This window comes from Terrapene carolina, unplaced genomic scaffold (assembly GCF_002925995.2).
Source record: "Terrapene carolina triunguis isolate 2854851 unplaced genomic scaffold, T_m_triunguis-2.0 Scaffold58, whole genome shotgun sequence".
NCBI classification, from domain to species: domain Eukaryota; kingdom Metazoa; phylum Chordata; order Testudines; family Emydidae; genus Terrapene; species Terrapene triunguis.
In genome coordinates, this window is record NW_020664409.1 from 51,624,143 (window position 1) to 51,768,321 (window position 144,179).

The 144,179-nt window shown below is 41.7% G+C and overlaps 1 protein-coding gene across 1 annotated transcript; it reads left to right on the forward strand.

The window, feature by feature from the left end:
* Nucleotides 1-2,418: 2,418 nt before the first annotated feature.
* Nucleotides 2,419-81,545, forward strand: RAB2A (RAB2A, member RAS oncogene family). The gene is made up of 8 exons (XM_024198451.2): nucleotides 2,419-2,737; nucleotides 25,168-25,239; nucleotides 28,673-28,740; nucleotides 46,286-46,368; nucleotides 50,835-50,927; nucleotides 56,082-56,193; nucleotides 71,133-71,201; nucleotides 80,350-81,545. The coding sequence occupies exons 1-8, from the start codon at nucleotides 2,692-2,694 to the stop codon at nucleotides 80,443-80,445; spliced, it is 639 nt and encodes a 212-aa protein (XP_024054219.1). The 5' UTR covers nucleotides 2,419-2,691; the 3' UTR covers nucleotides 80,446-81,545.
* Nucleotides 81,546-144,179: the final 62,634 nt, after the last annotated feature.

Consider the following 144,179-nt stretch of genomic DNA (forward strand, 5'->3'; position numbering starts at 1 on the left):
CCCATCAGCATCTTCTGCAGTTGGTACAAAATACCAGATTTATCAAACTGATTGAGAGCCTCAAACTGACCATACAGACACTTTCCTTTCCATAGCCTTTGGCAACCATCTTTCTTTCCCCCTTGTGCCATGGAATGGAATTACTATGGACCCATGAACATTGAAAATCACAGAGAAGGATGTTGTTATTCACATCATGATGTCCCTTGCCCCTTTTCAGGAATCCCTCTCATGAGATGACGCTAGGGGATATTTTATCCCTCTGTGATGCTGGCAAGCCAGATGTCAGTTCTTGCGCAGGCTGCAGGCATTAAGAACTGACTCATAGCTGGAGACCAGACCAGGTCACCTTTTATGTTAGTTTTCCTCAAAATAGGTATTAGCCTTATAAGAATGTATTTAGTGTTTAAACTCTATGAAAAACTTGTATGTTGCTGCATGTATTAATCTCACATAATATCTATATCTCATGTTATAAGGTAATATTTAAGTGTTTGCTCTGAAACTGTAAACCCCCATAGTCAGGAGAGAACCATTACCAAATGTGAAATACTAGTTTGCCACAAGAGGTGTTATCTCCGGCTCAACAAAAGAAGGCCCATAAACATCAGACAAACCATTGTGGAATATCAGAGGACAAAAGATTTTGTTTATTTCTCTCCTCCCCCCGCCCCCCGCCCACCTTGCCCAATGAAGAGGAGATGTGCACATGAACTCATCCGATCACCTTGAATTCTGGGGGAAGGGAATAAAAATTCCTGACAAGCAGGAACTGCATCTTTTTTGGCTGTTTGAACTCTGAAGGGCCAGAGACTAAACTGAAGCCACAGATCCCCAGGGGTTGCCTCCTGGGTCTGCCCTAAAAGCCACTTTGAATAGATAAACCACTACAACTCTGTCACTCTTAAGATTTAAATGGTAACTCATTTGTGTTGATATGTTTACTTGTTTTAACCTGTAAATAACTCTCTTCTTCCTCTTTCCTCGTTAATAAGCCTTTAGATAGGTTATTACAGGATTTCTATAGGCATTGTCTTTGGTGCAGATCTAGAGGAGGAGTTCTCAAACTGGGGGGTCAGGACCCCTCAGTGGGTCACAAGAGTCTTACAAGGGGGGTTGCGAGCTGTCAGCCTCCACTGCAAACCCCACTTTGCCTCCAGCATTTATAATATAATGGGGGGGGGGGGCACACTCAGAGGCTTGCTATGTGAAAGGGGTCACCAGTAAAAAAGTTTGAGAATGACTGATCTAGAGTATCAGCTGATCTGGGGCAAGTGATTGGTCTCTTGGGACTGGAAGTAACCTAAATGTGGTGTGATTTTTGGTGTAAATGACCATTTATCACTAAATCCAGTTTTTATGGGTGGCAAACTAGACAGGAGAATGTAGCGACTGTCTGTGATGGTAAGATCGTTATAGTGATCCAGGAGTTCACATTTATTACTGGCTTGGTGAAACAAAACACACTACCAGTTTGGGGTGTCTGCCCTGATGTAGGCGCTCACATTTGTGAGCGACTCCAGATAGCACGACACCCTCCTCCACATAAAAGCCGTAGGAAAAAATCCAACTGCAAGACCAGGGTTCAACTCTTTACTTCCAGATAGCAAAATTTAAAAGAATGGCCACTTAGGGTATGCCTACACTACCTGTGCTATAGCAGCACAGCTGCAGCTACGCCACCGTAGTGTAGTCCATTGCTACAGCGCCAGAATTGGTTTTTCCATCACTGTAGTAAATCCACCCCCTTGAGGGGAAAAATGCGCCAGCAGCCTAGCTGTGTGTACAGTGGGGGGTCGATCGCCCACCTACATCACGCAGGGCATAGAGTTTTCACAGCCCTGAGCGCTGGAGCGAGGTTGACCTAAGCTTTAGGTGTCGACCAGGCCATAGCGTGTAGCCACTCTGGGGCAAGAACCATCTTTTTGGTCTGTGTTTGGCCAGCACGGCGGGGTCCTGGCCCACGCACAGTGTCCTAGGCCGCGGCAGCAATACAAACAACAATATCCCATAACGGATCTTAGCCGTCAGACCAAACAGTGACCTTCCCGAGAGGGGGGGACACTGACATCCACGGCCCCTTCCCTGCACCCACGGGAGGGGGCTGCCACGCTCGTCCCATGCACAGCGCATGGCAGCGCCGGGTACGCCACAGGGCGGGAGGGCACCACAGCCTAGCTCCCGACCCCAGTCCCCGGATATGCCACAGGGCACCTGCCTCAGTCACGGAGGCCCGCCCGAAGGACTCTCTCTTCCCTCGGGCACTGGGGGGAAGCCGCCACAGGAGCTTTTCTCTCCTAGCCTCAGGCAGGCGCAGGACTCCTCGCGGGCGGGGCAGGGGTAAGAGCTGCCTGTCATACGGGCCCTCCCCAAGTACCGGCTGCCTCAGCGCTTCCGGGTCGGCGGGGGCGGGGCGGAGGAGGTTGCCTTGCGTGACGTTGCTGAAGGGTTCGGGCTGCTGCCGCCGCTGCCTGTTATTGTTCCTGCTCTTGCGGGTTGCCGCCTCCGGACGCCGAGCAGCTCAAGAGGGGGGAAAGCGCACGGAGCGCTTGAGAAGAGGGGTCAGTTGGTGGCCGCTAACGGTTTGCAACTCTCCGCAGCGCGAGCCCTGACAGCGGGGGTGGGGGGAGAGCGCGCGTCACTGAGGAGCGAGCGAGCGAGAGTCCGAGAGGCGGCGGGGATTGGGCGGCCATGGCCTACGCGTATCTCTTCAAATATATCATCATTGGGGACACAGGTAAGAGGGCAGGGGAGCGGAGACCTGTACTGCGGAAATGGGGGAGGGTTGCGAGGCGGGGAAAGCGAGAACGTCCGCGCTAAGCCCGACCCCGGCTGACCCATTTCCGCAGTGGTGGCGTCGCCGACGTGGTGACTTCCCCCGCCCTGCGCTCGGCAGAGGGCCCCGCCCGACGTGGCTCTGGCCTGTGCTGATCAGCCCCGCACTCGGCTGTCCTAGCCCCGCCAGAGCTCGCGGTGCCAGTCGCTGGGGCCTGCTGTCTGTCCGAGGCTTGTGCAGGGCCTGGCTGCTCCGGGCCCGGCCCTTCGTGGTGGGGAGGCGGCCCGACCGGGGTCAGGCCTGGGGCGCTGGGGACCCGAGTGCTTGGGGCGGGAAGGGTGTCACGCCGGAAACATACGACAGGGGAGCTGCCTTCACGGGGCTCAGGTGTTGGCTGATGCTGTTCGGCTCCCAGGGGCCTTGCAGAAGCGTGTGGCAAGGCCCCTGCCCCAACGAGCCTCCATGTGCGAGAGCCAAGGCGCTTAAGGCTACTAGCCCCCCACATGCAGTGTAACCTCCGTGCCAGGCCACCATGGAAACCAGCCATTTAACCAGGCACGTTATTTTCTCCATCTGGCACCAATAAGTGCCTAGTCCAGCTACTTGGAGGGAAGCTAAAATGCACCTCTGCTTCTGTCACCAAATGTCCCTAATTATAGACTTCAAATGTTGCCTTCTGCCAGGTCACCGTCTGACTTGGTCCCTTTCTCTTGGTCAGGCACACCCTTGCTCCTTCCCATAGCCCAGTGGCCCTGCTGTGGCCAGTGTGGGTTCATCTCTAGCTTTGAGAGGCCTTAATATATGAGGCCGCTCTCTATGCTAAGGCTGAAAACAGCTAGCCACAGGTGTTAAAATCAAGCTTCCCAAGTTAATGTGCTTTCCTCCCCAGTGTGGGCAGGGCCTAAAGCTAATCAAAACTCCACAAAATTATTTGGTGTAAGGTATCATATCTTGATTTGATTTCACTATAGTCATGGCTAACTTTTTTTAAAAAATCTATGGTGTATCTACCTGGCAAGATTTTCTTTGATATTTTAACAAACATGTAAGTGCTCTAAAATACTTTACCGAATATAAAAAGGCATTTAGACCAGGGATTCTCAAACTTTATCGCACTGCAACCCCCTTCTGACAATTAAAATTACTACACGACCCCAGAAGGGGGGACTGAAGCCTGAGCTCACCCGAGCCTGAGTCTGTTTTAACTTTAAATGCTGAATGTGGCACAATATGACAAAACTCTAAGATGGAGGAAAATACACATGTGAAGGAAACAAGTTATTAATTTAAAACTACTTCTTATAATTTCAGTTTCAGGATTCAGAATTTCTGATGGAAGCTTATAAAGGAGACAAATCATGGCTAAAATAAATTTGCTTTTAAAATGAGGGGTTCCGCCCGTAAAGGAAGGAGAGCCATATTTCTGTAAATGGCTAAAATAAGTTTATTGTGGAAAATCTTTTGTGAGTTTGTGTTTAGACCTCTTGTGAACACTTCAAGAATTCTAGTATGGCATCAAGGAACTGGCTTATCTGCACTAGTATTTTCATACTGATCCAGAGATTATTTCAAGGATTTCCATGTAGAGTCTTCAGAGTTGGATGGTGATTCGGCAATTATTTTTCAGTGTGCTGTAGAAAGAAAAGTTAAAGGAAGACGTTACTGAACCCTATCAAAAGATTAAAATTAAGTTGCTCTCCATTGCTCATTACTTCATAACGGAAAGCAGGTTATGCAAGTAGTAACAAAAATGGTATGCAGTTATACCAATACTGCATGTCTCTGATCTGAATCATCATGCCGAGTGCTTTTATTCACTTAAGTGCAGGTATCATAAGTGCTTTTAAAAAAAAAAAAATTAAATTGCAGCTACAGAAAATTAACTGTAAAACTGGCACTTCTTACTCAGCCGGTCTCATCCGTTTGTGTTCTGCTTACTCTAGTGACTTCTTGCTTCTGTTAGCTTCAGACAGTAACAGCTTTGGTAGAGTGATATGGATTCTGTTCTAGATCGTATCTTAGATAGAATTGTTAATGTCCAGTTGCAGAGTTTCTGTTGTGGGTGAGGCACATGCCAAAAATAATATATCTACGCTTTCAGATCCCAGGTTGTGTTTGAAGGACTGGGAGCTAGGAAAAGACAACGTATTTATAAAACTGAACCGATTTTATCTGGAATAAGTGAGGCAGCAAGCATGGAACCCTATGATGTAATTTTTAGTCATTTTTCAAAAGAGATACTTAAAGTGTCATTGCTTCTAAACAGCAATCACTAGAGGAAATGGGCCTCTATTTTACAGCATTCTAGAAATACTTAGATTCGGTTTTCAAATATGTTGAATTAGCTAGCAGTAGACCACGAACTGCGAAGCAGGTAGTAAAAGTTTAAGGTAAAATAAAAACATTCCATTCTATATTAATGGATAACTAAGCGCTCTGTATAAGATTATTTCAATCAGACTTTTAAACTGGCAGGTGGTTATTAAATAGTGTTCTGTTTTGGTTGTTTTACATTTGAATCTGTGACACAGGATGCATCATGGACACATCAAACATAGACTAGTTTCTCTGCACTCCATGTCAATGCATGAGGGGCCTGATGCATTTTTAAAAGAAAACTATTGAACAGCTCCTTTTAACGTGCACATATTAAATCAGACCCGATTAAGATGAAGAAACTCCTTTTAAGTTTACATGTAACACAGGTGTCAAGTTCCTCATGTAGAAAGGTTATTTTCCTGATGGCAGTGACTTCATCTTACAGTGCATAATGTGTCGTAGTGATTGATCATCTTACACTAATCCTTTCAAGGTTCTGTGGATACGTTGTGAATTCCTTCCAAATGTGGTGATGGAGTCCCATCTTATAGAGTCATTCATCCTAGAAAGGTACTTCTCCCCTCCCCCGCCATAAGCTTGAAGGTCCCTTCACTTTTATCAATAGGTTAATTGAAATCCTGGAGTCCACCCAACTTTTTAACATCAAATACAAAAAATAGGATATCCTGTTACCAAGACGATCAGCAGCTGTTTACAGATGTTTCTATCTTTCTCTTGCAGCCTGACAGTTTTGTAACTTGAGCATCATGTCAAGCTTCATTCCATTTGGGGCTGTGAGAGGTTATACTATCTCTCTGCGTTCCAGATAAGTGACCAGGTTAGAAAGCATTGGGGGCCTCCTGGTTTCTATGCAAGGAAGCAAGAGTTAGCTAGGAGGATCATGCAACACCTAGAGCGCATTAGCCTCACAGAAAGCCAGCCTGGAGCACAGGAGAGGAAGTGCAAGCTAATAAGGAGCTTGGGACTATGGGTATCTCAGGTTATGTCTCACTCCAGAACCCATACTGGCATAGCTGTGCGTGTGTAGCTCCTTAGTAAAGACGTGGCCCATGCCAGCAAGAGTTTTCTGTTGGTGTAGAAATGTCATCGACCTCCCTGGATGACGTTTGCTACATTGACAAAAGTCCTCTACCATCAATATGACTGTGTCTACACTAGAGGTTTTGTCGGCATAGCTATGTTGATCCAGGGTGTGGTTTTTTCACACCCCTGATGGACGTACCTGCTGACATAACTTTTAAGTGTAGACCAAGTTTCAGCAATTGTACTGGAAATCTACTTTTCATGAAGATAACACTACTAATCTGGTTTTGTTTAAAGTCTGTTTAGTGTTTTTTATAAACTGTTTTGTTTGGTAGTCTTTGAAAGTTTTGTTTTCTCTCTTTCTAAAAGAGGCAATACAAAGACTGCTACCTGATTAAGTACTTTTTACTTGTTCAGAAGAGGAAAAGAAATGATGTTTCAGCACATTTGAAGTTATACATACTATGGGACAGAGACAAAGAGAAGCAGAGACTGGGAGGAGGAAGTAGTTGTAGGCAGGCAGGAGAGTTTAGGGAACAAACCAAGACTGTTGCCTTGAATTCAGGGTCTGACTCTAGAACTGCAAGGTATAAGGTTAGTTGAAGTTTCCTTCTGCCCTCATTATTGAGGGACTACTGGGAGACTACTCAAGAACATGATTGAATATGCTTCAGCTGCCAGCCTCAAGTCTGTTCAATAGATTTCAGTGATGCCAAGTAGTCATCTCTTAGTATGTAACCAAGCATTATTGTTTAGATTTGGCTTATAAACAAGAGCTCAGGTTTACTTTCTTTCTTGGCAAGGTGTGTCCAAACTGTTGGTCTCTATCTTGAATTAATCAGGAACTCAGGATATCTCAATTGTTGCCCCCTTCAGGATGTGTCTTAACCAAATATGTATAACAACATTAAAATAATGTTATGGCAACAAAGTGAAGAGCACACCAATTAGGAAATAACAGAGTTAAGGCCTGTGCAATTTTAAATCTGCCCCTTTGTTTTTATGTATTATGATAGTAATTTATTACAAGATCACATACTGTTTTTCCCCAGGACCTCTGCTTCATTTCACATACAAAATAACAGTGCTGAATGAATAAGACAGCTGTTCAATATTTTTTTTTGTCCTCATTGTTCCCTGTGGCCCCATGCATTATTATAACATACCATCCAAACACTGCTGGGCCATATAGTTTGCTGCCTCACAAACACTAATGAATCTATTCTCGTGACACCCCTGTGAGGTCATGAAATGCAATCATCATTTTACAGATGCTTAAATGAGGCACAGGAAAATTGACTCCCACGTTGCATGGGGAGTCTGTTGCAGAGGCAGGGATAGAACATGTTTTTTCTGGGTTCCGGTCTAGCATATTATCCGTGGATTGTTCTCAACCTCTTGTATCCACAATACAACTGCAACAAATGTGGCAGGCATGCTCTGCATCTTGGAACAATTCACTATATAGCCCTGCCTAATTCTTGGTCTTATGTGATTATGTAATTAAAGATTGTGTCGTATATACATACAAGAGGGCAAAGTTAAGTTTGGGTAGGCCACCTTATCTTTGCTATGTCCTGACTTTTGACTGCTTCATTTTGCAAACTTAATGTTCATTTGAGGTCTTAGGGTAAACCCCACAAAATTTTATACCCAATCTAGCTGGGCGGTTAATAAGGCAAAAGACTTTATCTTGTTCCTTGCACACTTTTCTGCACTAATTCTCATTTGAGATCTGCATAGCTTCGTTCAAATTTGCTTAAACAATATTTGTGTAGAATGTTGACAAACCACTAGGAGGTGGTTTGCGAACAGGGACCACTAACAGGGAGTTTGGAAGGGGAGTGGGAAGGGGGCAAGGTATACTTGCCAATCTTTAAAGCCTTTAAACTAAACTATAATCAAAACTTCATGATTTAAACAAAAACCCTATCATTAACCCAGGTAGCTGTAGGAGAGAATGCAGGCAGAAGCCCAGCAGCAGAGTGAGGCTATCCTGTTTACTGCACTCAGTGTAGCATGTATGATTACCTACCGTGTAGCGTATGTGTGCATTCGGTGCAAGGAGCTCCTGGTCCTCAGAGACCACGTACAGGCTTTGGAGGCCGGGGTGGCGGAACTGGAGGAGCTAAGGGAGGCAGAGGTATGTTGATGAGGCTTTCCGGGACACTATAGATTTGTCCCAACTCCGGTCAGACAGCTCCTGCGCTGTTAAGGAGGATGAAAGGCTCAAGGAAGGAGAGCAGTCAACGGGAGTAGAAGGAAACCTTCCCATAGTTGGGACCCTCTTTCCAGATGATGTTGGGGTATCCTCTCGCACTGAGGTTACCTCTCCGGGGGGAGGGAACTCCAGTCATTAGGAAAAGGCAGGTGTTAGTAATGGGAGATTTGATCATTAGAAACATAGCTGGGTTTGTGATGACCGGGAGAACCGTATGGTGACTTGCCTGCCTGGTGAGAAAGTTGCGGCTCTCTCGAGGCATCTAGATAGACTTATGTGTAGTGCTGGGGAGGAGCCGGTGGTCGTGGTACATGTAGGTACCAATGACATAGGAAAGGGTATGAGAGACGTCCTGGAGGCCAAATTTAGGCTGCTATAGGAAAGAGACTGAAATCCAGGACCTCTATGGTAGCATTCTCAGAAATGCTTCCAGTTCCACGCGCAGGGCCAGGTAGGCAGGCAGAGCTTCAGAGTCTCAATGCGTGGATGAGACGATGGTGTAGAGAGGAGGGGTTTAGATTTATTAGAAACTGGGGAAACTTTTGGGATAGGGGGAGCCTGTACAGGAAGGATGGGCTCCACCTAAACCAAAGTGGATCCAGACTGCTGGCACTTAGTTTAAAAACTGCTCTGCAAGCTTTTTAACGTTAAGAGATGGGGGAAAGCCGATTGCTGCAGAGGAGCATGTGGATCGGAGAGAGTCTTCTCTTAAGAGGAGAGCCTATTGATAGAGATTCTCTAGGTTTTAGTCAGGAGGAGAGGATGGAAGAGGATAAAGTATGGGCTAGATCAGACGAGAAACATTCACATAAAAAAGAATCTGACATGTCAGAAAAGGGCAAACAAACAAACAGTGACAAGTTTTTTAAAGTACTTGTACACAAATGCTAGAAGTCTAAATAATAAGATGGGTGAACTAGAGTGACTTGTGTTAAAGGAGGATATTGATATAATAGGCATCACAGAAACCTGGTGGAGTGGGGACAATCAATGGGACACAGTCATTCCGGGGTACAAAATATATCGGAAGGACAGAACAGGTCGTGTGGTGTGGTGGGGGACAGGGGGAGAGAGTGGCACTATATGTGACAGAAAATGTAGAATCAAATGAAGTAAAAATCTTAAATGAATCCACATGTTCTATAGAATCTCTAGGGATAGTAATTCCATGCTCTAATAAGAATATAACACTAGGGATCTACTATCGACCACCTGACCAGGACAGTGATAGTGATGATGAAATGCTAAGGGAGATTAGAGAGGCTATCAAAATAAAGAACTCAATAATAGTGGGGGATTTCAATTATCCCCATATTGACTGGGTACATGTCACCTCAGGATGAAATGCAGAAACAAAATTTCTTGATACTTTAAATGACTGCTTGTTCGAGCAGCTGGTACAGGCATCCACAAGGGGAGAGGCAATTGTTGATTTAGACCTGAGTGGAGCGCAAGATCTGGTCCAAAAGGTAACTATAACAGGACCGCTTGGCAATAGTGACCATAATATAATAACATTTAACATTCCTGTGCTGGGAAGAACACCTCAACAGCCCAACACTGTGGCATTTAATTTCAGAAAGGGGAACCATGAAAAAATGAGGAGGTTAGTTAAACAGAAATTAAAAGGTACAGTGACTAGAGTGAAATCCCTGCAAGCTGTATGGGCACTTTTCAAAGACACCATAATAGAGGCCCAGCTTAAATGTATACCCCAAATTAAAAAAACACAGTAAAAGAACTAAAAAAGAGCCACTGTGGCTTAACAACCATGTAAAAGAAGCAGTGAGAGATAAAGAGGCATCTTTTTAAAAAGTGGAAGTCCAAGCCTAGTGAGGTAAATAGAAAGGAGCATAAACACTGCCAAATTAAGTGTAAAAATGTAATAAAAAAGCCAAAAAAGAGTTTGAAGAACAGCTAGCCAAAAACTCAAAAGGTAATAACAAAATGTTTTTTAAGTACATCAGAAGCAGGAAGCCTGCTAAACAACCAGTGGGGCTCCTGGACGATTGAGATACAAAAGGAGCACTTAAAGACGATAAAGTCATTGCGGAGAAACTAAACGAATTCTTTGCTTCGGTCTTCACGGCTTAGGATGTTAGGGAGATTCCCAAACCTGAGCCGTCCTTTGTAGGTGACAAATCTGAGGAATTGTCACAGATTGAAGTGTCACTAGAGGAGGTTTTGGAATTAATTGATAAACTTAACAGGGACCAGATGGCATTCACCCAAGAGTTCTGAAAGAACTCAAATGTGAAATTGCGGAGTTATTAACTATGGTTTGTAATCTGTCCTTTAAATCAGCTTCTGTACCCAATGACTATAAGATAGCTAATGTAAGGCCAATATTTAAAAAGGGTTCTAGAGGTGATACCTGCAATTACAGACCGGTAAGTTTAACGTCAGTACCGGGCAAATTAGTTGCAACAATAGTAAAGAATAAAATTGTCAGACAAATAGAAGAACATAAATTGTTGGGCAAAAGTCAACATGGTTTCTGTAAAGGGAAATCATGTCTTACTAATCTATTAGAGTTCTTTGAAGGGGTCAACAAACATGTGGACAAGGGAGAAAATGAAATTTAATGTGGATAAATGTAAAGTAATGCACTTTGGAAAAAATAACCCCAACTATACATACAGTATGATGGGGGCAAATTTAGCTACAACTAATCAGGAAAGAGAACTTGGTGTCATAGTGGATAGTTCTCTGAAGACGTCCACACAGTGTGCAGCAGCAGTCAAAAAAGCAAACAGGATGTTAGGAATCATTCAAAAAGGGATAGAGAATAAGACGGAGAATATCTTATTGCCCTTATATAAATCCACGGTATGCCCACATCTTGAATACTGCGTACAGATGTGGTCTCCACATCTCAAAAAAGATATACACCTCTACCTCGATATAACGCTGTCCTCGGGAGCCAAAAAATCTTACTGCGTTATAGGTGAAACCACGTTATATCGATCTTGCTTTGATCCACTGGAGTGCGCAGCCCCGCCCCCCGGAGCACTGCTTTACCGCGTTGTATCCGAATTCATGTTATATCGGGTCACGTTATATCGGGGTAGAGGTGTATTGGCATTAGAAAAGGTTCAGAGAAGGGCAACTAAAATGATTAGGGGTTTGGAATGGGTCCCATAGGAGGAGAGATTAAAGAGGCTAGGACTTTTCAGCTTGGAAAAGAGGAGACTAAGGGGGGATATGATAGAGGTATATAAAATCAGGAGTGGTATGGAGAAAGTGAATAAGGAAAAGTTATTTACTTGTTCCCATAATATAAGAACTAGGGGCCACCAAATGAAATTAATGGGCAGCAGGTTTAAAACAAATAAAAGGAAGTTCTTCACACAGCATACAGGCAGCCTGTGGAACTCCTTGCCTGAGGAGGTTGTGAAGGCTAGGACTATAACAGGGTTTAAAAGAGAACTAGATAAATTCATGGAGGTTAAGTCCATTAATGGCTATTAGCCAGGATGGGTAAGGAATGGTGTCCCTAGCCTCTGTTTGTCAAAGGATGGAGATGGATGACAGGAGAGAGATCACTTAATTATTACCTGTTAGGTTCACTCCCTCTGGGGCATCTGGCATTGGCCACTGTCGGAAGACAGGATACTGGGCTGGATGGACCTTTGGTCTGACCCATTATGGCCATTCTTATGTTCTTATGTGTATTATAAAATCTAGTGCAGTGGTGAGCAGCTTGTGATGGGCTTCGAGACATTTTGCTGATGTTGACCGTCTGCTGGCACGTCTCCCTGCAGCTCCCAGTGGCCTCGGTTCGCCATTCCTGGCCAATAGGAGATGCGGGAAGCAGCGGCCAGCACGTACCTGCCACTGGGAGCTGCAGGGGGCTGTGCCTGCGGACAGTCAACATCAGCAAAATGTCTCGTGGCCCTCAATGAGATTATCCTGATGGGCTGCAGGTTTCCCACCCCACTTATCTAGTGAGTATGTGCAACATCCTTCTTAAAAACCTTTATGATTTTCAAAAATCACAGTTAACTTTTCCCGGACAACAGAAAGGCGCATATGCCCCATAGACCGTCTTATTCAAATTCAGTTGTTTTTTTTTTTTTTCATTGATCTTTCACTATTTCTGTTCCCCTCCTCCCCCCCCCAAAAAAAGTATCGATCGATCGATCTATAGAATATGGTATATTTTTACTCTACTTTTGTTCAAACTTTGATTTTTTTTTTTAAACTATGAGCAGTTGAAAATGTAAGTGATCCCTCAGAATAGAAACGCTTGTGCAACTTTAATTATGTGTGTCACTTACTAACATAAATGCTGATAATGAGAGGAAGGACTGTCTTGTAGTTAAGACTCTGGGCTGGGACTCGGGAGATCTGTGTTCAGTTCCTGGCTCTGCTACAGACTCAGTGTGTGACCGTGGATAAGTCACTCAAATCTCGGTGTCTGTTTCCTATCTATAAAAATACTTTTTTCCCCATCTTTTGTCTTGTCCATCTACGGGGTAGCAACTGTTTTTTACTCTGCATCTGAATAGTGCCTAGCATAATGGGGCCTGATCTAAGCTGGGGCATCTAGGCGTAACTGTAGCAAAGTAATTATTAACGTAGTGTAGACTTTAATCTTGAGGATGAGGAATCCACTGAAATTGGTTTATTTTCTTGAGAGAAGAGAATTACTTGTATATCTTTAGAGAAGAAATGCTTCATTTCTGTGGATTTCCACTTGTCCAGTGTCCTTTCCATAGAGTTGATGGTATTGTTACTCCTGGGGGAATTCTGCACCACTGTGCGCGTGCAGAAACTCTGCCCCGCTCCGCCCCTCATAGATGCTCTTTGCTTCCCTGCAGAAAAATGGTTTCTGTGGGGAAGCAAAGAGAAGCCGCAACAGTGCTCATTCACCCCTGCCGAGCAGCACAGGCAGGGGAGAGATAAGTCACTGTGGGGGAGGGAAGGAAGGGGGTTCTGTGGATGCCTCAGCTGCCCAGGGACATTAGTCCCAGCTGAGGGGAGAGGGGGAGGAGGAGGACGATGTCAGAAATGGAGTTCCCCCTCCCCTGCACAGAGCAGCCGGGCTGGGTCAGATCAACTCCAGAAACCTCCCCCGGCTGCAGGAAGCCCCCACCCCCTCTGTACCAAAAATACCATATCATACCGTTGGCGGAGAACGGCGAACAGCAGCCACTGGGAGCTGCGGGCAGCCGTGCCTGTGGACGGTCAATGTAAACAAACTGTCTTGCGGCCAGAACAGGTTGCCCACCACTGATATACATCATAAACAAAAAAGGGCAGACACCTAAAAGGCTGTTTTTTAAGTGTTTTCTGCTTGTTTTACATTGTAAATTTAGGTACAGTGTAGTCTAGAATACTCTGACTGGAGAGCTAGTCAGATGTCTCCACAAGAGCCAAGAATGGAAACAGCAGTTGAGGGAAAGAGATTTTTAGTCAGACTTTAACATTTTGTTTTTTTATTTTTTTAACACTTACTTGATTGAATGACTAATATGGTAAAAAAGGAAGTCTTGGCTGAAGATTCAGCACACTTGCCCTTTTAGTTGAGGTGGCAGAACAAACGATGTCTCCAAGGCTTCCATCAAAACAAGTAGGGCCCCCTCCTCCCACCAACCTTTCATGTTTTCTTTATACTTCAGAGAAACACATGGAATGGGGGGTGGATACGTCACCTCTAAAATTTCCTGTTATTAAAATGGAATGACTATGTTGAAAACTCATTTACTTTTCACTATTTATGCGGTTGGTGTTATGCGTTTGGTGTTTTGCCTTTCAATCAGTTTGACAATAAAAATGCACGCTAGTAGTTTCACATTCTTGTCTTTATGGGATAGATTACAGACACTCCCCGGGTTACGAAAACCCGATTTACACAAATCCGCACTTACGGAATAAGTTCCGTAAGCTTTTTTTTGTGTGCGTAATTGTCGGGTATACGTTCCCGACTTACGCAAAATTTGACTTACGCAAGGTGCTCCGGAACAGAACGCTTGCGTAAATCGGGGAGCATCTGTAATGCTACAATGTTTAGATTACATTCAAGGCATGGCATTCTGATATTTTCTATCTTAGTTTCTCTTTCCTAATGGTTCCTAATATTGTTAGTTTTTTTGACTGCCGCTGGATATTGAGCAGATGTTCTCCGAGAACTATCCATGATGACTCCAAGATCTTTCTTGGGTGGTAGCAGCTAATTTAGAACCCATCATTTGTATAGTTTGTATGTACAGTTTGGATTGTTTTCCAGTGTGCACTACTTTGCACTTATCAACACTGAATTTCATCTGCCATTTTGTTGCCCAGTCAGCCAGTTTTGTGAGATCCTTTTGTAATTATTCGCAGTCAGCTTTGGACTTAATGATCTTGAATAAGTTAGTGTCATCTGCACTGTTTACTCTTTTTCCAGATCATTTATGAACATGTTGAACAGCACTGGTCCCAGTACAGATCCCATTTATCACTTTGTAGTTTAAAAATGGACCATTTGTTCCTACCCTCTCTTTCCTATCTTTTAACCAGTTACTGATCCATGAGAGGACCTTCTGTCTTGTCCCGTGACTGCTTACTTTGTTTAAGAGCTTTTGGTGTGGGACCTTATGACAGGTTTTCTGAAAGTCCAGGTACATTATATCAATTGAATCACACCTGTTGACACTCTCAAAGAATTCTAATAGATTGGTGAGGCATGATTTCCCTTTATAAAAGCCATGTTGACTCTTCCCCAACATATCATGTTAATCTATGTGTCTGATAATTCTGTGTACTGTAGTTTCAGCTAATTTGCTTGTTACTGAAGTTAGGCCTACTGGCCTGTGATTGCCAGAATTGCCTTTGGAGCCTTTTTTAAAAACCGGAATTACATTAGTTATCTGCTGGTCATCTGATACAAGGGCTGATTTAAACAATAGGTTATATAACATAGTTGTTAGTTCTGTGATTTCACATTTGAGTTCCTTCAGAACTCTTGGGTGCATACTATCTGGTCCTGGTGACTCATTATTGTTTAATCATTTTGTTCCAAAATTTCCTGTATTGACACCTCAATTTGGGACAGTTCCTCAGGATTGTCTCTTAAAAAGAATGATTCAGGTATGGGAATCTCTCTCACATACTCTGCAATGAAGACCGATGCAAAGATTTCATTTAGCTTCTCAATGGCCTTGTCTTCCTTAAGTTCTCCGTTAGCACCTTTATCGTCCAGTGCCCTCACTGATTGTTTGGCAGGCTTCCTGCTTCTGGTGTACTTCAAAAGTTTTTTTTTTTTATTTTGTTTTTAGTTTTCGTGTCTTTTGCTATTTGCTCCTCAAATTCTTCTTTGGCCTGCCTAATTATACTTTTATGCTTGACTTGCCAGGGTTTGTTCCTTTCTATTTTCTTCAGTAGTATATAATTTTAAATTTTTAAAGGATACCTTTTTGCCTTTAATCGCCTTGTTTACTCTGTTGTTTAGCTATGATTGCATTTTTTGCTGCTCTTACTGGGTTTTTTTTTTTTTTTTATTTGGGATATGTGTTTAGTTTGAGCCTATATTATGGTGTTTTTAAATAGTTTCCTTGCACGCATTTCACTCTTGTGATTGATGTGATTTTTGACAGTTTCACTGCTGTCCACAGGGTTTTGAATAGCAAGAGTGGAACTAACCGGAGTTTTGTTAGGGCACGTCTACACTGGCAAAGTTACAGTGCCACTCAAGAGAGCGCAGAAGGAAAATCACTGTTATGTTTTCACACTGACAGCTGCCTGCGCAATAGCGTGTTCACTCTTGCAGCACTTGCAGCGCTATTCGGAGTGGTGCACTCTGGGCAGCTATCCCACAGAGCACCTCTTTCTCTTTTGCTGCTAAGAGTTGTGGGAAGGTGGAGGGGGTCACGGAGCATCCTGGGTCCTATCCCAATGCCCCGTGATGCATTGCTTCGCATCCCAGCAATCCCTGTGCTTCCGTCTGCATTTGGCGCCAATTTTCAACGGTTTGTGTACTGCGCACCCTGCCTCTTTCGGGCTGCAGGAATAGATCCCGAACAACTGATCAGTATGCTGCTCGCTCTGATCAACACGTCACGAGTGGCAATGGAGTTATTCCTTAAACTACAAAAGCAAGAGGAGTGACATTGATCTCGCCACACGTAGCAGCTATGACACAAGATTGCTCGTGGCATTCACGGAGGTGCTGACCACAGTGGAACACCGCTTTGGGGCTTGGGAAACAAGCACTGAATGGTAGGATCACATGGTGATGCACATCTGGGATAACGAGCAGTGGCTGCAGAACTTTCACATGATGAGCTCGCCCCAGCCCTGCGGTGCTAGGACATGAGAATGAGAACTGCCCTGTCGCTGGAGAAGCGCGTGGCGATTGCACTGTGGAAGGTGGCTACTCCAGACTCCTACCAATCGGTCGCTAACCAGTTAGGAGTGGGAAAGTCAACCATTGAAGTCGTGTTGATGGAAGTGTGCAGGGCCATTAATCGCATCCTGCTCCAAAAGACCGTGACTCTGGGCAGTGTGCATGACATTGTGGATGGCTTTGTACAAATGGGCTTCCCTAACCGCGGAGAGGCGATAGATGGCACGCACATTCCAATTCTGGCACCAGATCACCTAGCCACGGAGTACATTAATCGCAAGGGGTATTTCTCAATGGTTCTCCAGGCACTTGTGGATCACCGTAGGCATTTCACAGACATTAACGCAGGCTGGTCCGGAAAGGTGTATGACGCACGCATCTTTCGGAACAGTGGTCTGTTCAAGAAGCTGCAAGCAGGGACTTCCTTCCCAGACCAGAAGATCATCGTAGGGCAGGGGCAGGCAAACTTTTTGGCCTGAGGGCCACATTGGGTTTCCAAAATTGTATGGAGGGCTGGTTATGGGAGGCTGTGCCTCCCCAAACAGCCAGGTGTGGCCTGGCCCCGCCCCCTATCCGACTGCTTCTTGCCCCCTGACATCCCCCCCGGAACCCCTGCCCCCCCCCCGCTCCCTGTCCCCTGACCACTCCTGGAACCCCTGTCCCTGACTACCCCCGCCACCCCATCCAACCCCCCCTTCCTGACTGTCCCCCAAGGACCCCTACCCCCATTCAACACCCCTGTTCCCTGCCCTCGGACCGCCCGACCCCTATCCACACCCCCAACCCGTGACCATCACCCTGAACTTCCCTGCCCTCTATCCAACCCCTCTGCTCCCTGCCCACTTACTGCGCTGCCTGGAGCACCGGTGGCTGGCGGCGCTACAGCCGCACTGCCCGGCTAGAGCCAGCCACGCCACCGTGCAGCATAGAGCACCGGGTCAGGCCGCGGCTCTGCAGCTGCACTGCCCGGCAAGAGGTCGCAGCCCTGCCTCCCAGAGCATTGCGCCGGTGGCGCAGTGAGCTGAGGCTGCAGGGGGAGGGTCCAGGGACTAGCCTCCTGGGCCAGGAGCTCAGGGGCCGGACAGGAGGGTCCTGCGGGTTGTAATTTGCCCACCTCTGCAGTAGGGGAAGTCGAAATGCCCATTGTGATCCTGGGAGACCCCACCTACCCCTTAACGCTGTGGCTTACGAAGCCATACATGAGGCAACTTGACAGCAGCAAGAAGTGGTTCAACAACAGGCTGCGCAAGTGCAGAATGATTGTTGAGTGTGTTTTTGGCTGTTTAAAAGCCCACTGGCGATACCTGTATGGGAAGCTGGATGTGGCCGATGACGATATTCCCATGCTTATAGCCGTGTGCCGTACACTTCATAATATTTGTGAAGGGATGGGTGAAAGCTTCACTCGGCTCGACCGCAGAGGCTCAGCGCCTGGAGGCTGAGTTTGAACAGCCAGAGACCAGGGCTATTAGAGGGGCACAGTGTGGGGCCATAAGGAACAGGGATGCCTTGAGGCAGCAATTTGAAGCTAAAAGCCACTGATATTGGTTGCAATGCCCAGGATTGCAGTGTTTGTAATGCTAGGAGGTGATTGGTGCACATGATGCAAGAAGGGGGCTTAACGTTATTATATGTTGCTTTGCAGTGTTCTTTTTGAAAACAATCTTTATTCTATTAAGTGAAAGCAAACAAACACAATTCTTTTATTGAAAGACAACAACCAGAGGAGAGAGTTAAATTAAAACAATGATCAGCAACAAGGGGATGGGGGAAGGGAAGGTCTTAAAAGGAGGAGGGGTCCCGGGACGGCTACAGATTTGTGTATGTCCAGGGATCATACTCAACCCTCTCCTTTGGAATACAATGCAGTGAGTGCTGTACTTGAGCAGGGCCAAACTGCAGAGGGATGGCTGTTGAGTGCAGTGGGTAGTGGGAGTCTACAGTGCTGGACTGTGAGGAGGGAGGAGTGGAATGCTGTGGGTAGAGAGTGGAGCCAGGAGGTTGATAATAGTGTGTGGGGTGCATGGGAAAGAGTTTTGCGGCAGCGGCTGCAGGGGCGGGCGGATGTGGAGCTGCTCGGTTTGAAGAGCTAGTATCATAGAATATCAGGGTTGGAAGGGACCTCAGGAGGTCATCTAGTCCAACCCCCTGCTCAAAGCAGGACCAATCCCCAACTAAATCATCGCAGCCAGGGCTTTGTCAAGCCTGACCTTAAAAACCTCTAAGGAAGGAGATTCCATCACCTCCTAGGTAACTCATTCCAGTGCTTCACCACCCTCCTAATGAAAAAGTTTTTCCTAATATCCAACCTGAACCTCCCCCACTGCAACTTGAGACCGTTACTCCTTGTTCTGTCATCTGGTACCACTGAGAACAGTCTAGATCCGTCCTCTTTGGAACCCCCTTTCAGGTAGTTGAAAGCAGCTATCAAATCCCCCCTCATTCTTCTCTTCTGCAGACTAAGCAATCCCAGTTCCCTCAGCCTCTCCTCATAAGTCGTGCTCCAGCCCCCTAGTCATTTTTGTTGCCCTCCACTGGACTATTTCCAATTTTTCCACATCCTTCTTGTAGTTTTGGGCCCAAAACTGGACACAGTACTCCAGATGAGGCCTCACCAATGCAGAATAGAGAGGAATGATCACGTCCCTTGATCTGCTGGCAATGCCCCTACTTATACAGCCCAAAATGCTGTTAGCCTTCTTGGCAACAAGGGCACGCTGTTGACTCATATCCAGCTTCTCATCCACTGTAACCCCTAGGTGCTTTTCTGCAGAACTGCTGCCTAGCCATTCGGTCCCTAGTCTGTAGCAGTGCAGGGGATTCTTCTGTCTTAAGTGCAGGACTCTGCACTTGTCCTTATTGAACCTTGTTAGATTTCTTTTGGCCCAATCCTCTAATTTGTCTATGTCCCTCTGTATCCTATCTCTACCCTCCAGCATATCTACCACTCCTCCCAGTTTAGTGTCATCTGCAAACTTGCTGAGGGTGCAGTCCATGCCATCCTCCAGCTCATTAATGAAGATATTGAACAAAACCGGCCCCAGGACCGACCCTTGGGGCACGCCGTTTGATACCGGCTGCCAACTAGACATGGAGCCATTGATCACTACCCGTTGAGCCCGTCGATTTAGCGAACTTTCTATCCACCTTTTAGTCCATTCATCCAGCCCATACTACTTTAACTTGCTGTCAAGAACACTGTGGGAGACACTAACAAAAGCATTGCTAAAGTCAAGGAATAACACGTCCACTGCTTTCCCCTTATCCACAGAGCCAGCTATCTTGTCATAGAAGGCAATTAGGTTAGTCAGGTATGACTTGCCCTTGGTGAATCCATGCTGACTGTTCCTGATCCCTTTCCTCTCCTCTAAGTGCTTCAGAATTGATTCCTTGAGGACCTGCTCCATGATTTTTCCAGGGACTAAGATGAGGCTGACTGGTCTGTAGTTCCTGGATCCTCCTCCTTCCCTTTTTTAAAGATGGGCACTACATTAGCCTTTTTCCAGTCATCCGGGACCTCCCCTGATCACCATGAGTTTTCAAAGATAATGGCTAATGGCTCTGCAATCACATCCGCTAACTCTGTTAGCACCCTCGGATGCAGCGCATCCAGCCCCGTGGACTTGTGCTTGTCCAGCTTTTCTAAATAGTCCCGAACCACTTCTTTCTCCACAGAGGGCTGGTCACCTTTTTCCCTATGCTGTGCTGCCCAGTGCAGTAGTGTGAGAGCTGACCTTGTTCGTGAAGACAGAGGCAAAAAAAGCATTGAGTACATTAGCTTTTTCCACATCCTCTGTCAATAGGTTGTCTCCCTCATTCAGTAAGGGGCCCACGCTTTCCTTGACTTTCTTCTTGTTGCTTACATACCTGAAGCAACCCTTCTTATTACTCTTAACATCTCTTGCTAGCTGCAACTCCACATGTGCTTTGTCCTTCCTGATTTCACTCCTGCATGCCTGAGCAATATTTTTATACTCCTCCTTGGTCATTTGTCCAGTCTTCCACTTCTTGCAAGCGTCTTTTTTGTGTTTAAGATCAGCAAGGATTTCACTGTTAAGCCAAGCTGGTCGCCTGCCATATTTGCTATTCTTTCTACACATCGGGATGATTTGTTCCTGCAACCTCAATAAGGATTCTTTAAAATACAGCCAGTTCTCCTGGACTCCTTCCCCCCTCATGTTATTCTCCCAGAGGATCCTGCCCATCAGTTCCCTGAGGGAGTCAAAGTCTGCATTTCTGAAGTCCAGGGTCCGTATTCTGCTGCTCTCCTTTCTTCCTTGTGTCAGGATCCTGAACTGGACCATCTCATGGTCACTGCCTCCCAGGTTCCCGTCCACTTTTGCTTCCCCTACTAATTCTTCGCTGTTTGTGAGCAGCAGGTCAAGAAGAGCTCTGCCCCTAGTTGGTTCCTCCAGCACTTGCACCAGGAAATTGTCCCCTACATTTTCCAAAAACTTCCTGGATTGTTTGTGTATTGCTCTCCCAGCAGAGATCAGGGTGATTGAAGTCTCCCATGAGAACCAAGCCTCTGATCTAGTAACTTCTGTTAGTTGCCGGAAGAAAGCCTCGTCCACCTCATCCCCCTGGTCTGGTGGTCTATAGCAGACTCCCACCACGACATCACCCTTGCTGCTCACACTTCTAAACTTAATCCAGAGACTCTCAGGCTTTTCTGCAGTTTCATACCAGAGCTCTGAGCAGTCATACTGCTCTCTTACATACAATGCAAGTCCCCCACCTTTTCTGCCCTGCCTGTCCTTCCTGAACAGTTTATATCCATCCATGACAGTACTCCGGTCATGTCAGTTATCCCACCAAGTCTCTGTTATTCCAATCACATCATAGTTCCTTGAATGTGCCAGGACTTCCAGTTCTCCCTGCTTGTTTCCCAGGCTTCTTGCATTTGTGTATAGGCGCTTACGATAACTTGCTGATCGTCCCGCTTTCTCAGTATGAGTCAGGAGTCCTCCCCTCTTGCACTCTCCTGCTCGTGCTTCCTTCCGGTATCCCACTTCAAAGCCCTGAGGTAGGTGGGGGTCTCCTTTCCCCGGTGAACCTAGTTTAAAGCCCTCCTCACTAGGTTAGCCAGCCTGCTTGTGAAGATGCTCTTCCCTCTCTTCATTAGGTGGAGCCCGTCTCTGCCTAGCACTCCTTCTTGGAACACCATCCCATGGTCAAAGAATCCAAAGCCTTCTCTCCAACACCACCTGCGTAGCTATTCGTTGACTTCCACTATTCGACAGTCTCTACCCAGGCCTTTTCCTTCCACAGGGAGGATGGACGAGAACACCACTTGCCCCTCAAACTCCTTTATCCTTCTTCCCAGAGCCATGTAGTCTGCAGTGATCTGCTCAAGTTCATTCTTGGCAGTATCATTGGTGCCCACGAGGAGAAGCAGGAAGGCGTAGCAATCAGAGGGCTTGATGAGTCTCGGCAGTCTCTCCGTCACATCGTGAATCCTAGCTCCTGGCAAGCAGCACGCTTCTCGGCTGAAGCGTGTCCACTTGGCGCTCCATAACGTTTAAGAGCCGCTCTGTGGCTTCTTTCTAGTGTTCCACGTTCTACTTTTGGTCCCTCGTCTCGCTGTCCCGCCACTCCTTCAACTCCTTTTTCTTGGTGGCGGAGTGCATCATAACCTCACGGAGAAAGCCCTCCTTAGTTCTTTTTGGCCGCTTTCTAATTCTGCACAGCCATTCTGCTGCAGATAACAAAGAGGGAGGCTCGGCTCCCAAGGTCATCTCTGTGAAGTTTAAATGCAACATTTTACAGAAGCAATATTGTTTGCAACACAGAAAACACAGATTCAGTGCTTTAAAACACAGCCAGTGCTCTCACACCTGTCACTAACTGGCTGACCCCAGGCAAGCACACATGAGCCACAAGACCCCCAAAATGGTGAGTAGCCACAGGGGCAGTGTAAATCACTCTTCCTGTACCCTGCTGTACACTGGGCACGTGGCTCTTGGGGAGAGCCAGCACTGTAGGGGGGCCTAATAATCATTCCTATTCACACACTTTCCACAGGAGATGATCATTATGGAAGATATCTCGCTGCTGAGGGTGAGCAGGGAATCAAGGGGAGGGTCTTCTCCAAGCCTCCGGTTTCCGCCCTGGCACCTGTGTGGCTCTCCTGTGTACAGCAACTGTTCTCCCATCTGTCCCCCGTGATGGCACAGTGACACGGGAAAGTTACCGTTAATGGGGCAAGAAACAAAGCAGCACTGCTGAGGAATCAGTGGCAGCGGATTGCCCAGTATCTCCGCAGGAGTTTCCTGGAGATCTTTGAGGGAGATTCCCATGAAGTGAGGGAGTCTATCACCAGCCTGTTCTGCCACTCAGACTGTGCATGTGGTGGGATACAAGCCTGCTTTCTGCAACCCTCCTATCCCCAACAACTTGCTTCAGCAATTCACAAAATCAGATCCACTTACCAGAGGCCTCCTCTCCTGTTCGCACTTCGTCAAGATCCGACTGCTGTAAGTAGCTAGGCTCCTCCGGGGTAGAAAAGAGCTCCTGGTTGCATGCATCTCTGGCCTGCGAGTCATCCTCTGCCTCTGGGTCCTCTTCTCTCTCTTCGTCCAAGATTTCCTCCTCCTGTCTCGGTCCATTCTCAACTGGCACGCGAGCCAGCAAAGTATCCACAGGGTCCTTCGCAGTGGAGGTGGGGTCGCCACCAAGTATCGCGTCCAGCTCTTTGTAGAACCGGCAGCTTTTACCCTACACTGCAATGTGTCCCAGTCATGGCCCCTTTCTATCATGCATCATGAAATCTGTGTATAGGTATCCTAATTCCAACAGCTGGAGCGCAGCTGGGACTGCACAACCTCCTCTCCCAAAATGCCAATGAGGTCCAGCAGCTCGGCATTGCTCCAAGTGGGGGATCGCCTGGTGCGTGGAGCAGGCATGGCCACCTGGAAAGATGCGCTGAGACCACTGCACGTATCACGGAGCAAACAGGAAGGGGACTTTCAAATTTGCAAAGGAATGTACGGTGTGGGGCTGTATCGCCACCAAACCGGACAGTCCCTCCACAAAAGAATAAATGGACACAAATCGGACCTCAGGAATGGTAACATACATAAGCCAGTAAGTGAACACTTCAATCTCCCTGGTCATTCTATTACAGATTTAAAAGTCACTATCATTGAACAAAAAAACTTCAGAAACAGACTTCAAAGAGAAACAGCAGAACTAAAATTCATTTGCAAATTTAACACCATTAATCTGGGCTTGAATAGTGACTGGGAGTGACTGGCTCAGTACAGAAGCAGCTTTTCCTCTCCTGGAATTGACACCTCCTCATCTATTACTGGGAGTGTACTACATCCACCCTGATTGAATTGGCCCTGTCAACACTGGTTCTCCACTTGCGAAGTAACTCCCTGCTCTCCATGTGTCAGTATATAATGCCTGCATCTGTAACTTTCACTCTATGCATCTGAAGAAGTGAGGTTTTTACCCACGAAAGCTTATGCCCAAATAAATCTGTTAGTCTTTAAGGTGCCACCAGACTCCTTGTTGTTTTTGCCTCTTAACTGTCCCCCTCTATCCCTTTCTGAGAGACTTCATTCCTCTTACATTTAAATTTGCCTCAGTTTTTCACAAACCTATTTACATCCTCCTGATATTTTTGATTATAACTAGCTGAATTATGTAACTAAAGCAAAATACCACATTTCCTAGAAGTGTGTAAAACTTAAAGGAAGCTGAAAGGTCAGTGTTCTACACTGTTGGCAGGCAGCAGCTGTGTCTGCTGATGAAGTTATGTCTTTATATAACTTAAGTGCATTTTTTTTCTGGACCTTCTACTTTGTGGTGTCATTCTTATGGCCTTGTTCTGCCATAATGCAACAAAATCTTGTAAGAGTGTTAGTGATTTTGCCGTCACATTCATGTAGGCTGTTCAATTACATTCCCTCTGTTCTGCCCCCACCGCCAGGATCGCTATCCCAGACACACTGAAAATCACCGTAGGATTGGAGTTCCTGGTGTGCTCTGCTTTTTCTCTGTTTGGTATGTTGATAATCAGATTATTCTGGCCACATTTTAAAGGTAGCAGGCATGTATCTGGCAATATGTAAGCAGCATGAAGGAAGGGATATGGAAGAGCGAAAGGTAAAAGTACAAGTGGAAGTGATAGAGAAACTATTTCTAGGGTACTGAGAGGGCAAAGTGCCGTTCACATTACAGTATGAGAGAATGAAAGATAGTGTATTATTTTAACTGTTAATCTTAAAATTGTGGTTGTCATCTTCCAGACACTTGTGAATTTTTTTAAAATATGTAAGACAAGGATATAATTATATTCTAATATAATATGACTTGGATAAACAAATGTCAGGTCCTGTATATCAAAATGGAGTCTAATGATAAATTGTCTGATATATATTGTTTTAAATGAGTTATAAATTAGGTTTTAATTGCGGCAGCTTAAGTAAAGTTTTTGAATTTGCTTGAAGAAAATATTCTCTCTTTCAGGTGTTGGGAAATCATGTTTATTGTTACAGTTTACAGACAAAAGGTTTCAACCAGTGCATGACCTAACTATTGGTAAGTTCTTCCTATTAAATATTCTATTCAAAAGGTATTTAAAAATAAGGATATATTTTTAAGGGTGATGGACAGCTAGGTGCCTCAACGTGTTGGCTATGGGTTGTATATCCTTTCACTTAATTGCCATTTGTTTTATTGTGGCACAAATCGTATATCTTTGCTGTCTGCTGGCTATATCATAACTGATGTGAAATAAGATGCTAATCCAGTTCTTAGTGTGTAAATATTCACATCACAAAAGTGCTCCACATTCATAATTTGCAACCTCCTTGGCTGCCTCTGCAGGAAGGCCATAGATTGAGTGGGCATAGAAACTGGTCAGGCTTGAAGCACATTAGTAGAATGATATGCAGAGCTTGCATTTTCTCAGTGGGTCAGACTTCAGTCTCCAGGGCTCTCTGCCATTTGCCACAAGCATAAAATTAAGATTAAAAACAAAGCAGACTTCAACCTTTGTGTTTACTAGATGAGAAATTGTATAGAGTTTCCTGATGGCAAAAGGTTGAATTGTGGATATAATTATCACCTGGAAGGGGAAGGTTTGAGGCCTGGTTGTGCAGCTGGATGGGCATGATGGAGAGGTTGCATGTGTAAGAGGTGTGTCTGATGGTGGGAGAGGTAGATGAAATGAGTGAGCTGGGAGGGAATGTATTAGCTGTGACTTGACTTCAATTTTTTCGTATGAAACAAATTTGCAATTTTTTACTTTCCACTGTGAAGCAGATGGATACTTCTGATGCATGGGATGGGAAGTAATTTTTCTCTTGTGGAGAAGAATGGTCTTCAGATGAGTTTTACTTAAGCTATGCTTGAACAGGCACCAGCCAATATAAAATTGCAGAATCTTTTAACTACAATTCAGGTTATTTCAAGGTCCCTGTTAAGGTAGCGTCCCCAATTATGCTCAGCCTTGCACAGGACGGACAACATGAGTCTGTACCCACTTTTGCTTTCCACTCTCTAGCATAGTTTCTCTTAGATTAATGAAGCTCCTCTCCTGTGGGAGTACTTAAAATGGACAAGTGCAAAACAAACAACCGTTCCTCTTTTAGCAGAACAGTGCAGGATGGTCTGTCTCTTGACAGACCTCCCAGTCATTGTACGCAGCTGTCTCTGAAGTACTTCAAACTGTCAGCCTTAGCAGCAGCTTTGTTCCCCCTAGTTTTGGAACCAGGTAGGTTGGTTGAATAAAGAACCAGGACTTGTCTTTGGAAGCAGACTTCTTGTCATCTTTCTTTCAAGACCAGGGCAGTCAAGTATGTCAAATCTTGAATAAGATTCATGCATTTGCCGCCCTGTCACGTATTTCTGCAGCTAGCTGGATTCTCCTGTTCCCATCTGGGTGATGGTAAAGAGCTGCAGTTCCCATGATGACTACAGTGCCTGCTCTGCCTACCTCGCCAGCAGCCAGCATTGGAGACCTGGGAGAAGGCAGTTGCTGACAGGAAGGGTGTCGAGGGGTTGAGATCTGGAGTTGTTAAAATGTCTGGGCCTATAGAAGGACAAAATGGGGGATAAGAACAGAACTTAAGAGCCTGATGAGGAAAGGAAAGAATGGGAAGAGTTTGCCCCAGATACCCTACCCACCCACCACAATTCTCTCAGGCTATGCCACCCATGTGTACTTTCTCCCAGCATGCTTTTACTATGTTAACCAATTGTAGTTAATAAAATAGCAATACTTGGTCAGTCATTTTGCTGTGAGCATAATATATTTATTAAAAAACTAAATATTTCCACTGTCATACTGTTTAAATATTAATATCTAGTACTATAGTAAATGAAACAACGACTTCACACTACTTGGCTCTTTCGGGTAAAGTTGATTTGCTAATTTGGCTCCTGAACCACTGAGGTCTGAGTATCACTGCTATAGAAAGAGACTTAGGCTGGGATTTTCAAATGTACCTCTGGGTATTAAAGTTCCAACTTTCAATGGGATTTGGTGTACAACTTCCTTAAGCTCCTTTGAAAATCCCACCCTTGCGTGTCTGCAGACACTAGCCAAAATTTTCAAATTGAGTGCCTAAAACTAAACTACTAAATCCTTATTTTCCAGTAGTAGTGAGTACCTGCAGAACCCATTGACTTTGTTATGACAGTGAGAGTTCAACAGCTTTAAAAGTAAGATCACTTCTATTTAGGGGCCTAACCCTGAGTTGAGGAGCATAATCTGACACCCAAGTTTGAAAACTTTTCCCACAGTATTTACCAGAACTGTTGAAGCATCTGTTCTTAAGAAATAGTCCTGTGCTTATGTACTGAAGAAATGCCCCAGATCCCATCTTGTTGATGTGCCATGTCCACTCAACAAGTCTCTTTCACATGTAAATAGTGCTGCTCAGGTGGGCAGCATCAATCTTTTGCTGTTATGATGTGTTAGTACTATTGGTACAGTTTGATGTTTGTTAAACTGGCCTGTTAAGGAGCTATATTTCACGGACTATGGTCACTTTCACAATCTCTTACACTCACCAATAAACATTGCCAACTTAATCCAACCTTGAGTAAAATTCATTTATTTTTCAAACTAATCTCATTTTTACCACTGTCTCACCCAAGTTGTTTTTGTTTTTATTTTGGGTATTTAGCAGTTATAGTTGGGGAAGCTAACGGGAGCCTTGAGATACTTTGATTAGTGCTCAAAATTTCTACAATTTTACTTTGATTCATCAAGCTGTTAAATTGTAATATAAGCACAAACTTCTCTAGTTAGAAATTGACCCTGTCCATCAAAAAAAAAAAACTATTTGAGAAACTATGAAATTCTTTACAGATATCGATTATACAGTGTTAGCAATATTTACTTCATGCTTTTATTGCTGTACTAACGACAAATGGTCAGAATTTTTACTTTCTTTGTTGTTACTGTTTGAATTTCTGTGGTTTAGCCTTGCTTATGTAAAATGTGTATGAATCTATATTTTGAAAAAGTAATGAAAATCAACATTAATTGTAGCATTCCAGTAACAGTCTTGGATATAAAGAACAAAAATGAGTAGGGTTGTATGTTTATCTTTAATTTCCTGTGTAAGCCTAAACAGACACATGGGTGGTTTGTTTGTTTTTCACCCACTTGAACTAAGGAAACACCTTTTTATTAAGACTTTTGGAAGATTTAGAAAAAGCAATGCACGTTTAAAGCAGTAAAAGCAATATAGGAAAGCAATTAGAGCAATGGTTCTCAACCTGTGTTACCATTGTGGGCTGCATATGTAGCTCTCTGTGTGGTCCTGAGCTGTAGCTGTGTGCTGATTGGGCTGTGTGTTGAGAACCACTAAACTAAAGTATAATATAAAGTAAAAGTGCACTGCAAGGTTGCTTCCTATGGTTACAAAGTTGGGTTAAGTCTACCCCACCTGTTTAATTTCATGTTGGATAGATTTTTCCCTCTTGGGTAGTAACACTGTAACTCTTAAAATCTCTTCAGGTGTAGAATTTGGTGCTCGAATGATAACAATTGATGGAAAACAGATAAAACTTCAGATATGGGATACGGTAAGCATAATAAAAACGTGTTCTTTGTATATACATTTAAATGCATTTATTTTCTGTAAAGATTAAATATTCACTATGGTTCCTCTAAATTTTTATATTCAAAGTACTTCTTAAAAATTGTGCAGTTTTTGCTGTTTAATGAATTTAGCACTGTAACTCTTAGGAACAAAGACAAAACTCCATAAGAAGATGGGAAGGAATAGAAATATGTAATAAGTACTTGCTAGGTATAAAATGTATCTCTAGCAGTACCTCAGAAGCATGTTGTGGCGGTGTGAACCTTTCATAGACATGAAATCATTTTTTCCTGTGTATTTAAAGAGAGATGCTGCATTTTTAATATTCAGTTTTGTTTCATTATGAGGATAACCAATTTAATTATAGCTGAGTGTTTGCTTTTTAACTGTGGAGTTTCCTCCACTGCTTGATTCTGTCCAGGAGGCGCTCAACAAATTTTTTTTTTTTTTAAACTTGCTACTGACAGTGAATTTTTCTGTCTCCCCCTTTTCCCACCTCTCATATTTGTGATGGACAGACACGAGGCCCTTACTAAGTTCATGTTTCCTCATTTGGTTAAACTTTCTTAAATGTGAATATTTCCATCATTCGTGTGTTTATTTTTTATTTTCTATTTGAAATTTGTCAAAATATAACTTCAGTTACTTTTTCCTGAATTTGTGTTGGTCAGGGGTTTGTTTATGGTGACAGTGGCTTAAAAACTGCACTCAGTTTAAGGACCCATATTTTTCTAAGTCTAAGAAATAAATGATTTGAGAAAATGTGTTGCATAAACTAGATAATGAGAAAAATATCTGTCTATTTCTTTTAATAAATCCCCTCCTGTTCTTGGAGCTTGTGGCATCAAACCCAACATTACCTGTATTTCCAAATAGAGACTCTCCAACTGACTAGTGTTATATGTATTTATTACCTTTTTTAAAAAAAGTGAATTTCTGCAAGAGAAAGCATAACCATCACAAATGTCTTCATTCATGGGACCCATAGTAGAATTTTTTTTCTTAATATACTTCGCAAATGCTCTGGGTTTGGATGGAAATGCCAGTGTTGGCTTTGGCAGGTCAATTATTCAAGTTCTAGTCTCTTAAAAGCAATTAGTAAACACCTTTGTTTTTTAGTAACACTTGATAAAGTTCACCAACAAAAAGACTAAGTTAACACACATATGAGAGTCTTCATTCTGTGAACCAGTTTTTGTGTTCTTCCTGTAAATATCTCCTTACAATTCTTCACTTATTTTGTAGTATTTTCTTCCTGTTTTGTTAGTGCATATTACTATCAGAAAGTGTTCTGCAGACCATAGTTTGAGAACTCCTACTCTGTTGCCTTGGACTTACTTCTGAACTTGGGTAACTACAGGTTTATATCTAAATATTCTGGCCCAAGTTATGGCTGTGGAAGGCTCTGAATTTAGTTAGTGTAATTCTGCTTTATAGCTTGTACAGTCAGTATAAAGAAGTTACGCTGAGAGTCTGAAGTGGGGCAGGGTCAGGCCAGGGGACAAGTTTAGTTGTGAACCCGCTGGCCATATCTTTAACCATAAGTAGGGCCCTACCAAATTCACGGCCATGGAAAAACACGTCCCGGACTGTGAAATCTGGTCTTCTCTGTGCTTTTACCCTATACTATACAGATTTCAAGGGGGAGACCAGTGTTTATCAAATTGGGGGTCCTGACCCAAAAGGAAGTTGCAGGGAGGACCAGAGGATTATTTTATGGGGGTTGCGGTATTGCCATCCTTACTTCTGCGCTGACTTCAGAGCTGGACAGCCGAAGAGTGGCGGCTGCTGACTGAGGGCCCAGCTCTGCAGGCAGCAGCGCAGAAGTACGCGTGGCAATACCATACCATGCCATCCTTCATTCTGCGCTGCTGATGCGGCAACTCTGCCCCCAGAGCTGGGCTTCTGGGCAGCAGCCGCCACTCTGCAGCTGCCCAGCTCTGAAGGCAGCGCCAGCAGCAGTGCAGAAGTAAGGGTAGCAGTCTCTCCCCTCCCCCCATGTGCGCGCACACAGTAACCTTGCAAACCCACCCCCACAACTCTTTTTTGGGTCAGGACCCTTACAATTACAACACCATCAAATTTCAGATTCAAATAGCTGAAATCATGAAATTGACGATTTTAAAAATCCTATGACTGTGAAATTGACCAAAATGGACTGTGAATTTGGTAGGGACCTAACTGTACGCTTATTTTGTCTTTAACCTGGGTTCACAAGGGGAGTGGTCTGTACCTTCAAATAGTTTTTTCAAACACACAGCCTGTGTGCAAGGACCAGCATCTGAACCACAATGGGGCTTTATCGCTAAGTTGTAATCTCCATTTCACCTATAAGTACCTCCATCCCAGCTATCTTTTGAGAGATCCTCTAACTTTGCATTCACGTGTTTGGTTATACAGTGGATGCCATCCTGATAAAGACAACTTTCGGTTATTAGCAACATTTTTCCCAAGAACCAATTCTGTCCCATTGACTTGAATGTTAATAGAATTTGGATATTAGCAATTGTCGTGCTGCTTATTGACAACTTCTTTGGAAGAGGGGTTCCACTAGTAATTAATTTATTGGCTCTGAGTCTGCAGCCTGGAGATTGCAAGAAGAGGAACTGTGCAGCCTTGTGGGAGCCCCCCCCCAGTGTCCCTGTTCCCCGTGGAAAGCCCCAGCTGCAGGCAGGTTTACAGGGCTGCAGCCAGCAAAGAAAGCACTGGGACATGCCATGCCTGGCCCCTCAGTGCCAGGGCAGGGTGCATTCCAGAGAGTGCAGGGAGAGAGACAATGGCAAGCCCTGGGAGCCCTTTCCAGCAGCCTCCTCTTCTAGCCTGTAGTGCTGGATCTCCGTCAGGGGCTCTTCTGGCATTTGGACTGCAACCACCTTCTCTGCTGTGGCCTTGCCTCCAGGCTTTCACTTAAAGGCAGCTTTCAGAGAATGGCAACTGTTTGCTGGCAACCGAGAGGTTGCTAATATCCACTGTAGTTGTAATATAGGTTCACTGTCTGAGAGCACACATGTTCCTGTTTCAGAAACTGGCTGAACACCTCCACAATGAAAGAAGATTCCTTCCGATTTCTTCAGTGGTGGTGTATCTTCTTGTGTTCATCAGGAATTTCTCCAAACTTCCCCTGTATGTGGCAGCAACGGAAGTAAACTGGGTCCTTGCTTAAGATGTGGCTTTAGGTGGGAGAAGAGAGGAAAATGTTTCCTGTTGCCCTTACCAGATCTTTATGACCTTGTTAAGGAAGCTAAAATTGCTTCTGCAGATAAGTGTAGGCTTTATTTAAAACCTAAAGACCTCAGCAGTGTTCATGTTTTCACACAGTGATCTCAGTTTATTTTACCAGTAGTAAACAGAAGCTTCTGGTTTCTGTGACTTAAAGGAGATCTCTTTAATATGTTCAAAAGGATGGATTTTAATTTCACAGCTTGAACATAATAGGCACCGGTGTATCTAATTTAGGGTGGGAAGTATAGGCACTGGATTTTGCACTTGGATATCTTGTTCCCTCTAGAAATCCAAACTGTTTTTGAAATAAGGATCTCAGAATGCTGAGGATTATTCTGAACTCATATGTTACTTTCTAGGTACTAAAAAGTGTCCTAAAAAGATAGCTGTTGAACTGTCCACAGATAAAGTTATTTGTTTTACAAATCTTTATGGAAAAGCTCACTCTTATGAAAAATGTGTGTCTTGAATAACTTTGCAGGTAAGTTACATTGCTTTTACATAGGTTTTCTGAGAATGCCCTGAATTAGGTGGAAGTGAACCAAATTTTTCTGGAATAAATTATTGCAGGGTGGATCTGTCATTTACTCCTGGTGGAATTCTGTGCCAAAAAAATTAAAAATTCTGTATATTTTATTTGTCAAAATAACAACATAATATAATCACGCCAGTTTCAATTATTTTGGAAATTTATTTCAGAATACCTGTCAGCAAGTATGTCTGTAACAGTACAGACCAAAAAAAAAAAAAAAAGATTCAGGAAATGTTTTTTTGACAAATAGATTCCTTACTAGGCAAATTAATACAGAACTTTGAGTAATACCTTTCTGTGTTGTCGTTTAAATGAATTTCCCACACCCCTCAGAAGCAGTGCAAAGGCTTGGGGAAGTTGGAGGTAACGGAGGACCTGAGGAAGAGGGAATGAACCTAGAGGATTGTTGGGTGTGGATGGGAAATATGGAACTTTGGGGAGGGGTTGCAGGCGAGGGAGGGATTGTTAGGGAGTTGGGTAGCCTTGCCCATGCTGACCCTGACTGATTTCTAGCTTCTCCCATTCAGTTGAGCACATCTGCCCCTGTCCCCGTGTGGCCCTGCAGCCCTCCTCCCATTCAGTCCTTGGCTTAATGCTGTCACCCCAGTAGCTCCTCAGTTCCACGTGCAGGGAGCTGTGTTGGCCATAGCTGGCTGCTACTGACGGTCAACTGGCTGCTGGCTGTTCTGGCGCCACAGCAGCCTCTAATGGGAGAGAGGCGGAACTGCAGAACTTCTTGGGCAGAATCTGTTTTCTGCGCAGAAAACAGAATCTGCACTGGGCATGAATTCTGTGCGTGCGCAGAGGTGCAGAATTCCCCCTTCCCCCAGGAGTAGTCATTGCATGAAAGTGAAGCTCATGTGTGGTTGGCTTCTCTAATTTATTTACACATCTTGGGTGTAAAAATATTTCAGAACTACAGTTTAAGGGCACATATCGGTCTCCCCTTTCACTCCATCTAAAATATTTTATTCCACAGACCATACTTTAAGAACTGTCCCAGAGTGGCAACCAACCTGGATATCCTTTTGCCCAAATTGCATGGGCTAGTTCTTAGCTTTAGTGAATTGAGAGCTTATTTATAAAATGTGTGTAAATTAATTAAAAAATCTCAGTTACGAATAGATAATGTTTGCAATTAAAGGTCACAAACTTTCACTATGTCTTGTGAAGTTTGTATAACATGTAGCACAAAGGGACCCCACTACTGAATGGGGCCATTGCGCTATTGTAGTACAAACAAGTCAGTCAGTTATGTCCAATATAAGCTTTTTTTTTATGCATTATATGCCACAAATCAGAAGATAAAGCTGTCTACACAAGAAAAAAAAATATATAGCAGTGGCACAATTTAAATTTACTGAGGAAACTAGTAATTTATGTCCAGCATCTTGTATTTCTAGTGTCCAAAATCTTGATTACCGAGGAGAAAATGGCTTTGATCCTTACTAACAGAGAGAAACCCAGTATTTTCTGATAAGACTTTCTATTGCTGATCCTGTCCAGTTATGAAACTGCTGAGACATGATTGACTTGTACTAGATCTCTACTCTCTATTCTAACTTGTGATTTCTTGTTTGCATCTTCAAAACCGAAAATAAAGAGCTAATCTAGTGTATTTGAGAAAGTATCTTCAAGTTCTAAGTGAATGCAGGACCCCTTTGAGTCTGATTGCAAGTAGGCTTGCACGCACATATAAGGCCAAGCAATAAGATCCATTTATGTCTCAATGAAAAATGAAAACTGCAAGTGTGTATTATACACTGTACAGTATGGTTGATAACAAGCATCTTTCTGGGGTAGTAGTTTGGGGGGGGAACAGATCAAGTTGTCCTATATGATAGCACTCGTTCTATTCCACTAGTATCTCAGGAGGATGTTAAACAGCAGCTACTAAATTTAGACATCTTGAAATCCATGGGTCCAGGTGGCTTGTATCTAAGAGTTCTAAAAGAGCTGGCGGAGGACCTTACTGGACTGTTACTGTTGATTTTTCAGTATGTCTAGGAACACCGGGGAAGTTCCAGAAGAGTGGAAGAAAGCTAATGTATGCTATTACATAAGAAGGGTAAACGGGATAACCTGGGTAATTGTGTGCCTGTCAGTCTGGCGTCAGTCCTGGGCAATATAAAGGAGTGACCGATATAGGACTTCTTTAATAAAGAATTAAAGGAAAGTAATATAATTAGTGCCAATCAACATGGGTTTATAGAAAATAGATCCTGTAAACTAACTTGATAACTTTTTTGTTTGAGGTTACAGGTTTGGTTGATAAAAGTAAGAGTGTTGATGTAATATACTTGGACTTCTGTGAGGCATTTGACATGGTACCGCAGGACATTTTGATTTAAAAAAAAAAAAAAAAAAAAAAACTAGAAAAATCAAGATGGCACATGTTAAATGAATAAAAGCTGGCTAACTGATAAGTCTCAAAACTTAAATGTAAATAGAGAATCATCATTAAATGGTTGTGTTCCTAGAGGGGTCCTGCAGGGATTGTGGTTCTTGGTCCTATGCTATTTAACATCCTTATTAGTGACCTGGAAGAAAACATAAAATCATCATTTGATAAAATTTGCAGATGACACACACATTGGTGGAGTGGTAAAAAAAAATGAAGAGGACAGATCACTGATTCAAAGTGATTTGGATTGCTTGGAAAACTGGATACAAGCAAACAATATGTGTTTTAACATGGCCAAATGTAAATGTATACATCTTGGAACAAAGAATGTAGGCCATACTTACATGATGGAGGATTCTATCCTCAGAAGAAGTGATTCTGAAAAAGATTTGGGAGTTGAGGTGGATAATCTGCTCAATGTGAGCTCGTAATGCAACGCTATGGCCGAAAGGGCTAATCTAGTCCTTGAATGAATAAACGGGGGAATCTCGAATAGGAGTAGAGGGTATTTTATCCCTCTATTTGGCACTGGTGCAATTGCAGTTGGAATACTGATTCCCGTTCCGGTGTCTACAATTCAAGAAAGATGTTGATAAATTGGAGAGGATTCAGAGAAGAGCCATGACAATGATTAAAGAATTAGAAAATATGCCTTATAGTGATAGACTCAAGGAGCTCAATCTATTTAACTTAACAAAGAGAAGGTTATGGGGTGACTTGATTATAGTCTGTAGATACCTACATGGGAACAAATATTTAATAATGGGGTCTCCAATCTAGCAGATAGAAGTATAACATGATCCAATGGCTGGGAGTTGAAGCTAGACAAATTCAGTCTGGAAATAAGGCTGAATTTTTTTTATTTTATTTTTTTTGACTGCGAGAGTAATTAACCATTGGAACAATTCATCAAGGTTCATCATGGATTCTCCATCACTGACAATTTTTAAATCAAGATTGGATGTTTTTCTAAAAGATATATGCTCTTGGAATTATGTTGGGGAAGTTCAGTGGCTGTACTGTACTGGAGGTGAGACTAGATAATCACAGTGGTCCTCTCTGAGCTTGGAATCTATGAATAGGTGTTGTGCTGGCCTTCTGCACGGTGGTGAATTTAACCCTAAAAGTCTAGCTATACTTTTGACACATAATAAACTTGTCGCAAAAAAAAAAATCTTTATTTAGTTTGTGGTAAAGTTTAGAGCCTAATAGCTCTTGAAACCTTTAGTAAGGGCCCTACGTTTCTAAGGTACTTGAATGACATTGGGTTGGTGGTAGTCCTATGGAGCATCTTGCCTCAAGCATTTTGAAATTAAGATCCTATTTTGATCAGAAGTTACCACCTGACAGATATCCGTGGATCTGTGTGAAGCAAACTGGTGGCCTGTCTAGTTCATAAGGAACAGATTGACAGTATTGCCAACTCCAAGAGTTTTGAGTCTTGGGGCATAAAATCTCATCTTTCATTTTTAAAAGTTTCTAGTCTGCATGGTAGTAGGGTGACCAGACAGCAAGTATGAAAAATCGGGATTGGGGTGGGGGATAATAGAAGCCTATATAAGAAAAAGACCCAAAAATCGGGACTGTCCCTATAAAATCAGAACATCTGGTCACCCTACATGGTAGCCTAGCAAAACTTAGGAGCCTTAGGCAGAGGATTGCAGAATACCTATGGGAAAGTTTCCTAGCGATCACTATGGAGGATTCCCAGGAAATCCCAGTGTACATGAACAAACTTTTCCTCCTGGCCCCCACAGGCTGTGTTGTTAATTTCTGACCCTTATCCTTCCTTTTCCATGTAACAAAGTAAATGAGAGCTCAATCTCCACACACCATGCAGTATTAAAGCAGAATGATCACTTACCGGAGCTCCCCTCTCCGGAATCGTGTATCGGAGCTGGAGTGGTGGGACTGGCTAGACTCCTCCAGAGTCAAAAAGAGGTCCTGATTTGCCACGCAACCGGACGACTCTATTGACTTTTGTCGACAAAACCTGAGTCAGTGGGGCTGTGACAGCAGGGCTGCAAAGGGCTCCCTGTGCTGCCCCAGGAACCTTTCAGAAGCAGGGTAGCTTCCCCCATGGCTGGGGGCTCGTCGTCATCGTCCTAGCCGGGGATCTCTGCTCTATCTGAACCTATGTATTATTCAAATCCCTTTCTTGTCTTCTAGCATAAGATACGTGCTGTGGAGGTTTGGATAATATGGTTTTGGATAAATGGGAATATACTGTATTGGCTTTTACAAGGAACCTGATTAATCCTATTTCTTTGTCTATTCCATATGAATGTATAATACAGTGTCAGACCCGTTTTTAATTTTATATTCAGCTTCCAGTCTGCTCTTTTCATAAATGTCATTCTTGGCATCATAAGTAGTTAAACTCAAATTGGTCCCACCAGATCAGACTTGCAAAGTAGTAACATGAAATCTTTTTATAAATGTGTGAATCAATGTATTTAATATAAGGTTACTGGGAAAATGTAAAGCTTATTTTATGGCTGCTTAATAAACACTGCTTTTCTCTTTACTTTTTTTTTTTTTTTTTTGCTGGTATCAGGAAGCCTTAACGTGTATGTGTTTCAGATTAGCAGGGCTTAAAATTATCCATATTTAAAAATCAATTGTAGGTGTGTATCTATCTGCTATTTTGGCCTTCTTTTTGAAATGTGTTTCTGCAGTATGATGATTGATACACACTTTTTTAGAATAAAAGACATTACTCATTAAAGAGCAAGATAATTAATTGCATATAAATCTAAATTTATGGTCTTCTCTATAGAAACTTATTTATCCACTCTTATTCTATTTAGGGTGAAAAGAAACTACATTTAGGTAGAGTGTTGAGAACATATCTATCTGAGGGCATGCTTGATGTAGTGCTGATGTTTGTGCCCTCAAACAAATGTTAAGTACTGAGCTGTAAATTTACTTAGCACCTCTGTCAGGTGGTGTTGGTAATAACTAAGGTTGATTATTTGTGGCAAAAAATGGCAAAAGTGATGACTATTCTGTCAATAAAATAAAATTATAGACTTTTATGGCTTTTTTCTAAGGGAAAGTCATGGCGCACAATATTTTTCATGAAGGGAAATTATGATATGACTTCAGATATTTGACAATAAATGTTTACAATAACTTCAAAACCCATGCGCTGTATGTACATGGAGCCAAATTTGTAAAGCTTCATAGAGCAGTCGCAGTTCAGTAGCAGTCTAGACAGGGTGACAGACTACGACTTTTCAGGGAGTAGAGGATGGAGAAACCGGTCATGGTTTTTTGTAATGGCATTTATGATCGTGACAAACAAGCAACCTTAATGTAGAAGTATTTGTGGCAAATGCCTAACCATATCAGACTAGCTTAAATACGGTTTATAAATTCTGTTTGGGAGGAAAATTTCTTTGAGTAGGTACAGACATGTATTTCACTTAGGGATATGTGTGCCCAGCACGCAGGAGCTGGAGACTTTTGCCTAGCACTACTTATAGAGGGTCGCACCTCGCACCTTGACCCTTCTCCTGGCTATATAAGGCGGTGCCACCCTGATCCCCCTCAGTTCCTTCTCACCGCCTCTGGCTGGAGTTGGAGCTCTGTGTGGTTGTAGTCTCTCAATCTTGCATTTAGTCTTAGCCTAGTTTATTGTATTAGTGTTAGTTAATAGTGTTGCCCAGTGATTTCCTCACCAGGGTTTAAACACTGTTCTTCCTGTGTAGGAGTGATCCCCAACACCTACTCCCACTTGCGGTGCTTGCTTTGTCTCAGCGAGGCCCACCTCTAAAGAGCGGTGTTCAATTTGTAAATCATTTAAAAAGTGGACTCAGGTGGTGCAGGACCTTTGCCGGAAACAGCACCTGCTTGAACAGACTATGCAGCCTGATCCAGTACTGAGGCCCTCCTTGGGCTGAATATCATCCTCTGGCTCAGAGAGTGCTGCCACCTCTTGTTCCGGAGTAGGCGCCTTGCCAAAGAGGCAGAGGAGCCATTCTCTGTTGTCAGTGCTGAGGAAGAGGTCTCATAAAAACAATCTGGACTGCTCCAGGTTGCAATGTGACACCACTGCCTTCCCCAGGAAAAGCACGGACTGGCACAGGGCCAGTTCCAATGTGTGGGATGGCATGGGTACCTCTGACCCTTTTCTGGCACCAAGTTGGAAGGGCAGAAACCCCATACCATTGACTCCAATTCCAGCCTCCAGGGTCTGAGTCCAGTACCAACGAGGGAAATGTCAGTCACGATTGTGTCCATGTCATCAGTGTACCAGGCAGTCGCAGACCAACTCTGCCTTTCAGTCCCAATGTCACCATAATCCAGGAATTCCCCAGGGCTGCGCCACCTGTGGTCCCTCCAGTGGAGTAATCCACTGAACCTCCATGTCTGTCGACACTGCATCCTGACACTCCCCTTCCTGTGATGGGGATGGAGCTGGTACTGGAATCGGTGTGGGGGACCTTTGGCACCAGGACTCCTTGGCCCTGCTGCGTTCGATGCTGCAAATGCTCTCATGGCGGCTCTCGCCATCTTTGATGCATTTGGGCACTCCGATACTGCTGTTTCTGCGGGGACCAACACTACCTGTGTCCATCGGCCTGCTTGGTACTGGCAATACCACTTTCACTGAGAGCACCAATTCACACCTCATTCTGGGCACCAGATGAATCGGGCCACCTGTTGGCTCCTTCAGGAGTCACTCTACCCATGTTGCTGAGATTCTAAGGCTCTGAGTCCAAGTCAGAGTTGTCATCCTCGCACTCCACATCACCCAATGAACTCGGGGGGCTATCAGTGGACCAGTATGGTTCCCCAGGTTGGCGAGTGCCCTGTGTCCAGGATGGAGGTCCCTGGCCCAGCCCCTACTGGCCACCAATATCAGTGGCCTTGGACTCAGTGGGATGCTCCTCATTCGCAGAGATCCTGTTCTTTGTACCATTTGAAGCCGAATTCTCTCACTAGGTTGACGGTGGTGGCTTTGGATCAACTGCAAGCCCAGGCATTGGTGGTCTTCCTCTATGCGGAGCCAATGGAGTCTTCCCTCCTGGGTAAATCTTCCTGGGAGCGAGAGCCAGTTTTGCCTCAGCCAAGACCTTCATTCTCATAACTGGACAATGCCGTGCTGCCTGGTTCATCCTCCCCTTCTATTCCGAAGGACATCTAAGGCATACCAGGACCTTTTATACTGCATAGCTGCATCCCTGGGTAGAGTTCCTCCAAGACAAAACGCATAAACCGGTGGACATTTTACAAACCATTGTCTCCAGAAGAGTGTCCCTCCAATCAATAATGCACTCCTTGAACCGTCAAGAGCTCTGTGGAGTATACCAGCCTCTGTCACCAGTGGCAAAATGCATGGAAAAATGCTACTTTGTTCCCAGGGATTTGAGGGGTTCTAGTCCCTCCTGACCCCAAATTTCTTAGTCATAACAGCAGTAAACAACAGGGCAGGTTCAAATCTATCCTCAAGGACAGAGACTCCAAGCAGCTGGATCTTCTGGGCAGGAAGATCTACACCTCATAGTCCTTACAGATGAGGATCAAAAATCACAAGCTTTGTTGGCCAAGTATAACTTCCTCAATTGGTCAGCCATGGCTAAATTCAAGGACCACTTGCCTGAAGCCTCATGTGAGAAGTTCCAGGCATTCCCTGCAGAAGGCTGTTTCGTGCACAAAATGTCCTTGCAGTCCACCCTTGTTGTTGCGGACATCTTGGCCATAGTTATGGCTTCAGTGGTAACTAAGAGGGTGGGCTTCCTGGTTGACGTCCGGAGCAATCCCAATCGAGGACTTGCCCTTTGACAGCCAAGTCTTGTTCTTGGACAAAACTGATGACACTTTGCAATCCTTCAGGGATTCCAGGGCTACCTTGAGGTCCTTGGGAGTATACATGCCATCCACACAAAGATGCCAGTATGGGGTACAGCAGCAACAGTATTGCCTGCAGCATTGCTTTGCGCAACCTTTTCCCCCTGAAGCAACAGGACTATTCTAGAAAGAGAGAGAGATCCCACAAGAGGAAGCAGTCGGGCTCGGACTTTGGACAGTCCACATGTCTTCCCTAGGGACAGGCCAAGCATCCATTTTAACTCCTTTGTCCGGAGCAATGGTCCAGTCATCACCCTGTCCCTTGTGTTTTCCCCTGCCCCCCGTCCCTTTGAGGTCAGCCTGGCCTTTTACAGTGCTTGGGACTTATTACCTCAAACAGGTGGGACCTAGACATTGGCAGATCGTGCTATGTAATCCAGTTCCTCTCCACACCCCTTTCCTGACCCCTCTCATGAGACACTGCTCATCAAGCAGGTCAGCTCTCTGTTGAAGTTGGGAGCGGTGGAGGAATTTCCCCAGAAACACTGGGGCCACGGCTTTTACTCTGGGTACCTCCTGATACTGAAATCCAAGGGCAGGATGAGACCCATTCTCAACCTTTCTGGCCTCAACAAATTCATCAAGTACATGAGATTCCACATGGTCACTATCGGCTATCCTCCCACACTGTCTCAAAATGACTGGTTCGCGGCTCTTGACCTTCAGGATACTTATTTTCATGTGATTCTACTGAGTCACAGGAAGTTCTTGCATTTTGCAATAGGCGAACGCCACTTTCAGTATATGATTTGCTGTTCGGCCTCTTTTCTGCCCCGAGTCTTCACCAAATGCATGGCAATGGTCGTGGCATATCTCAAGAGGAAGGGAATCCACATCTTTCTGATTGGTTGCTGAAGGATGGCTCCAAAGAGGAGGGTCTCACTCATGTCAACACCACATTGCGTTTGCTCAACCGTCTGCGACTCATTTTAAACTCCGCAAAGTCAACCTTGGCTCCCACTCAAAAAATTGAATTCAGTGGGCCCTGTTATAGTCCATGAGATTGAGGGCATGCCTGCTGTCCAACCGCTTCCAGGCAATTCAACAGCTCTGCCTCAGCCATCAACAACAGTCTGTGTGCGTCTGAGGCTGTTGTCCAAGCAGACATGTAGCACACAGATGGTCCAGTTTGCCAGGTTGCACCTTTGCCCTCTTCAGATGTGGCTGACGACAACTTACCGCCCTCCCCAGCATTCTTCGGACAGGTTTGTTCACCTTCCTCCACTAGTCCTGGATTCCTTGCACTAGTGGGAGTCCCCACATAATGTTGCCAAGGAGTCCCTTTCACTCAGCTCTCTCCAACCAAGTCAGTGATTACCAGTGCTTCCCTTCTGGGTTTGGGACTCATTGAGAGCACAGGACCTGTGTTCAGAACAGGAAGCCGAAGTCCATATCAATATGTTGGAACCTTGGGCCATCCACAGTGCATGTTGTGCCTTCTGGGACTACATCATACGCTCAGTGGTTCGCATACTCACAACGCAATGTACCATGTGAACAAGCAAGGGATAACATTCCATGTTACTGTGTCTGGAAGCAGTCAACTTGTGTCAGTGTTTTGCATCAAAGATGACATCACTCTGGTAGCAATCCATTTGCCAGGAATGTAAAATCATCTTGCAGACCATCTCAGCCACGAGTGGTCCTTGAAGTGTTCTCTGGGTCATCTTTGCAACGTGGGGCATCCCTGTCATCAAGCTGTTTGTGACGGGGGGGAAAACAGTGTCACTTGTTCTGCTCCCGGAGGGGCCTCAGTCCGGGCTCCCTCTCCAAGAGCTTCGACCGCAGCTGGCAGTGGGCTCTTTTGTATGCCTTTCCACCTATTCCAATCATTTCACAGCTCATCCTCAAGCTCAAGGCGGATCGGGCCATAGGTCATTTTCATTGCTCAAGCTTGGCCGAGACAGTACTGGTTCTCAGACCTCCTTGCTCTATCAGTTCAGCCTCCCATACTGCTTCCTCTCCATCCCAACCTCCTCACTCAGGACCATGACTGCACCCTCCATCCTGCGATCAGCTCCCTGCACCTTATAGCATGTATGCTACATGGTTGAATGAAGAGGAGGAGCAGTGCTTGGTGGCTGTCTGACAAGTCCTCCTCAACAGTAGGAAGTGCTTCACTAGGACAGCCTACTTAGCGAAGTGGAAGAGGTTCTTGGTGTGGTCTTTGACCTGTGGGATCCAACTGACAGGGCTCCCATCCAGGACATCTTGGAGTACCTGCTATATCTTCGGAAATCAGGCCTTGTGCTCAGTTCACTGAGAGTGCATTTGACAATAATATCTGTGTTCCACCCCCTGACTCAAGGGAAGTCATTTTTTTCCAATGCCATACTGACAAGATTTCTGACGGGGCTTCTCCCCTCACATCCTCCAGTCTAAGAATCAGTTCCTTTGTGGGACATAAACACAGTCCAGGCCCTTCATTCAGTCCCTCCTGTCTCAGAAAACAGTGTTCCTGATTGCCATCACTTTGGAAAGAAGAGTGTGAGAGTTGCAGGCCCTAATGGCTGAGCTGCCTTATACTCAGTTCCCCAAGGGCAAGGTAATGTGACCACACCCAAAATTTTTATCCAAGGCAGTCTCTCAGTTGCATCTGAATCAGGCAATGTATTTACCTGTGTTTTTCCCTGAGATGCACTCTTCCCCAGAAGAACAACGCCTTCATACTCTGGATGTCAGATGATATCTAGCCTTTTACCTAGACAGGACCAAACCATTTTGTGTTTCTCCTTGCTTGTTTGTGGCAGATGCAAACCACATGAAGAGGCAAGCAATCTCTGCACAGACCACCTCTAGATGGATACCATCTTGTATCAAGGCTGCATATGAGATAGCTTTGGCTACGCCTCCTCAGAGCACACGGGGCTCACTCCACAAGAGCACAAGTGACATCGATAGCGTTCCTCAGTGACATTTTCATACTGGACACTTGCTAAGCAGCCACGTGGTCATCCATGCATATGTTTAGGGACCATTATGCTATTTCTTCATCTTCCAGGGTGATGCAGGCGTAGGGATTGCAGGACTGCCCTTCTAATTGAAGTAAACTCCAAACCCCTCTGGATTGGGGTACTGCTTGCAACTCACCTAATTGGAATACATGCCTGCATCTATTCAAAGAAAAAGAAATAGTTATTTACTGTAACTGTGGTTCTTCAAGATGTGATGCAGACGTGTACTCCATGACCCACCCTCCATCCCATCTGCGATGGAGTCTCCTCTCAGGCTTTTGGTGCGAAGGAACTGAGGGGGATCAGAGTGGCACCACCTCATATAGCCAGGGGAGGGGCTACAGTCATGTGGCGCAAGCAACACCCCTCAAAGGGTACTGCTAGGCAAAAGTCTCCGACTCTGCGCAGTGGCACAAACACACCTAAGTGGAATACATGTCTGCATCACATCTCGAAGAATCACAGTTACAGTAAGTAACCCATTTTTTACTAGTGTTTTACTTTGTGTGAGTTTGAGAACTATTCACTCACTAGGAAAAACAAAATTATATTTGTAGAGTTCATGGAGCTTCTGGGTTTAGAACTAAGGACAGAGTTGTAAAACCTTATTGGCATCCTGTCTGCTGTTAAAGTTTATATGCACCGCAAACTGAGAGTAGCAGTTTTTAACTTTGTAAAGATGTATATGTGTGGGCGTAGCACCTGAAGAGTGGCTAGAATCCTGTTTGTTACAATTGTTCCAAGAAAACACTATAAAAATTATATTTTTTAAAATGCGTGTTTGTGTGTTGTCCGCAGTGTGGTTAGGGCATAAGCTTTCAATAAACAGTTTAAGTTACTGGTTAGCCTGGAAGGCCATAATATTATTTGAGAAACCCATATACACCACAGCAAAACTCTAACAAAGTATTCTTAACAATGTGTGTGAGTTTTGATTTTGTTTTTTAATATTCTGGATTCTTTTGTGGAGTAGATAGGGCCTATGTCACTCTTGCTAGTGAACTCTTCTCTCTGATTCAAGAGGGCCTTTCTTGGAAGATAAGCTTATTCAATGGGAGTAAGTTCCCTGCAGACCCAGCCTGTATATCTGGCAGAAGCCTCTCTTTTGATAAAATAACAGATTAAGAATACATGGTTTCCTTTTTTCAAAAATCATTATCTTAATTTCAGCTGAGTAACAATATTTTACTACCTGTAGGGTCTTCTCCACATAAATGTTAGTATGTCTTAATCCTGCTCAGTGGCATTTTCTGACATCACTAGAAGACATATTGTACTATGTGGCTTAGAATTGGAGGTGAACATTTCACATCTCAGCATTTATAACATGGTTGTGAGATGCTGGTGAGCATTTCTCTTGGGGAAATGGGGGAAGGGAGCTCAGGGTCTGCTGCTGTGCATTTCCGCATTTTCCAGGAGCTGAATCTTGATTAGGCCTACTCTTCTGTCCACTGAACCTGTTTAACTTTCTGTAAATTGTTTTCTTACTGTACAGTTGACTAAATACATTTGTCATTAGTTCCCTTGCCCTGAAGAGTTTAATACTGTTATATATGCAGAAATGGATCTTTCCAAATAGAAATAGTACAGGTGAATCTTCTCTGGAAGCTGCATGATGACACTTCCAAGGGGTTAAGGACATTTTGGACTGCGCAGAGGGCTAAAAACAAACTGGAGAATCTTTCACTATGACCATAAATATGAATCAGTGGGCCATATCCCTTGTGCTGAGAGACCTTTGTAACAGAAATTCTTATCTACAAAAAAGAAACTGCCTAATTTATGCAGGATCTCTGGTGTTTGATTCACCAGTGGGTATGAAGATGACTCTTACATCCTGTTGCCTTTTGACAAGCATTATATATCAAATAGAAAGGAAACTGATTAAGTGTAGAGCAGAATGATATGAAATTAAATTCTGAACCATTTTCTGTTTTTCATAATAAAATGATTACTGAAAGAATTCCAATTGAAGACTGTTGAAAGCTGGCTGCAGTTTATGATATAACGGATAAAATCTGCATCCTTGGCCTTCCAACAACCTTTACACCAGCAGATGGTGGGCGTAAAGATGTCATTCATCATTTATTTACAATGGGCTTTATTTATTCTAGTGTCAACAGCTGCCCCAGGGAGCGGGTTATTGAATTCAAATGTGAAGCTCTGGGTTATTTGCTTCCTTTCAAATTTGTCTTCAGAGCTTAGTTGCTAGGAGTCCATTCTGTGTTCTAATAATGATTCATGTATTGTGAAGCCATTCAGTAAATTGGGTTGTCAGGGATTGCCAAAAAAGGTTTAGAGGTCTTGTTCCTGATCTTTCTTTCTTTCTCTCTCTCTCTCCCCCCCCCCCCTTTTTTTTTTTATTTTATTAATGACATTCTGCTGTAGTCATCTTCTTATATGTGACTTTTCTTTCCAGAACTAGTGAGGTTTTGTTCCCCAAGTTCTTCCCTCCCCCCCCCCCCCCCAAAAAAAACCCTCAATGTAATTAATAAGTTGGTAGCTTTTGTCACAGATGGTAATTTAATAAATGAAATAATTGTACTTTGTTTTCCTACAGGCAGGGCAAGAGTCCTTCCGTTCCATCACAAGGTCATACTACAGAGGGGCAGCAGGGGCTTTACTAGTATATGACATTACAAGGTGAGAAACTTAAAGGACATCAGAAATATTTTAGAATGTACAATTAGATTTATTTTTTATTTTTATTTTTTTGTCTGTAGAACTGTTATAGATACGTTTTAGGTGTGAGTGAGTAAAATAAACTGAAATACAAGCCATGCGAAAACTGTAGTAAATGGTGTATTAACGTCACCTGGTTTAAATGTTCAAAAGCTAAGAAATGCCAAGTGAAGGTTGAACCTTACCTCTGTACCATATGGTCTTTAATTTCATGATTTACTTTTTTTCCTCAATTACAATACGTATGCACCTGGGATCATAGGTGGGCTTGTACTTGGGTTGCTAACTTTTGTTGCCACCTGTGTTGCCACAACTTTACTCCTATTTTTAGTGAGCTAGCACAATCAAAACTAGCTCAGGTATACCTTCATGTGTTGCAATCATGTCTCCTATGCAGTATAGATATGCAGTATAGATATACAGTGACTCCTCACTTAAAGTCGTTCCGGTTAACACTGTTACGTTGCTGATCAATTAGGGAACATGCTTGTTTAAAGTTGTGCTATGCTCCCTTCTAACATTGTTTGGCAGCCGCCTGCTTTGTCCACTGCTTGCAGGAAGAGCAGCTTGTTGCAGTTAGCTGGTGGGGGCTTGTAACCAGGGTGGACCGGCAGCCCCCCATCAATCAGCTCCCCTAAGTTCCCTGTGCTGCAGCCGCCCAGCAGGCTATCGCTGGCAGTTCAGCTGTCCCTCCCCCCACTGCCATGTGCTGCTCCTGCCCTCTGCCTTGGAGCTGCTCCCAGAGACTCCTGCTTGCTGGGAAGTGGGAGGGGGGCTAATGTCAGGGTGTCCCCCTGATCCTGCACCCTGCTTACCCCTTCTCCATATAGGGCAGGGAGGGGACACGAACAGAGAGAGACAGAGCGCTTGGGGCAGCAGCTGCTGTCTTAACTTCCTGATCCACTTAAAAAAAAATACACTTAAGAGTGGGTCAGCTTACTTAAAGGGGCAGTGTGCATCTCTCTCTCTCTCTCTCTCTCTCTCTCTCTCTCTCTCTCTCCCAAACACACATGGTGTGTGTCTGTCTCTATCTGCTATGTTGTCTCCCCTCCCTCGTGTTCGTGCTGCCTTGTGTGAGAGGCTACATTAACAAAGTGTTAACCCTTGAGGGCTCAGCCGAGTGCTAGTTCATCATTTACCAGCAAGGCATTCCCTGGGAAATATCCCTCCCTCTTCCACCCTCTAACTTCACCACCTCAACCAAGCTTCACAATCATCATAGCTGTGAACAGTATTAAATTGTTTGTTTAAAACGTATACTGTGTGTATATCTATATAATATATAGTTTTTTTTGTCTGGTGGAAAAAAATTTCCGTGGAACCTAACCCCCCATATTTACATTAATTCTTATGGGGAAATTGGATTCGCTTAACATCGTTTCGCTTAAAGTTGCATTTTTCAGGAACATAACTACAACATTAAGCGAGGCGTTACTGTATCCTTAGAAGCCCTGCAGGATGTATAATCAAATAATTTCCAATTATGGAATTTACATATGCTATTTGCTCATTTATTGCAAACCAATGGAGCTTCCAAGTTAGGGAGAGTAAAGTGCTTGTCAGTAGCTTTTCTTTTGCCCATTTTTTTTAAAAACCCCAGGAAACTAGGACTGTCAATCACAGTTAACGCAAGTGATTAACTCAAAACAAATTAACTAGATTTAAAAAAAGTCGTGATTAATCACAGTTTTAATCACACTGTTAATAGAATACTAATTTAAATTTATTATAAATATTTTTGGATGTTTTACTACATTTTTCAAATATATTGATTTTGATTACAACACAGAATACAAAGTGTACAGTGCTTACTTTATATTATTTTTTATTACAAATATTTGCATTGTAAAAAAGATAAACAAAAGAAATAGTATATTTAATTCACCTCATACAAGTGCTGTAGTGCAATCTCTTTATCGTGAAAGTGCAACTTTCGAATGTAGAATTATTTCTTTACATAACTGCACTCAAAAACAAAACATAAAATGTTAGAGCCTACAAGTCCACTCAGTCCTACTTATTGTTCAGCCAATCAATAAGACAAACAAGTCTGTTTATATTTATGGAAGATAATGCTGCCCACTTCTTATTTACAAAGTCACCTGAAAGTGAGAACAGGCATTCACATGGCAATGTTGTAGCTGGCATTGCAAGGTATTTACGTACCAGATATGCTAAACATTCGTATGCCCCTTCATGCTTCCACTTTTAGATGCTAAAGTTTTATATTGTTTTGTTTGAGAGTGCAGTTGTATAAAATAATAATAATTCCACATTTGTAAGCTGCACTTTAACAATAGAGATTGCACTACAGTACTTGTATGAGGTGAACTGAAAAATACTATTTATTTTGTTTATCTTTTTACAGTGCAAATATTTGTAATAAAAAATAATATAAAGTGAGCCCTGTTCACTTGTATTCTGTGTTGTAATTGATATCAATATATTTGAAAATGTAGAAAAATATCCAAAAATATTTAATAAATTGTAAATGGTGTTCTATTGTTTAACAGTATGATTAAAGCTTTGATTAATTGTGATTTTTTTTTAATAATATGACAGCCCTATAGGAAATTCCATACAAGATCTTTTAAAAGTTGTTACAGCTGCCTGGGTAAGCACTAAGAAAATACCAGAGTTCGTGCTGAAAGCAGAACTTTACCGTTGCTCTCTGTATGCTTCCATTATAAAGTCAGCCTATACCCCTCCCAGTTGCAGTATAGATATACCCGAAGACACATCGGAGGCTTCTGAAGTGCTTACACCATTAGCCCCTGCTCCTGCCCTGAAAACTGTGTAGGTGGACATGAGGTTCTGAATTCAGGATTAAAGCATTAGTGTTTTCAAAGTGTGCAGCAGAGCTCCCTTTGCACCTTACAACCTTTGCAGAATCCTTGCTGTGGTTCGTGCATGTTTTCATGACACTTTTTCACTACATATCGAACTTATTCACATTTACAAGCTAATAGTTGAAAAGTGCAGTATGTAATTTTTTTTCAAGGGTCATAACTACTGAGTTAAAACAAATTTCATCACAACGAGTAGCAGCTTTGTCAATAAGGGCTATTTCCATGCTAAGTTTCGTCTTTTGCAGCCTCAATTGTACAGCTGTTCAAAAAGAGTTGTAAGGTTTTTTGTGATTTTTTGCTTATAATGGAACAAGCATCTTTGTGCAAAAACTGTTTTTGTGGGGGGGTTTAGAACAAGGAGAGTGAAGACTATGTAAATTTTTTTCATTTTTCTTAAAAGAAAAAAACTTTTTTACTTAAACTTCCTAAAAAATATATTCTTTTAGGCAGAGACTGAACCTGGAAATCTTGACTGTAGCAGTTGCTATTGTATCCACTGCATTAGTGTGTTGTGGTGTTTGTGTTTTTAAAGTTTGAATTATTTAGGTCGTTTAGAAGAATTCTTTACAATGTGTGGGGCCTTTTATTGATTACTCTTAATGAAAGTTAGTCATGAAATCTACAGTTAGGATGCTTTCAGCAATATGTTTGAACTTGCTGATTTTTAGGTGAAGACAACCACCGTTTTGTTCTTGCTTCCCTGTTTACTACTACTTGTCTGCCTGTTCCTTTCCCCCCCGGGGGAATTCTAGCTGTTGTCAGCAGACATGTTTCAGAACTCAGTGAGTTCACTGCTTGAGTCATGAGGTGGAGTTTCTGAGGCAGCACGTCTTCTAACTGGCACTCTGAACCCTGAACCTTGCATGCTGACTCTCTCTGCCAATAATGAAACAACAAAAACCTTTGAACGCTGAACTTGAGGTGTCTTTGAACTTGATGAGCTTTCCTTTCCATCACCCACCTCCTTCACCCATCCCTTTACCCCTGGCTCCTTTAAGCTGATAACAGTCTAGCTATCAGAAAGAAGGAAAGATGCGGTTAAAACCTCCCATACTCCATATGGCCAAGAAAAGGGAAAGGGAGGTATGGCAAATAGTGGATCTTGCAGCAAAATGGAGCAGCAGCCTGTGGCATAGCTCAAACTGGAAATCTTCATTAAAACTACATAAATGAATAACAAAATTAATACATGTATATTAGTTCAACAAACCTTCATTTTCTGTATTCTTTTCAATGCATTTCATGCTATTATAAAAGTTTTGTTTTTGTTTTTTTTCCCCCCAGAATGCCGGGGTGTACTTGCCACAGAATATGGGTGAAATCTTGGCTCCATTGAAGTCAGTGGAAGCTTTGCCATTGACTTCATCGGGGCCAGGATTTCACCCTTTATGTCTTGTGTCTCAGAGTATATTGAACTTTGATTATGCTTACAGTATATTGGCTTGTGTGTGAACTTAATGTAAGTAATCTTATCATTGAAGTAAATTACTAAAGAAAAATCTGTGGGTGATAGCATTTGGGCAAATACTTTTCTTTCTTGAAGCATCACTCTTAATTTTCATTCTTGTTCAAACTCAGGAGAGATACTTTCAATCACTTGACAACCTGGTTAGAAGATGCTCGCCAGCATTCCAATTCCAACATGGTCATTATGCTTATTGGAAATAAAAGGTAAAAATAATCCTTTATGAAATAGAAGCTAATGAGTTTGCAGGTAATAAAGCTCTGTGACCTGTTTGTTTAGGTAATAGTTCTCCTCTGATATTTGTGATTCTTTGTAATCAACGTGCTAATTTTAGATAATTTTTAATCTTTAATGAACATAAAGATTTTTCAGTGCACAAATAAACGCTTTTCTAAATAGTCTGGATGTAATAACCTCATACATGGATGAGCCATATGCACTCCTGCTCTGGCTAGATCATTCAGAAGTAATTTTAATTTAAAAAGACAAAGTCCAGTAATTTGTTTAGGTTTAGTTTTTGATGCTGTTTATTAATTTTCTGAGCTTATTTGCATTTCTTTCTGTTTCTAATACTATTTGAAATGTAAATTTTTGCATGTGTATGCCAGAGTGGTTAGTTTTTCCCTAAATTTGACAAAAATATGTGCCTTTTCCTGAAAGAATGGTGAGGAGGGGGAGAAAAAGCATTTTTATATATAAAACTCATACTATGCAATTCACTTCATAAGCACATTTATTCTGCAAAAATTAAAAAGACACGCACACTGTCCAAAATGGAAAGTGTGTTCAGTAAGTGAAACTAAAGTAGATCTGGTTACACTTTTAAAAAACATGCACGTCTCTATAAGCTAGTTGGAAAAATAAAAATGTTTGCAACAAACTGATAAAGTAACTGATTATCTAGACCTATTTTTCTTGTGTCTGGCCTTAGATGCGATATCCTACTTGCATTTTCAACACCTAGGCTATTAATTTTCAGCCAAAGCAATTCAAATGTGCTAAAAATGCTCTCTTGATTCTGAAATGGTTGAACAGGAACGTAGATCTTTAGAAAAATAATAATTATTAAATCATCACACATGTTGAGTTTTCTACCATTTTGATTCAGCGAACTGTGACAACATATTAGCAAACAGATTTTTTGGTAAAAATCTGGAACTTCAATTTCAAATACTAAAGGAGAAGATAGAAGTTCAGGATTTAAGTGATCTGTTAGCTATGTTACAGCTGCCTTTTCCTGGTCTGAGCTCCACCTATCTCCATGCCTGAGCAATTCTACAAAGGTGTCAGTTGTAATGGTGATTTTTGTAATGTGGATACCTGTCCACTCAATTGAACTGACTACAAGCTCATTTCACAGTCTGGCTCATTCATCTAATATTTTTCTATGAAATCTTATTTCCATGTAAAATTAACTTTTAACCTTCTCTGAAGTCAAGTAATTGTGAAAGCTGTCTAAAAGTTTTATATTGCATATAATCTGGAAAAAAGACTGTATGGCTAACTGACAATTTTCCATTAGCCAGTGAAATGGATTGAGTAGTCAAACTGGCAAAAGCTAACGTTTCTGAATGAAATGTACAAACTACACCTATTTTACTTAAATGAGTGGTCTCACATTCTTCTGGTCATGTGAGCTAAAATAGCAGTGGGGGAAATAGCATATCTTGTGGCAAATTAGATCTGCATTGTGTGAATGTGAGATATAAATACCACATCAGTTTGCATAATATAACTTTTGTCCAGCCATGTTAGAAGAAAGACAAGCGATGATAAATGTGGCAGGCTGCAATTTCGTTCACTTAAAATATCTGGGAGTACCTGGCAATAAATTGTACAGTGCAGGTCCATCCTCACTTTCTTAATAATTTCCACGTAAGCCCCAACCTTGTCCCAGCCATCCCATTGCTGCCACCCTGCTTCCGTCGCCTCATATAAGATGAAATGGAGATTATAAAAGATCAGCTCCCTGCTGTTCAAGTCATTAGGAGCCCCAAAACCCCCTTTCTCAGGTCCCCTAAGGGATGCTTTCCTTCAAATCCTTTCTAGTCCATTTTATCCAATAACCATATCCCTTGCATACCAAAGACCTGCACTAGACATCTGCCATGAGTTTTATGTACTGTGTTGCAATTTTACACCATAAATCCCCTGCTCTACCTCATTGGGTCCCAGACCTGCTGGTGGGGAAGGCAAAGGAAAACATCCTGTCCCAGCCAGTCTGGCAGTGAGGAAAAACTTCATTCCCAACCCCCAAAGAAAAGGGTGACTATTGTAATCCCCACAGCGGGTCATGAGAAAAACACCTGATCCTTTTGCATAGTTGTGGATGGGTACTACAGGCTCAATCCTGGTAAAAAATGCTTCTCTGGAGCTGCTTGTGGTATAAATAACCCCCATATACACTCATCTCGTCAGCAGGAAAACCAGTGACCCAACACTGACCTGGCCCCAGCTGCTTCCTGCCCATCCATGTAAACTTTCCTCCGCCTTCCCACCCATTGTAGGGGGAATCCCTTAAAGGGTCAGCATACCTTTTCCACCGACCAGCAAGATAAAGACCTCTTGCATGAAGGCTACCGTGAGCACGTTTTCCCAAGCTGCTAGGGGACTCATCTGTTTTTGTTTTTCTTCTGCTAAGATATACTGCATATTTTGAATATATTCTTTTGCAGTTATGCTAATATGTTTACTATAACACATAACTGGGAGTGTGGTGATCCATTAGTCTGCGTGCCATAATCATTAATATCACACTTAAAACTCCTATTGCTTAAACATAATCTGTTAATGTACAGATATCTCATAACTTTGTTACTTTACAATGTAGTGAGATTTTTGTAAATGCCTTTAAAAAGCTACAATCCTAAAGCAAAAGGAGCAGTAATCTTCAAGAAACAACTTTTCTAATTTTTCTTTAGATTTCACTAGGCTTTAAAGGAAAAAATACACCCAGCTGAAATGTGTATATACTACAAGAGTGGTTTTATTTCTTGAATTCTGGTAATGGGGAAGATTACTTAAATTATGTAAGTTTCCCTAACACCATAATCCAAGATATTGCTTAAATTGATGTTTCATTGTAAATGTTTGATAAAGTATATGCAAATAATATTGTCAGAATAAGTGCAAACTGCATTGTTATATCTGCACAGTAACAAAGCACCAAAACAATACAGGTCCCATCAAAAGAAGAAATAATGGCAAACCATTATAGCTGTACTATTCTGACAAGACCATATACTTTAAATCACTGGAATGGGTGGGTAGGGATAGGGTTGCAACCTGGGGTATGAGAAGATACAGAGAAGACTTTACTTCCAAAAAAAAATTGAGAAATAGTGGGTTTGGACTGGATTCACCCCTCGGCTTACTCCTGTTTTAAACTGGTGCAACTGCATTGAAATTAATGGAGGAGTTGTACTAGTTTAAAACTGGCATAACACTGTTGTGGGTTAATCTTATATTGTGGCTGAGACTTAATATCCAGCATTTCTTTTCTTTACCCCTTTCTCCTCCCCAGTCCTCAGGTTTTAGGAAATGTTCCTTTACTTTAGTCTTTCAAAAAAGGGAATAAGTAGACTTTTGGGGAGTAACTCTGACATCTCCTCTAGGAAGATTAATTGGAAACAAAGAAGCCTTAACTCATTGAGTTCAGAAGACAAAGTACAGGAGAATTTTCAGTTTTTATAATTATTTTTATAATGATGCACACGCGCAAACATGGGTGCGTGTGGGTGGGTATGTAATATCAAGGCAGCAACCTTTTCTATCAGATATTTGAAATGGTTACTTAAATTTAGAACTTTGTTCTGCATATGTGTTTTAACACATTAATTGAAAGGACATTTTAAAATATCCTACAAATTCTAGACCACTTTTGAAACTTGCAGATCTCAACTGACAGACAGACACTGCATGTACATATTAGCTCAAGCCTCAGTCATTATCAGGGCAGGTATTCCAGGACTTCCAGAACAAACACCCTGCTAACTTGCCCCAAACTTTGAGTCAAATGTTTAATATGAAATTGGTTTTTTTTTCATAAGTCATATTCATTACACAGTATCTCTTAGTATCTTTATAAATGCAGCTATAGTCTTAGTACATGTGCTTAGCCAAAGTATACAGTCAAAATTGTTATATTCACACAAGACAGTCAAAATACCAGATACCTGTTTTGTGATGCAAAATATAAGTGCAGTGGGCGGAATTGAAAAGTAAATATGTAAATAAAATATTATATAGATACTTTACTCTTGTATACATTGTGTTCATCAGAATTGTCATTATAAAGTCAATACGGCATTAATATTATCCGTGGCTGACCACTACAAGATCTTATCTTTTTAAATGGGTGTTCAGTTTACAGTTAGCTATTTTACTTGGAACACTGTTTGCAAACATCTTTTACATGCACAGTTAAGGTACAACTTTTTAAAAGTGTAATCCCTCCTGTCCAAAATGAAGATAAGCAGAATAGACAAGAAATAAATATATCACTCTGCACACTAACAAAATCTGAGTTCTTAAGAATGAAATAGCCACAGCTATTAAAATTACCTTATGTAACTCACAAGATGTGATGTCATTTTTTTAGTTGTCCAATCCGAGTACGCTATTACCTAACCTACAATAATAAATTTTCACCTAGACTTCTTAGGAAGTAGAAAACGAGTAGTTTTGTGTATGTCACTCAAGTTCACCTGTCTGTTGTAAAGGAGTGTTTATGGGTATGCAACTTCAAGACCAAAAATTAGGTTTTGTAAGAAACAAGGTTTAATGCAACGTAGAATCATTTAGAAATGTTTCTCTTTATGATTTGTAATAAGTTTTTTGTCTGAATATAAGCTTTCTTTTGTTGCATTTCAATCCCCACATGCGAATGTTGTGTTACTGCATGTGATTCCCCAGAAAATGAAGCTGACTGGTCCCTTTTTATTTCACAAAGTCTATTTGTATAAATACATGCTTTTTACCAGTTTAAATTTCTGGACGGTGGATCAATTGATGATGCTACATTTCAGAGGAGAGATACTTGCCTCTAACAATAGTTCTCTAAAGTTAGTGTCTATGCATGCATGCTCCCCTATATTTTCCTTCTGGAAGCTGGTTCATTAAGGTTCATGCTATGTCTGGGTCAAAAATAACTTTACTTCAAGCAGATGTGGTATGACTATCCCTTATGGTACCACTGCTGCATATCTGACTTGAGGTAAAGATTCTAACTAATAGATGTGAATAGTTCCCTTGATGGGAAGCACATGAAAGCCATGTGAGGTACGTCTCTATAGAAACTGCTTTTGGAGTCTTTTTACTTGTACAGGTAAGTAACTCTGTCTCTTGTTTGGTTATCTTAGTGACTTAGAATCTAGAAGAGAAGTGAAAAAAGAAGAAGGTGAAGCATTTGCACGAGAGCATGGACTTATTTTTATGGAGACATCTGCCAAAACTGCTTCTAATGTCGAGGAGGTAACGGCACGTAAAATTGTTCTTGATAACGTTTTAATTAAACAGTTGGTTTTAAGCTTTTAATCTTTTAACATGCTTTCCCGCTGCTTTATATTGAAAGTTTTTTTTAATCTCATTTTACTCTCCCTTTTAGAAATATGACTTGAACCCTACTCTTCATTTTTCTATTTTGTTTTTTTTTTAATATTCTGAGACGATGTTCAGTAAAATGTAGTGGACACATCAGACTGAGTAAATTGCTGAGATTGCTGTGTTTAACTTCCCTGCTATACTACCTTTCTACAAGAATTTACAGTTATTTATCAGTTTAAGAAAGCTAAGATGTACATTTACAGCATTTCAAATATAGTGTCAAAATACTGAGTGTTGTAATACTGTGCCTCTTCCTTGAGTTTTTGTTAGCAAAAATCATGGGTCACCCAATGAAATTAATAGGCAGAAGGTTTAATACAAAGCAGAGGAAGTACTTTTTCCACACAACTCACAGCTAGTCTTTGGAACTCATTGCCATGGGATGTAGTGATGGCCAAGATTATAATTGGGTTCAAAAAAGAACTGGATAAGTTCATGGAGGATAGATCCATCAATGGCTAGTAGCCAAGATGGTCAGGAACAACCCTAAACCTCTGATTATCAAAATCTGGGAGTGGAAGCTAGGAATGGATCACTCTATACTTGTCCTGATCAGTATGCTCCCCCTGAAGCTCTGATATAGGCCATTGTTGGAGACAGGATACTGGGCAAGATGGACGTGCTTAGACTCTTCTGTTCTAGTATGTATTTCTGACTGTTTAGTTTGATTTTGGTACTTTTCATATTGTGTTCACTTTTGATAGTGGATTTGTTGCCTATTAGCTGTCTGATATCAAAAGGAAAAACAAGGTAAAACTACTTCTCGTAGAGGGAAGCTGGAAATAGAACCCACAGCCTTCTTACTCCCAGTTGAGGCGTAGGGCTTTCATGTGCTGCAATCATAAGTAGTACAGTCCTGTCTAGGGAAGTTGAATACAAGCTTCCTAAAGTACGTAAGATATAAATTCTCTCTGCCTGCTGGAGGGATCCATACCTTGTATGAGTCAAGCTCACATCTAGAGTCACTAAACAGGATCCTACTTATATTTTCCCAGATTGGTCAATGTTTCCTGTGGTCTAAGGCACATGTATTCACCAAAATAAAGTTTAAATTTACTGAAACTTTCACAATGGTGCAAATTCAATGCCTGTGAAATTTCAGGTGAATTTGGTTTCACAGTGGCAAAATTGGGGTGGAAGTGTGAGGGTGAGTGTTAAATCAGGTTTATAAGTGAAGACTTGCTTCAGCTTTAACTAAGCCGGCATGTCTTCATAATATGCAGATATAGAAGATGTGCATCCCAAGATAAACAAATTTTGTGATGTATTTACCTCATCAGTGGCAAGAATTTTTGAAAATGGGGAGGCACTAGAAGAATATGGGGGAAGCAGTGTCACACTGATATTCTTCTCCACCCCCACATAATCCCTCAAAAGAATTTTGGGGTAGTGAGCCTGATGATAATCATCCAGGAAATCCGATTTCAGTTGCTAGTAACATAATGGAAGAAATATTGAGATCAGTAAGGCTCTACGGATAATGGTACCATGAACAATAAACAGCATGCATTCATAAAATAGACATCATCTCACTTTTTTAAACAGAATTAGGTTATTAATGGTCCCTAGTGAATTTAGTAGGGCTGTCGATTAATCGCGGTTAACTCACGTGATTAACTCAAAAAAATTGTGATTAATCACAGTTTTAATCGCACTGTTAAATAATAGAATACCAATTGAAATTTATTAAAGATTTTGGATGTTTTTCTACATTTTTGACATGTATTGTATTCTGTGTTGTAACTGAAATCAAAGTGTATACAACTTTTTATTACAAATATTTGCACTGTAAAAATGATAAACAAAAGAAATCGTATTTTTCAATTCACCTCATACAAGTACCATAATGCAATCTCTTTGGCGGGAAAGTGCAACTAACAAATGTAGATTTTTTGTGTGTGTTAAATAACTGCACTCAAAACCAAAACAATGTAAAGCTTCAGAGCCTACAAGTCCACTCAGTCCTACTTCTTAGTCAGCCAATAGCTAAGACAAACAAGTTTGTTTACATTTACAGGAGATAATGCTGCCCTCTTCTTATTTACAGTGTCACCAAGAAAGTGAGAACAGGCATTTGCATGGCACTTTTGTAGCCGGCATTGCAAGGTATTTACGTGCCAGATATGCTAAACATTTGTATGCCCCTTCATGCTTCAGCCACCATTCCAGAGGACATGCTTCCATGCTGATGACGCTCGTTAAAAAAGTGTCAATTAAATTAACTGTACACCTTGTATTCTGTGTGGTAATTGAAATCAATATATTTGAAAATGTAGAAAACATCCAAAAATATTTAAATAAATGGTATTCTGTTTGTCAGTGCGATTAATCACGATTAATGTTTTTAATCGCTTGACACCCCTAGAATTTAGTAAATGGTCTCAGAAATCGTACCAGAAATATTGTCATTGTGACTTGGATGTGAGCAAGAATACATAGAATGAAAACTATCTGAAGGGCAAATTATAGTTGTTAGCTGTAATGTATCAAATTGAGAGGAGGAATCTAGTGGGGCATCAAAGTTGGGCCCAATCTTTATTGATGGACTCAATCAACCCCTGGGGGGGAGGAACTGCTCAAGAAACTCAGTGAGCTCCCAATTATCCTTCTGTGGGTCAAAAATAGAGAAGGAGAGGTGCCAAGGAGTGAGCACACCCTTCCCTCATTCTATTCCCTTACCACAACCACATCTGGTAGATTATGGTTCCTTCCACTTATAGATACTCTAGAAGAGTGAGTATCTCCATCTCTCTATCTTAATGTTTTGCAGTGTTGCGCCTCACTATAGCATCTGAATGCCCTCCACATAAAATAGATTGGCAATAGCAAAGTCTCTAGAGGACTTTGTGGACTCCTTTGCAGATGTCCTTCTGAGTTCTGAAATTTCTGTGTGGGCCAGGATGTCTGTCTTCGGGGGTCAGGAGGATGAACAGGGTTATAATTAGGGCTGTTGATTAATCGCAGTTAACTCACACAATTAACTCAAAAAAACGCAATTAAAAAGATTAATCGTAACTAACTGCAGTTCTAATCGCACTGTTAAACAATAGAATACCAATTGAAATGTATTAAATATTTTTGGATGTTTTTCTACCTTTTCAAATATATTAATTTCAATTACAACACAGAATACAAAGTGTACAGTGCTAACTTTATCATTTTTACAGTGCAAATATTTGTAATAAAAATAATAGAAACAAAAGAAATGGTATTTTTCAATTCACCTCATACAAGTACCATAGTGCACTCTCTTTATCCTGAAAGTGCAACTTACAAATGTGGATTTATTTATTTATTTATGGTTACGTAACTGCACTCAAAAACAAAACAATATAAATCTTTAGAGTCTACAAGTCCACTCGGTCCTACTTCTTGTTCAGCCAATCACTAAGACAAACCAGTTTGTTTACATTTACGAGAGACAATGCTGCCGGCTTCTTATTTATAATGTCCACCTGAAAGTAAGAACAGGCATTCACATGGCACTTTTGTAGCCGGCATTGAAAGCTATTTACGTGCCAGATATGCTAAACATTAGTGTGCCCCTTCATGCTTCTGCCACCATTCCAGAGGACATGCTTCCATGCTGATGATGCTCATTTAAAAAAAAATGTGTTAATTAAATTTGTGACTGAACTCCTTGGGGGAGAATAGTATGTCTCCTGCTCTGTTTTACCTGCAGTCTGCCATATATTTCATGACTTTGCACATATTCGTTATAAGAACACTTTCACTGCAGATTTGACAAAACGCAAAGAAGGTACCAATGTGAAATTTCTAAAGATAGCTACAGCACTCGACCTAGAGTTTAAGAATTTGAAGTGCCTTCCAAAATCTGAGAAGGATGAGGTGTGGAGCATGCTTTCCGAAGTCTTATAAGAGCAACATTCCAGTGTGGAAACTACAGAACCCAAACCACCAAAAAAGAAAATCAACCTTTTGCTGGTGGCATCTGACTCAGATGATGAAAGTGAACATGCATCGGTCTTCATTGCTTTGGATCGTTATCGAGCAGAGCCCCTTATTAGCATGGATGCACGTCCTTTGGAATGGTGATAGAAGCATGAAGGGACATATGAATCTTTAATGCATCTAGCATGTAAATATTTTGTGATGCTGCCTACAACAGTGCCATGTGAACACCTGTTCTCACTTTCAGGTGACATTGTAAACATAAAGCGGACAGCATTATCTCCTGCAAATGTAAACAAACTTGTTTGTCTGAGCGATTGGCTGACTAAGAAGGACTGAGTGGACTTGTAGGCTCTGAAGTTTTACATTGTTTTGGTTTTGAGTGCAGTTATTTAACAAAAAAAATCTACATTTGTAAGTTGCACTTTCATGACAAAGAGATTGCACTATGGTACTTGTATGAGGTGAATTGAAAAATACGGTTTCTTTTGTTTATCATTTTTACAGTGCAAATATTTGTAATAAAAAAATCATATACACTTTGATTTCAATTAAAACACAGAATACAATATATGTCAAAATATAGAAATACATCCAAAATCTTTAATACATTTCAATTGGTAGGACGGAGTGGACTTGTAGGCTGTAAAATTTTACATTGTTTTTTTTTTTAATGCAGGTTTTTTTGGTACATAATTCTACATTTGTAAGTTCAACTTTCATGATAGAGATTGTATTACAGGACTTTGAGTTGAATTGAAAAATACTATTTCTTTTTTTATAGCACAAATATTTGTAATCAAAAATAAATATAAAGTGAGCACTGTACACTTTGTGTTCTGTGTTGTGATTGAAATCAATATATTGGAAAATTTATAAAGCATCCAAAAATATTTAAATAAGTAGTATTCTGTTATTGTTTAATAGTGTGACTACTTGCGATTAATTTTTTTTTAATTGCTTGACACTCCTAGTTATAATAGGAAAGCTTTATGAAATAGGAAGGCTTTGCAGAGTTTCCTAAAGGAGGTAAAGAGCACTTTTTCATTATCTTTTCAGGCAGTACTAAATTAAGAGGTGGCATGAAGAGGAAATAATCAAAAGGATCTAGAGAAGTTAAAACTGTAAGCAGGAAATAATGAGCTTTGGCTTATAACACACAAGATAATGGATATGGGAAAAATGAGGGAAATACTTAAGAAAGCATGATGAGATCGTGAACACAAGTAAAATTAGATTGTACGTTGAAAGATGGGCAGGCAGTGCTGTTTTGAGCTGCATAGGCAAAAGGTGTCACATTATGAAGAAGTGAGGTGAATAATGGCTTTCCATAAAACACTGTTGAGGCTGCACTTATCTGCATTCAATTCTGGATACCAGTCAGTAACAAAAAGATGTCAAGAAATTGAAGGGTGTCCAAAAAGGTGGTGGTTCTGGCCTGGAGGGATTAATTTATGAGGAAGGAATTATAAAGAACTAGAGGGACAGGGTCTTGCAAGCCCTCTTTACTCAGAGCTCCCATTGACTTCAGTTGACTTCACAACTAAAAGGTGGTGAAATGATAGTTTACGTGTATTTGAAGATGATCCAACTAGAATTAATGAGATGAAACGAAGCAAAAGTCATGTGGGCCAGATATCAGGAATGTTTATCTTAATGGTGACTTATAGATTATGTTTCCAAAGGGAATAGTGGAAACATCATTGCTTGAAAAATAAATTTGGACTATAAAATGCCTTGGTATATGTACTGTTTGGAACAGTTCTGCATTGACAGGGAGATGGACGTGATGACCTAACAGATTTTCCATATTTAACTTCTTTCAGTGTCTGGATTGTTACAGTAATTTCCAAATTAACTCACATCAAATAAGTGTCAAAACAGATTTACACTACCCTTTCCACTTTTTATGTCTGTCAGAGACTTGGTTCAATAGTCATTTTGACAAAGATATGTTTTTACCTAATTAACCATAACTGTGCCAAGAGCTATTGTAGCCCCTACAGAGGTGGTTCACCACCTTTTCCACATAGGTGGCCCCCTGCCTTCTATCCCTTTCCAATTAGCAATATGGAAAGAACAGGGTGGTTGCAACCTCCTGGTTGGGAACCCTGATCTTAGTGCTATAAGTATCCAGAAAAAACCCACAAGCCATGTATTTATGTAGCTAATATGTATATGAATTATGCAATTTAAAAAATATTTAAAGCATCATGAGCACCTGCCAGCCCACTAGACCCTTTTTTGTATCCCAGTTCGTGGAAGCTTTTTGCATTTTAAACTTCTCATATATTTTACAGACCTTAGCTCAATTTAAAAGACAAAAAGCATTTAAAAACAGAGGGACGAAGGCACAAAAAGTGTCCTAGGAAGCTGGCAAGAGGGATTGGGAGATGCTTATGCTATTTTATATTGGCAGGTATTTACACAGGTATGGAAATGCACAGTTAGTCCACTATACTAATGCACTAGTTGTCCTTTGTCTAGTTATAGAGCCAGGGAGTTTTCTTTTAAAAAAGAAAGAAATTTACATGAATGCCACATTAAGGTCATACAGTTGAATGTTAAAATGTAATGTGAATCCTTAACTTTTCCTCCCTCACACATGCATTACAACTGGATCTTTCAATTCTTGATCACATTACCTTAGATATGTATTGTGGTCTTTGATAGTGTGTGTGCACATCTATATAATGCACATGTACAAAGGGCTAAAATTTAACTTCAACCTATATATTTCTTGAGTGTGCACTGTACAGCCATAATCTTGAATTAGCATGGCATTATGCAATTAATAGGTGACATAAAAACATTTTGGATAAAGGGAGCACCAGGTTGAGTTGTTGGTGTTAGCTGTAAGCAGTAGTAGTCTCATTTTAATGGGAAGCAGCATGGTCCATTAGACTAGGAATCAGGGGACTCTGGTTATATTTCCTGGTCTGCTACTGACCTGCTGTGTGATCTTGGGCAAGTTGCTTCACCTCTCTGTGCCTCAGTTTCCTCATATGTAAAAAGGAGATAATGCTTTACCCTGCTTTGAAACTCTTTGAGAGCTATAGGTGAAGTATTTGATAAGAACTAAATATCCTCTTTTTAAAAGGTGAAGTAACAAATTCCTCCTATCATCTAATGGAGAGAGAAATGTTTAGTCCTGAACATACTGAGTCTCTCACACCAACTGAACCTTGAACTTTCAAGAGACTGGGTCTCTGCTCCCAAGAGCGTTGGTTAGTGCACTGGGCAATCCCAAGTACGTTCTGTCTCATGCCATTGTCTCTTCATGTTACCATGATCAGGTGGTGAGGAAGAAGGGGGACAAAGTTAGCAGAGCCCAAGAAGGGATAGAGTTTTACAGCAGTTATTGACATATTGAATGGTGGGATAGTATCTGCAAATGAGGGATCAGCAGAGCCGTGAGGGAGGAATGGATGGTTCAGTGGCCTAGTAACACGTACAAAATCTAGGTTGTTAGTTTGAACACAACCCAATTAATTAATGTCCCAAAGCTGCTACTATCTTACTACTGCACGGTGGCTACTGTGAAACAAATTAGTGGTCAGTACTTCCTGTTAAGGTCATCACAAGAATTGCAATCGCCACCTACTGGTAGAGTATACACTTGTGGACAGTGCAGGGAGAGAGGGCATGGTCATGAGGACTGAACTGTCTTTCACTCTGGTGAAGTATACTGGGAAAGAGTTGATGCACATTGACAGGGTGAAATAGGGAAGTTTATTGAAGAGTTGTCTATGCTGGTCATATTTTATGGGTACTTCTGGCTCCAGAGCTGCTGCTCCAACTGTCTTCACAAGTACTAAATTCAACTTTAGAAAACTATGGAGATGTCAGGTTCTAGGTTCCATTATTTTATGGGACAATAAAGGGACTGTTCATCCTAAGCTAGTACCCTTCTTCCTTCCTTCTTTCCCTCCCTCCAAGTTAAATATGAGTGAGTTACTGCTGATGGGCAAGATGAGTAACATTTGATATTGTTAGATGGAATATATTCCTCCTAGAGTAGGTAGGGGAGTTGAAGATAAACTATGAGGAACCCAGTGTCCAGTGGGAATAGACTTTAAAGGCAAAGTGGTTTGTCAATATGGATATTGAAGTCTCCCAAGGTAAAGGATTGTCTCTCTCTTGGGGGTATTAAGGAGTTGTTTAAGGGAAAGAGAGAGACCTTGAGTGCCAGGCTGGGTCAGTCAAATATAACTCTAGCTTTTCAGAGGTGGTTTTGTATCAGTAACGTTTTCTTAGTGGATTAGTTGTCTAGGATCAAGTGTCATGGTAGATCTACATTGTAGTCTTAGCCTGCGCTCCTCCATGTATTTGCGCAAACCTTCCTTCTGTCTACACACACAACTTTCAGGTATGTGCTCATTTGTGCTTTCAACCCATGCTTGCTTTCATGGCTGGGGGTATGGTTTAAGCCTAAACTGCACTTTAGCTTTGGCCAGAATGCGCCTGCTTTGCAGTGAGAATGCAGGCAACTGCCAGTCCTCCAGTGCCCTTCATACTGTTTCCCCTCCCCCAAGGGCTCAGGCAAGTTCTCCTGCAACTGACAATTGACTGGAAAGAATCCTAGACTATCTCAACACAGAGAACCATTGCATATGCCCCCAGACACACACAACCAAGTGTAGAAACAGTAAGGACACAGAAACACGGAGAGGGCTTTGCTGTGAGAATGCTCATACTCAGGCTGGGCTAACCCAAGTACTCAGATCTTGGCACCAATCACCTGGGTAATTATCAGATAGATAGTGGAGAACTGACTGGTCACATGATGCTAGTTCTCCTTGTTTCCAGCTCTTAAATTGCACTAAAGGAAGCTTAAAAAAAAAACCCTTACTCTTTTCTAATATTAATTATCCATGTGAGTAATTAGTGTAGCTTCCATAAGGATAATATCTGATAACAGATGAGATGGAAGGTGGCCCTAGAAACTCTCCATTAAGAAATGATGCATATTATTTAAAAAGGGGGGGAAAATTGACAACCCCTGAACAAGACTGAACTGCTCTCAGAAATGAGTCTTTCTCCAAAGTAAACTTATTTTTTAAAAGCACACTATGTTGCACTTCTGCCAGTTAAGCTTGCTTGGTTGGGTGATATTAAAGTTTAAAAGACGTATCCTCAGAGAGTAATAAACAGCTGTTAAACATCTTGATTTGGCTAGCAGAGATTCTAGTTAATATAACTTGCAGAACTTCATAGCTAGACATACTAAATTCACTTTTTACAGAATAGGGGACACTTAAGATTTGTAGTGACAATGCATAGACATGTTCACTGACAAGTTATCTCTATTTCTAAGATGACGATATATTTGGCTTCACTTCTGCTTCCAAGCACACCCTTTTGTTTGTTCTAGAATTAATGTATGACAATCTGTGCTCAATTGCATCTTATTATTTAATGGTGGAAAATAAGAATGAAACTTTAATTCCAGGAGTTGGCTGAATAGAGATGAATACCATATTTGACATTTCTGGGTGACTAAAATTCCGACTTATTTTTAAATTTTCTTGATTATTTATTCTCAAATTGTATAGCACATTACCTATAAATTTTTGACAGTATTTCAGATTGTTGACCCGGTCAGCTGAAAATTTGAATTAACAATTGATAGCTTTAATGTGGCCACCAGATGGCAGCATGTTACATGAACAGAAAACAGGTTGATGTATTTCAGTTTTAAGCAAAGGAAGAGTTTGATTCCTTTTATTGCTGTATTTCTGTTTAATTTTTCCACTACTTTTGTGTTTATGAAGCTTCAAAAATCAGCAGTGATTGATTCATTTATAGGCTTTTCTGTAGCTCTCATCTTAGCATCTGAAACCCTCACAAACACTATGCAGGATTTATCCTTGTCATCAACTTCTAAGTTAGAGAGGTGATATTATCTCCACTTTACAAATTGCAAAACCAAGCCACTGTTTTAAGTGACTTGCCCAATGTGTCTCTCAGCCTGCAGCAAAGTTAGGAATAGAATCCAGATTTCCTGAGTCCCAGTCAGTGCCTTAACTTCAAGATCTCTCAATGAATGGATTCTTCTTTATTTGTGGACTCGTGAAGTATTAAGACAGCTGCAGGTAAGCTATTCACTTACTCTAGATCTTGACTCCCACTAGTAATAGGCAGAGCGAGTTCATTCTTCCTGCTTGTTAGTGTAGGGTCCAGTGAGCAAAGGCTACCTGTCTTTATGTGGTAGACAGAGTGTAGATACTTATTGCACTTGATATCCTAGATGATTATTAAGGTGACTTGGATTGTTGGAAATATTGATCTCACATTGCTTATCCAGTAAGCACTCGTGTGTGTTTGCTTTAAGGGAATCAGAAAGTCAATTTGCTCCATAAATTCATGAAATATCATGGTTTTTTTTTATTTTTACCCCCCGATAGTTTTCCAATACAGACTGATATAACACTGTTCAAATAATCTCACTGATGACTTTATGCTTAATTATGAAGATGAAAAACTGAGGCTTAAACTTGCACATGGAGATCCCTGGTTGTAATTATTTTTTGTAATAGTTGTGGGACATCTTAGTCAAATGGAGGTCACATAAATACATGAAATTTCAAATTATATATTAAATGTTCCACATAGTACAATCAGCATTTAAATGACTTTTGGTAGAAAGTCAGTTATGCTGGGTTCACCCACTTTCCCTTGCTAATTGGGGCACTACAGAATACTGAAATTGGTATAGAGCTCTTAATGTGAGTCAACTACAATTTTTAGTTAGATTTTTCTTAAAACTCATATTTTTAAGTCTACCTATGGTTTGAACCATGGGCTGACTTAAAGTATGAATGTCTAGGAAACTAACTGAAAATTGTAGGTTTCTTTATTTTATTTATTTTTTAGTGGTAGATATGAAGTGTTTCACTTCCATAGCTGACTAGTTCTTTCAGAATCAGTGCCAGTGAAGAACATTTTAAAAAGTAAACTTATCAAGTATTGTTATAGTACATGAAAAAACAACTTTTTTTCAAATCAGCATTAAAGTTAATATATAACTTCATAAAAGTGGTTATTTCCCAATGCAGCAGGCTAATGTACAATGTATTACCACTAATAGTTGGTGCTGCAGAACCACCAATGCCAAGTGGTTAATCTGTTACTTAATTTTTTCTAAAGATAACCAGTTGAATTAGAATATTTTTATTACTTTTTCCTACCATTGTTAATCTCACACTGTTGTAGGCCTCAGTTCAGCAAGTGTGTGCCTAACGTGAAGCACATGAGTAGTCACATTGAAGTCAAAAGGACTACTCACATTCTTAATGTTAGGCACATGCTTAAGTACCTTGCTGAGTAGGAGCCCTGGTTGTGATCCGGATCGCAAGGTCACTGAACAAAAATGTTTTATATTTGATTATTTCATATGAGTGACAAAGTACTCCTAAAACAGTTATCTGCTGAATGTTAAGTTTGAAATGCCTGTATTTTCTTTAGAGAGACTTACCACTGTATTTTGTAACTTTTATGCTCATAAATTACAATGCAGTTTTCTTTGTCTAAAATAAACTAAGCCCTTGGAACTTAATTTTGATAGATTACCTTTTATTTTAATAGAATTAACAGTAAGAGGTAGGCATGCTCAGATAGACTTCTAGGACTAGTCATTTGTATGTTCCAATTGTTAAGTGCTTGTTTACATAAAGTTATCATAACACATTTTCAGGACTTCATGATTCTGTTTAATGTTCTAGTTTAATGGGAACAAGTGAATATCCGCATAAGAGCTTCCAGCTGTGTGAATTTCTCAAGCTTTGACCATTGTTTTCAATTAGTCCAGTGTATGAGGCCATTGCAATAATTGGTCCGTTATCAGAAACAAAGATAAGTTTCTTCTTTATATTGAAAACTTCAATTTCTGAGGAATGTGAATCAATTCATAGTTGGCTGAAAGCCAGTTTCTTCTCCTCCTCAACTCTAACACACGTTTGAAAAACGTACTCTCTTCCTAAGTGCCTTGTGAATCTGCAATGATTAATTCTTCTCATTATTTTGCTGCAAATTCTCATGACCCTCTGTGATGATTCGATCACCCACTTAGAGTTTATGCATATTCATATCTTTCCGCTCCTGCTGCAGTCGTTCAAGTCTCCTTCACTGGCTGTGGTGTGTGCTTGGTGCAGTAATTGAGCTGCAGTAGATTGATTACTCTGGGGAGCTGTAAGGCCTTTAAAGGTGAAAACATATCAGTCCTGTTAATTAGGAAACAAAGCTCTGGTGGCAAGTTCAGCAGTCAAATGCTTTCAGTGTAGAAATAAGGAAAGGTATGATTTGTTCCTCTCCATGAACCCTGTTTACCTTTTTATATTTGAATTAGATCCACATCAGCTGTGGTTGGCTTGTGCAGAAGATAGAATCACTTTTATGATTGTACAGCGATGGTGTTTCAATCTGAAGAGAATTTGATTTGTAATATTGATTGTAGATATTATCTATTGTCAATCAAACCTTAAATTATACATTGTCTTTCAGGAGTTACTTGCCTTATAAAGCTAAATAGGGCAAGAGTACATTTTGTATCTCAATACTAATGCTAATCTTTCTCCAGTAACTCTCTTTCATTTGACTAATGTGTTAGTTTTGACCTTAACTGTAGTATAGCTAAGTCATTACTTTGAATTCAAAGATACGTTTTCTGAAGACAGTATAAAAAGCCCAGGTTTTTGGCTTTTTAATATTCAGATGACTGCCTATAGCCTCCCAAGTACAAGATTAATTAAGAGAAAAAACTTAAAATTGGATTAATATTAAATGATAGTATAAGGTTTTGTACAACAGGCAGAAAGCGTCCTTACAACATATCATAAGCACCCTGTAGTTTTACATTGCTAAGCACTCTAATCTAGAGTGGAATATTACAAAGATATTAAGGGTGGGAGAGCCATCTGCCACATTATCTGTCCATAAGGGTCAGAAATAAATTATTTAAGAGTAATTTATATATATTTTTAAAACCACTTTTCTCAGTAATTATTGGACGCCAGATTTAGGGCTACCTATGCTACTACAAAAAACACTGTTTTTGTAAGCTGTGTGTGATACATGCTATTTCGGATGGGTAATGGACATGATCTTCATTAGGGCTGTCTATTAATCGCAATTAACTCAAAAAAATTAATCGCAATAAAAAAATTAATTGCGATTAATCGCAGTTTTAATCGTACTGTTAATAGAATACCAATTGAAATTTATTAAAGTTATTGGATGTTTTTCTACATTTTCATATACACTGTATTCTGTGTTGTTGTAATTGAAATAAAGGTATACATTATTTTTTATTACAAATATTTGTAAAAATGATAAAAAAATACTATTTTTCATTTCACCTCATGCAGTCTACTGTAGTGCAGTCTTTGTTGTGAAAATGTAACTTACAAATTTAGATTATTTTTTTTGTTACATAACTGCACTCAAAAACCAAACAATGTAAAACTTCAGAGCCTATAAGTCCACTCAGTCCTACTTCTTGTTCAACCAATCTCTAAAACAAACAAGTTTGTTTCCATTTACAGGAGGTAATGCTGCCTGCTTCTTATTTACAATGTCACCAGAAAGTGAAAACAGGCATTTGCATGGCACTTTTGTAGCCAGCATTTCAAGATATTTACGTGCCAGCTATGCTAAACATTTGTTTGCCCCTTCATGCTTTGGTCACCATTCCTGAGGACATGCTTCCATGCTGATAATGCTCGTTAAAAAAATGTGTTAATTAAATTTGTGACTGAACTCCTTGGGGGAGAATAGCATGTCTCTTGCTCTGTTGTACTTGCATTCTGCCATATATTTCATGTTATTGCAGTCTCGGATGATGACCCAGCACGTTGTTCGTTTTAAGAACACTTTCACTGCAGATTTGACAAAACACAAAGAGGGTACCAATGTGAGATTTCTAAAAATGGCTACAGTACTCGACCAAAGGTTTAAGAATCTGAAATGCCTTTCAAAATCTGAGGGATGAGGTGTGGAGCATGCTTTCAGAAGTCTTAAAAGAGCAACACTCCAATGCAGAAACTACAGAACCCGAACCATCAAAAAAGAAAATCAACCTTCTGGTGGTGGTATCAGACTCAGATAATGAAAATGAACATGCATCGGTCCACACTACTTTGGATTGTTATCGAGCAGAACCTGTCATCAGCATGGACACGTCCTCTGGAATGGTGATTGAAGCAGGAAGGGACATATGAATCTTTAGCGCATCTGGCACGTAAATATCTTGCAACGCCGGCTACAATAGGGCCAAGAGAATGCCTATTCTCATTTTCAGGTGACATTGTAAACAAGAACGGGCAGCGTTATCTCCTGCAAATGTAAACAAACTTGTTTGTCTGAGCAATTGGCTGAACAAGAAGTAGGACTGAGTGGACTTGCGTGCTCTAAAATTTTACATTTTTATTTTTGAATGCAGTTTTTTTGTACATAATTCTACATTTGTAAATTCAACTTTCATGATAGCGATTGCACTACAGTACTTGTATTAGGTGGATTGAAAAATACTATTTCTTTGGTTTTTTTTATAGTATAAATACTTGTAATCAAAAATAAATAAAAAGTGAGCACTGTACACTGTTCTGTGTTGTAATTGAAATCACTATATTTGAAAATGTAGAAAACATCCAAAAAAATTTAAATGAGTGGTATTCTATTATTGTTTAACAGTGAGATTAATCACGATTAATTTTTTTAATTGCTTGACAGCCCAAATCTTCATACCTTATTGAGGTCTGTGGTAAAACTCCCATTGAATTTAGTGGGAGCAGAATTTGACCTTTCATGTGAGTATTGGGCTTTGTAGAGTACCTTGTTATGTCCATATTTGTTTTGTCTCATTAGTATGATCTAATTTTATATTGTTTCCATTTCAGGCATTTATTAATACAGCAAAAGAAATCTATGAGAAAATCCAGGAAGGAGTCTTTGATATTAATAATGAGGTAACATTTATAGTATTCTGATAGCATGCTCTAGTGAGTTACTTTATTTTTTTTTTTTAAAGCACAAAATTACAAGACCTTGGATTGTTTTTCGTAACACGTGTATTACAGTATTCTGCACACACTGCAGTAAAACATTTGTACATCCCGTTTTTACAGATTCACTTACTTTTGCGATGAAAACAGATTAGAATTAAGTGACCCTATCCATTCATGAAGCATCACAAAATCATATAAATCCCCAAAAGAGAGAAGAAAATCCACTTTCATTCACTTCCCCATATGGTATCATCTGCTTTCAAAGATAATTTTCCACTATGTAAATGGGGAGACCATGTTAATATGCCAGATGTACTACATGAGCTGTCCAGTGTGGAAGTGCTGGTGTGGGAGCATATTGTAGTAAAATCTCATTCTGTGGGCAAATTAGTGATTGGAAAAATAAGGGAGAGATGTCATTTGATTTGTAAAAATCTTACAGAATCATAATTTCAATAATGTTGCCCTCTGTGGCATATCATGGGGACTCGCCGCCCTCCCAGCTCCAGGTCCTCCAATTTGTGGAAATTTTGATAGTACAGTGTCGTCAGAAATAGGTCAAGTTGTCTATCATTCGAAAGCCATTTCTCCCATGAAAACAATGGTACCACCCATGACAAACCTAGAACAATTTATGTTGATATATATTCGAGAAAATGTTTAAAAATCATTTTTTTATTAATTCTATGTTAACATCGGGATGCATTGCTCACATAAAAGACAGTTAGTCAGTCTTGACATGTAGGACTGAAAACATTTATTCTTCAAAGTCATCATCAGTGTTGTTTCCATAGGACATCACTGCTAGACACAGGTCACACTGATCATCATCCACATTACACTTGCACATCTCTGTACAAGGCAGGCTGCTGGCCAAACACTTGCAGCGTGATGAGCATCTGGTCTTTTACACAAGCATTTGATTTGATTCATGAGCATGTGGTATTTCACACATAACTGATTTGACTAGTCCATTGTCCAAGACCCATCCAGGAGCAATAGGGAGAGTAGTTTTGGATGTGCTCAATTATCCATTGGCCATTCTATTACTTGATAATTTGCTCTCTTCATAGCAGGTATAAATACACCCTTGGTCAGTTAGTCTGCTTCTTGGAAAACATTCACCAACATAGCTCTGCAAGGTGTCATAATGTTGGTCTTCAAATAGTAAACTTGGTACACGAACACCTCCAGTCCATTTATGACCTCACCAGTGACTGCCTCAGCCATTCTGAGCACCTTCACAATGAGGAGAGAGTCTTCAGAGGCTGAATCAAATGCCTTTCAGTAAGAGAATTTCCTCTTTCCAGCCAACCTTCCAGTAGTGTCACATCCTGAAAGAGCATGGAAACCTGGCAGTGTGGTAAGTGATAGGCACATATCTTAGGGTATACAGCAATTTTATTCCCCAGCAGCAGGCACAAAAACAGAATCTTGCGGAGTCTTGGGTAGAGTCTCTCAGTGAGCACTAGAACATCTGTCTTGTGCAGAAATCTGGAGCTTAGTAGTGTCTCTCTATGGTATTGGTGGCATGCAAGATAATTTTAGTGTCACCTTTCTCATGGGAACTACGAAGAAGCTCCACTGAACAGCACAAGATAGCAACTTCATTGTGATATCTGATGACAACATTTGTTGAATAATTCTTCACATGCTGGAGCATTTTTCTGCAAGGTATTCGGTTAACTCATCCTTCATGTGAGTGTGAGACAGTAGCTTCTTCATTGTGACATTGGAGATGTTTGTGGAGTCACAGATTTTGTACAAGGCAGTGCAATACCTTGAAGTCTCTTCTGTCTAGTAATATTTTCAATTGACTCCTCTGCAAATGTGTCAAACATGAGGTGGACTTCGTCATAGGTACAGTATTTTCTTTGTAGCCCCATAATGAGGTGTTCAGCCAAATCTCAGCAGGTACTAACAGTTTCTGGTTTATCTAGAGCTTGTACCTCAACCATACTCTCTATGAATCTGAAAGGTTTCTGCTGGCATAAGCTGACAGTCACATTGTCAGTAGATGCTGGCTTAGGAAGACCATGCAAAACGTTGGTTCATTTGCTTTTCACCTGGTGCACATGCATTGTTCTGTGACCTTAGAACATCCATCATGCTACCACAGAGAACTCGTACTTTCCAAAGTCTGACATAGATCAACATCTTGCTACAATCTGGACGTGACCTGAAGATGAGCAAACAATGACCTGTCTGTAGTTAGCTCTGTAATAGTCCCTGCCACCTTCACTCTGACTTTCTTTGCATTCAAGCACAGCTTCAGTCTGTTCTCCTTGTTTGGAGCCCATAGACTGACAGAGCCTTGGATAATTCTTCGGCGTTTGAAGGCCACATACAAGTCATGACCCAAAGTATCCATTCAACTGAAATCTTGGATATGTCTGAGGAAGTCATCCTAGCCATGCTTAATGTGTCATTTGAAATTTGATGGAGCTCTGGGGTTGTCAGGAAAAACTGGGAAAGAGTAACTGGAAGCTGTGTTATGCCCACCAGCCTCCCCAACCCCCCAATTATTTCCATTGCTCTATTTTCGCATTCCAGTGCTTCATCTGAGCCAAGTGCATAGAAGCACCTCTGAAGCACCTGGCATTGGCCACTGTCAGAAGACAGGGCTAGATGGACCTTTGGTCTGATGCAGTATGGCCGTTCTTATGTTCTTAAGGGTACTGGCGACCTTTTAACAACCCAGTTTCCTTTTCAAAATTCCTCCCATATGTCAAAGTCAGACTTTTTTTCTACACTTTTTATTTCAGCAAGGTACCAAGGACATCATCACAGAATAGTTGGTTAGATCAAAGCAAAAAAGTATTTCACAACATCTTGGAGTGCTGCAAGGTGAACATTCTAATTAGAAGTCCTGAGATATTGAATAGAGCAGCAAAGATTCAATCACCTACATGTATTGCCGTACCATCCCAAAAGTTGGCTTTGTCATCAATTCAACCTCATTGAATTGCTTCATCTGTTCTGTGATGATGATGCAGCTCTCCATTGTGCTCAATAGATCATTATGAGCAGAATGTGCACTGGATTTATGGAACTGGTCTTGCAAGTCCTGTACCCTTTGGGAAATGACTTCAAACACATCAGTATGCTTTTCAAAGAAGACATGTAGGTAGCATTTTTGAAGGGCAACAAGCATTCAGGTGTGTGCTTCCATAGCGTGTCACATCATTTTCCCTGCAAAAATTTGGTTTACAGTACTATCACTGTTCAAAATCCCGCCCCCATATCTCAGGAATACCAGTGCCGCCATCAAAGGATCCAATTATATGTATCACTGTAAAGAATATGTACAATTCGCCAGGACATAGACTCCACCATCCTCGAAGATCATCACAGGACATTTGCTTTTGAACAGGCCTTTAAAGGCCCATGGCTAGTGTCCTGACACATTTGATTCAGTTATGCAGATATATTTGTTCATGTGTTCCAGCTACATAAAGAATGTTACCTGCTAGGCCCATTGATTGCTCAGTTATGATTGGCAGGATGCATACATGGGTCTTTTTCTCTGGCCCCATTTGTAATGTCATATTAAAGGCTGACCATGTTGAAGAATGTATCTTTCTCCTGAAATGTTGTGGTATGCTGTCCTGGGTTTACAACTCATTTGAGAGTGCGTGTTCTCTCTCTTCAGCTGAAGCCATACTCAATGATTTTTTGCCTCTGAAGTGCATCTGACTTTAGCACAAACAAGTAAGGTCAAGGTTAGTGAATGTAGAAAACTCTACTATAGTCTATTTAACTGCTACTTCATTGAAAACTGGACTTCTTGGCTTCAGAATTTTTGGATCTTGGTAGGAAAATGAGTGAGTTATGAAGTTAGTAAGCTCCTTCAAGGACCCAGTTTTTTTGCTGGTCCAGATAGCACTTGAGGAGGGGACTGATCCCCATTAATTCTCTTCTAATAGCAGACCATCACAATAGCATAAAGGGTACCTTTGCCATCTGCTGTATCTTCAAGGAAGTCCAAGTTCTCAACAGCACTAAATATAAAACTATCCTAGACAGGGTCTGGAGGAAGACACAATTCTTCATTCAGTTCCATGTGGCAAAGAACCTCACTTTCAATTGCAATCTCCAGGTGGAGTACTCTGTTTTGGAATGAATTGATAAACCAACAGCTACTTATGTGTAATCTACCACTGTCTCACAGTTGTCATGCATGTGTTGGAAACCTGCCTTTCACTCAAACACACGTACATGAGGCTTGTGCTATGCTTGCTTATTAATATACTTGTGCTGAAGTCATTGAAACTACTGATGCACTTCTTAAAGAAGTAGGACAGGTCACACTTTTTTTTTTTTTTTTTTAGGTTTGTCATCCACTATGGATCCCTGAAACTCCCATATACTCCAGGACAGAATAGTTTTCCATATAAATTTAGCAGCTGCAAACAGTCTTCATATTACAATTAACATCAGTCCTTTCTTCTGCTTTTGGTATCCTTAAAAGCTGCAAAAGATGTGGTGCTATGTGCTATGATTCATTTCTGCGGATAAGATTGCAAAAACTATGTTCATATCCCACAGTTCATCTTCAATAAGTTTTTTTAAGAGCCTTTCTGCTAAGCACTTGTTCCTCTTCAATCCCATTCAAAGCACACTCGGTACTTAGCTCTGCGTTGGCCATCAGCACCACTTTCCCATCCATTAGAGCCCTTTTGAGCCAATATATGAACTCCAGCTGAGTCGCACAGTTTGCAGTAGTAAAATCAGTATTGATTTCTGTTGCTTTGCCCTTTTGACATGACATATATTGTATACATTACTGGTGTAGGGCTTGGTGTAACACATTGCATATCACATCCTACGCCAGAAATGTATGTAATGTTATGTGCGTGGGTGTCTTTTGGGTCAGTGTACCCTTTACTTTCTCTGCAGTGCTTTTGCTAGGAGTACTCCTTCATGTAGTTTCTGATCTGTTGAAATATGCTTAAGGGATGCCTTTGAGCTTACTGCAGAAGAAGTAGTTGTCCTTCTCAAAATGTACTATATATACGCGTTCATAAGCCGAATATTTTTGGTGAAAAAGAGCGGGGGTCGGCTTATAAACGTGGTCATCAAAGAGCAGGGGTCGGCTTATAAACAGGTCTACACCAAAATTTGATGATTTTAAACTATGGAATCATTGAATTGAATATCTAATACATTGTCGTTTTGTTTACCTGGAGCGTCTGCAGACATGGAGCCCCGCAGCTCCCATTGGCTGGGAACGGCGAACCGCGGCCACAGGGAGCTCAGGGACTCCATGCCTGCAGACACTCCAGGTAAACAAAACATCCCGACCCGCCAGCAACTTACTCTGATGGGCTGGGAGCCAAAGTTTTCCAACCCCTGAAATATAGGGTCAGCTTATGAAAGGGTCATACAGTTTTTGCTATTTTTACTTATCCATCTGGGGGGGTGGGGGGTCGGCTTATAAACGAACGGGCTAATGAACGAGTATATACGGTATGTCTTGGGACCTACTATTAAGTGTCTCGCCCACAGCTAGCACTTGTCCCAGCATCCTCAACTTTTTCCTGATGCTCAACGTACTTCCTCTCCAACATTGTCAGATTCAGTTTATGGGTGCACTTCTTACAGCATGTAAGGTGCCACTGAGCATTGTGTTTAACTAGGTCCTCTGCAGTGGTATTCTCCAAAGAGTCAGCTACTCTTCATCTGCCCATTGATGCCTAAAAATGATCAAGACCAAAGTAAAAACAAGGATTTTGTAATAAATTACTTTAGGATTGTAATTAATTGTTATATAATTATGTGCATACCGTTTGCAGATGGATTCCAGTAATTTCTAGCTGGATGTTGACATCTTAACCAGTGTGTCATTACTGAGACTACGTTTTAGTCACGGGTATTTTTAGTAAAAGTCATGGACAGGTCACGGGCAGGAAACAAAAATTCACGGCCTGTGACCTGTCCATGACTTTTGCTATATACCCCTAACTAAAACTTGGGGGGCAGGGGGAGGTGCCGCGGGGGAGGGGGGAAGGGGGATTTGTGGGGGGGGTCCTACCCAGCTCCACGTGCCGCCTCCGCCCCAAGCCTCGGTTCTGCAGCTCCCATTGGCTGGGAACTGCGGCCAATGGGAGCTGCGGGGGCAGTGCCTGCAGGTGGAAGCAGCACATGGAGCTAGGAGCTGAGGATGGGGAGTTCCTGTCACCCTTCTGGCGAGACACCCCACCCCCCAAGGTAAGCACTGCCCCGCACCCTAGCCCCTAGCCCTGAGACCCCTAAACCCAAACTTCTGCTGCTGGGGGGCAGGGGAGCCCGAGATTGCCCCAACAGTGGCCAGTGTGCCTGGCCCCGGGGGCTGCTCGAGCTGGCCAGGCAGCCCCAGGGGCAGGTGCACCAGCTACTGCAGAAGTCACAGAGGTCATGGAAAGTCACAGAATCCATGACAAACATGAAGCCTTACTCATTACAACTCTTTTGGCGTAATAAACCAAGCTGATAATCAATACCACTGAACTGCTTCTTTTTTAACAATAATGGCAAATAAACTTGAGGTACTTCTTCCATTTATAGTAATCTGTAACATTAAAAAATGTAATCAAGTATCATGTTCTGAGCATTAACTGATAACAGAGTATACTGTTAGTCAGGGGCCACAATTTAACTTTGACATGTTTGACATGCCTCTGTTAAAGTATAATTTAAAAAGCATTGGGTTTTTTTAAACATTTTCTCAAATGTATATCTACAGAATTGTTCTAGGGTTGTCATGTTTGGTACCATTGTGTTTGTGGGAGAAAGGGCTTTTGAATGATACTGAGCTTGACCCATTTCTGATGACATATCAAAATTTCCACCAACCGGGGGGTTAGCAAGTACACCCATTCACTCCGGATAGGATGACACCACTGAAATTATGATTCTGTATATTTTTTTTAAATCAAATTACACCTTCCTATAGTTTGTCCAGTAATTGCATGTACACCCAGACTGAGGGGGGAAGAATTAACTTTGAGAATTACATGAAATATGACTAAATAATCCAGATTTAGGTAGCTGGATATTATAAGAAGTAAAATACTGCCCACTGTTAGGAATTTGTGTAGGCAACGTAAAGATTATGGCTTGTTCTTGTTCTGTAGTGGAGAAATTCTTAAAGCCAAAAAAACCCTTTATGTCTTGGAACAACTGAAAATGTCTGCTCTGGATCAATGTGTACTGTCTCAGAGTAGATCTTTGTGATGTATGTCCTTAAATTCTCAAATACATCATATGCCCTTACATTGAAAATGACTATGTGAGAGGGCTCTGGGTAGCTCAGGGAGATAAAGAGCCTTTCACGTCTGATCACTGGTTCAAATTCAGTACAGGTTAGTAATCAAAGTTATCATCTAATATAGCTCTTCATTCCTCTTTTGAAGTAAGTTGGTGGGATCAGTCACGTTCTCGGTGGACTAATGTCCACATCACAAAGCAACAGCACCATCAGCTCTAATTGGGCACCCTTGTTGGCAGTCTGAGATGTCCTTTTAGTCCTTGGCACATAGCCTTTTCTTTCACCCATAGAGGTGTCCCTTGAGATCAGTGCAAAGGCCAGTTGGTTGGAACCACACAAAGGATTATGCACTGCCACCAACCATTCTGTATCTGTTCTGTGAATAGGGCTTTCATTTTCTAGCAGTGTCAATCTGACTGCTTTTAATAGACATGAAAGTCACTGACTTGTTGGGGAAGATGGGGTAAAGGAATTAGCAGAACTTCATTAAGTTGTCTCAGCACATGGAAGCTTAAAAAGTTACTTCTAGTTATAGTAATAGACGTTATTAGTAAGGCATTACAGAGAAGCTTCACTACCACTCCAGCTGCTTAAACTATGTGACCTATAGCTAAAACCTTCAGTCTTAAGCATAGGTTCTTAAAACAAAGATCCCAACTTCTCAAATTACTTATAAATTTTAATATTTCATTATGTTAATATCCTTTTTTCATCCAGCTTGTTCAGTTTTTCAAAATTCTTCAGGGTTAATATAACAGAAAATCTTGAGTTGGTTTAAAGGAGATGCCATTCAGTTAGAAACTGATGCTTTATAAATTGGACAGTAATCAGGGCCTCTGAAGAGGCATGCTCATTGTATCTGTCGAGTTTCATATACTAGCTGACTGCTTTACTGTGCCTTATGGAGCTTTGATTGCAATATGCTGTCAAGAGCCAACAGTCCGTGCTATTTATTTGGCTTAATGCCAAGTCTGGCTCCTTGATTCCTCAAGAAGTTGCTACCAGCCCAGAGGGGGCAAAACCAATGAGCCATAGGGCATGCTTTTTATTAAAGAGGAGTCAAAGAGCGAAAAGAAACCACATCAGCTGCTGTCAATACTGAGCTAGTGCCAGAAACCCCAAGGCTACTACTGTTGCAGAACAACTGCCAAGCACTATAAATCTGAGATTTACTGTGACGCAAAGTTTCCTTAAGAGCTTAATTTCTGAAGCTACTGTATTACTTTTCTCAAAGTGCTGTATTTTTAGGTAAAATCCACTTGAGGGAGTGAGGGTTAAGATATAAGTGTGAGTTTGATGAATGAAAGAGCTACGCTGTGTGTGGGTTCTTGGCAAGTTGCCATGTCTTTGGGGATCATAGAAATTATTGATGACACAGAACACTCGTATGCCCTTAGCCTGTACAGCTGATTCAACATGGAAATAAATGCTGTCTAGAGAGGAAAAGTTTTACATTGTATTAAACCAGTGGAGGTTTTGAATCTCTTAAGTGTGTATTAGAAATGTATCTATGTATTTTTAAACATTTGCTACTTTATGTGGAATAGCATTTAAATACTATTCTTCCTGTGTGTTTATGTTAACAGTTTGATAACAGGCAGAGTTCTGTTTATAGCAATGAAATGGAGAAAAACTGAAACAAGAAGGAAAGCATCTTTCCCTTAATTTTACTTCCTTATTTGCATCCAGGCACAGTTTTAAATAGGATTTTTTTCTGTGGTTTATTGTATATGAAACTAAAAGGAGAACTACTTTTAGACATGCTCATAAACAAAAATTAATGGACTAATTTTAGTATTTTCCAGCATATTGAAATGTTTTAAAATAATAATTGCTGTGTATTCAACTTTTTTATTTCAGGCAAATGGTATTAAAATTGGCCCTCAGCATGCTGCTAGTAATGCAACACTTACAGGCAATCAGGGAGGACAACAAGCTGGTGGAGGCTGCTGTTGAACCTATTTTTACTTTCTAGCTGCCCAAATGGAGCCCACTAACTTGTTCTTTCACCCTCCCCCCACTGCAGCTCAACTGAGACATGAAACTATTGTAAGTTGGTTTCATGCGGCAGAAGAAGACTTTATCCTTCAACTTCTTGTATAACTTTGAATAAATGGTTAATGTTCACTTAAAGACAGATTTTGGAGATTGTATTCATATCTATTTACATTTGATTTCTAGTTCAATTGATGTGATTATTTTTGTTAAATGTTGTCTTGTGCCCTTGACTACGAACTGAATTGTATTAAACACTACAAAGTCATCTGAGTATTTTAATCAGTTTGTGTAGTTAGGTTTCCCAGCTACTGTGGTTACCTAATGTTTAATATTGTAGAGCTGTCCAAGTTTTTGTCAATTTTCAAGGCTATAAAGAAAAGCAGAAGGACTCTTTTAATTCTGTATTTATCATTTACTTTCTGTATATATAGTTTAATAACCTGCTTGGGTGTATTTGCCAAGCTATAATTCTTTAATGCATTTGCATAAACTCTATACTATTTAGAGCTTGAAAACTACAGAAACATTATTAGAAATCGCTTGGATGCTGAATTTTAAACCTTTTTGACATTGTTAGCATGTTCATCCTCTCCTGCCATTATCCTCAAGTCCAAGAAAAATGCTTAATGTATATTACTGGAGGCTACGTATGTGTTAACTATTTTAATGCCAAATGTTTGCTGTTTGTCCACAATTTCCACCGCACCTCTTCAGAAATGGATTAGCTGTTTGCCTTAATGAATACTGTAGGTAAAAACACAGTATAATGAATGAAAAATACAGGAGGAATTGATACCCTTTTAAAATGGCACATTATGAAGACTTTGATCTTTTCTTATTTTTTTTCTTGTTTACTGCTTGATTTCTTAGTATATTTTTCATGCAGGACAGTTTTTCAACCTAGTTGTACAGTGACCGTGTAAAGTTTTCTTTCAGTGGCAACTTGTAATCCTAAATATATGGTAAGCATCTTGTCTGTTGTGAAAGGGGTGTGACAATAAATCTGCCAGATTGAAAATCTTGATAAAAGCCAAAATTGGACATGCTTTGGTACTTTACTCAATGTGGTGGTTTATTTTATTTTTTCTCACAATGAAATAGTTAACAGTGCAAAATAAAATTCTGTGTTTAAGTATTTAAACTGGTTAAGGTGCAGAATATTAATGTCAGTCTGACTGCAAATGAGGAAACAAACAACTTCCCATTATTTTTCATATTTATATATATACATTCAAAAATAACGGGGTGACACTGATGCTAGCTCATGCTTCATATACCTCTCTAAAGAAAACAATTTCAGCCACAAGTTTTGTCTTAATGGACCAGGAGAGACTGAGGCATAAATCTGGGGGCACGGAGTCCCCCTCATTTCATCTACACTTACTGTCAAGCTACAAAAGGGAACATTAACATCAAAAGTGATAAAGCTCAATCTGAGAAGTGTAACATAGCAATGGTTCTGAGATTAAATAAAGTTTAAAAGTATGTGGGGGTCTTTTGCAATTTTTATAAGTGTTATGAGCAAATGATCATCACTGATTCTAATTTTAGATCTTTCTATCCAATTATAGTTGTAGAAGTATTGGAATCTGTCTGTAATACATTATGTCCATCTATATTTTCAACTAGTGAACATTGTGAGACCATTATAATGTAATTCCATACTTATCTCAGTTATTAATATTAATTATTTGTAATATAACATCATTTGAAACCAAAATTTTGTACAACTTGAAGCATTTATAAAGCACAAAAAAGAAGGGTTTCCCTTGTGCTGACTCAGAGGTACTACACTGATTGAATTCATTCTAATCAGTTATATGGGTAATGGTGGTAAACAATGTGATGATTGGGTAGCCACACAAGAAATCTAAGAATAAAAATCTACCTTGGATCTGATTCGTAGTCTAGCAATACAACTTGCTACCTTATGTGAGCCAAGAGTCTTTTGCTCCCAGGATATTGGAGGCTGCCAGTGCTACACAGATAAAGTGCTTGATCCTGGAGATGTGAGAAAGGAATACAGTGCTCCATAGTAACCTCAGGCCATTTTGGAAATTGGAGCCAGCCTTCCTTGGCCATAGCAATTATCAGTATAATAATTCTTATGGACAAGAGATTCCCCTTCTCCAATACTGCCTCGCCCCCAGGAAAAGGGCAGGGGCTGATCATGTCCTCTATGAGTGATAGGTTTTGGGGTAGAACTAAAGAAGCATCTGACAACCATTTCACCTGCTGAAGGTGTGGTGGACTCTCCATTTTATAGGATTGGAAATCTGAGCCTCTCTTGCAGAGCACCAACCTTAGTTTTCAGACTATACTATTATTATTCAGAAGGCTGCAGACTGGAATAAAATCTTCACTTTGATCATGCTGCTAATACTACTCTAGTAGAAGGATGTAGTAGAAGTTCTGCTACAGAATCCACTCCTCTCCTAGTCCTGTTACTAGTCATAACCTGGTACTTTCAAGGAGGAGTTGGAACAGGCCTAATGTTAGTTCGTGGGGGGTGTCCTGCTGCCCTGCTTTGGCCACCAGTTTAGTGTGAAACTTCTCCTTAAAACAAATACATTTCACTGTAATATACCATCTGCATCCTTTTGTGTTTTGAGGAATTACCCATGTTTTGTGTGGATATTCAACACACCCAAATCTAGCTACTGGAATGAGCCACCAGCAGTAGGCTGGACTAGGGTGGTTGTAATTCCACAGCACACTTTACCAAGGTTATGACAATTCTGTGGCAAATTTTACAACTTTATTTACACCTTATTAGCTGTGATAAATTATCTAATTTCCTAGTTGCATTCAAGAAACCCATTGCCTTTTTATGGCCAAGAAATTGCTTGGATGACAATGGAATTTAAATATTTCAGTGTACATCAGGGACTTGAACAGCTGCTGTAATCTAGTGGAAAAACTACTACTAGCACTGGAAAAGTCATATCAAGGTACACTATTATGCACCTTGCTAACTGGTTCTGTCCCTCTCCTAACTTACAATATGGAGTAGAAATACTGCTGATTACGGAAATGGTAAATTCAGGATGGCAAATTCCCTCAAGCAACTTCTAGGCTTTTCTGTATCACTCCTAATTCAAATAGTAACCAACCTCCTGGAATTTAGGAACACTCACTTAAAGATTCTGATCTTGCCCACAATGGTTTTATGCCAGTGTAATTCCAACTTCAATAGTTAGCTCTGATTTTACGCCACAGTGAGATCAGACTCAGGCCCTTTGTTAGTTAAAGGTAGCAGTATTCCCTCAACACTGTTAAATACACTAAATTGTTGGGCTTATTTGTTACAGAGAATAGTGTTATAGATGTGGATGAATAGACCATCTGCTGAATAATTACCAGGAAAAGAAAATAACTCAAAGTAATTTATTCTACATGTATATTTATTTTGTACATTTACCTCCAAAAGTTTAACCTCTGGATAGTCTATACATTTTGGGGGGGGTTGGAACAACAAATTAACGAAGTTGGAGGTTATGAGGCTGCAAACATCCTAGTAATTCTACTAATTAGTACAAAATGTTTTAGAGGGAGTCTTTTATGGGTGTCTTTTAAACAGTGCTGTTGTACAAGACATGGCTTAAGTAGCATTTAATAGATGCAGAAAGCTGTGATCTGCCAAATAATTTTCTCTGAGTTGCTTAGAAATTATTTAATATTGCAAAAGTTTATTTAAACATATGGTGGCGCTTTTGTCAATTTCGTCCAACAAAAGCTCTTCACAAAATTAGTCTTTTTTTTCCCCCCTTCCTTCATACAGTTTAGTAACTTCATTTTGGTTAGAGGAGCATTCTGTGTCATTCCTTTCTTTGTCTTCAGCCCCACCCCACCCTTTTTGGTGGATGTTGATAATATATTAAGTGATATTTTAAAATACTACTTTTAAGAAAAATACTGTTCTCCTGATTTTTGGTTATTGTGATGGGGTGCACTGTAGGCTAAGGAGGCCAGGCCCCTCCACCCCTCCGGGGCATGCTCAGGCTGGAGATAGGATACAAAGGGAGCAGCCTAGGTCAGTCTGGGCAGGTTGCTGAAGGGGAAACATGCAGATTACAAGCTCTCTTCCAGGAGCTGGTACAGCCTCAGGACTACAGAACTAAGGTAGGCCTGTTGTCCCAGACAGATCCTAGTCTGCCTGCAGAACCTAGAGCGGGAACCAAGTAGTCAGGAGCTGCACCAGCTGAGGACCCCAGAGACCCAGGGGAACTGTGGACCACTGCAGCGGAAGACTGGGTAGGAAACAGCCCAAGGGACTTAGATGTTGCTCTGGTTACTGCTGATTCATTGGCGAGTACCCTTGCTGCTGCCAGGTCCCTGGGCTGGGACTTGGAGAAGCAGGGAGGACCTGAGTCCCCTTACCCCAGCTGCCACAATTCCCTAGGTGGTGTCCCACTTCTCTGATGGGCCAATAGGCCACACCACCCCATAGAGGTGGGCAACGTTAGTGACTCCAGCCAATAGGCCACCGCAAACCTGTAAGGATGGGCTTCTTTAATGACTCCAGCCATTGGGCCGTTTAGCTCTGTAAGGAAGGACCACCTATTAACTTGGGCCATCGGGCCACTGCCCTGAGAGTGAGGGAAGTCCAAGGGACTCTGGTCACTAGACCGTACTACCCTGCTTTATAATCAGGCTCACTTGCTTTTGACTGTATGACCTGACATCCTGCAATAGAGTGTACCTACCTCACAACAGTTATTTTTTAAAAGGGGGGAAGGGACTTACTTTTTTTTTATTTATTTGCCTCATCACTATTCTGTCTCAGCTGCTTCTCGGCCACCCCCTGGGTTTGCTGTGAGGGGAATCCAAGCTGCTGTGCTCTGGATTTCCAGGGCTGTTTCAAGATCCTCGAGTCTGATTAGAGTCCAGCCCCTGCCCTGATCTCAGGGGCCCTAGGCACAGTCTCTGCCACAGACCCTTCCAATTGCTGGAACCCACTGTCTAGCTCCATAAGCCCTCTGGGGACAGACTACCTAGTTACTTACACATACCTCCCAGAACTCCACCCAGAGGTGCAAAGCTTCTAATTTACAGTGTTACTGGCAGGAGCATGTAGTAGTTGTGAAACAGTCAACACAGGTGTGCACCTTGCCCAGTCTTCATGCTCTGTTATATTTAATCCTGGAAAGCACAGGAAAGTACAGATCACAGAAAACAATAAACATTCAGAACTGCAATCCCCCTCCATAGCCCACCCTTTCCTTGGGACATCTATCTGTGTTATGGGAGGCAGGCAGGGTTGTCAGTCCCCTTGCCTATTCTGCCCCTACACTAGCCTCCCTCATCTTAATCTGGGGCATAGTGGCTCTTCTCCCCTCGTCCCCGTTTACCTCTGAGCCCCTTTATAGATTCCTATTGTGGTCACCTGCTAACTTTCCATTACATTCCAATCCCACCTCCTTTCAGTTAAGAAGAGGAAGTGTCTCCTCCCAGCTGCAGCAAACCCACTGTGCCAAAGTGGTTTACTTTGAATGGACCATTGTTGAATGCTGATCATTTATCATTGGCTCTGGCCTGGCAGAGACATGATGCAATCCTGCTAACTCAGGGTTGATCTACGTACATACAGGCTTTCTATCAGGACCGCTGGAATGTTGACCGAGGGGTGGGGGGCAGGCCATGAGGTCCTGCTCCTTTCTATGGCCCCACCCTCTGCTCCTCTTCCCCTCCCCCTGCCCCCAAAGCCCTGAGCAAGCTGGAGCTGTGCAGTGATAAGAGCTGTCCAGGGAGCCCAGGCTGCTGTGGGGAGCCCTGGACCCTCCACCTGCTCTGAGAGGGAATGGCCCCCTGAGCCGCACCACCCAGGGCAGCTGGAGGGTCCAGGGTTCCCCACAGCAGCCTGGGCTCCCTGGGCAGCTCTTATCACTGCACAGCTCCAGCTTCTGGCTTGGCCTTGGGTGGAAGAGGAGGGGCAGGGCTACAGAGAGGGGCTGGGCCTCATGGCATGGGGGGGATAAGGCCCCCTTCACCCCCCCATGCACACCAGGAAGAGGTTGGCACTGTGTGTAGGAGCTGCCAGTGGTGCTCTGTGCCTGCCTGAGGTTTGCAGCTTGTGCCCTCAAACTATGCCCATATTAAAAATTGTGTAAGCATGGCCCTCCCACTTTTTAAAGGAGGGGAAATGGCCCCCCTAGTTCCAGTACCCCTGCTTTCTATGATAGTCATTTCATAATACAACTTCATAAAATCATTTACTATTATGATTGGTCCAGACAGAACCCCCAATTTGTCACTTTTCTCTCCCTTTCAAACAAGAATAAAGCAGGGGATGTGACAAGTATCCCAGGGATGAACATGCACCCTACTTCTAGACAGAGCATCTGCTGTTACTATTTATTAATTTGAACTTCATACATTCAGGCATTAAACAATTCCAATGATAGTACCAATACGCAGTTTCATGGCATTATAGGTCAGTTCCTGTGTTCGTACCCCTGTGGGGAGAGGTGAGATGTGTTCCATCCCCCTCGGATTTAATTATATCTCAAATGACCACACTGAAACTATCGTTTCAGTAAGTAAAAGGCATCTTTCCCATCTACACTTCCCCTAGCGGTTGCCTCACATCCTTCTGGGGCTTCCTCCGTCCTCTGCCAGGTATCATGAATTTGTCAACACTCTTTACTACCCAGAGTCTCCCTCATTCCAGGGGAGCGCTGGCATACATCACCTTTTGGCCTTGCCTCACTTTGCCTTTCCCTGTGGAAATCTGAATCACAGCACTTTTAGCTGTGCCCAGTTTCTCTGTTCGCAGTGGAGTTATGGCATCTTCTAACTGTACCAATGGTTCACCACTCCCAACAAGATTGTTGGCCATCACACCTTCTGGTTCTGCTACAGTCTTCCCTGTTCTGGCCTGTGAACAATATGGCAATTTCCTGCATATCTTTGGAAGATTTTACTGTATTAAGTTACTCTATCATTGTGGATGAGGGATTGTATTCCATGGGGGAGGATGACCACAGCTCCGTCAGGAACTCAGCACATTGGGGGTGACTAGGCACGTTGACTCAGATTGTGAGGGCATGGATCAGCATTCATGTTGCACTCCTCATCGGTACCCAGCCCAAGCCAGGGAAGCTAATGATTCAACCACCGCACCAAATTCAGTGATGAATGCTGGTCAGATGCCACCTGAGGCATGTTGGGCATATGCTAAGAAGACTCAGGTTGTAACATCACCAGACAAGTAGCAGCACCTGGAGAGGTTTGCATATACTAATTTAAACTGGATTCTGCAGAGACCAACTGACAAAGGCAGGCCTTTTGGATAAATAGCCTGAGTTTACACTGACTCAGGGCTTTCTTTCTGATCCAGCAAACAGACAGGCCCTTCTGTCCAAGGGGGATCCCAATCCTTGGGGAGGGGTTGGAAGGATTTGAGCTACTGTGGCCCCATAAGACTGAGCAGTGACCTCTTGTAAGCTGTTAGCATGCATATAGGAACACACTGTTGTTTTTTTATGTTTTCCCTTTAATGCTTTCACCTTAAGAATAACTGTATGTACTTATTTCAGAGTAGCAGCCATGTTAGTCTGTATCCGCAAAAAGAACAGGAGTACTTGTGGCACCTTAGAGACTAACAAATTTATTTGAGCATAAGCTTTCGTGGGCTACATCCCACTTCTTCGGATGCATAGAATGGAACATATATTGAGGAGATATATATATATATATATATATACACACACACATACAGAGAGCATGAACAGGTGGGAAGAGCTGTGAGTTAACTTGTAGCTGAGGGCAATTACTCTCTTCACTGCCTTCAGAGAGAAAACAAAGCGCAGACGCTGGTCTTTTAGGCAGTGTGGCTTGCTGGGGATATCCATGTGTAGGCAGGGAACTGTGCAACCGGAAAAACCCCATAACGAAGGCTCTGTGTTTGTCACGGAGGTGTTGGAAGTCATGAATTCCATGACCTTCGTAACTTTTGCAGTGGCCCATGCGGCTGGCCTGGGAGCTGCCTGAGCAGCTCAGGCAGCCCCTCGGCCAGACACACCAGTTGCTGGTGTTTGGGTGGGGGGGGGGCTCAGGGCTGGGGATTGGGGTGTGGGGCAGTGCTTACTTGGGGGGTGCTCCCTGGAAGGGTGAAACTCCCCTCCCTCAGCTCCTAGCTCCACCTGCTGCATCTGCCTGCACCTGCAGGCACTGCCCCCGCAGCTCCCATTGGCCGTGGTTCCCAGCCAATGGGAGCTGCAGAACCAGGATTGGGGTGGAGCCAGAGGCAGCATCTGGAGCTAGGAGCTGGAGGTCGCCGCTTCCCAGGAGCTAGGTAAGAAACCTGCCCCAGTCCCCACCAAGGCTTCCCTGCCCCGAGCACCTGCAGTGCCCCCCAGGGCCATCTCCACCCCCCCCTCCCCCAAGTTTTAGTCTGGGATATATAGTAAAAGTCATGGACAGGTCATGGGCCATGAATTTTTGTTTACTGCCCATGACCTATCCATGACTTTTACTAAAAATACCCATAACTAAAACATAGCCTTACCCATAACATCTCTTAGCTGAACCACTATCTCATTGCTCCTAGCAGGATTCTTGGCCACAAACATTCAGCACTGACTCAGTTTCCCTGGTGAGGGTAGACATCAAGTTTGTCCCCTCGGCCACTGAGTGTGACTATGGCGGGTTTCCACCAGAGCCCTCAGAGTTTCACCCTGTTACATAATTACAGAAAATTACATATCAAGAAAAATAACTTCCCCAGATTCCTACAGTCAGAATCCTAGAAACTTCTGTGGTGTCCACGTTGACTAAGAGCCGCAGGTATTATACCCATAGCTGTTTGCTTGCTAGCCTCTGATCAGGCACACCCTTATGTACTGGGTCTCATGGGCATGACTTGACTGTCTTCTGTTTGAGCAGCCTGTTTGTCCTGGTTAGCAAGCTTCTCTTGCTCCAGCTCTGTCTGCTCACTCTGATGTCTGGCCCCCAGCTTCATCCACCCTTCTACTCCAGCCTCCATTGCTTTGGACCTCTTACCATCACTGCTACATCTGCTAGATCCTTTGTGGCTCTGTCCTCTTCATCTGCAAGCCCTACAGGAGAAAAAGGGACCCCTTCTGGCCCAATGTCTGGAGCACATGCTCCATCATGACTCATGGTAGACAAGTGCAGCATGGTCACCAGCTCTGATTTCTTTTGATCATCAGCTGTCAGATCTCACTTCATGCAGAAGCCTAGGAGATGCTCTTTCTTGAGCTGTTCATAATTCATGCTTGCTAACTCACTTTTACCTAAGACAAACTAACAAACCTGCTCCTGGTTTTCAGTTTAAGAGCAAACGTGTTTTTAAAAGCTTCACACACCACCAGTTAAATCCCAAACCCAATCTCTACAATAGAATGGCTCCTCTGTCTCTAAACTTTTTTAAAGAGATACATAGGTATAACTAGGAGAGGCTGCTTTTTTGTGAAGTAGTTTGTCAGAGTAAAATCAAATTGCATATTTAGGTTTTTACACTAAATGGGTGTCAGTATTTACTGCTGAGCCCTCATGACTTCAATCCATCTCAAATCCGTTACAAAGGAATATCCCATTCCTTACCCAAATGTGTCTTTCCCCCCCCACCCCCGCTTTTGATGCTATTTAATTTCTATGTCCTTGAGGCCATTGACTGTGAAGGCTACCGCGAAGAACAGCAGCACGTATTGGAAATGGAAATTGCAGTTGCAGTCAGGTCCAGATGGCATACCACCTGAAGAAACATGGAGGAAGAGGCACACTCATGCTCCTTTGCAAACTATTTAGCCTCATTTGAACAAAGGGTGAAGTTCCTGAAGACTGACAATGCTCAATCACTGCACCACTCTTTAAGAAGGGTGTTCTGAATTCTTGTACACGGTAGTCTTGAATTATGATAGAGTTGGAGTGCCAAATCCCCCTTTGGAAAGAAATGGGAACCTAGGCTGGCAGAGCTCTAATCAGACACCAACAGTGTAGCTTGCTTATCATTACAAAACTGAGAGGATATGTAGGAGAGAAAACAGAAATATCAACAGAAGAACTGGAGTTGGCTTTCTAGGGAAGGGATAGTGGCTTCTGAAGTAGACAATGGTTTAAAAATTGATTACAACTGAAGCATTTTAATCCAAATGTAAGAACACCCCAACTACTCTTTACCCCTGCTACTTTTTGCCTTCAGTTTTCTTACCTTGGGTCAAGTGATCCCACAGTTCCCAGGGCCTCAATTAGCTTTGTGTGAGGTGGCACTTCTGTCAATTTCCCTAAAGGTTCTTTTTTCTGGCAGAATGAACTTAGTCACAGCTTTCTTCTTGTTTTGTCTCCTATTTTGACTTTTTCTTCCTACATTCTCTCCTATTCATCTTCAACTTATTCTGTTTATCCTCTTCCATTCTGCCCCCATTCTACCACTCCTTCAAGCCCCTTTCTTTCCCCTGCAAAAAAAAGTCCTTTTCCTTTGGCTGATCCTGCCTTATTACAGTTTAGGAGCTTTTGCCCTGCTCACACACCTACTCCTCTGCAATTCCTATCGTACCCCTGTTCAATGTTCTTCCTATGTGACTTATGCAAAGTGGCAAGCTGCATGGACACTTTTCAAAGACACCATAATAGAGGCCCAACTTAAATGTATACCCCAAATTAAAAAAACACAGTAAAAGAACTAAAAAAGAGCCACCGTGGCTTAACAACCATGTAAAAGTGGCAGTGAGAGATAAAAAGGCATCTTTTAAAAGGTGGAAGTCCAAGCCTAGTGAGGTAAATAGAAAGGAGCATAAACACTGCCAAATTAAGTGTAAAAATGTAATAAGAAAAGCCAAAAAAGAGTTTGAAGAACAGCTAGCCAAAAACTCAAAAGGTAATAACAAAATGTTTTTTAAGTACATCAGAAGCAGGAAGCCTGCTAAACAACCAGTGGGGCCCCTGGACGATTGAGATACAAAAGGAGCACTTAAAGACTATAAAGTCATTGCAGAGAAACGTAAATGAATTCTTTGCTTCGGTCTTCAAGGCTTAGGATGTTAGGGAGATTCCCAAACCTGAGCCGTCCTCTGTACAAATCTGAGGAATTGTCACAGATTGAAGTGTCACTAGAGGAGGTTTTGGAATTAATTGATAAACTTAACAGTAACAAATCACCGGGACCAGATGGCATTCACCCAAGAGTTCTGAAAGAACTCAAATGTGAAATTGTGGAACTATTAACTATGGTTTGTAACCTGTCCTTGAAATCAGCTTCTGTAACCAATGACTGTAAGATAGCTAATGTGATGCCAATATTTAAAAAGGGCTCTAGAGGTGATACCGGCAATTACAAACCGGTAAGTCCAACGTCAGTACCGGGCAAATTAGTTGCAACAATAGTAAAGAATAAAATTGTCAGACACGTAGAAGAACATAAATTATTGGGCAAAAGTCAACATGGTTTCTATAAAGGGAAATCATGTCTTCCTAATCTATTATAGTTCTTTGAAGGGGTCAACAAACGTGGACAAGGGGGATCCAGTGGACCTAGTGTACTTAGATTTCCAGAAAGCCATTGACAAGGTCCCTCACCAAAGGCTCTTACGTAAATTAAGTTGTCATGGGATAAGAGGGAAGATCCTTTCATGGATTGAGAACTGGTTAAAAGACCGGGAATAAAGGGTAGGAATAAATGGTAAATTTTCAGAATGGAAAGGAGTAACTAGAGGTGTTCCCCAAGGGTCAGTCCTAGGACCAATCCTATTCAACTTATTCATAAATGATCTGGAGAAAGGGGTAAAAAGTGAGGTGTCAAAGTTTGCAGATGATACTAAACTGCTCAAGATAGTTAAGACCAAAGCAGACTGTGAAGAACTTCAAAAAGATCTCACAAAACTAAGCGATTGGGCAACAAAATGGGAAATGAAATTTAATGTGGATAAATGTAAAGTAATGCACATTGGGAAAAAATAACCCCAACTATACATACAATATGATGGGGGCTAATTTAGCTACAACTAATCAGGAAAAAGATCTTGGAGTCATCGTGGATAGTTCTCTGAAGACGTCCATGCAGTGTGCAGCAGCAGTCAAAAAAGCAAACAGGATGTTAGGAATCATTCAAAAAGGGATAGAGAATAAGACAGAGAATATCTTATTGCTCTTATATAAATCCATGGTACACCCACATCTTGAATACTGCGTACAGATGTGGTCTCCTCATCTCAAAAAAGATATACTGGCATTAGAAAAGGTTCAGAGAAGGGCAACTAAAATGATCAGGGATTTGGAATGGGTCCCATATGAAGTGAGATTAAAGAGGCTAGGACTTTTCAGCTTGGAAAAGAGGAGACTAAGAGGGGATATGATAGAGGTATATAAAATCAGGAGTGGTGTGGAGAAAGTGAATAAGGAAAAGTTATTTACTTGTTCCCATAATATAAGAACTAGGGGCCACCAAATGAAATTAATGGGCAGCAGGTTTAAAACAAATAAAAGGAAGTTCTTTACACAGTGCACAGTCAACCTGTGGAACTCCTTGCCTGAGGAGGTTGTGAAGGCTAGGACTATAACAGGGTTTAAAAGAGAACTAGATAAATTCATGGAGGTTAAGTCCATTAATGGCTATTAGCCAGGATGGGTAAAGAATGGTGTCTCTAGCCTCTGTTTGTCAGAGGGTGGAGATGGATGACAGGAGAGAGATCACTTGATCATTACCTCTGGGACACCTGGCATTGGTCAATGTTGGTAGACAGGCTACTGGGCTGGAGGGACCTTTGGTCTGACCCAGTATGGCCATTCTTATAGTCTTGTGTTCTAAAAGCCAGTCAGAAGAAGACACTGAAACGGCTGATTTTGAGAAGTATAAGAACTCCCACACCAGAGCCAGGGAGTTGGAGTCCAACCAGTAAAATGTTATTCTACAACCCTACTCCACTAGACCAATTACACCTATGCTTTGTAGGTAACATTGCCCATATTCCAATTTAGTGTGTGAGACAAGGAATGCACCTTTCTCCTCCTGGTTGTAATCATGTAGCAGATAAAGAATTGCATGGGTGCTATTTGTTCTCATATCAAGTATGCGTGATTTTGCTTGTGTGTGGGACATAATCTATTTCCTTCCGTTTTTCCCATTCAGTACTGGAAGGATCAGGGTTTTCTTTAATGTAAATCTGCACTAATGTTAACTGTTAGGAACCATGCAGAAGACTACACTATAAACACCTATATTCCTAGAGAGTTAATGCCTCCTTGGCCCCTGCCAAACTACAATTCCTCTGCCATATAGCTATGTGCTAACCTTATTAACAATATACAGTAGTAATTTGTTTTATTATAGTATTGAAGTCTCAGTTTGTAAATAATCCACGTCACTGCCATATAAGTAGCTGATGAAATGTCTTTACTAGGTTTGCTGAGCATGAAAGAAACCACACCATTTGGCAATAAAAACTACTAACAGAATCTAACCAAACCAAGACCATGACAAAAGCAGCATGTTGTCGATCTATTGTTTTTATTCTTGGGACAGATTTTATTATTTTTGGAGCTATTACAAGACCTATGTTAAATATTGTGGATAAGAGGAAACAGACTCTTGGCAAACGTGGAAAACCAATTACAGCATATTACTCTACTCTGGCTCCAGAAAAGGAGGGGCTAAGCCAGACATTTATTGCCTGCTTTCCTTAACAGCTGAAAAAGTGTTCTGCTGGAGGATCAGCTTGAGGAAAGAGACTATAACTATGACAGCCTTATTGCAGGCAATCCAAGCTGGGGAAGGTAAAATGACACACTAGGCAATCAGCTTTATCTAAATCTAAAGGAGTATACTGCTGTCAGGGGAGCTTTGATTAAGGAAATCACTATTCTATATAGATATATTGCTCACTTAAAAAATAGTGCCCTTGGTTGCAACCTTCACACTTTAGGCCTTTCTATCAGGGTAGTGAATACTTCTGAAACTTGCTATAGGAAATAAAATGGAATATGTCTGATCTCCTGACTTGACAGATAATAAATAATTTGATCCTATATTTTTGAAAGAGGTAAAATAAGGAGAGGAGAAAATCATTCTCGTTGAATGTTTTAACCAGCATGTAGTCTAAGTTAGATCAACACCCCCCCCCCCCAAACAAACTGTTATTACAAATTAGTTTGGAGGTACCTTACCTGTTTCTCTATTTGTAAAACTACATCTTTGTCAGTATGCAGGTGTATGTGAAGCCATGTATCAATGTGGGTTGAATTCACGGAGCCCTATTTTCCCTAGAATGTAGATGGGGTTGCTCACAGTATACCTCCCATAGAGGTTGGAGCCACTGATGGACATATTTATAAATGGGGAGAAAGTCAGTCTTTCATCTCTTGGGGGAGGGAGAGTAGGAAGGGTTATGGTGTACTTAATGTAATCTGGTAGGCCTCAATGGTCCCCCCACCCCATTTCTGTGTGCCAAGGAAAGCCCAGAAATATGGACTGACTTTGGTGGAAACTGGGGGTGCTCACACACATATTAGGAAGCAGGAAGCTAAAGAGCACAGATCAGAAGAAACTAAGGCAACTATGAGGGAACCATTAATTGAGCAGACAGGATGCGGGATAACTGAAGAAACTAAGGCAACTATGAAGGAACCATTAATTGAGCAGACAGGATGCGGGATAACTGATTATACTGAAGAGCAATTATAGAAACTAAGTTTAGATGCAGGAGAGGACACCCTTCATCTACATGAAATTGTGTATAAAGAAGGTGGATAACAGAAAAGTATTCAAGAGGAAAACACTGCAGTTAAACTTACTCCTTACTCCTGAAGGCAGAAACTGAAACTAAGGCCTGGTCCACACTGGGGGGGAATCGATCTAAGTTACGCAACTTCAGCTATGTGAATAATGTAGCTGAAGTCGACGTACTTAGACCTACTCACCGCGGTGTCTTCACTGCGGTGAGTCGACTGTTGCTGATCCCCCGTTGACTCTGCCTGCGCCTCTCGCGGTAGTGGAGTACAGGAGTTGACGGGAGAGCGCTCGGGGGTCGATTTATCACGTCTAGACTAGACGCGATAAATTGACCCCTGCTGGATCGATGTCTGCCTGCCAATCTGGCGGGTAGTGTAGACATACCCTAAGGAAGGATTAGCACTCCTGGGCTCACAGAAACAGCTTCCGTTTAGAGAAGGTAAGTAAAAGATGGAACAGATCAACTCTTTATTGAAAAAGTTTTGTTAAACTAATTTATTTAAAATCTTTAATAAAACAGATAAAAAAGGAGGATTTGTTGAATTTTTACTATTCAAGCATTGGAATCATTTAAAAAGGCACAGGTGTGAACAAGTTAGGTGAGGATATTGAGAAAATGTACTAGAGTACCCTAAATCAGTGGCTCTCAACCTTTCCAGACTATTTTACCACTTTCAGGTGTCTGATCTGTCTTGCATACCCCCAAGTTTCACCTCACTTAAGAACTACTTGCTTACAAAATCAGGCATAAAAATACTAAAGTGTCACCGCACACTATTAATGAAAAATTGCTCGTTCTCATTTTTACCATATAATTATAAAATAAATCAACTAGAATATAAATATTGTACTTACATTTCAGTGTATAGTATATAGAGCAGTATAAACAAGTCATTGTCCCTATGAAATTTTAGTTTGTACTGATTTCGCTAGTGCTTTTTATGCAGCCTGTTGTAAAACTAGGCAAATATCTAGATGAGTTGATGTATCCCCTGGAAGATCTCTGCGTACCCCCAGGGGTACGCGTACCCCTGGTTGAGAGCCACTGCCCTAAATAGCCAAGTGCATGGGGAACACTTGGCCTCTACATCCAAGTGATGATGTGCATAATTAATTTCTAGGTGCTTGTTTGTGGAGCTTGACAGCAAGAAGAATTTCAGGGGCAGAGTCTGTACAAGTCTGTGGTCAGAAAATATATATAATATAAATAAATGTATTTTAGTTCTAACCACTCTATATTTTAAAATGTGTTTACACTGGTATTCTCCCCCCATAACCTTTGAAATCATTTTCACTATAGAAAGCTGTGGCCTAGAAGAATATAAACACAAAGCTAGCTTTACAGAATTATAGCAATGGAAACATTTTAGCAGATCTATCCGTAGCCATGCTAATTAATGGAAACAGGAGTGCCATGTTATATTAAACTCAAGGATGTTCGCCTTCTTTGGTAGCAGAAGAGTGGCTGGAAACCTGATATTCCAATAGTTTAATACTCCCTTTAAATGTCCTGCCCCTCTATACCCTCAGTAGAGGGGCATCAGGGCAGGTAGGGCACAGACATGGGCCAACAATCACTGCGGGTCTAAACAATTCTAAACTCTGGTGCAGGGATGTGCAAACACCCAAGACTGGAATACAAATAGACAATCATTTGAACATCAGTTACATAAAATAAGTAACCTCTTTTTTTCCAATAGCTTCCTAAAAAAGAAATGTGACCATATTACATCTGTTCATAAAAAGTTGGACAACTAGTTGATCACAAAATGTTCATTAGCTAAATTCTAGATCTAGTCAAAATCTAAGAAAGGTTTCTTAAATTCATTACTTTAAATTAAGGAAACTTCAATAGAATTAATTATACTTATATGAATACTTCTAGAAAATATAAAGTATTCTACAAAGTAATTTTATTTCCATGTACTGTAATGTTTTACTTGCTTTTTATGTATTTGGCAGTAAATGGCTTCTTGTACCACCTTCATTTTGGTTTGATTTGGGAAAGTGGGATGTAGTGTATGTTGTGAGGGAAAGGATGTCCATGAGACAAGATATGGCGCATACTGTTTAAAATTAAAAATGAAATAAATCCTCTTCTAAGATTTTATTTTGTAAATCTATGCTAACTTTATACAGATGCCAAATTCTACCACCGAAAACCTCTTAGCAGAGACGATGCTTAAATCCTGATGGTGGGGAGGCCATAATGTAAAGGTTGGGGGGCACATGACTACCCCACACATCACCTCTGGAATGGGGGGGAGGAGGGACATGGGGAAAGTTGAAACTTACTTGCTGACTTTGGCTGGCAACTGGAATAGAGCCATTCACACATGAGAAATCCTGTTTTACGGAGGGCCCGGCCAGCAGGCTGACTGGGCGAGGCAGGCAGTCAGGAGCTGTTTTACAGGCAGGTGTGAACCTGGGAGTGGCGGTGGAAGAGAGCCCAACCCGGGGAGCTCAATGCAGACTGCAGTCCCATTAGACCAGCTGCTTCATGCCCCAGTTGAGAACACAGAGAGGGGAAGGGACGGGGTGCTGGAACAATTTGTATAGTGGGGTTGCTGAGAGCCACTGAACCAAATTGTAATCCCTGTATATAATGGAAACCACTTTAAGCCAGGGGGTGTGGCAGCACCCTCCACACCCTTAGTTCCAGCACCTATAGGAAGGGGCTGAGCCCACACATCCCACTGCACCTAGAGATGGCAGGGGATTGGGTGGGCTTTGCCCTGCTACATCAGCACTTCATGGAAGGCAGAAACAATAGTGATCTGTGGTGCTGATTAACTAAATAATTCTAGTACCTTCACTGGCTTTATCTTCATTTCTGAATCTAACTCAGATGATCCTCCTGGTTTTCCAAACTCCAAAGATTCTTCCTCATGTGTTCCCCATTGCATCTTCTCCATTATTTGCTCTCTCCTGTCCGCTCCATCAATTGGACCCCCTCTGTCCAACTGCTTTTTGGAGGGGGTTGTTAAAGGATGTGGGGGCAGAAGTGAGGCAACACGGGACAGGGGGTTTTACTTGTAGTGCCCTAGCTCTCTGAAAGCTATTCCAATATCATATGAAACAACACCTTTTTAATTTACACTGTGAATGGGGTCCCATCTTTCTCTGCTATGTGGAGAGGAGAAAAGATGCTTGATTAAAAGGTTCAAAGGGCTTGGAGCCAAAGTGGTCTGCTCTTCTTCCCCTCAGGAAACCCTGAGTCTGGTGTGTGGGGGGAGGGAAGGAGAACAGCTGCTTTAGTCTGCTTCCTCCAAATCTGGGGGTATTCAACTGCGTTGCCTACTTCATTCAAGTTGTGAATACATTAGAGTAATTGGTACCTGGTTTTTCGTTTGTTTGTTTGGTTGGTTGGTTGGTTGGTTTTTTTGCAACAGTGCAGCTACACTGTAAGCACTAGCATAGATAGAGCTCCAGCAGTCTTACCACTGTAATGAAAGTCTAAATTATAGACAAAACCTTGAAGGGGGAGTAGGGCACAAGGGCTAGTAATTAGCAGCACCTGATGAAGCCGTGATGTAAGGTACCCAGTAACAGTGCTGAAGGTGTTAGCCCATTGACACAGATGCTCTAGGATTTCTAAGGTTGGGATTCAAAGGCACATCCCTTGTCCTGTGTGAAACCACACACTCTTCTCTCCTGTGGGTGAATTTTGTGGGGTTTTCTGATTCCTCTTTTTCTTTCCTGTGGGTTTTACATTGGCAATGCAGGACTTCTGCCATTTCTCCTCCTCCACCCATTTATTTCCGATCACAGAACTAAATATTAATAGTAACTTAGGTACAAAGATCATGACTTGATCACAGTTATAGTTTGCAACCTGAATGAACTCCAGACCAGTAATATATATAATTGGTGTTGTAGTAGGGCCAATTTCACAAAGCTGAAAACCATTATAAGCCAAATCAGCTGGGAGGAAGAATTTAATCAGAAAAATGTTAATGATAATTGGGAATCATTTAAGAACACCTTATTAACTGCCCAAAAAGACACAATCCCACAAGTGTCTTTAGAGGGGAAGTGAAGGCAGCTATAAAAATAAATAAAAAAGAAAAACATGTAACAAATGGAAGAAGGGGAAGTTGATAGTAATGAATATAAATCAGAAGTTAGGAATTGTAGAAAACTGATAAGGGAGGCAAACAGATACAAGGAGACATATAGGGACAGCATTGATAAAAACAATAAGAGAGTTTTTTAAATATATTAGGAACAAAAAGAATCCTGACAATGGTGTAAGTCCATTACTAGATGGAAAAGACAGAATTATCAATAATAATGCAGAAAAGGCAGAAACGTTTAATAAATATTTATATTCTGTATACGGAGAAAAACAGATGATATAGTCTCATTGTGGTGATAAAACTCATTCCATTCCACTAGTATCTCTGGAAGATCTTAAACAGAAGCTACTAAAGTTGGACATTTTGAAATAACCAGATCCAAACAACCTGCATCCAGAGTTTTATAAGAGCTGACTGAGCAACTTACTGAACTAGTAATGCTGACTTTTCAATAAGTCTTAGCACATTGGGGAAGACTTCTAGAAGATATGCTGTGTCAATTTTTAAAAGAGTAAACAGGATGACCCAAGTAAATATAGGCCTGTCAGCCTGACATCGATCTTGGACAAGATAATGGAGCAGCTCATATGGGACTTGATTAATAAAGAATTATGGGAAGGTAATGTAATTAATGCCAATCAACATGATTTTATGGTAAACAGATCCTGATAAAACAAAGATATCAAATTAGTTTATGAGATTACAAGTTTGGTTGATAATGGTAATAGTGTTCTCTAAGGTGTTTGACTTGGTACTGCACATTTTGATTAAAAAATAGAATGATATGAAATTAACATGTCACATTAAATGGATTTAAAAATTGGCTAACTGATAATTTCAAAAAGGAATTATAAATGGGGAATCATCATCAAGTAGGAGTGTTTCCAGGGGGGGTTCTGCAGGGCTAAGTTCTTGGCTCTATGGTATTTAACAGTTTTATTAATGACCTAGAAGAAAACATAAAATCATCACTAATAAAGATTACACAAAAATTGGGGGAGTGGTAAGTAATCAAAAGGACAGGTCACTGATTCAGAGCAATCTGGATAACTTGGAAAAATTGGCACAAACAAGCAATATGCATTTTAACATGGCTAAATATAAATGTATACATCTAGGAACAAAGAATGTAGGCCCTTTTTACAGAATGGGGGACTCTATCCTGGAAACTGTTGACTCTGAAAAAGATTTGGGGGTCGTGATGGATAATCAGCTGAACATGAATCCCCAGTGCAACACTATGGCCAAAACAGCTAATTGGGTCCTGGGTAGGATGTATAAACAGGGGACTCTCAAATAGAAATATTTGGCACAGATGCAACTGCTTCTAGAATACTGTGTCCAGTTCTTGCGCCCACAATTCAAGAAGGATGCTGATAAATTGGACAGGAGTAGAGAGGAGTCATGAGAATGATCAAAGGATTAGAAAACGTGCCTTATATTGATAGACTCAAAGAACTCAATCTATTTAGTTTAACAAAGAGAAGGTTAAGGGATGACTTGATTAGTCTTTAAGTATCTACATGGGGAACAAATATTTAATAATGGACTCCATCTAACAGAGAAAGGAGTAACACAGTGCAATGGCTGGAACTTAAAGCTAGACAAATTCAGACTGGAAATAAGGCATACATTTTTGATAGTGTGTAATTAACCTGTGGAACAATATTCCAAGGGTTGTGGTGGATTCTCCAAGGTTGTATGTTTTTCTAAAATATATTCTCTAGGAATTATTTTGGGGAAATTCTGTGTCCTGTGTTATACAGCAGGTCAGATTAAATGATGACAATGGTCCCTTCTGGCCTGGGAATCTATGAATCTATTATTATTTGTATTACCGTAGCACCTAATGGCCCTTGCCTCTATGGTGCTGGGCACTGTACAAACACATAACAGGACAGTCCCTGCCCTACAGAGATGTGATTTTTGCCTTCTCTCTAATAGTTCATATCTGCATCTTCATTAAAGTCACAGTTGTCTGTGTGCGAGTTTTTGTTTTGACTCCATTCCATCTTTTTGTTTTGCAATCTATACACCTCTACCCCGATATAACACTGTCCTCGGGAGCCAAAAAAATCTTATCGCATTATATCAAACTTGCTTTGATCCGCCGGAGTGTGCAGCCCCGCCCCCCCAGAGCACTGCTTTACCACGTTATATTCAAATTCGTGTTATATCGGGTCACGTTATATCGGGGTAGAGGTGTATTTTTTCTTAAAGATACTTTGCATGACAGATTCTATATAAAAATTTGTTGGGTATCCATCTTCTCCCATCCTACATAAGATACTGTCAGGAATATATATAGTATTAGGACTCCATTTACCAGAAAGCAATGATGCAAAGAAATTGTAAGTGAAACTCACACGAGAACAGCCCCATCTGCTTCCTCCCTCCAGTTCCTGTACATCCTTCAACTTGAAAGGAGCCCTTGCCTCGCTTTTCCTGCTCTGCCTACTCTCTTCCTTCTGATTTGCATTCTTTTTTATGTCCCCTATAATTTTTAAAGGAAAAAGAGAGAGAGATTGAGAGAATAGGTATCCCAGCACCTCCTTCCTTCCCCCCACCCCCAGTTGAAGCCAGTTAGGATCCAAGCATAAGGGGAAGCTGGTACTCACTCTGTATGTAAGTCCTCTGCTGAGATCAATGGATTTCATAGAGGGAGCAATTTAGAGATCCAGTACCAATCTTCATTTTTCTGGGCTTTTGCAGGGTCTGATCTCACATCTGCTAATGGAGCAAGCTGTTCTGTCTGCTCAGGGACCTGTTAACCTTTCAGTTTTCCTGTACCAGCATGTTCTGCAGGGTGGAGCTTGGAGAAGAGCAGTGATTTCTCCTTCAGAAACCTCTGTCTATTTCTGCTCCCAGATTGTCATCTCGGATTACCCCTAGCCCCCGTCTTTCCAGGAATGTTGCCATCTCCTCCCTTCTAAACTTCTACCAAGGCTATGTCTACACTACCGCAGTAAGTCAACCTACGCTACACAACTCCAGCTATGTACCTTAGGTCGCGTTACCGCAGGGTCTACACCGCGGGGGGTCGACAGGAGAAAATCTCCTGTCGACTTACCTTACTCTTCTCGTTGGGGGTAGAGCACAGGGGTCAACTGGAGAGCGATCTGCAGTTGATTTGGCAGGTCTTTACTAGACCCGCTAAATCGACCACCAGTGGATCGATCTCAGAGCGTCGATCCCTGCTATAGTGTAGACCTGCCCTAAGTCCCACCCACTCTGGGTGGTGCTCTAGAGAAGCTCATTCTTAAAGCTGGAGAATGCCCTTGTCAGTAAGAAGTCAAGATTTAAGAAAGGACTTTAGAGCACTTAAGAGTTCATGCCTCAGACATCTCATGATTCACACGGCCTTATTAGCTCCCATCTTTGTTACATTCTTATTATAAAGGTCTAGCGTTACCCTATTAACACAGTGGGATCCATTTGACATCCAAGGAAAGTAGCTGTGTGTCCTGAGTAGTATAGAAGGCTGGAAGAACAATATGTTCATTAATATGAAATTCTGTGTTCATCTTTGTGAAAAAGGCTAAAAAGCATCACTTTGCCTGGAAAGAATTGTAGATATGGAGAGGTATTGGTGATATTCAGTCCTTTCGGCCTCAGTAACTGCCAGCCCCAAAACATCTTTGATAGTAATAGATTTTAAAGAATTTGGCTCCAATAGTCTCAAAGTAGGGCCCTGGGGGCAATTAAAATTGGTCTCTCTCTCTCACCAATACCTCACCATATCTACAATTCTTTCCAGGCAAAGTGGTGCTTTTTAGCCTTTTTCACAAAGATGAACACAGAATTTCATATTAATGAACATATTGTTCTTCCAGCCTTCTATACTACTCAGGACACAAAGCTACTTTCCTGGGATGTCAAATAAGTTTTCCCTATGTTCTTCTTAGGAAAGGTTTAAGTTGTTCAATAGGTTTGAGGGTTGCCCTTGAGGAAAAGCTGCTAACCGCTTGTCGACACATTTAGTTTGGACAGCTGGGGTACAAATCTACCCCAAACTAGCTTGCTGTGTACTAAGTGTCTGTGTAGACTCTGCTGCCACACACTAACAGTTGCCTAGTATGCTTTGATCTACCGTGCTCTGAAATGGCAAGACTGACATTGCCAGATGGATTGAGGAATAAATTTATCTAGTGCAGGAACAGACAAACCTCCCTTCTGACATGGCTGTTAAGAGCCACTGCTCGAAGTCTCTTTCCTTCCTGGACAGTGATAAGTGAGGCATCTTTCTGAGGCAGTAGCCCCAATTCAGATATTTCACAGGTTGGGGTGGGGGCAAATTCCAGTCCCTGCCCCCTCCGGTTCTGGTCTCCACTCATCTCCCTGCCTAATAGGGACCCCAGGTCTCCCTCAGCTGAGGAGCACCCCTCTCTCAATCACACAATGCATGAGCTGGTGCTAGCCAGTATCAAGTTCTCAGCAGACTCTCTTGTGCTCCATCATACAGGAACAGACTCCCCATGTGCCAGATCACAATACCACTCACTGAAATCTGGCCCAACTGCCCCTCCATCTGTACAGTGTGGTGCCCACACAGCCACAGCAGTGCTCAAATCCACTCTGACAGCACCCTTACTGATTTAGTATGGGACCGCTGATTGAAAGTGGCTGGGCCATGTGCTTTCCTCCACCCTGGCTACATGGCCTGTGGAACTTTGAGCAAGTGCAAAAACACTGGGGGCAGAAGTGGAAGCAACCCTCATATTAGTGCCACTCCTTTGAGGTATATAAAGTGGCAAGTGACACTCCATACATTTATAACATGCTATCAACTGGATCTGCTGTCTGCTAACTCCAGACCCCACCTTTGCTTGGAAAGTGTTTAAGTTCCATTAAATAATCCCTTCTCCTAGATGATGCTTCTTACATCCATCATCTGTTCCTAATGGACTTTCATAAAGTGGGAAAAGTGAGACATGAGACAAGCAAAAATTACATACCAATGTTTCCATTTACCATAACTTCCTTTTCCATCTTACACCCTGCCAAGGAAGGGTGCTGCTACTTTTTGCATACTTCTCCATTTTTTTCTTTACCTTATTACTATAGCAATAGATAATTGGAGGAGGAAGGGGTGGACTTGTGTTTATATACAAGAAACCTGTTCCAGTTTTTCCCTCCTTTGCTTCCTGCTAGGTGGAGCAGTAAAACAATCTGTCCCTGTGGGATGGGAGAAAATGAGACCACAGACTTGTCTACATGCACAATTGCAGCAGTTAAACTAACAGCGTGGGATTTAAAATCAGTTTAGTTAACCTGGTGCAGACGGCTCTGTGGCACTCTTAGAATGATCTAAAGCTGCTTTCATTTGATTTAGCTTAGACTAACGAGCAGTAAGCGTATCTACGGGCAGTAAGAGTATCTACGTAGGGTTTAAGTTAAACAAGTGCAGCATCTGCATATAGACAAAACAAAAACTAATGGAATAACTAGTAGTTTCCCTCTTTAAACCTGAATCCCTAAAACAGTGGTCACTTCACAAAAAGGCCAGGTAGCCAATCTGTAATATTGTCTTTAGCTTAGGGTGAGCAGACAGCAAGTGTGAAAAATCAGGACAGGGGGTGGGGGGTAATAGGAGCCTGTATAAGAAAAAGACCCAAAAATCAGGACTGTCCCTATAAAATCAGGACATCTGGCCACCCTATTTTAGCATTTTAAGTCTTTAAGGTCCCTGGTTCTGCAGCATCCTGCTTTCCTGGTTAGAAGTGGACTCGTCTTCCCCCATAACGACCCGTGTTGTTTCCTGTTTTTTCTTTACCATTAAGTACCTGGGTGCCAGCCCCAGCTAGGATTCCTCACAGGAAAGGAAAGGACTCTGGCTGCACGAGGGCCATCTTCCCTCCGGGCAGAGCTGAAGGAGGAGGCTCCTATTATTTTGTTAGAAGTCGGCCTAGGCAGTTGCAGGAGGCCCTCGCTGAGGTCAGGGCCCGTTGTCCTGCATGGGGCACAAACACAGGGAACGGCTTTCAGTATGAATAGACTGGGGAAGGGGGGGAGGGGCTATCATGTATTATCCTCCCCACTGCCAGGGGAACTCGGGGCGCCAAGGCATGCACACAGGCTGGCAGGGCCGGACAAAGGCCGGGCTCCCTCCCCCAGGTGCTGTCGCAGGAGTGGGAGGAAGGACGCAGGGCCCTGACTCGGCCCCATGGGGTACAGTGAGAGGGACCGCCGCAGCGCGGGGGCGGCTCCGCGCCCCGCGTGGAGTCATGCCTGGAGAGGCACAGCGGGAATCCCTCGAGCCACGCGGAGCGCAGAGCGGGACCTGCCCGGGCCGCGCGCGGCAGCGAGACTCATTGTCCTGCGCTCACTGTCCCACTCACGCGCGGCGCAGCGGCGGGGCCCTGTCTCTTTAAATGGCGCTGGGCAGCTGTTCGGGCATTTACGGGATTAGCCCTGGGCCACCTGGTGCCTGAGCTCGCTCGCTCGCTCTCCCCTCCCTCCCTCCTGACGCCCCCTCCCCAGGGAGCCGAGAACCTGCCCACGCCGCACCAGCCCAGCACGGGCTGGGGGGGAGGGCCGCGCCGTTCCCATTGGCCGGAGATTCCAGCCAATCAGCGCGACGAGGAAATTGCCGTCAGGGAAAGGAAAGCCCTGTGACGGTGACGTCACGGGCCGAGCGGCACCTTCGGCGGGGATGGAATCCCGGGCAGAGGGGCCGGACAGGAATTGCCGCTGCCGCCCTGGAGCTACGAGAGGGGCCGGACTGAACCGACCTATTGGCCGATGAGCGTTTGACCGCCTCTGCGTGCGGTGCTTGGGGAAAGAGATCCGGGCCTCGGGGGCTTGTACTCGTGGGCGAGGGAATTCCGGGGAGCAGAGGGAGCTGCCCACGAGAGTGTGTGTGTGGGAGCGATCCCCGGGAGCTGCCCACGGGATGTGGGGGGAACGATCCCGGGGAGTGCCCACGGTGGGACGTGTGAGCGGGTGATCCCAGGGAGCTGCCCACGGGGTTGTGTGAGGGAGGGTGATCCCGGGGAGCTTCCCTCGGGATTGGGGGAGCGATCCCAGGGAGCTGTCCAGGGGTAGGGGTGGGGGAAGCAATCCCGGGGAGCAGTGCGGAACTTCAGGGGAAGAGCATCGTGGAGGGGAATAGGGCTCCCTGAGTGCGCGGAGGGTGTCGGGGGAGCTGTGGGGATAAGGGGACTCCTGGGTAGTGAGAGGTGAGGGGCATTCTGCCTGATGGTGGGGAAGCGGAGCTGTGTGTGTTGCCATGGAAAAGGAGGGGAAAGGAACTGCCACAGGAGGGATTCCCAGGGGATAAGTCTGTGGAAATGCGGGTACCATGGCATCATGCTCGGCTAGGGGAACTTGTGGTGGCTCTGGAGTAGAAGGGTGAAGATGTGGGGGGAGGGGGATGTTGGGGAAAGGGAGGAAGGTGTTGCAGGGTGAAGAATCCTGCCATTAGGAGGGTAGGGATTCTTTGTGATCCTGATCATTAGAGCTGGCAAGAGCCATCAAAACATACACTTGAGTATTAAACTGACACTGTGTTGGATTTCAGTTCATTTTCAGATCTCTCTTCTAAAGATTAAATCTTTCTGTGTGTTGCCTGAAACCGCCTCTTCTCCAGTTTCCAATAAACTGCTATTTGTTTCTTTAATTTGGGATAATTCATTCTACTGGCCATTCTTACTGCTATCATCTCCTCGGCCGCCTTGTACAGATTTTCTAGCTGTTTAACTGTATTTTCTTTTTAAAATGTGCTTTGTGATATTTTCACATCTTTGCTTAATTTTCACAAAGAAGATCTTCCAAGTCTCATTACTTGGGGAGACAGACTACTCCATTTGGGGTAACTTTGAAGGCAGTTGTAAATGTATTTCTTCCTTGTGGCAGAGGGTTTCACTATGTGTGTTGGAATGACACATTTAAAATCATACTGGTAATATAAAATATTCTTCACCAGGCTGTCACAACTCCACATATTAGAGTTCTTTGTTTAACCTTAATTCTCAGATAATGGTAATATTACTTCCTACAATAAATATGTCTCTATCAACCACTGAGGAGGCTGATGTATATCTACTGCTATTTATACAGCTTTCATAACCATGCTATATAATATACTCATTTTGATGCTGAATGTTACGTTATAAATAAAACTACAAATGTACCTATAGATAGTTGTTTTCAGTCTTCTTTTCCTCAGTGTAATAATGGAAAAACAAGCCAGTATTAATAGTTTCACTTTCTTGTATAAAATATATGACATGAAAATTCGCAGTCATCTTTTTCAAAATAAAAATAGAAGCTGTTAGCTACTATTTGAATTACTGATTTAGATTTTAGATTTTCAGACTGTACGTACCCAATTAGTACAAGGGTGAATGTAGTATAACTGCCTATATGAGCATATTACACGTTCTAAAAATTAACATTCACAGAGTAGTCTCTGTTGTTCTGGGCATGATACAAATGTATCAAAAGACAGTCCCATCCCATTCTGGTTTAGAGTTTCAGAGGATTCTGAGAGTTTGGCTTCCAAATTACACTGAAATTCAAGGTAGTCGGATGCCTAACTCCCTTAGGTATCTCTGAAAATCTCAGCCAAAATGGCCCAGGACTGTCTTTTTGATGTTTATACAGTGCCCTACAAGAGTGGGGCTCACCCCTAATCAGGGCCCTCTGGGAGCTATTGTAATATAAATAATACTTAACAGTAGGTCAGGGAAGTAGGTTTTAGATTTCAGTCTTTATAAACCATGTTCATTAACAGGTTATGTGCTTCTTACAGTTTTCCTTATTTCTATTGGGTCCAAATTTGTCTAAAAGATATTGTGTCATTTGAAACTGACATTCCTTGTTAGAAAGAGCAGGTAACATTAATACACTTGAGTGCCATCCAGTTGAGAGTGAGTTGCCTAAAGTCAGGTCAAAGTGAATCTCTTCTCAATTACAGTACCATATGGATGGGATCTGACTCTACAATACTATATATTAACCATGGCAATTGCTGGCTTTCTCTCATTCACATGCTAACTCAGAAGTACACAGTAAGGAAGTAGACCCAATAATAAACTTGTGTACTTTTTCAAAATGACAGATCATTTCAAAATTAATGACTTCCTTATTTGTACTTCTACTGTTTATTTCATAACTATTCTTGTAGGTAATGTCCTTTTCCCACAAACATTCTCTTGTTACTGAATGATGATTAGCCTGAGCATGGCTGATATGCAAGGGAGGGAAGGGGTGGGAAAGGGCTGGTTTGAGAACCAAAATTCACCTTTGCAGCCTCGGGCCAGGATTCTTGTGGCCACCCCTCCAGCCTATGGGCAGCCACAGCCTGTCACCATTTGCACAATGTGTTGGGACCATTAGGTCTGCATGATTCTATATCACATGGCCCCTCCCTTGCAATATTTCACATTAGCCTTTGCTGTAGTCTTTGTGAGAGGTGCAGAGACCTTTTCCGCAGTGGTATGGAGATCCTCATATGTGTGTGGCCACTTCACTCTCCACCTGTGCCCCTATGCCTCTATGTTGCCCCAGCACAGGCTTTATGTGGTGTGGAGGGTCTTATAAGGGCACTTGGCACCTATGTAAGAATTTCACCCAAAGTGAATGATCTGATTCAGTTTTTTAGGGATCCAGTTCTGCTTCCATTAAAGTCAGTAGTGGGTTTTTTTGGTCAAAAAATGGGGTTGGGGAGAGGGACAAAGACAAATTTTCTTACAAAAATTTCCTCTTTGTTGAAAACCCATTTTTGTTGAAATTTTTGACCAGCTCTATACTTTCAGTACAGTTGATTCATTCACATGTGAACTCACCCAAAAACTTCCTGTATTATATGTCCTTGTGCCTAACACCTTGTGCCTATCTTGATATTTATTGTACATAAAGTCAATTTAGCATATACTAAAATAAAAATAAAAAAATGTGGGAACTTTTAGAGGTGTTCTGGATAACCAGTTTGTCATTAACTAAGGCCCTCTCTCCAGAATGAATCCAAATGAATTAGTACTGGACTTTAAGGCATAAGCATACTAATTAATACAAAGTTTCTTTCTCACAAAAATGTACTAATACTTGCCTTGTTCCAAACTTGTACCTATTTATTATATTTAAAATAAAACTCCCATGGAGATGGTTGAAATTAGGATGCAGTGTATCTGACTCAGTGTAAACTGTTGGTTTTGCTAGAACTCCTTTACTTTCAGTTTTATTTTCAGGCAGGTACAGTACATCATGGAAATGTCATGTAGAACCTGAAAACTATGCCAGTATATTGATGTCATGCTGAGCTATTTGTCATTTAGTGGGTAGACAGGTTAATTTTAAGTTCAAATTTTAAGGACTTAAAAAACTTACAAGGAATGCTTCTCTTTCTTTCTCTACCCCTTCCCCAGTGTACAGCCAATTTAAAGATGAGGCAATGTATAGTATGCAATGTCTAGTTGTTTTGCTACATGCTGATAACTTGTATCAATTTAACTCTATTTAATAGAAAGACAAGCAGCATCTGAACAAAACATAATACTTAATTGATTCCAGATATAATTGGCTGGATTTTTCCTCTTATTCCATCTTTATGACCTTCTAGAAATTCTCTTGATCATATGTACTAAACCAGGCCCCGATCTTGCAAATACTAACGTGTATTATTTACTTCTGACTAGTCTCATTGAAGTCATCTTAGCAAGCACTATGGATTTTCATTTTAAAAGGGAGTGAAAATGTTTTAGAAAATCTCTGTTTTGAGTTAAAGGATCAATTTCAAATGCTTTTTGTAACTTATAGAAAATTCAAGCAGTTCATGGCATTTTGGTTTCTTTCCCCTTCAATATGAGTTAACTCCAATTTATAATTTCCAATGACTAACTTTTTCTTTGGACCCCTTTTTAAAATATACTAGAGCAATCAGGAATATGCAATTAAATGTGTGTAATTGTTTGCCATGTGTAGCAGAGACAAATGTTTGTGAAAAGTTGCAAGATGATTTCAATGAGTACCGTAGTTAAGGTTTAAGAAGTTATTGTTTTGAACATTGACAAAACTTATGTTGACATAGTGTTATTAATGACACATCCTTGATGACAGCACAGGAGTTATATTTACATATATATATGTAAGGGCCTAGGACAACATAATGTATCAGATATGCTGCCTGATTCTACATTATAACATTTCAGAAGACTTAATTGTAAACCAGCCTAACCAAGAGTATCTTAAAAAAAAAAAAAAAAAAAACCCAACCCCCCAGGCCTCTGTTATCTCACATCTCAACTAATATAGCCACCTCCTCTCTGGGCTTGACAAATCCCCCAACTTGCTCCCCTCCGCCTTAAATCTTTTTTAAAAGTTGTGGCAAAAATAATCTTTTTGACTCATTGTTTTGATTACATCACTCCCCTCTTTGTATCTTTCCACTGACTCCCCTTTTCCCACTGTACCAAGAACAAACTACCTGTCCACCCCTTGCTTGGAGGCCTGCCATTGGGCAATCGGATTGCCTGCAGTTATCAGGATTGGCTGGTAGGTGACAGGGAAATCCCCATAAGAAGTGATGCCAGGTGGAAATGTGCCTCTTCCTGCTCCACCCTCCATTCTGCTGCAATTCCACCTCTTGAGAGTAGCAATGAGTTGAGTGTCTACATGAAATATTTTGTTTAAGTTATACGTTTAATAAAGCTGTGCCTACTTGATCGTGCCTGTCTCTATCTTCACTGGCTCCCTGCTAAGGGAGTCAAAATTCCCTTTCAGTGCTTACTTCCTATACCATCTCATGCTAATACGCATTTAATAAAAATATTTAAGCACTTTGTTAAACAAAAATCAGAAAATAATAGCAGCATGGAATAATTTCATTAACTTCTGGGTGTGGGTTTTAGCATAAATGAAAGTGCATATTTTGTTTGAACTGTTCAGTATAATTTTTTTGTATGCTTCTACAAATATTTTTATTGTGTAAAAAGTGAAGTTATGTATGAAAGATCATGTATTTAAAAAAACCCACAGAACTGAGCAGAATGTTCTTACTTGGGGGAAAAAAATCTATAAGGTAAAATTCTTCCCTGGTGTAACTCATTAAAGTCAAGTCAATTAAGTTATTACACCAGAGATGAAACTGATCCATTGCCCTATAAACTGTGCAAAAACCACTTGTACTGAATATTTATGTTTCTTTAAGAATCAACTCTGTGTTTGTCTTAAAACGAAAACTAGTATCCAGCAGATATTGGTATTTTATTTAGTTATAATATAATGTAAAGTAAAATCCTGCCTCCTTAAAGGCAACCTTAATGTATGTGGTCTCCATGCTAAAAAAGAAAGTTCTATTTTTCATTAAAGAGCAATATGGGAACTTGTATCACGCTACAAACAATGATACCTAAAGTGCAACCTAAGAGCTAAATATGAGGTTGTAGCATCACAAAATGCAAATCACACCTATCTCCTCCATAACCTCAGGATGAAGATAAAGCTGATCAGCTGCATGGTTTTATCGCTGATTAACTGAAACAGCAAACAATTTCTGTTCATCCATCAAGGAAGTACAAACAAATATAATGGTTGTGCAGAGTTGTTTCTAATATAAAAAAGTGTAAGTGAATTTATGCAAATTAGACGTGAATTTGTTTCATGTTAACCAGGTTTCCAGTGCAGTTTCCTCCGTGCTGCAAAGCTGAGACGCCCCTATTTATGGATAAAGTGGAAGGATGGTCATCTGTACATAGGAAACATGGGGAGAGAGAGGCAAAGGAGAGGGATTACTAAAAGTGTAAAATGTGTTCTTTTTAAATATTGTCCTTACTGCACCAGAGACTTGTCCTCAAAAAAGCATTAAAAGTGCCAATTATGGCTGGCTGCCTATTGTGTAAAATCTCTGCCACTTTTTTACTTTTTATGATTCTTAAAAACTTCAACACAAATGTTCAGATTAATAAAGTTCATTTTGAAAGTTATTAGGCACTCTACACGTTTCACCTGTAACAAAATGTAATAGGTTATAGCTGCAACTTAAGACAATAAAACAAATGTTATTGCTGATGCATTTTGTCACATTATTTATTAATATAGGCTAGTACTTATGATACTGCTTCATCAACCCTATGCTACCTATTATCATGAGAGGTTTGGGGATGGTTTACTGGCATGGAACTGTGAATTAGAATGTCTTGAGTTCTAATTTTGGCTTTCACAGTGATTCCTTCTATGATGCTGGGCAAGTCATGGCCTGGTTTTCAGAGGTACCAAGCACCTACAACTCCAAGTGAAGTCAACAGAAGAAGATGCTCAGCAACTGTAAAAATCAGTTAATATCTCTTCCTTAGTATTTTCATCTGTGAAATGAAGACAAAGGAAGGAAAGATCACTTATCAAATAACTGGAATTATCTGAATGTATTGCCTTTGCAGATCCAGACTGTACTGGGGTTTTTTTTTTTTTTGGAAAGCACCTTGATTGAACTTGAGATTTTGTTTAAAGAGACATACAGGAATATAGACATCAGATGTCTCTAAGAGTGTGTTACCATATTACAGAACAAGCATCATTACAACACTTATGACTCATCATTTTTACTGATTTTTATTAAACTGAGTGAAATATCTGATTGTGCATATTTAACAGACCAGGCATTTCTATCAATTGGTAATATTTCAAAAAATTAGACAGTTATGCAGGTTTTTTGCAAGTTAATGTACTTTGTGTATTGAATAAAAGATAACCAAATAGGTATATATCTATTTGTCTTCTGTCTATTTTGCTTGGTACATAATTGGTGTGTGAATTTTCCATAACATCCTCCTATATATATATATATATATATATATTTGAATGGTTCCTCTATGGTTCAACATTTTTCTTTTTCCAGTGAAAGGCTATTGGTAGTCTGGCAGCTACTAGCAAATGAGAAATTAATTCTTCATTTCTTTTTGTCTGACCATTTCCACTGAGAATCCCAGCAGGATGACCAAAGGATAATTTGGTAAGAAATATCCAACATTTTGTGATATTTGGTTACTATTGCATCTCCAATATGTCCACCATATATGCATAAAATCTCGTTCTCCACAATTCCTCCAATATTTATCCCCATTCAGTCTCCCTCTCTTTAACCTGACTTGTGTGAGGTACCATTGAAATAGTATTTTAAAGTTATTTTATTTTATTGTGCTACAGCCTAAGGTTGCTGGTCCTCTTTTCCAGATCAAACCCCATTCCTCTGAGGCAATTTGTGTATTCAGGTCCTTTTCCCAGTGTGTCATATATGGACTTGTTTTTGTTAGGAAAGTTGCCTGCAAAGATAAATGATAAATGAGTTATTCTTTTGTTTCCTAATTGACTAGATATCGCTTCTCTTAAAGTTAGCTTTCCATATAAAGCAGTTCTACAAATTTTGAGAAACATAGTGCCTAACTTGAAAGTACTGGTACCATGGGAAAGTGAGCCAGTTAAAGTTAGTTTTTATTTCTAAATTAGAAAAGTTTCTTTACTGAATAACTGGCTAACAGTATGTATTCCATGGCTTTCCTAATCTTTAAAGCTCTCTGGTTTGTGATTTGGGTTAAGATCTGGATTATTTGCAATGGGTGTCATTGTTGAGGGAAAAGAACTTTCCCCAACCCCATAAAGTATCCTTTGCTAAAGAATGTGTATACATTTCTGGAGGGAATGACTTTTTATTAATCCATGGTTGCATAGCAATGTTTTCACTGCCACAATGTTCTTGGTTATAACTATTTATAAGAACATTATCAACTTAAAATCACACTTCTACTTGAATTTTTTTTAATCCGCTATTTAAACAAGTAACCACTATACATCTAGGTACTTATATGGTCCCCAAGAGCACAGAACTTGAGTGCCTCTTGAGTATTTTAAAATAGAAAACCACAACAACACTACATTTCTCTTACTTTCCAGGCCCATGAGACATTGTTTGATCAGTCTGTTCTTTGTATCTGAAGTCTTTATTGAAGGAAAGCTGAGTTAAAGAGCTGAGTTTGGCTTTCAATTTTTATATGGTGAGGTCCATGGCTTTCTTACCTCTTGTGGTAATGAATGCCATAGTATGTGAAAGTTCTGGGTCTCCTCTCCTGTTGCCCAAGAGTTCCATTGCTCCAGTGGAATATAGCTGTTGAGAGAAGTTATGATCACAGAGGCAGAAGTGACCTTTCAGGTAACTAGTTCCATTCCTATGGATGGTTTGAATATCAGGGCAGAGCCCTTCAAGTGAGCTTTGTATTCAATAGGGAGCTGATGCTGAGAGGAAAGCTCTAGGCTGATCTGCTTGTGGCAAACTGTGTTGCTAAGCAGATGAGCTATTGCATTTTTTACCATTTGGAGCTCTTTCAGGGCATGTGGCTTTATTTTTAAGTATATCGAGTTGCAGTGATCAAGCATGAAGACTAAAAATATGTGAAAAGCAACAGAGGGTCCTGTGGCACCTTTAAGACTAACAGATGTATTGGAGCATAAGCTTTCGTGGGTGAATACCCACTTCGTCAGATGCATGACATAAAAATATGTGGTTCACCATGGCCAGGTCTGAACCCAACTGGGAGGAGAGCAATCTACTGAGCAGATGGAATCATGGCTGTTTGGACATTGTGGAGCCCAAAAATATTCCAAGGCTGCAAACTGATGTAATTACCTGAAAACAAATGTCTTCATGACGGGGATGTTGTAGAGGAAGTAAATTCTTTAGTGTTCTTCACTTGTTATAGAAACACAAGAATTGCCATCACTGATAAGATCAGTGAGCATCTGGTCTAGTACACTGTGTCCAATAGCGATAAGTACCAGAAACCCTGAAGTGGGCAGTTATGGAATAACTTGCCTGTAGGGAAAGAAACTTCCCCATCTCCTTAATTTGCACAAGAGTTTATATCCCTTCCAAACTTTTTTTTTTAATCCTCCCCCAGTGTAACTCTTCCTAAGAGTTTCACTTCAGTTTTGCCTGGGGTTTAGATTTAGAAAGATCTTTCTCTAGCTGCTGATTTCAAATATGTTTTCAGAACGCTGGAGATGGAACTGTTTGTTTGATGTAAAGAGGATGTAGAGCTCAGCATCAGCTGTGCTCTATTGGCACTTCAGTATGTGTTGTCTCATCTGCTCTCCCTGGTTGAATGATATGGAGAAGAAGATTGAATCTTTTGGGATTCCACTGCTAGGGGCTTTGGAGGCTGAGGAACAGCTCACAGCAATCCTGGCTTCAGTCTGAGATGAATGAATGAAGCCATTTCAGGGCATTTCTGTTTACTCTTGCAGATTTTTGGAGGTAAAACAAGAGTATTTGATTATCAACAGCTGCAGAGAATTACAGCAGGATGTACTCCCCTTGTCTATGCACAAGAGGACTTCATCCCCCAGACCTTCAAGTGCTGTCTCTGTACCATACTTTGGCCTAAACTTTAGCTGAAAGGTTCCTAGAAGACTGACAGCTACTTGGAGACTGTTTTTGCTAGCTTCTCAGCGTGCTTAAACACTGAACAGTGATTTGTGAGATCATTAACAGTGAGTGATAGATTCTTTCCAGTGCAGTTTCTTGCCTGTTTTTTCTGTCCAAAAATCATTGCAATCTATCACTCACCCTGAAGCATACTATAGCATGACCAATACTGAAGAAACTAACTCAGTAGCTGGATGGGAAGGGGCACTTTAGCAGAAGAGCCTATAGCAGAAGTCAGGGAGTCTTCCTATTTCTTTTATTCTTTGGTTTATTGGCTGGATAAAGGTTTGTGTAAGTTTTAGAATTTGGCTGAGTCCAAGAGTTTTGGGGTGGATTCTGATGATCATTTTCCTCTTGTGACAGAGAGAATTCTTATTTCCTTCAGAAGTAGGAAGTGGTCTGACCAGGGCAGGGATGGTTTTTGCATTTATGTCCAATTTCAGCCTGAGGATCCAGTCTGAGCCTTGTGCATCTGGGGATTATCTGTGAGAAACCTAAGGTGGAGAGTTCAGATAGGCAGTTTGGGGCTATCATAGCAAATAAAGCATCTTCATCTCCTAAGATAATGAGTCTTGTGTCAGACAACATTTCTATCAAAACCACTCGAAAGCCTTTGATGTCTGGGACTTTATGGATTAGCTGGATGTCCAGGTTCACCTTATTTCTGCGCTCACAGATAAAGTGGGTGCACTCTAAGGATTTTGTTTTGAGTTAACTGTTCCTGCATTTGATCCTGGAAGGGAGTAGAACAGCTACTTCATTCAGATTTGTCATCCCTGCTCTGTGAGTTGTTTAAGATTACTATAACAGACCTCTTAGAAGGAAAGCTTCAACATCTCTCTGACCTCATCCCACTGTGCTTCCATTACCCTGGAATCTATCTCGAAGTGTTGATTCCCCATCACAGTTGTTTGCTTTGGTGCCTTCACTTAGTGCATCAATTTTACTTCCTTCTTCTCTTCTCTTCTGAATCTCACTTCAGTCAAATTCAGAAGAGAGAAGACCTCTGAGTTTTGTGTTGGGCATCTCTTTATGTTCAGGAGACACTAAACACAGCTTATTGGAGACAATGGAGCACCTGAGATCTCCTGAATCTTCCAACTGACAGTTATCTAAATCCAAGCCATATGCCATCCTGGAGTGCTTCAAAAGGCTCTGCATCAAAGCACATGGCTACTGAGCTGAGATGCAACCTTTAAAACTCTCCTGATAGAGAGCCAGTTGTTTTGAGTCAAGAAGATGTCAAGGTTTGGGATATGTGTGCAGAATGTCCTTTGAACTTCAAGATCCAGAATCAGTACAGGGCAGCAGCCCTTCAATATAGACATCTTGAAATCATAGAGATTAAGGTAGATGGGGTCTTCTGAAATGTGGCCTAGCTCCTTGCAGTCCTTCTGACATGGAGAAGCAGTTGTATTTGCTGCATCTGTAGCTTCTTTAGGTAGATGTGCCTCCTTATAGTCCCACAATGTTCTGTACTTTGCATTGGTAGTTTTTGAACACTCAAAGTTCCCAGAGTATTTGTGAACTGTTGTAGGAAATGAGGCATAGACCAGTGAGACCTTGTAGTCTTAAGCCCTGATATTGCACAGATGATTTTTTGGTGTTGTACGCACCAGTGTTGTAAAGTTCCATCCTGCCTTTCTTTGAAGTGACAGTGCCTAGACCTGAATATCACATTTCGCTAAATCTACCTTTTAAAACAGAAAAGTCTACAGAACCCAAACTTCCCTTTGTATTTTCATGCGAGGGTAAGTCATTCATGTTTTATAACACTGAAACTTTAACACAACAAATCCTAATGCCATTCAATTATCTTAACTGTTTTATTTTGGAAACTATATTAACTTTTCTAAAAGAGTAATTATATACCTGTAATTCAACTTCTCTGAATATAACATTTGACTGAATTCCTATTTATGCCTCTTCCCCCCATCACATGGTTTTCCAATGATTATATATATTCTTTATTACAGTTAGAACTCTGCTTTCTGCTCATCAAGAAACTGAAAGGGAATGTTTTAGAGAAGCACAGGACCCTGGCTGTTAGTATCAGAATGAATTTTTTTTTTTTAATGGAGATATCCTATTTCCTAGAACTGGAAGGGACCTTGAAAGGTCATTGAGTCGAGTCGAGTCCAGCCCCCTGCCTTCACTAGCAGGACCAAGTACTGTTTTTTGCCCCAGATCCCTAAGTGGCCCCCTCAAGGATTGAGCTTACAATCCTGGGTTTAGCAGGCCAATGCTCAAACCACTGAGCTATCCCTCCCCCCCAAGCTTTTCTGTGTCTCAGAGGGCACAAAGTCTTTGAAAGCTCTGGCTTGATTCATGCTAGGGAGCTGGGACCCAAGAGCAGGTTGCTAGTCAAATGATACCTTCAGAGAAGCAGAATTACAGCTGAGTAACTCTCTTGTTTGTTTACTTTGTGCCTTTGACAACACTGTGTAATCAGTTTTAGTTTCCTCTTGCATGGGCAGTTACTATGTTAGTGTCCTCTGTTTGTGAGGCTCTTTCATACAACAGATGTAAAAAATACATGTTAAAAATTGAAAAATGTGATTAGAAAACTAGAAAAATCACCAGAGGTACTTGGGGCATGTGTGGTACCAGACTCCTTTAAACTTATTTTTAAAAAGACAGAGTCAAACTGACCCCCCCCCCTACATACAACTGGTGCCATCAGCTTTTAAAGAGAACTCTCTGTTGCAATCATGGGACCTAATGAGTTCCCAGTCCACAAACACAGGGGCTCCTTAACATGTGCATCGAAGGGAGTGGAGTCAGCTGCCTCCATAAACTGTCCCTTCTCCTTCCCTGGGACCCTGTGAAAGGTGTTCCATGAATGTAGGATTCACACAGGAAGTAGGTGGAGAGAGGATAGGCCTGACGGGATGCCCATTGTCCTCCACAGTTTTGCAGATTTTCCCAGAAGAACCTGAAAAAATATATATATATATATTTATCATAGAGCTGCCCCTGCCCTAGTCATGGAGGCTGCTGCAGTCAAAGGGAGTCCCTAGTCACACAAACCCATGGAGCTGTTCTGCCAAAGAATTGAGAGGCCATAGCTAGTGCAGAGGCACTGGGCTGCCCTGGATCCACCTGATTTAGGGCTAGCACCCTGACCCTGGCATATTATGTGGGAGTATTTGAGGAAGAACTGTGTGAATGGATTCTCCCAGACCCGCTACCTCAGTTTTTACCATGAAAGGGGATAGAAAGCCACAGAAAGTCATCAGTTAAAAATAGCTGGGTTGTGGGGTCAGAGAGGAGATGGCACATCATTATTTTCTTCCTCTCCCAGTCACACAACCAAAGACGTTAAAGAAGTTAACTTGCTAGACAGCTCACTTTTAAAACTCACCCATACATAATCTTTACAGTAGCACAGGTTTTCAGTGCGATTCAGGAAAGGGTAGTCTGTTTAGTGAACGTTAAACAGGCCAACAGAGCATTCATATATGGAGGGCGGGATTTACTTATGGAATGAAAAGATGTTGATATTTCAGTTTGTATGATGAATGTGAATTCATAATTTATTGAATAGGAAACTGGCCTCCACAGAGCCTTAATCAGCACCAGCCTACTCACTCAAATAAAACCACATGATAGTATTGGAGGGCGGCTTGATTTTGAAAAATTGAGCGGGTGGTGCAAAGATCACCACACAGATACAGGGACTCGAGTAGGAGCCTGTAGATATATAACAGGCAGTATTTTCACAAAAACGTGTTCATAGGCCCTATGGAATCTGCCCTAGCTCTGGTATGTTTCAAGCCACCGTTCCCTACTTTTCATAAGTCCCTCTCACTGCAAGGAGCCGCAGCTCTGACAAGCTTATTGCTACTGGTGGATGGTGCCGTTAAGTCCTAGTGGAGCTGCGAAACGAGCTTGTTTCCCTGGGACATGGGATTTAGCTAGAAAGAGCGAGCCGAGGAAAGGAAGCGGCAGCGTGAGGGGCTTGTTGTACCCTGCGGGCTCCGTGGCATCCAGTCTCTCCGGAGGAGTTTCGCTTTGCAGCGCTTGGGAAGTTTGCGGCGGCGAGCAGCTGCCAGCGCCGGCCAGTACTTTCCGGGACTCTGCCGTGGGTGGGTGCCTCGCTGGAAGACGCAAGCCTGGGCTGCGGAGCGAGGCAGCCGGGTGCGCGCTGGCAGCAAGGCGCAGGGGGGTCCCGGAGGAGAGCCGGGGCGCGGGCTCTGCCGCTGGGGGTCAGTATGTGTGGCCGGCTTCAGCTCGGACCCTGCGATGGGGCTCGTGTCCCCGGCTATACATCCCCCCCCCCTTGCTCCTCGTTCCCTCCCCGGGCGCGGGGCGGCCAGGCCGGCTGGGGCGCCCCCGGGACTGGCTGCGTGGAGGAGCTAGGAGTGGGCTCCGGGTCCCCTGCGTTTGGGCAGCGCCTCAGCCCCCCGCCGCCGGCAAGCAGCTCCCGAGGAGCAGCAGGCCCTGCCCGGCGGTGAGGCGGGGGAGGAGCCCCTGGCGGGGCGCGGGGGAGAGGTTAGTGACCCCTCTCCCCCCCTCCCAAGCGGGGCTGGATTCTTGCATAAATTATGCCAGGCTTGGGTGGTGACGTGTAGGGCATAGGCGGGGCCTGCGGGCGCGCTCGCCCCCGGGGAGGGGGCGGTGTCGGGGGCGCGCCTTGTGGCGGCGGGAGGGGGGCGGTAGCAGCAGCAGCGGCAGCCGCCTGGCTGGCTGGTGTCTCGCTCGGCTCCTGCGGACGCGCTCGGGAACTATCGGATTAAACTTGAATCGAGTGAAAATTACACAAAGGAGCGGAGCGGAGCCGGGACCCGGCGGAGAGCCCGACACGGCCCCAGACCCGCGCTGACCTCGGACAGGGACCTTCTCCGCCCCCACCCCCCGCACTCCCGGCGCCAGGGAGCAACTCCGCCGGGCGTGCGAGCCCCGCCGCAGCCCCGGGCAGCGGCACCAACTCCGGAGCGTGTCCCCTCCTCCTCCCCGGCCCCTCGGCAGCGGGCAGCGAGGGAGCGAGCGGGGGACACCGAGCCCAGCCAGCCCTGCGCTGACCTGGTGAGTGACCCCGCGCCGCGGGCACGGCGGGCGGGGAACTGGGGGCCGGATGGCGCGGGGAGAGAGACCCGCGGCAGGTCCCTGCCCCCCGGGGAGCCGGGTGTCAGCGCCCCTCCCTCCGGGGCACCCCCGCGTGGGGCCGCGCGGTCTCGGCGGGGCGCTGCCCCGCGGGCAAAGGGCTTTTTGTTGTGCTCCGGCTGCCCGGGGCGAGGGGGGCGGGCCGCCCGGCCGGACCCCCGCCAGCTCCGCAAGTTTGGAGGGCGATGGAAACCGGGGAAAAGTTGGGTAAAACTGCGCGAGGGAGGGAGGGAGCGAGCGGGCGGGCGGGCGGCGAGGCGGGGGGCCGAGCCGCGGGGAGAGCGGCTCCCTCTGGGGAGCGCTGACCACGCTGACTGCTCCCGGCGCCGGCAGCACAACAAGCGCTAACAAAGTGAGCGAGCCCCCCCACCCGCGGTCCCCGGGCGGGCACATGGAGCCGGGGCGCGGGGGGAGCCCCCCGGGGAGGCCGGGAGTGTGTGCGCGGGGGAACACGAGGTGCCGCCGGGGTCTCTGCCCGGGAGGGAGGGGGAGAGTCATACGCAGGGGACCGGGGGAGGGAGGCCGGCAGGCGAGGGGGCTCCCGGCTGCTTCCAACAGCCGGAGAAGAAAGAGAAGGGGGTGGGGGAGAGACACTACCTAACGCGAGCTGGACTGGTGCTGGCGGCGCCTACATAATAGAGACTTAACCCTGCGAACCAACTCGGTTCCCCTCCCTACCCCGGCCCCCTCCCCAGGCTGGGTCCGGAGCGGAGCGCTGGGCAGGGCGCACGCGAGCTGGGACTGCTCCCCCTGAAATCAAGGCCATTTTGTGGGTGAGCGGAAAAGGTGGTTTGAGGCCAAGCGGTCAGGGAAGGAGGAGGGGGGGTTGTTTGTGTTTGATTCACACAGGGAAATGAGGCTGGCAGGCGATTCTCTCTCTGTCTCTCTGGTTCTCCCTGCTCTGCTGAGGGTTGGGGTTGCTGCTGCGGCGGGGTTGGGTACTGAATGGGGGGCTGGTGGAAGTGGGAAGCGGACACTGGGGGGGGATGGAGGGGGGGGCGGAGGGAAGGTTGTTGGTGAGACTCAGGGAGAAGGAGCTGCAGGCAATGAGCAGCCATCATTACGTTGCATTCATTTATCCTGATAGCATTACATAAGGGGACACCCTCTCACACTCTGGGGTACCCCCCAAACTGCTGGCTGTGTTATTTTAGGGGCCACTCGGTTCTGGGGAAGGGGGTCACTCTCGTGCACATGCTCTAAATCGGACGAGTTTCTTTAGATCACTTTTACACTCTACTCACGCCTTGGTTTAAACTAGTTTTTTAAAACGGACAATGGACAAAAGAAAAGTAGCAATGCACCGGGAGTTCCCTTTGAATTTCTAAGAGATTGTTAGATACCCCACACAACTCTCCACGTACTTGCCCCACTTTCTACCTTTGTTTTGGTTTGGGAAGGTACTGAATGTGCCTTCTCACTACATTTAGGCGAGATTTTTCGTTTGTGAGAGCTTTTTCAGTTACTTGCTCTCGCGTGGATTTTGGTTTGGGGAATATCAGAAAAACCTTCTCGGGGCAATAAGTTTCTTTCTGTGTATATGTGAGCCTCGATTTTACTTTCCTCAGAGTAGAATCTGAGCGATGTTTGTACTGAAAGATGGCTTTCAGGGAACTGTTTGTCATTTTCTATCGTTGTATATGGGACTAAGGGAGATACAAAGAAACAAGTTGAACAAAAAATGTTTCTGTTCATTTCCTCACAGATCATCCATTCTAACGACGGCAAAAAATCTTAATGACTATGACCTTAGCAGCATGGGTAGCTGATTTATCCCAATTATAAATCCCGTTAGTTTGCAGTAATGTGTGAGTATCCATATATAATTCATATTAAAAGCATGACCAGTAATTATTTTTATAAAAGTTGAAATCCATCATTTTCCAGAGAGAATGCTGCATCTGTCGCTTGGAGTGTTTTTGTCTTGCTGTTGCACAACAGAGACTCTCCAGTCTTTAACCTAAAATGGCAGCTTTAATTTGACTGGGGCCCATTCATTGACAATGATAATAAAAAGGCTGAAAGCTAAATGTAGCTGGATGCTTGGGGCACGTTGCAGGACTCTTTTTTGCATCGCTAAGCACAGCAGAGAGAGGAACTTCTAAGCTCTGTAGTTTCTTCATCAAAAGTTTTCAACAAAAATTTCCTTTTAAAAAACCATGTTGCTTTGTATAACACATGCTGAACAACAGGGTAGCTTAAGAACTTAACCGTGGTGAGACAGCTAGATAGGGGTTATTTTAAGAGAGAGAATTGCTCTGTTTAAACAATAGGGGGAAAATCGCAGTAGTTCCCTTCGAAATAACCTGCAGTACATTGGGAAATTAACCCATTTGTTTCTGAGGTTTGTAACAGGTGATGGGGAGCAATGTTTACATTTATATCTCTAGCTGAGAGGATAAAATAGGCATGTTACTTTTGATATTTATATGGCATTATAAAGGTGCTAGATATATTACATACTATGTAGTTTAATTTTTCTCAGCTAAATAATACAATATCTTCTCGGAGATGACAGTTACTTTCTCTGAGAACAACATTATTTGAAGTTTCAAACACTAGTTTTGGAAAACAGAACAATAGTTTTGTGTTTTTGTTTTTAGATAGAAATGGATAATGCCACAAACCTTAAGGTCTGTCTTGCTTAACACTTAACTTTGTTTTAGTTGCTTATTTTTAGTCCCTTTAAACCTTACAAACACTTTAATTTAAAAAAGACATTTTCCCAGAGATACTTTGTTCTAAACTATATCATTTACGCTTGAATCCTTTAGTGAGTTAAACTTGCATTGCTATCAATTGGATAAACACTTGACCAAGCTTCTCACTAGATATTTAACACTGTAATGGTATGCCTTTTAATTTTTTAAAATTCAAAGTAATTGGTTTAAACAATAGAAAAACTTGCTTACTCTTAATTTAGAACATGCACACAAGTTTATTGCCTGTCTAGCTATTCAACAAAGTTTTGATCAAAGTGCGTAAACATTTGGAAGGGATATTAATCCTCTTATAAAATGTTAGTGTGTAAAGGAATGATATAACAGAAATATTAATTTATAACAAGAGACTGGACTCCTGCTTACTGAAAGCAGAAAAAAGTGTACACAAATAGGCTAAACTTCAGTATGGTTTTGGTGACTTCCATTGAAATACCTATTACTATGAATGTGTGAAATTTAGTTTTTAAATAGCACTGGAATGTGTGTTTTTCCTCTAGTGAATGTGCAAACTGTATACTACGGCTATTTTATAAAATATTGAAGGGTTCTATCAAATAGCACATATTTACTTTGGAAAAGTTAGTATATTTTCAATCTAAAAGTTTAAATAAGGTTTACAACCTTGATCTAGGATTATCATATTAAAAATTAGAAATTATCTAAATACTTAATTTAACTTATGGTGCATTACAAAGATTATTTTAAACTTTTTTTTAGCTATTTCTTATTAGCTTCAGATATTTTCAAGCCGTCTGCTACCATGCTGGAATTTTGTATAGGCCAATTTTGATTTGGCTGAAGATGTTGTACCATTTTTATAAATATAAGGTGCCAAAAGTAAAGCTCTGTACAAGTACAAAGTATGTTACTGCTAAAAAGGCCCTAAACTTCAGATGTTCAATGGAAATGGCCTAGGCCCTTATCTAAAGACAGTCTTAAGTATAAAGAGACAGTGGGGGAAAAACAGATGATTTTTGCATCTGTAAAGGGCAAAAGCCTTAAGAAACTAATTATTATTTGCAATGCTATTTCAAGAGAATCTCCTAAATCTTGCATTGTGACTCTTTGGATTGGCATGACCATATTATATTGTCCGATACTGGCTATATCTATCTAAATTCTGATGTGACACGTTTATGCAGTGTGTGAGAGGAGGGAAGAAGGGGCCTGAAAGATGGTGAAGGGGGGTGGGGGACAAACATGTAAGTGCCTTTAATTCTATACCAAATCTTTAGCCTTCATTTCCTGTAGGTAGTATATCTGTCAATTAATTTCCAGATGGAAGGCTTTTAAAATCTGCTGAATGTTTGAATGGGTGAATTTAGTGTTCACAAATGAGGTTGTCTGGATCAAGTTGGGGCTGGTGGTGTGGAGCAGTTGCACAGCAATCTCTACAAATATACCTCATTCTTGTCTTGCAACCCCTCTCCTATGTCGTTCCTGTGGATAGATTACCAGTTGTTCTGGATTAGGGAATGTTTTAGTGATGCTCAGAGGCGATATGGATGAAACAGCATACTTTCTACTATTGTGGCTTAGGCCTTGCCTACAATATGAAAACTATACTAAACTGATTTAGTTACACTAGTAAAAATTTCTTGTGTAGACAAGACCTTAATTTCCTATTTTAATCTGTTCTCCAAAGGGGCAAAAGGCTGTTGCATTAATCTGCTGCCACTACCTAGTTCCATCTGTGGCAGATTCCAACTTCTTCCTTAATGCATCCTCTTTCTTTATTTCCCAACCAGTCTTACACCCATAAATAGGACACTTGCTATAAAGACTCTCTCTAACTTATTTGAGCCAAGATTTAAGATGACTGTTGTTGGAATCCTACCAAAGTTAAGAGGAGGAAAACAGTTTATTCTAAGGAGACCTAATCTGGTTTTAGGATCCTTTGTTGCAGAGAGATGGATAATTTATTGTAGAGCAGCAGTTACAGGATATGTAACGTTATTTTTTTTAGAACGCTTCTGGCAAGGTGCTAAAACTTGAAGGAGTCCTTCGTTTTGTTTTGTTTTCCATCCATATAATCTAACTTTCTGTGACTCTTATTTTACCATGGATTGCTCAGAGTGAAAATACATCGCATGGTTACAAACTGAAATGCCTTTATTCTCCACTATTTTCTAAATAATTATTCCATTCAATAAGAAACTTTCTGTGACAGAGAGAATACGTTCCAAGTGTCTCAATATGACAACAAAGCTCTTAAGGATGTTCTTAAATATACAGAAACTGATTAATTCCTATCTTCCAGCTGTGATTTTTGTTTTTTGTTTTTGTTTTTTGTTTTTAAAGCTGTAAATATGCATCTAGAAAAAAATCAGGTAGGAACTGATTATCCCTAAGTTTCTGACCTCTTTAATTTCATGCATACTGTTCCATAGCTGTTTCTGAACATAGTGTTTGTTCTTTTCTCTTCTCCATGTTTATATCAAATAGTGTGCTTTTCTTAAAACTTGGAGAAACAGACTGATGGCAGTGAAACTTTTAAGGATGCATCTTAATTTAAAAATGGGGGAAAAAATAAGCAAGACCACTCATTTAATAATAGGTCAGATTAGTGGTATCAGAACTCTGTTTTGAAAGTTGATTGGCATTTGGGAGCATAGGTGCTGGTGGTGCGGCCACACCCCCAGACTTAAAGTGGATTCCATTATATACAGACTTTACAGTTTGGTTCAGTGACTCTCAGAACTCTCCCCCCACCCTCCATACAAATTGTTTCAGCACCCCTGTTTGGGAGCTGACTACAAGCCCCTGCTGTCATGAACTAGGGAACACTTTGCCTTGTTGTGACCCCTGTAGCTATTTTGGGTGTGGTATTGCCTGGCTTTGGAGGGAGCTGTATCCAACCTTCCTCTGACATAGAGACAATTGCTGTAATGAGAGGGCCTTGAGGGGAATGGTGGGGAATAAATAACTTCAAGAATCAATTGTCTGGAAAAGTCAGTGCAGCCAAAATGTCTGCCTTCTTCCTAATGGTTCTGTGAGGAAAATTAAGTTTCACCATATATAATCTTGATCCTAGAGGTTATTTTGTTCACAGTTCATTAAAATATGGGCCCACTTTGTTTACTATGATTAAAAGTTGCCTTCCTATGAATAACAGAAAGCAGCGCTGAGTAACTTTTAAAACCTTCTAGTCTGTAATATTGTTGAGTTACTTTTTAAGTTATACATTGTAAATAATAGTGAGCTCACGATTTCAACAGGTAGTTGTCTATTAAACCCTGCTCTAGTAATCAAATTTTGCAATAAATTGCCTTATATGCAAATGTTTGGAGGTTTTTTGTAGACAATTCAAATGCCATACTTTTTTTTTTTTTTTTTAAATCTCTCATTTGGTATTTCACTCCCACTATTAAACATAAATGTTTTGTGAAGTGTAGTAAACTTTGCTGTAGGTAGAAATCAGATCTTGTATCAATTTTAAAATATACCTGTAATATCTCCTTTGTGTTTTCTCTCAAGACTGAACCACTCCTCTTACATTTGTATTGAAAAGTCCTTTGTCAAACCTCCCAGTTTATGCTGCTCTTTGTTTGCTTGATGGAGTTGCTTGCTTTTTTGTTTTTGTTTTTTTAGTTTGTTTGTTTTTGTTTGTTGCTAGGGTCAGATAATGAAGATTTGTTTAAAAAATAATCGAGCATCTCAATTCCTAATAATCTTACTTTGTCCCTAAGATGTAAGGGAGCTTCCAACTAGTGTAAAGAACCAAAGGTCTGATCCAAAGCCCACTGAAGTCAAAGTTTAGAACCCAAACTCTGACCCAAAGAGTGGAAATGTGTTGTGTTACCTCTAAAATGCCAGAATAGCTCAACTTGACCACTTTATATATTTCAGAAAGTTGCAGTCAGGATTATTCATGCATCTTTGAATAGAAGTGTTTTCAATATTTTACAGTTTTACACATTAAGCTTTATTTTGTGTTGTACATTTCATGAAAACTCTATCCTAGAATTCTTGAGAGCTAAAATAGTGGATTGGAGAAGTTAGTTAAGAGGTAGAGGCAAGGGAAAAATGTATGCAGATGAGATTTTAAATGAGATAGAAATAATTATGTTGATACAGGAACGCTGTTCCATGTGACAGGAGGTATAAGGAAGAAGGTACTTGCACAGTTGAAGTTTTTCTGGAGACATACTCTAGCCGCCTTCATGAGAGGTAGTAGAGACAAAGTAGATAAGGGACTGGAGTAAGTCCAAAGAGGATTTTAGTAAGGGGAGTTGTGTCCTGAATCTTGAAATGGGGGCTAGTGGATTTGCACAGGAATGGGGCTGACTAGTATGTGTTGAGGAGCCCGTAGGCATTCTTTGTAAGAGATAATGCGGAAAGTGGCATTCTGACAATGCTGGAGCCTAAATAATTGGGACTTGAGAAGGCCGTGGAGAGGTTATGATGATCAGTGGAAAAAGGAAATAAAGGGAGGTAGAGATGAGTCTGTACAATACATGGGAGAGAGTGCTACTCTAAACCTTCAAATCTCACTATCTCTGTGTGAGAGGAGAAGAATTCAAAGTCAAGAATGCCTCCACTTTTCATTGTTTCAGTAAGTGGAAGATCGGAGCTGAGGGTAATTTGTCTCTCAAGGTGTTTTCTGACAAAGATTTATTAATCCACCTATTTGATGGAAGTTGTGACACAAAGCTACAAGTTTACTTGGTAGGAACTGGCAGAGAGAGGACAGAGAGGAGTCCTTTTAAAGGTGATGAGAGGGACGTGGTTTAGTATTAGCATAAAGCTGAAAGTAAGATCATCGGGAGAGATCTGAATTGAAAACTATCAAACACTTGTTAGAGAGATTCAAAAGATGGTGTGGGGGAGGGGCATGATAAGGGTAAGAGCTGTTCAGATATTGTGGTGGGGTGTGGTGCAAAATCCTAGATAGATATGGTGAACTACTGGGTTCCAAGGACTGTGCTCTAGTTTATTGTTCAGTATGTAGCACCCCTTCCCCTATCTTGCTGAGATAGGAGAGCATACCTGTTAAGTTGAAAGTTAGAAATCTGGCTCTTGGAAAATGACTCTAGCTTTTGTATTCAGTGATATGTATTGCAATATTTATGTATATGATAGCAAATATCCTGATAACCAGAACTAACAAAACTAGCATGGAACAAGCTTTAGGAGTGTAGGAAATGCTGTCTTCATAGCTGTGTCTGGAATCTCCCTGGGTTGATATCTAGGTAAATCTGGTGTTTACCAGAGGCTCTACCCCTTGTTTTTCTATATCTTGGAGTGATGAAGAATTGCTCGCCCCTGGTGCGGGCTGCTTCTTGTCCTGGGTTAGAAGGAGGATATCTGCTTTCTGTCATCAGCTGGGAGATAGTTTGGTTGTGCTGCTAGGGTGGCTGTTTGGGGTTGCTCTTTGCCCCTTACCCCCTGGTTGGGGGACCTCTGGCCCTGGCTGCTGATTCCTGGTTACTGCTCACCGGCTCCTGTATGTCTAGAGTCCAGATCCTGCCTCAAGCAGCCCTGATGGTAGAGATTCAGCCTTAAAGTTTCTCATCAGCTCTCTAAATCACTTGATTTAAGCTCCTAAGCAGGAGCAATTTAGAAAGCAGCTAGAAACAGGAGCACCTTGCCGGTGCAGGAGACTTAACAAGTCTGGGAGAGGTGTGCTGGATAACGCCACCCTTTCATGTTAGCTTTTCTTCTAAGAGGCTGCTATATTTTGAGCTCACCTGGCTACTAGAGGGAGTGGGCAGATTTGTTTTCTCCCTCTGTTTGGTTCAGCCTTCCTGGGAGACAGATAAGCAGACTTTTTGTAGTTCCTTCTTGCCTTCCTCCTCTCTGTCTTGATTTTCCACAGGGCTATACTTTCTCTCGTCTATATAGAGAAATCACAGTTGCAGGATTCTTAAGTTCTACTCCTTCCTCAGAAGAGAAAGTGATATTTAAAAGAAATTCATGTGTTTCATACTGCTGCTGCTGGAGCTCTACTTGACAAGAAAAGTGTAGTAACTCCTCTTCCTCCCCTTCCCCCACAAAAAACTCAGTTACCTAGAAAAAAGATGATAAAGATTTGAATGTTGTGGCATTTCATACAGAAGGAGTCTTGTCACAGATGTGGAACTGCCATTGGAAAGAATGGTTTGTTAAATAGAAGCAGAACTATAACTACAGCATCACCCCTAGTTTGAGGGAACAGGGTTGTCCTGGACTCATGTGTTGAAGGCTGGATTGAGGTTAAAGAGAGAAGTGGAAAAGTCAAACAGGAAAAAATGTATTTTTCTGTTGGCTTCTTTTATTTTGGTTAGATTAAAAACCTGCTAAAGTGACTGAATATTGAGAAGACTATTTTTCAAGAAATAGAAAAGGTAGACTAGAGAGAGGGAGACAGTTATTCAGTGCTGAGAGAATTTTTTAGAAAGGTTGAGTACTGGAGGAGTGTTGGGTAAAGTACTAGATTAGATCGCTGTTCTGAGGAGAATTTTTCATGTGAAAAAGATTAATGTTCGGTTTCACAGATCAGAAAAGCCACTTGTCTGTGCTAGGTGCTTAAGGTTGAATAGTGGAAGTGGACATAGAGTTTTCGGACAGGGTGCATTTCCTTGATGCAGACACCAAACAAGTAGAGGTGCCTCAAGGTATATGGCTGGTTGCAGTTGCATGCCTTGAACTTCGTCAGAGTGAACAGCAAGTCAAGGATTCTTGCAGCTGAGCTGCCCATTTGCTACTGTAAACAGGCCAGTTCTGCAGTGGGAGTGATCACTTATCGCTTCTCAAGTGAAATGGCATATCTGCACTAGGCAGTCTTTCACAAAGTACGGCAAATCTATCCACTGAGGGAGGGGGGAAAAAGCACTGGTCCAGAAACCTAAGAAACTAGAGATTTAGGTCAAACTCTCATTGGGATATGGAAACGTAACTTGCCATTTGTGGTCTTGCTGTCTCTGTCCAAATACTTTCCTTGGGGTTTTTGGAGAGCATGGATGTCATCCTCTTGTAATATATTTAATAGTGGTGATGGCTTCAAAAGAGAACACTTTCCCTCTTGTATTAAGGAAAAATTGGCAAGATTGCTGATCAGGAACATGGGTTTTTAGAGTCTTAATGATAAAGCCTTTTGTGAAATTTATGGTCATTTAAGCTGTTGCCTTTATAGTTACAGTAGCTAATTTGGTTGTCCTTTTTTTGTTCATTGCAAAGTTTTTTATTTAATGTGAAAATTGTAGGAGTTTTTTCTGTTTAATTGCATTATCGTCTACTTCTAGTTAACTTTTGTCTTAAGGCTTTTCTTAACCTGACATCTATTGCAAAAACTTCTCATACGCTGGAAAATCTGAGTGCCTAAACTGTAGACATGTAATACATAGTGTATTCTGGCTTTTACTATAGTAAAGAGTTCTGTAGCTTTCAATACAGTTGAAGGCTATTGAATATCCCCAATCAACATCAATACATGCCTTAGGCAGGGACGCTATTGGTGGGATCAGAATCTGTTTCCTGAGATTTGCAGTTGAGTGTATTGTCATTGAGTTAGAAGAGTAATCTTGGCTCAAGACCGTATATATTTATTTTTAAACCATAATTGGTTGCAGTTAGTGAGGATATGAGTGCTCTAAAGGCACTTGATAATAAACTTAGACTTCAGTTGTGTTCTTTTAAGATGGTGTGTGAAGACAAAACTCATCTCTTTTTGGATAGAGGGATGAGAAACCTGAAGATTTAATCATTTATAAAATGCCTTGCCTAAGCTGATATTCTTAATCTTCTTTATTGCCTCTTTAGAAAAAAAAAGATGCTTCTATTATCCCACTGGTCCTTTCCTTGCACTATTTTGGCAAACCTCAAGTCCTCAATCTGACTTCTCAAGACTGAGTCAACTTGAATATCACAAATTTTATCAAATTAGCAATCACTCACAATGGTGTCAATTATTCACACCTGTATATTTGCCCAATGTAATGAGACTAATGAAAAAATCAAATGAGTGTATCCAGGAATAATTTGTATCCTGTGAAACTTCTCAGCATGGTCTCATCAGATGTTTATTGCTATTATACTGACTCGGACTATTTTCTAGAGTAAGTCTAAAGCTTTATATTATTGAAATAAACAAATGTAATATAACTTGCATCATATCAAACATTCCTTAGGTTAAAAAGGGTGGGGGAAATCATGAAGACGATATTGGATGAAGTAAAATATCAGTGAGAGTAACTGAGCAGTTTTAATATTATGCTGTCACTGTTCTCCAGAGTAATAGAAATTGACAGTTATACTTAAACACATTTATACATCACTCAAGGAAGGGATGAACATCTTACATAAATTACTTACAGGAATTTTTATGCTGTGTATCTTACTCAGGGTACCCTTTACAGAATGCTTTTATAGTTTTGATGTAATTTTCAAGACTGTTCTAAAGGGCTAGGTTCTTCAAATGACAAGCAGCTGTATTGTGTAGATACATAAATTGATTACAGTGTTATGGACAGACATTTCTCAGTCAGTTAGGATTAAGCTAGTTTTCCATTAAAAGTCCACTTGGTCTTCCCCCTCCTCCTTTGTTTTCAAAACCAAATCTTATGTCTCTGCACTTATGGTAGGGTAGAAATCTTCTGGAAAGCTTGAGGCAAAGTAGACAAGGTGTATTTGAGATGAGTTCTTAATGAGGTTTTAACTCCTGATTAGTTTCCTGTTTGCAATGTTGTGATAGCCATGAAGACCTGAAGAAGAGCTCTGTGGAGTTTGAAAGCTTGTTTCTTTCACCAACAGAAGTTGGTTCAATAAAAGATAATTCTAACATTTTTGGCTTGTCATAGCTCCAGTGACTGGAACTTGAAGTTACGAGCTTCTATTGTTAGTCTCAGTGAGGACTGGTGGCTTTAATTGTTTTCAGCGTGAACGTTTTAGTTAGAGGACACAAAGACAAGGAAGAATAGGAAAAATAAGTGAGTATATTTTCCCTTTGCCTGAGGCCGAATGTGGCAAGGCAATGAACAAATAGTAAACAAAAGCTTGAGCTACTACGTAAAGACCATGTACTACCCTTGATCTTTGTGCAAAACTTTAATTTGACCTAAACTTTAATTTGACCAAAGCAGCTCAGATATGTCTGTACATGCTGCAATCACACCTCCCAGTTACAGTCTAGACCAGGGGTTGGCAAACTTTTTGGCCCAAGGGCTACATCTGGGTATGTAAATTGTATGGCGGACCATGAATGCTCACAAAATTGGGGGTTGGGGTGCAGGATGGGGTGAAGGCTCCGGCTGGGGTTGCGGGCTGTGGAGTGGGGCCAGAAATGAGGAGTTCAGGGTGCGGGAGGGGGCTCCAGGCTGGGGCAAGGGGTTGGGGTGAGGTCTCCGGCTGGGGGTGTGGGCTCTGGGGTGGGGCTGGGGATGGGGGGTTGGGGGTGCGGGAGGGTACTCCAGGTGGGAGGGGAATCAGGGCTGGGGCAGGGGGTTGGGGCACGTGAGGGGGTCAGGGGTGCAGGCTCCTGGTGGCGCTTGCCTCAAGCAGTTCTTGGAAGCAGCGGCATGTCCCCCCTCCGGTTCCTGCATTGCCAGGCGGCTCTGCGTGCTGCCCCGTCTGCAGGCCTCACCCCCTGCAGCTCCCATTGACCACAGTTCCTGGCCAATGGGAGCTGTGGGGGCAGTGCTTGGGGCGGGGACATCGTTTGGAGCCCCCTGGCTGCCCCTACATGTAGGAGCTGGAGGGAGGACATGCCGCTGCTTCCGGGAGCCGCGCGGAGCCACGGCACACATGGAGTGGGCTAAGCTCCCAACCGTGCGCCCCGGCTGGAGCACCGGAGCAGGGCAAGCCCTGGACCCTGCTCCCTGGTGGGAGCTCAAGGACCAGATTAAAATGTCTGAAGGGCCAGATGCGGACCCCGGGCTGTAGTTTGCCCACCTCATAGACATACCCTATGAGACCAATATTTGGTCAGTCTTTATAAGTCTACTGAGAGACTAGTTAGTTTTGTCTAGTGGACTGAACAGATACATGCAGGAACCTATGAGTTTTATTCTAAACTGGTTTCCTAAGTTCATAATGGTATTTTCAGGCCTGCTACAATGGAGTTAATAAGCCTTAGCATTTATGTAGCACATTTCATCAATGATCTTAGTGTTTTATACATTTTAATTATGTCTTATTGCTACTTTCTGTAAAAGTATGTTGGTGTCATCGTTGGGAGCAGAATTAGTTTAATGCTGAGCACTTTTGAGTATCCTGCCATAAGTATTTTTAAGTATCACACCTACCCTTTAACCTCTCTTAAAAAATTTCTGAACTTGCAGAAATTAGTATTTTTTTTTTTTTGAGTGTTTATATCTTTGTTGGGGGAAGACACATAAACATAGGAAACTAGTTACAGAGGGGAAGTGGTGAAACGTAATGTACATGAAATGCTATCAAATACACAATAAATAAACTTAAAAAAAAAAAATCTTGTTCTGCTATAGGCAGAGTTGGTAGGAGTTTTATAGTTTAGGTTGCCTAACACTTTCCATTACAAGCCCCTGTTTTCAGTTGCTTATAACTTTGCCTAACTTCAACCATTTTGACTGAAATTTTCCATGCTTGGTCACTGCTTCAGGCTGAATATTTTAGGAAAATCTCAGCAAATATAATATAGCCACTTCTGAGACTAAGGCTAAGGGAAAATATGTATTTTGACAATGTTTTTAAAAAAACTTTATTTGAAGAGCTTTACTGCCTTGTTTAAAGTAGGATTTGTAATTTGTCAGGGATGTGCTGATGGAGTGAGAGGTGCATTTTACTATCATGAAAATCCATAGAAATTTGGCCAGCTTATAAGCCTCTGAAAATCACCATTTATGCATGCTTATTCGAGGTTTGCTGCTGCTTTGAACCTTCTGTCTGCACTGAGCATATTCCTCAGCCTTAGAGAATGTGAGCTATTGTTGATATGCAAAAGCAGTCCCGTCTTTGTTTTAAGGGAAGGAGTGTTGGGTTGGAGGAGGCAGAGTTTTAATTTCAGTTCTTGAGCAAGGGTTCTTGCCCCCTAATTTAGGAGGCAGGTAAGTATCATAACCTCATCTGTAAAATGGGGGTAAACTGAGAGGTTGCATAAGATCACATCAAAGCTGAAGATGAGTCTGCCATATTAGAGACCGCTCTAAGTCTCATCTGCAGTCATGCTGCCTTTCAGAATGGATATGCCAGATTTATTAGGTTCTGGTGTCAGTAATCACTAGATCATGCTGCCTTGCAAAGCAAGGAATAAAGCCTAGAAATTCTTATTCCTAACACTCCATTATTGTCTAGAAAATAATTGTACAAGCAACTGGCATAGTTTGTATCCTACCCCTCATTAGTGGCTGATTCAGAGAGTTAACTGACTGCTGCTGGTGAAGCTGCTAGTTCAGTTTAAGTGCTAGATGTCTCTGCTGTGGACCTAAAGGTCTTGATCTCAAACCTTCCTGAGGACCCTAGTGAAGGTCAATAATGATTCCAGATAAAATTTAACTTAATTTTTTTTGTCCAATACTGATTAAAGAATGTCATGCTTGTAAATTCAAGCATTCAGGGCATGTTTACAACACAAAATTGTCAACCTAAGTTATGTCAGTGTACAGCCACTGCAGTAATTGAGTCAGTTTTACACATCCCCACTACACTCTTTGTGTTGGCGGTGCACGTCCTTACCAGGAGTGCTTGCACCGGATGTAAGTGTCGGTGTGGGACATTGTGGGATGTCCTCTGAAAGTCAGCAATAGTCAATGTAAGCAAATCAGTGTCTACCGTGACACTGTATCGACTTAACTACATCGACTTAAGTGCTACACCTCTCGCGGAGGTGGATTTTATTAAGTCGGTGTTGTGGGCAAGTTATATCACTAAGAGCTACATTTTGGGGTAGACGCTTATAGAGTTAGGTAGTGTAGACCAGGCCTCAGAAATAAGGAAATGCCAAAAGTAAGGTTGCCCATTCCACTTTAATTCTGTCCACTTGTGCATATGCTTGGTAGAGCTAAATGACCATTGTACATACTGATGGAGGGTTGAAAGAATAGAGGATTCTTTCCTGTGTTTAAGGCACTGGGCAAGGAACCAGCAGAGCTGGGTTCTATTTCTGGCTTTGCTACTGTTTTTATATGCAATGTTTGACAAAACTATCAAAATGCACATATACTCAAGGGAGCTGACTCAAAGTTGCATGGGTTACCTTAACTCTTGCATTTCCTAACTTTTGAGTGTTTATCTTATTTAACCTTCATAGTTCTTTACTATAGTAATCTTAAGTGTTGCTTGTAAGAATACTAGGTAAAACATTTTCAGACTGACTTCAGTTGACAGTGCCTCTTTTAAGCTGTTAAGTCTGGAAATATGCATCATTCATTAATCAAGGTGTTTTTGGAGTATCTTTATTCTATTTACATATTTCCTGATTTTAAGTGCAATTTTGAATTCCCTTGCCTTCAGACTTTTTTAAACATTCTATAAAATTACTAATTCGAATCTTTTTACGGTCTTGAAAAATGTATAACCTAAAACCTGTGTGTGTGTATGTATGTATGTATATTTATTTATTTATTTTCTGGGAATAGATCAAATGTGAGAATCAGCGTATGTATTTGGTAGTATCTAGGCAAGATGTACTGTCCACATTATGGTGTATATAAGAGTGTCAGAATTTTTGGTGCAAACCCTACCCACTCTTTCTTTCCCAAGAGTTTATAATGAAACTATAAAAACATACCTTGCTGTGAAATTTGTTCTGAAATTAGGGTAACTTTTTATAGAGAGTCCTTTAGAGCCTGAAAATAAATGGCAGAATTGTACCAGTGCATGTTATTCACCTCTTCGGGGGTCATTGTTTCATTCCATGTTGCAGTGTTTTGAAGCATGACATTCTTAGATGCATCCTTAGAGCACTGAGGTATGGCTTGAAATTGAGCTTTGTGGAAATAAAGAAGTTGCATTTGTGGAGTGGTGTCTTTTTTGATAGAAAAAATATTCTAGTTTTTTTTTTTTAAACAACCTTATTTAAAACATGCATACTAAATGCACACTATTACTTAAAGTCAATATTATATTTGTGACACAAAGAGCAGGAAATTCAAACATAATATGCTCACTCATAAATCCATCCTGTTTTCTCCATCTGTTCTAACTATGAACTTCCTTTTGTCATTTTGTCACAACAGTTATTAAATTGTGTTTTGTTACTACAATGTTAAGGCATATTTATTTTAAGCCCTATTTTTAAGGCACTTAGAACTTTGGAAAAACAACAACTCTACAGTTACATTTCTCATGCCTAGTAGCTCTAAGGCAGTGGCTCTCAAACTTTTTTTTACTGGTGACCCCTTTCATGTAGCAAGCCTCTGAGTGCGACCCCCCCTCCCATAAATTAAAAACACTTTTTATATATTTAACACCATCATAAATGCTGGAGGCAAAGCGGGATTTGGGGTGGAGGTTGACAGCTCGCGACCCCCCCCATGTAATAACCTTTTGACCCCTGAGGGGTCCCGACCCCGAGTTTGAGAACCCCTGCCCTAAGGTGACTTACATACACATGTGTATCCTTTTAAAAATAACCATTTTTTTAAAAAACTTGTTTTAGTTCCATTGTAGGAGAGTTTTTTTTTTTTTTTTTTTTTGCCAGTTTAACTTGGGGATTCTTTTTATTTCATTCTTTCAGTGGCTTATTTTTAAGACTTCCCACAGTTTTACTCCTCATTGACAAGTCTTTGACTTATTGGAAGAAAATTGATCCAGTGTGGCATTATTTACCCAATACTCTTATACCACAGTAAAATCTGGCACTATAGATGTACACATTGAAATACAATGCAAACTGCCATCATGTGCCAGCAATGCCCCTCTGCCATGTACATTGGCCAGACCAGACAGTCTCTATGCAAAAGAATAAATGGACACAAATCAGACGTCAAGAATTATAACTTTCAAAAACCAGTTGGAGATCACTTCAACCTCCCTGGTCACTCAATTACAGACCTAAAAGTCGCAATTCTTCAACAAAAAAACTTCAAAAACAGACTCCAATGGAAAACTGCAGAACTGGAATTAATTTGCAAACTGGACACCATTAAATTAGGCTTGAATAAAGACTGGGAGTGGATGGGTCATTACACAAAGTAAAAACTATTTCCCCATGCTAATTTTTCCCCTACTGTTACTCACACCTTCTTGTCAGCTGTTTGAAATGGGCCATCCTGATTATCACTACAAGTTTTTTTTTCTCCTGCTGATGATAGCCCACCTTAATTGTTTAGTCTCGTTAGAGTTGAAATGAAAAACACGTGTTGCCATGTTCTCTGTGTATATATATCTTCGTACTGTATTTTCCACTGCATCCATCCGATGAAGTGGGTTTTAGCCCACAGAAGCTTATGCTCAAATAAATTTGTTAGTCTCTAAGGTGCCACAAGTACTCCTCGTTCTTTTTGGTTAAAGCGGATCATTCTTTCTGCCAGTGCCCCAGAATACTCATCTTTAGGAAACCGTGAGTGTGGCCTGTATGTGCCATCATACTCTGCTCTCTTTCTCATGCACATCTTGTGCCCTCTGTAGGGTGTTCCATTTGCTGGGGCATGCAGCATACAAAATGTAATGTGAATGTATCATTTAAAAAAAAAATATGGACTATTGTATTTTGGTTGAGACTTTGTGTATAAAGTCAGGAAATTCAGTTACAATTCCCACAGCAACTGTAAATTGGTTATGACATAAATTGCATATTTATATTTATACCATTATATATTGAGACAACTGAATCAAGTTGTGGTTATCATGGGAGCCATAACTTTCATTTTCCTGGCTCTGCATATGAAAAATTCAACCATAACATTGCATTAATGTAAATTTATTTTATTTAATTGTTTAGAATTGAGGTCTCTTTAAAAATGAGGCCCTCTTTTGTCGCATATATGTAAAATGTTATAGTACATCCTTGAATGCAAATCTCTAGCACTTGAGGTTATGATAGCTACAGTTAAATAAGCTCATTTGTTCTATGTGATGTACATATTTTCAAAGAAACGTAACATTCTAACTTTACAGAAAACAGCAATTACTTCATAATGTATCTTTTCTGAGAAACGATTTTCTTAACATTAGCTAGGTAACTAGATTTATCTCAAAAGGGCACTTCAAAGAAGAGAAATTTCATAATTTTGTGACTGTTTTGTGCAGCACAGCCCTACTTTGACAAATTTGTTAACTGTTCCATGAATTCTGCTTTGGCTTGTAGCTAGTATCCCAAATACAGTCATGTTTGCAAGAATCGATTTTGTTCACACCCCAAAATTTATTTAACTGAAAGAAATTAATAGAATTCCATTGGTGACCATCGTATTTAAGATAATCTGGGATCTCCATCATTGTCTAACCTGCTCTTAAAAAATCTCCGAACACCTTTCAGGGATGGTCTAGATAATATTTAGTCCTGCCATGAGTCTGGGGGACTGGACTTGATGACCTCTCCAGGTCCCTTCCAGTCCTACGATCCTATTTGCAGTTGCTCTGGATCACTGGGAAGGGAGCTCTGTACACTAGTACTGGGTCCGATGTTGACAGGAACTTAAAAACCCCTTAGAGGAATAATGGCAAAGGACCTAGTGTATGAAAACCAGTGGTTTGTAGTAGCGAGTATTCGTGATTTAGGAGCAAAGATTTGTAAAACATATTACTTTAAATCCCTAGGCTGGTTAGGGAGGAGTTTTAAACCTTGTATATTTATATTTAAAGGTGATGGAACTAGAGTGATTAAAATGCAAGCTAATGAATCTAGTAGACCAGCAGTTCTCAAACTGTGGGTCGCGACCCCATTCTAAAGGGCTCGCCAGGGCTGGCATTAGACTTGCTGGGGCCTGGGGCTAACGCCCAAGCCCCATGGCCGAAGCCCAAGCCCCACTGCCTGAGGCTGAAGCCCTTGGTCTTTGGCCCCCCCTTCCCAGGGCGGCGGGGCTCAGGCTTCAGTCCCCTCTCCTGGGGTCATGTAGTAATTTTTGTTATCAGAAGGGGGTCGCAGTGTAATGAAGTTTGAGAACTGCTGTAGTAGACAGTACTTAAAGAAGAAATGGTTGAAGTATTCAGCACTTTCATTAAAAGGAGGAATTCTAGTTCAAATCCTATGTGATTTTAAAATGGGAGCAGCAGAAAAGTTTGAAAAACATGCAAGTTTAAAATAAAAATCTGGACTTTTTTTGTCCCAACAGCTGCAAAAATTGTACTGTGATGGCACACCAGAAGATTGATATTGGGGGGATACTAGCCTATTAAATAGGCATTTTGTCTTTTATCAGTGTCCAAGAGGGTGGATGCTTTACAGGCTAGCTGACTAAATCAGCCTAATTGAACCTTTAACTAGTTCTTGGGCATCATTCAGTCTTGGTTAATGATAGCAGCATTAGATTCATGTAATTTGATGCCATTTTCTATACAGAAGGGATTCTTGTCACAATATATAAACAGATAAACTAGATGCTGTAATATTTCCCCATCCTCACTGTATCTTAAAAGTGTGCATTGGCACGTGGAAGTGACTCATTAAATACATAAATCATTTGGCTGGAAATGTGAAAAAAGCTCTTTGCTGTTGCTTCTGCTGTCTTTAAGTTTGTAAATATGCATATATAGAGAAGCTTGGAATACAACTTTCTGGGTCTCTGCTTGTTTCTCTATAAATTTGGAATTTCACTTTTTTTTGGGACAGGAACAGTCTTCACTTCCTTTGGCCACTGGCCCAGTGGGGTTCACCTAGTCCCAACTAGGCAGGTTAAGTAATGCAAATAATCGGCTCCAGAAATCCAAATCTTCAGTTATTGAGAAGCTGAGACAACCGTGGACAAGGTTTCTTTATTTTTTTGTAAAGGGTGTTTGAGATCAGAAGCTCTGAGTATTAGGTTTGAATAATAATAAAAAAAACAACCCTGACTTTATTTACAAGATTTGCAACTTCACTTGCAAATTAGTGGGAGGATTTTAAGATTTGTGCAGTCGTCCTGACAAATGATCTTCCCTTAAGGAAAGGATTCCTACATTTATGGGTGCACGTATACATATGTACCAATACCCATGCAAAAAGACACATTAACTCCAATGTTAGGATGGGCAACCTTGGTAGGTTAAAATCAGAACTAACTTTAACCCAAAACTTGAGTCTTTTGAAGTTTAACTATTTAACCCTACTTACATTTTCACTGATTAGATGCACATCTGTCCTTTCTGGTTTTGGTTGAAATTCCACAGGGAGCACAACAAGGGTTTTTACTGACTTGGCAAAAAAAGCAAGGTGTTGGGGAATCTCCTGTGAAAAGTATTTACAAAGTGTTCTTGATTCTCAAAGACTGAATTCCCAGCCTCATTCAATTTAACTGTTGATATGATGGAGATAGGCAGAAGTGGTTGGGAGCAGTAGATTAATTACATTTACTGCTTACTGAGATGCTCTCGTTCCAGGAATGAGAATTCAGTCTGTGGCTGGGTATTAGTGGAGGAGGGAAGAAATGGTGGTTTGAGATTATATTATTTAAACAAATGGCCATCAACTAGGCGGCAGTTGAAGTTCTACAAAGCACTTCTTCAGCTCAGAGGTAGCTGGGGAAACTCTGGCACTTTCTCTATGGACTGGTTAATATTGTCTGCTCTTGGTGTCCCTTCACTGGTACTGTTCGTGCAGCATTCACTGAGACAAATGTCTCCCTTTCATCTTGTGGGCACTTCTGCTGTCCTCAAGCTCACTCTACCTTTCTCCTGCGATTATACTCAAACGCAACAGTCTTTTAATTCCAACATTCTGTCCTTCCATTAGTGACACCAACTGAAACATTCTGCCTGGTGTTCATATAGCAGAAGATTACTTGAGGTTCACCCTCCCTGTGAAGGGCAGGGAGAAGAGCGTAGGTAATTACTGGGATTGGGTAATTAGTCCAGCTTCAAATTAACAGGTTTGGGCCCCTTTATTTAAAGTTATTTCCCTCTGTCCCCAACACTCTCCAGTTGACTGCATCTAACTTTTTCAAAGGTTCATAGATTGCAAGGCTAGAAGGGACCATTCAGATCATCTAGTCTGACCTCCTGTATAACACTGGCCATAGAACTTCCCCAAAATAATTTCTAGAGCAGATTTTAGAAAAACATCCAATCTTGATTTAACAATGGTCAGTGATAGAGAATCCACCACAACCTGTGGTAAATTGTTCCATTGGTTAACTTTGGAGGGCCACTGCTATGTGAGGAAGCAGCATGGTACTTTCTTCATTGCCCATTAGAGTAAAACTGATCAGGATAAGTATCCATTTTATGCTTCAGCTGCTGGAGCAGAAGAAGAATCACTACATACAAGTGCATTCTTAGTCTGCAAGGTTCTCCATTAGAGTAGCTGTTAAAGTGCAGCAGATTGGGTGGAAAAGTGGGGATTCTCACAAGCCTAGCACTGTTTAAATCTTTGGGTAATTTTTCCAAAACTCCAACCAGACAAATTATGAAATAACTTTATAGAAAGTACACCTCTACCCCGATATAACGCGACCCGATACAACAGGGGGAGGGGAGGGATAGCTCAGTGGTTTGAGCATTGGCCTGCTAAACCCAGGGTTGTGAGTTCAATCCTTGAGTGGGCCACTTGGGGATCTGGGGCAAAATCAGTACTTGGTCCTGCTAGTGAAGGCAGGAGGCTGGACTCGATGACCTTTCAGGGTCCCTTCCAGTTCTATGAGATAGGTATATCTCCATATATTTATTTATTTTATTTAAACACGGGTTCGCATATAGCGGGGTAACCCCGGGGCTCCGGCAACGGGGCTCAGGCGGCGCTTTAAAGGGCCCGGGGCTCTGGCTGCTGAAGGGAGCCCAGGGCTCTTTAAATCGCTGCCGGAGCCCAGCCGCTGCTACCCTGGGGCTGCGGCAGCAGGGCTCAGCTGGCAATTTAAAGGGCCTGGGCTCCCCAAATCACTGCTGGAGCCCTGCTGCCCCTACCCCGATATAACGGGGTTCACCTATAGCATGGTAGGGATTTTTGGCTCCCGAGGACCACGTTATATGAGGTGTAGTACAAAAGGCTGCCATTCACCACTGAGCTGTGTGCCCTTTATACTTCCTGCTGCTGAACCCAGGGTTAGTCTTAAACACAGGTGATTTGTGGTTTACACCGCCTCAAGGCCTGGTCAGGTGGTGGTCTTCTCACACCCACTGGCAGTGGAAGAGAGCAAGACTGATTCTTGGTTTGTTGTTTTTGTTTTGTTTTGTTTTTTTTTTGGGGTGGGGGGTGGAGGGGAGGGAGGATGGCTGTTGCTGAAAATAGTAGGGCAGCCCTAACTATCCATAGTAAATTGTGATGTCTTTTTTAAAACTATGCACAACTAGTATTTTTCTTTTTAAAACCAGCATCTCAAACATGTGACAAAATTGCATCCACAATACACCTCTACCCCGATATAACGTTATCCGATATAACTCGAATTCAGATATAATGCAGTAAAGCAGTGCTCCGGTGTATATTGACACTTAAAAACATGCACAACTGGTATTTGCTTTTTTTAGCATTGAAAAACTATATGCTAGCTACTCCTTTATACTTTTTGTTTCCAGTTGGCAATAAATGTGTAAACAGACTTCTGCATCCCCTTTAATCCTTCTGTAAAATATTATGGAGTTAATGAAGTCTGTATGGGGTCACCATTCATAACCATGTTTAAAAGGAAAAAGTGCTTGCTTCCCCCCCCCCCTTTTTTTTTGCAGAGTTACTATGCAAAAACGCATCTGTTTTGCACTTCATAATATAAAAACCTACTCTTTGACAACTACATGAAACTATCTGCTCATGTTTGCTGCTTTCTTACTCAATGTTACTTCACGGTATAAATTGTGACTTATTGGAGGATATAGCTATATTATCCAAGGGAAAGGTGAGAGGGGGGCAATTTAGACACCAGGAAAAGAAGAGAGGGAAAAGGGGTTTGTGCCCTCTCTTCCTAATCTGTTGCAGATAGGAGCAAGGGGATGTTTGAATTTTAGTGCAGGTTAGCTAGATTCAAATTGAATTTGAAATTGAAATGGCCTTCATATTGTTGCCGGAGGTTCCATAGGAGAAACATAGTATGCCTCCCTTTCCAACTAGCTGGAAGGGTGAAATATACTATTTCCCATTGAGATGCTGCCCTGGGGGACCCAGTTTTTCAAAATACTTCGGAAAAGTCTATATAAAGATGAGATTTTCCACTCAGTATATATTTGGTCCCTCGTCCACCTACATACGGCAAGTCACTTGGAACTTGACCTCTCCATATATGCATTCCAATTTGATAATTAATTCTGTTTCCACTGTGATGTTGGCTTTAATTTTTCTCTTAGTGTTTCTTTTTTTAATTTATTCAGTTTTTGCAAGTTGAGGTGGTCTTTAGAGTCAGCTAACTTTCAGGAACGATGGTTTAGATCTGAGCTCATATAGGGATTTTAACGTCAGTGACGTTAAAATGGTAGCTGCCACTTTGATTATTACTAGTGCAATAGTCAATTTTTTTCTCTTATTTTTGGCTGTGGTAGGTAGCAAGCTAAATTTTTAAATTATGTAATATTTATGTTACAGCAGTGCCCAAAGGCCCCAGTAAGGGTCAGAGCCTTGTTGTACAAGATGCTGTACAAACACTGAAATACATACAGTCCTTTCATCAGATAGCTTAGTATGTAAGATAAGCCTGCCTGGTATGAAAAGCAATAAACCTGAAACAAGT

What these genes read in the sequence shown, in the direction of transcription:
- RAB2A (XM_024198451.2), top strand. Translation starts at nt 2,692, where the DNA reads ATGGCCTACGCGTATCTCTTCAAATATATCATCATTGGGGACACAG. An exon ending in AGTGCATGACCTAACTATTG is followed by an intron (nt 25,240 to 28,672) that starts GTAAGTTCTTCC and finishes AAATCTCTTCAG; the next exon opens with GTGTAGAATTTGGTGCTCGA. An exon ending in ATGCTTATTGGAAATAAAAG is followed by an intron (nt 50,928 to 56,081) that starts GTAAAAATAATC and finishes TGGTTATCTTAG; the next exon opens with TGACTTAGAATCTAGAAGAG.